The sequence below is a fragment of the Eubalaena glacialis genome, chromosome 15 (genome assembly GCF_028564815.1).
Source record: "Eubalaena glacialis isolate mEubGla1 chromosome 15, mEubGla1.1.hap2.+ XY, whole genome shotgun sequence".
NCBI classification, from domain to species: Eukaryota; Metazoa; Chordata; class Mammalia; order Artiodactyla; family Balaenidae; genus Eubalaena; species Eubalaena glacialis.
This window is the reverse complement of record NC_083730.1, coordinates 11,446,056-11,590,234: the sequence shown is the minus strand read 5'-3', so window position 1 is coordinate 11,590,234 and position 144,179 is coordinate 11,446,056. Positions and strand designations below refer to the sequence as shown.

Here is a 144,179-nt window from a genome sequence, read left to right as displayed (position 1 = left end):
TTGTTCTGTTCATCTGACTCCAATTACCTAACTTTGGGCTGCAGGAAGCATTAAATTTAGGTAATTTATATAGCAACAGTTACCTGATCTTTGTGCAAGATACTTTTCAGAGCAATGTTGTTCACTCTTTACCATGACATCCTTTCATACACATGAGATATGATGCAGCTGATAATGTGTGTGCCTCCTGCCGTCTTCTGTTTCTTAAAACAAACAAACAAGCTAACAGATGAAAATGAATTCCAATATCTAAACTTTTATTGACTTGATATATGTTTTTGGTATCCTTCACACAATTTTGAAAAAATATATAGAAAGAAATATCTAAAGATTTAGATCTGTGTCTATTAAGAGAATGATAGATTTGGGTAGATTTCAATGATTATGATCTATGTTCTCTTTATAAAAAAGAGATATAAATACTTCTGAAAATATCTGAATTTATACGTTTCTTTAAAAAACATAATGGGTCCTTTGATACTCAAATTCTTGTACCAACACAGTACATTCATGCACGATATATTTAATAATTGTTTAAAATGCTCTTTAAACGTATTAGTTTAAATGGGTATAATGTATTATATCCCCAAATTAAAAATTTTCTGCTTCAAAGCCTTTACAAATATTGCTTTTAGTTTAACTGCGTTATTATACTTCCGAATTTGCTCACATATGTGCAAGTAAAAATAAAATTACAGTATTGTATTCATGCCTCCTATGACTCTCATTAATGATTAGCAAGTTTTTCCATTTTTAAGCCAAAAGTAAAAATAACAAAACAAATTCAGTGTAAGAAGTAGAATTTAGGAATACTGTATAAAGATCATGTGTTATAAATATGGAAGCATACGCTGGGCATAATTGAAATAACTGTATTTTTCAAAGAAAGGAATCCTTACAAATTGGGTATTAATTAGCATCTAAACCGTCCTGTTAGGACAGGGGGAGCTAAAATTACTTGAGAGTGTTTCATAACTAGTCTTCATGAAATGGGATGATTCATATTTTGCTATTCTTGCTTCTAATAGATTGCTATTCTAATAGATTTATCTAAATGCTAAGATCCCATTTAAATCAATATGAGTGCCAAGCATGGAAAACCTTGATAGCATATGTAAAATGAAAAAAAAAAAAGATCAGAAGCCATTTGCCAACTCACATATAATAAAGTAGATGTGTTCCAGTGGGTGGTATTAAGGTTTCCCAGGTAATATAAGAATGCAGCTGTGCTCGTGCTGAGGTTTCCATTCACTTTGAATACACCGTATAGATAACATCCACGCACAAGAATAACAAGATCTAATTACGTCTAACGGTTAAATGGGAAAAAAAATCTTTAGACTTTGAAATCTGCCTGCTGAAATCTGCCTACTTGCATATCTTATGCTATGGACTGAATGCTGTGTTCCCCCCCAAATTCATATGTTAAGGCTCTAATCCCCTGTGTGATGATGTTTAGGGGCAGGGCCTTTGGGACATCATTGGATTTGGATGAGGTCTTGGGGTGAAGCCCTCATGATGGGATTGGTGTCCAAATAAGGGGATGAAGAGAATAGACCTCTCCCCCTTGGCCACGAGGCCACTGCAAGAAGGAGTGTGTCTACAGCCAGGAAGAGGGCTCTCACCACAACCATACCTGCTGGCACCCTGATTTCACACGTGGAGTCCCCAGACAACACGTGAGAAATAAGTGTTTGTTGTTTAAGCCACCAAGTCTAGGGTATTTTCTTACAGAAGTGCGAGGAGACTAAGATATCTTACCTTCCGTATTAGGGATTGTAAACTAACACACCGACAAAGGCTCAACAGTTACATTAAGGAGTAAGCTGACTGTGGCGAAATGGAGTGTATATGCCCATCTCAAGGGAACAGAGAGGCCTCACATTAGTCATACTTTATAATATGAAATTGTAAGTGCAGCAGATTTTCAGTGTGTAGAAGAGAAGTCAGAGGGAATTCCCAGGCGGTCCAGTGGTTAGGACTCCGTGCTTCCACTGCCGGAGGCCCGTGTTCAATCCCTGGTCGGGGAACTAGGATCCCGCAAGCCGTGCGGCACGGCCAAAAAAAAAAAAAAAAGAAAAAAGAAAAAAAAATATATATACATGTATATAGATGGAACACTTGTAAAATAAAGAAAAAACAGAAGAGAAGTCAGAAACAGACACGTATGTATAATCTTCCAATAACAAATACTGGGAGACATGAATAAAAATAACAAACAAACAAACAAAACCACTACATGGGCCCAACTTGTCTGCAGGTTGGATGTAATCAGAGGAGCACTGACTTGGCCCGTCTTGGTTAAACAAACTAAAACACCTAAAACTTTGTCTTGCTCTGTTATGTATTCACTCACACATGACACTCAAATTAGTCAAATTTGCAAGGTCGGTTAAGGAGCTGTCTTTCATAAATTTAGAAAGATATATTTTGTCTTAATCTGTAGGGGAATACTGAAATGTTTAAAGAATACCTAATAATTTTCTAACAAGTAATAGAGCTATTTTTATTCATTAACTATGGGTTAAATAAACTTATTTAGCTTTTTCACTTTTGGGTGGAACTACTTGATATTTCATACAATAAAGGAACTGAATTATCCATCAATATGGATTCTAACATCAAATTACTTTCTTGCCGTGAGCTATTCATTTGACTTTATAGTTCTCCAAAATATAGGGTTTTTTTCCCCTAAAGCAACAGACTCATTCAATTCTTATTCTTCTAAGAATGAGAATTATGATTTACATTAGTAGTTAAATAAAATTTTAAGGTGTGATGGAAAGCCACATCTACAGAATTATTTGTGAAAATATATTCAATTTTAATCATTATAAATCCACTACAGTCCAAGCTATAAAAAAAGTCAAATTAAAAATGAGAATGGCTACAACCAAATTCTTTTCTCATGCTTAGAAAAGCTATGAAATATAAACCAAAAAATCCTTCTTGATATTTGACATGCAAAATATCAAATAATTATGTCTACATGTCTAGGGGTTTTGGAATCCTGCATTGGATGTTGCCCTGCGGACCAGCCAGCATGCTTTCATTACTGGGTTTGGCGTCTTATTCCCCTACCTGGAGTTTGTCATGAGATGATGAACCAATCCCTTTAACCTTCCTGAATTTCAGTTTCATCATTGAGAAAATGAGGGAATATGCTTAAGTGTCATCAAAGGTGTCTTATGTAGGTCATTTCATGCATAAGGTATGGAGCCCAATTATCCTCCGTGACTGGCGGTAATTCAGTTGCTTACTGAGGCCCATTAACCCTTTCAGACCATGATTCGTAACAACAGATTTATTTGGAAGGAAATCTTTAAGTTCCTCACGATAAGTATAACGTTTTCCTGTCAGCATTAAATGTAAAAAGCCCTAACTAAATAAATGTGGCGTAATGAGGATTCATTTCCCGCACAATTTTCTCTCACACAAATACAAAAATGCATTAGAAAATATCGTGCCTTATTTTGTCCATAAGGTCTGTTTATGTTGGTCCTCATATATGACATCTGTCTCAATCAAGTTAGTTTTCTTATTTACTCTTTTGTAGTGAGAGGCCCCCGTTAATTTGGGGGTGTAGAGTGACCATTTTGCCAGATGGGAATGAAGTGAAGGAAAGATGCTGGTTGTATCCCTTTTTAATCATTCAGACCTAACAGTGAAAAGTGGAATCACTTGCAGTTCAAAAAGATAATGACTACTTGAGATATCACCCTTGGCATTGGAGTAGTTCAAGTTCATAAAAAGACTACTGCTCTTCTTAACCACAAGTATCATCTAGGGTGGTGGTTCTTCAATATTTTATTAAGCATGCTGACCTTCCTTTGTAGAAACTGGCTCATTTCATCTAATTTTTCTTCCTAAGGTATATAGTTTCCTCATATTTTCCCTTCCTGGATTTGCTTTCTGAATATGAGTTTAGCCTCAAAGTCACATACTCCAGAGAGCTGTACTCTTGGTTCCATGCAGCTGCTGGAAGTAGGGTCATTCCTACACGCACATTTTATGTGTGTTAGGAGAGCGCTAAATATAATTCAGTGGCACCAGCTTTAAACCTGGAAAACCCAGGGCAAGCCAGCTCTCTGAGTCTGCACGCAGGGAACAATCAGGTTAGTGCACAGGCAGGGAAACAGTGTCCCAGCACGAGCTGAACAAGTGAACGCATGCTTAGGGAGCCCTCTTTCTGTCTAGGTGAGCAGAGGATTCTGTATAAGAATCTCATTTTATGTAAACAACACAAAACATTCCCCTGTTAAATCCCTTTGCTTCTTGGAGACTGTTTGAGGTTCTCTGAATATTCTCCTGATATTCTGCCGTCTCCTACTGTCAATATCCTAGTCCTGTCCAAGACCCAAGCGAAAGGTCATATTGGCTTATGCTTTTAAGATTCTCCAGTAACAAGTGTCTTCCTTCTTCAAATCCCATACCTCACTGCTTATGGTTCTCTTACTGAGTTTAGCCTCATCTCTCCCCTTTTTATAGTTCTGTACGTGCCTGGAATATTCCGTGGGGCCTTGGCGTTACTTTCCTTTTTAGCTCCTGCAATTTGTGGCATCAAACCCAGCAGACAGCACACACTCAATAAATATTTCTGAAATGAGTTTATTGTGAAAATCCACTTCTTTTTCCAGAAGATTCTCTGGTTTATCACAGAGTGATAGAGCAATGTTTAGCAGGAATTTGCATTATCGCTTTTCTCTATGACGGTTTTAAAAGGCTTTTAGGGAACAGCTATAATTCAAGAGACAGCACAGGCCTAGCTATATTATTTCTGACAATTTTGATTTGAGCTGCTTTTTAAAAAGTAATTTGTGTTCCAACTATTGTAATTCCAGAGATACAATTGCACATCAGTGGTATCATACGCTATTTAAATAACTAAGTGTTCCCTTGCTTCGGCGTTTAATACCAAATCCAAGTCAGATGTTTATCTGTTTGAGTTTGTTCGTCAGAAAGAAAATGTTGAGAAATTTGACACGTAGCAACCGGAAGCTCTACTTCTTTAAAATGGTAACCAGTGGGGGCTTCCCTAGTGGCGCAGTGGTTGAGAAGCCGCCTGCCAATGCAGGGGACACGGGTTCGAGCCCTGGTCTGGGAAGATCCCACATGCCGCGGAGCAACTGGGCCCGTGAGCCACAACTACTGAGCCTGCGCGTCTGGAGCCTGTGCTCCGCAACAAGAGAGGCCGCGATAGTGAGAGGCCCGCGCACCGCGATGAAGAGTGGCCCCCGCTCGCCGCAACTAGAGAAAGCCCTCGCACAGAAATGAAGACCCAACACAGCCAAAATAAATAAATAAATTTATTTTTTAAAAAAAATGGTAACCAATGACCCACAATATCTCAGATATTCTGAAGCCCCATGAAGAAGCTTTGAATATCTGGAGGATTCTGGAAAGATAGTCTGGGCAACTTCCTTTGCTTAGAACAGGGGAAAAATGAATCCTTCACCCTTGCTTTCTGACCCCTCCATGGGTCATTTTGTTCCCATTTTCTTTCTGTGGGTGTTTTTCTCAATAGTTGGGGTAAGGAGTATGCTACCTATAATCTAAAGCATAAGATATACAGGTAGGCAGATTTAAAAAGTCTAAAGTTGTTTGTTTGTTTTTTTTTCTGTTTAACCAATAGATCTTATTCTTCGCTGTGGAAGTTCTCTGTACTGTGTATTTGAAGTGAATGGAAACCTCAGTACTGGTCCATGAGCATCATCGTATCACCTCAGAAATCTGAGTACCACCCAGTGGGACGCATCTACCTTATGATATGTGAGTTTGCAAAGGGCTTTTGATTTTTGTTTTTCTTTCTCATCTTACTTATGCTCTCAAGGTTTTCCGTGCTTGGCACTTTTATTGATTTAAATGAGATCTCAGTCCTGTGTTCTCACTGTGGCTCCTGAAAGGTCTGTTGCCCTCCTCCTCACCCTGAAGAACATTTAAGGAGAGAATTCCTTAGACCCCAATAGACAACCTTGCATTTGCTAACTTACTCCGTGCTGACCTTGCTCTGTGAATATATTCAGGGCCCTTTAACTAAGTAGTGTACTTTCCAAGGTAGTATTCATTTTTGGACAGACTGACTGCTTGGATGATGAACAAGGAGCCCTTGAGAGCACCTTAAGCAGCAAAATTGTATCATCTCAGACTTCGGATTTGTTCAGTCTAGTACCTGTGAGGGGCACAGTCACCAGTGAGATGCGGTCAAGGGGTGGGGGAGGGGTGATTTCATGATGCTAATCCTAGGCACACATCTTTCATCTCTCAGTGATCATTTATGCTCTGTTATTGATAACTGCATTCAAGAAATCTTCAAATCTATTTATATTTTCTGATTACATGCAAGGGATTTTCATACACTAGTGCCACAACTAGAGTCCAGGCCAATATTTTTCTCACCTGGATTTCTCCAGTAATTTCCTAAACATTTCGTCACCTTCAGTGCGCAAGGCTGCCAGGGTGTTGCCTTCTCATACAATTATCATCGTAATTTCCCTTCGTAAAACTCCTCACGCTCCCTCATTGCTCTCATGGTACAATCCAAACATTTTCTCTTCCCATTCGAGACTTTTTGTCATGCTATGTGCTTCTGCACTTGATGTTCTGTGTCTACCTGATCACAGCGCCCATCGCGGTGTATGGAGAGGTATGTACCTTCTTATTGTTGCAATAGGTTGGAAGGTTCCTGAAGGTAAGAACTACATCTTCATCTTTGTGTTCTCAAACCCTAGACTAAGGATCACACAGTAGGGGCTCGTATTTACCAAGTTAGTAAATGACTGTAGAGAGCTAGAAATCTCTCCTACGAAGTCCTTTCTTTTCTAGAAAATGGAAGTATACTTAATTAGATGAAATAGATTGAAGAATATAGACATACTCAGGAAAATTCTAAGCATTACATAATGAAAATACATTTTTATTATTATCCACACGTTTATATTGGGAGAGACTGTCACAGGAAACTGTAAATGATCCGACTTTTTGAGAGCTTGCCTTATGTAACTGCTTCTTACCTTCTGCCACATCTATGTTTTCCTACCCAGGGCTCCCCAGAATTGCTAGAAGTACTCAGATCTCAGTGACTAGCTTTTTTCTGCCCTCAGTTGCCAGATACTCAAGCCACATCTCTGGTTTTAGAGTAAGATCAGGATGGAATGAATATGAATATAATTGAATCAGCAATCTCATCAGAAACTTTGTACTTGCACCAAATCTGCTTTGGGAGATAAAACATGCAGAGAAATACGTTTCCACACCAACAGAAATCATGGCAAAGTTCTCTTACCTTTTTTGATTCCTCCTTCTCCAAAATTCAGGTCTGGTACAGGTAATTTTATTGATTTAATCAAGAATGAAAATAAATTGAGAGGATTTTTTTAAGTAGGAAAGAAAGGGGGACATTTACCAAATTTGTGTACAGCATTATGTGACAGTGAAGAAATGAAACCTTCAACTGAGAGGATTTGTAAAAGATTGTTATACATAAGAATAGAAATATTAAAACATAAATTTGAAAATTATATGGAAACATGAGATTTCACAAGTAAGCATATGCAGTTATGATTTACATTTTTTTTTAAAATTTATTTTATTAATTAATTAGTTAATTTATTTTTGGCTGCATTGGGTCTTCGTTGCTGCGCGTGGGCTTTCTCTAGTTGTGGTGAGCGGGGGCTACTCTTCGTTGAGGTGCGCGGGCTTCTCATTGCAGTGGCTTCTCTTGTTGTGGAGCACAGGCCCTAGATGCACGGGCTTCAGTAGTTGTGGCATGCGGGCTCAGTAGTTGTGGCTCGTGGGCTGTAGAGCACAGGTTCAGTAGTTGTGGCGCACGGGCTTAGTTGCTCCACTACATGTGAGATCTTCCTGGACCAGGGCCCGAACCCGTGTCCTCTGCGTCGGCAGGTAGATTCTTAACCACTGCGCCACCAGGGAAGTCCATGACTTACATTTGTATTTCATGGAATCTTAAACATTCAGTAGCATCTTGGGATTTATCTAGTACAGTGACTTTTTATTTGTGTTTCTAAGAAAACAAGGTTCTCTAATCAACCAAAAGTTGTAGGAAAAGGATGCCAGAGGAGAAAGGATTGAAAAAACATGTCTTGTCCTTGAACTTGACCACAGTGTAAACTTGTGGAGCAATTCCTTTATTTGTCATTCCTACTGTTGAGCTTCCTCCTAAAAATAAAATACAAACACCTTCCAGGGACCTAGAAGGCCCTACGAGACTTGTCCCTTGCCCACCACTCCAACATAACCCCTCTTGATTCTCCCCCTTGTGCTGTGTTCTCTGTTTCTCAAATATACCCAACTCTTTCCTTCTGCAAACATTTGTCCTTGTTTATTCTGTCCAGGCCATTTTCCTTCAGAGCTTCTCAAGTCCAACTCATTCTCATCAACATGTCTCAGCTTAAGTGCCATTTCCTCAGAGAGAGACCATCCCTGACCTCCCCAAACGAAACGGTGTCCCTCAGTTACTGTCTGAAGCATCCGCTGTTCTTACCCTTGCCTTCTACACTGTACTCTCTAGGTGGAGAAGAACCTCGATCTTCCCCTGTGATGAACAGACCAGAACTAGTATTCTGGTTAACTCACCCCTTCTAGAATCTGTGTCAAGGTTATAGTTTAAGGATATTTTTTAAAAAGGAAGGCAAGTAGCATGGAAACATCTGGTTCAGGATGGAAGCCCAAACTGGTGATCAATATTTATGCAGAGGCACAAGAAAATAAAAAATTGAGGACAATTTTAGGAACAGTATGACCAAAATATTGTTTTAAAAAAAGGTCTCCATTTTTTTCCCTTTCTTATGTGGTGGCCACTGATTAAAACAAGATAATAAATAAATATGGTACAGTACCTGATTCCTGATCACACACCGTCTCTTATAGATGAAAGATCCAGGCAGTCAACGAACTGGTTACAGACAGGTCGGTGGGCCCAGATTTGTGTTAATGCTGGATGGGATACAAACATTCACTTCTGTATTCAACAAATATTTGCTACGGGTTGAACACGTGCTGTGTGTTAATCATACTGAATGTCAATCTTTGCCTTCCTGAAGCGTTTGGTCCAGAAAAATTATAAGGATAGGTCCCATCCCAGAAGCAAATTCATTAGACGAAGGAAGACAAATGTATGTAAGGCCACCAGAAAAATGTAAAGTTCTAGATTGTGTAATATTAGCTGGAATAATTGAGGATTTTCACAGAGAAAATCCTGTCAAAGTCCTCAAAGATGAAGCCAAGGTTTAATGTCTGGCTACCTGGAGAATGATGATGGTGCTGAAAGAGAAATACATACTGGGAAATCCAAGGCGGTACCTATGCAGAGATAGAGGTCTGTTCTAAACGTACCGAGTTCGGGTGATGGCTGACAGTTGAATGGAAATGGACCGTGAAATGGCCATCCAAGCAGACCTGGAGCTGGAGAGGTTTGGGGTTGGAGATATAACTTTTAAAATGAAGCAACTGTAAGTAAATAGCATAGCATGCGTGGTATCTGGAAATGAATAGAAGCTTTAAAAAGGTTTGCTGTTAGAATTATTAGCATAGAATTCAATTTTAAATACTAACTAGATTTGAGGGAAAATGCAAGCTAAATGGACAGGAGGAGCTGAATTGGGGGGAGGGCAGGTGTGCCCGAGTGAGCAAGAAAGCAGAGGTGCTTACACGGACGAGCCTATGCCCACATGACCGGTATCTGGAGAATCGCTGTTAAGGATGGATGAGAGACGCAGGGCAAGTTCCACTGACAGAATGAGAAAAATGAAAACAAATGCGCTTGGAAATGATCTATTCAACCTTCCTAACCCCTACGACAGAACATCCATCTCGTCATCAGGCTGAATCAAGCATCAGAGCAAAGGAAAACGAAGCGTGCTCAACTCTACTGGCTGTGGCGCGTCCTAAAAAAAAAAGACTAGAGCCCCTTCCCCACCTCGCAACGGTCCTCTCTCCCACCCTGCGCGTAAATCACACGCTTCGGAAGTTTTGCATTAGAGAGCCCAGCAGGGGAGGAAATTGTCTGCAAGTAGAGAAAGTAGAACTAGGGCAGTCCGAGGAGATTGAAAGGGCAAAACTATCACGCAAGAAAACTGTAAGTTCTGATTAGTTTTATGACTTTGCCTTCATGCCTCAGGAGCTCAATTGATCACGGCTTCCGCGACAGGTTGGGGGGGGAGGGGAGGTCGCTGGAAAAAATTCCCAAAACTCTCCTCCAGCTCCGCGCTGCCGATGCAAATACCTCGCCGAGAGATGGATGGGCTGCTGCCCCTCCTACTTTCAGCGCTCCTCTGGATTTTGCTGCGAAGGACTCGGTCTGCACCGAGCTGTCAGGAGGGCGGCGGAGGAGTGGATCGCGGGGGTGCGCGCGCGAGAGTGCGCGCGCGGCGGCGGAGCGGCTTCCTTGCAGAGAGCCCTCGCTCGGGCTCCGGGAGGTGCCGGAGTCTCAGCAGCTCGCGGGTCCCGCCACGCACGGCGCTGTCTGCAGGCGCCCGCCGCCGACCAGCCGCTCCTCCTCCGCTCCCGCCCACCTGGCCCGGCCCCGGTGCGCCCTCTCCTCCTCTCCTGCGCCCGCCCACTCGCCCTCTCGCCCTCTCTCCGGACGCGCGCGCGCCCGCTCGCTCCGGACCTGGCGTCTGAGCCGCCCGGGGCCCGGACGGGGACCCCGCATCCCGCGCCCCGCGCGGAGGGCTGTGATTGGAACAGGCGCCCGCGCCGGGCCGGCCGCAGCGGGTGCCGAGCGGGCGCCGCGGGTCCGCCCCGTGCGCCCAGCTGCGCGCACTGGGTCCCGAGGCACCCGCGGGCGCCCGGCTGCTGAGCGCGCGCCCTTTCGGATGCCAACGCCCGGGTGGCTGGCGCCGGACGCCGCGGAGAGGGCAGCGAGCCCCCAGGTGAGTTGGGGGGCCGGGGAAGGCGCCGCCGCGCAGAAGCGCGCCCTCGCCGTGCGCCTGGGGAAGCGGGACTCCACGGCTGGCGGGAGGCGGGCGTGGGGATCCGTGTGGAGTTTCCCTGGCGTCCCCAAGTTACTGCTCGGTGGCCCTGAGCTGCGGTTCCGCCGGGCAGGGCGCGGGGCCCGGAAAGCCGGTGCTGACGGACACCAGGTGCAACGCGAGTTGGCGAGTTGAGGGAGAGAGCAGATCGCAGCGTTCTCCAGGTGAAGCGGTGCACGCAATCTGGTCCGCTCTCCTCAAAGAGGAGCACGAGGGACCCTCCTTTGACCTGGGATGGATAGGGGCAAAACTCCGCGCTGGCGGGGCGTCCAGCTTCTGCCGCGGTCTGAGACTGCAAGGGGGTGTGTGCCTGAGCGTGCGGGAGTCCAGCTGACCATCTGCGTAGACTCCGTGTACCTTTCGGAAAGGTGGAGCTCATCTAAGGGTGCTTTGCTTTTTCCTGTAATTAGTATTCTGCTGCTGCCGGGCATCCGCAGGGCTGGCCTCTACTAGGCATCCTGCCTCCCCTCCGCCCGGCTATACCCAAGGCGTGCGTCGTTCAAAGGGCGCCCTGCTTCTCTGAATGCTTGGTGGACTTCTTCGTGGGCACACCTGGTCCACGGCTGGTTGCGGGTATTCAGCCTCCCAGCGTGGATGCACGAGGAAGGACCTATTGTCTTTATTGGCTTCACGTTTTAGATCGTTAATCTTACGGATTTCTTAGATACAGTTCAGGTGAGTAGAGATTGGCACTGAATTCACCCAGCAGTGGGAAGATGGGAACCTGTGAAGAAACCATTAAGGATTGGGTGTCTCAAGGCTTTGGAGATCTGAAAATTGAACCACGAATATACTTAAAACGCCTTTTACCTTGCAAGAAATATCTTCTCTTTATTGGATCACTTTTTAAGTGAAACATCTTTAAGACTCGCCTTCATAATTCCTGTAACCAGGCAGGTATTCAGATTATTTTTCACACAAAAGTAGACAAAACTTTATGGGAAAAAATAGAAAAAAATGTAAGTAACATGTGAATATATGGCTTGAGCTATGTGACAAGTATGCATTTAAAAAAATCAGGTTAACAGCACAAAAATGTGTATTTAAGAGTTCAGGGGCAGTAGTAGCCTTTTTTTTTTTTAAAGGAAAGTTTGCATTGATACACTGCCAGTGACATCTAAATAGTTTTAAGTGTGTCTTTATAAAGACAAGTTGGTAGTGAAGAACTGAGGAAGAAAGTAATTGCTTTGGAAACCTTTCAGTAACTCACCAAATTTACTTCTTTCCGGAAGAACTGGTTAGATTTTGTTTATAGAAGCTGTTTTCTTGTTCCTATATGTAAAAGGCAATATATTAAGAATCGTTTTCTTCATTTTGGGGCTATTTGGGACAGTATGAATTAAAATGCAAAAGAATTGAGGCAGGTAGTCAAACTGGCAACTTTGTGGAAGTCTGGCTTATATGCTAGTGTTTAATGTGGAGTAGAGTGGCAGAAGCAATTAGGTAGCAACCAACCTTAATAGTCTTATCTGGTAAAGCTAGCTGTGAAAGCCTGTCTGTGGAAAGAAAAATAAAACAATCACCAGCACAGACCATCACCCTGCTAAAAGTCATTAAGGTTTGCAGCCTTAATAAAAGGGCATTTGTGCACTTACAGCGTGAAATATTGTGATTAAGGGCTGCAATAGGTCATTAGAATTGTGTTAACAATCAGCTGACAGGCTCACAACTCTTCTTAAGTCCACTTTTATTGATTTAATAGCACAGAGCTTTTCCCTTTCTTATAAAAGGGTAATTGTAAATCATCTATATTACTGCAGTTTACCCTTGAATTGACTCTAGTTTTCAGTATCCAGTGAAGGCGAGAGGATGGGGAGCATCCTGAGTCGGCCAGTGGTCAGCCTTCCTAGATCTAAAAATCCACCCACTGTGTCTCCTAAGGTGTGATTTCTTTATTGGTCTCCCTATCATTCAGCATTTTAGTTTTAGTTTTTTTTTTTTTTTTTTTTGAAGGGCAAAGCTGATAGAAACTTCTCAGAATGTATACTGATGTGAGGAAGTGAATACATCTTTGTGTCAAGCCCAATACTTTCTCTGTCAAATCTTTTAGAAGTCTTTTGTAAAGTACCATAAATTGTTCAGTGTGTGAATTTTTATGCCTCAGTGATTCCCTCCTCCTTCGATTTTATAAGGGTTTGCATTTATTGCCTTAGTAGTTCGTATCACATCATGGTTCTCTCTCACACGCAAAAAGGTTTGTTACTTGATTGGGAGGCTTCAAAGCTTTCTCTTAAATTGGGAGTATCAGAAACTTCTAAAATAACCAAGGCACCTTCGTTAATTGCAAAGGGATAGTGATGGGAGCGTCTCTCCTTAGCAGGAAGGACTCACTTGCTTCTAAATTGGGTGATAAAGGGGAGCTGAGGACAAGGAAGGCGTGTGATCAGCATCCTGTGTGTGACCATCTCCTCAGCCTCTGACAGGCAGAGCAGATCTAGCTGTAACCGGCAGCACTTGAGTGCCTCCTCTGGGAATTTGCTGGTTCTGCAGAAAGATACCCCTGCAAACATTTCCCCCTTGTTCTGCAAGACTCCTCATTGACAAAATTATCAGTGCAAACGAATATGCAGACATGCATGTCCTTACATTCATTTCAGATTATACTCTAGATTTTCATTCTGGTAGAATTTCTTTTTGGCTGTTTCGCTAGATGTTTACTGAAACGCGATGCCTTTTATTGAAGTCACATAAATCTTACCTGGCTCAGTGTAAATGCAAGGGTAAATTAAGAGTGAAAATTGATCCCGCTGAGATATGTTGTAGAAGTACAAAGAAACAAGCCCTTTAAATATAATTTTACCGTTTAGATATTCTAGAAATAGCTCAGAAGGACTGTGCTTTGTCACTTTCTTTTTAATTTACATAGGCTTCTTCTAGTTAATTGTAAACTATTGTTCCTCTTTCTTTTTCATGCATTTCACCCACGGCAGAGGTTATTTGTGCGTAGTTGAAATTGATTCTGTAATCCACTTAGAGAAGTTTTCATTCCCTGTCTGATAAGCAGATGCAAACTAAGGGGCTATGTGATTCATTTCCAGGACCCCTGCCTGAATATTCAGGCCAGTTAACCGCAGGAGGTTGTGGTCTGTGGTTGTAATGTTATCTGGCCCAGGGAGCTAATGGGTTTGATCACAGTTTCTTTACGTGAAAAGTGACATATCACAGAGGGTCCCCAGCCTCACTAATTAAAATGTAAAGAATTATACCTTTTAAGTGCAAAAGAAGAGGGCTGTTTCATCAGCATTAAAATTACTGAAGTTAATGCTAAACTTTAAATGGTATAGAGATGAAACAAATGATAGTATATTTCTATAGTAAAAGCTGGAGATGGCAATATTAAATCTAGAATGATTCTAATGGGTACATTAGGAACAGAGAAGCATCTCCAAATATAGGATTTATAGCAACAACTAAATAACAATTTAGTTAGTACCATATGCATTCTTATATCCTAAGATATTTTCCTGAGTTGGTACCCTGTTTCTAAAACAGTCAATGGACTATTATTCAAATTTCACTGGAGATACTTAACTCCCATAGTGTTACAGCGTAGTAGGAAGTTGTTATTATTATTATTGATCGCCAGAGTTGTTTAGAAGGGAAAAGTCACGTTTAAAGTTGGACACTGCTCACTCTCCATTTTTTGTAACATAGAAACATACAATCCTGAGCAAGAGATTCCTTTCCCCCTCTTATTCTTACTCTGTCCTGACCCTTTTGGATGGAACCTGATGGTCTCCTACTTTGAAAATTCAAACTCATGGTTATTTCAGAAATTTGAGTAAGATCAAATCTACCTTTCTTGGCTTTTGGAGACGATGATAAATTCTAAAGGTAATAAATTAGAAAGATCTGCATTATCAGAATGAGAAATATTTAACAAACACCTTAAATGATCTTTGCAATCCCAGTCATGCCCAGTCCTATCAGTAACTAGCTGTGTGACCTTGGGCATTTCACTAGGATTCTGTAGACTTTGGTTTTGTTAGTCAAGAAAGAAAAGCCTGCCTTAGGTTTTTCTAATGCCCATTCCAGTTTTGTGGTCTCACCACTTGAGGAATCTTCAAACATCAGGAGCAGTGGGTTTGGGGACTTCTTTCTTTCTTTCTTTCTTTCCCCCCCAACATGAACACTCAGAAGAACCAAGCGATTACTTTTCTTCAGCACTAAAGTGACGCGCTCTCTCTCCATCCCATAGACATCATCTCTAAAAGCTCTCTGTTTGTGTGTGACAGTTGCAACTAAAGTGTGGCGATAGCTCTTGAAATGCTCCTTGTCCTGGATTCCTTTCTCTCTGTTGTAACCTCATGGCATCTGCTCATTCGTGAATGGGAGATTAGAACAGATCATTTTCCCCCTTTGCATTCCCCAAAATGTGTTAAGTGGGTCTGCTTTAAAAATAAGTAAAAATAACAATGAACAAGTATTATCCTTTTTACAAAGCAGACTACTCTAACTTTGTGTATAGAGATAACTCACAGTGAGGACCTCGGTGGTGACAGGTGGCTGCTGTCCTGGGGACGGTAAGGGCAAATGAAGGTCTTTAATGAAGACATTAAATCAGGAGGCAGTCTCTCTGTTGAATTTAAATAATGCCATTAAATAGCCAAGGAGTATCCCCAAAAGAACAGGCTGCTTTTGCCAGACTATACAAAAGAACTAGTTTATAGAAGGTTGTTCTTAAAGCCGTGGTGATGTCGTCATAGTGCCCTCTGACCACTGCTGTGAAGTGGTATCATTTCCACTTTTAAACATGCATGTTGTTCACTCTTCATAAGGATTCATTAAAAATATGTTGCTTGTCAAAATGTAGTTCAACTTTGAAGCAGACTTGGAAATGACGGTTTCCTCCCAACAGGCCCACAGCAAGATTTTGTTTTCCATTTTGTTATCGTTAACCACTGTGATTTCTTGTACTACTATGTTTTATAGACCAGCGAGCAAAACGTCTAGGGGAATAACAGTTATGTTCTAGAGATGTTTGGCAGTTATCCATTGTGGATTTTTCTGATTCTCATGGATTGTTTCACTGGCAGTCCTCAAATGTCATTCTTACAATTGTTTTCATAGCAAGCGCAAATTACCGAATTTATTTTGAGACTGTCGTGTTCCACATAATTGTGAACTAGACCCGTTTTTAACCGAGAGGTAGGATGTCTTCCAATCGTCTTTAGATTACCAGTAGGTAATAAACTATGTGTTAGCATGGTATGCAGTTAAGTATATTTCAAAATGGTTTCAGAAGACTTGTGTCTGAGGCAACTCCAGACATGCAGAGCTTGAGCATCTGTTCCTTGCCTGTAATTTAGAGAAATTGATGGTATAAAGTCCTTAACTTAGGTAAGCCACTCTTTATTTATATTGGACTGCAAAGAACACTTCCAGTTTGACTAAGTGCTGCAAAACCTAAAGTAGTAATATGTTTCCTTTTAATATAATTAATAGTCATATTTTATAGCTCAAATTAATTCTAGAAGGCAGATAGCTCTGTGTGCCTTTTAAAAAAGCAGTTTAGCAAGTATAAATTAGTTGGTAATTAGGCATGTGCCTATGCTACTTTTATGGTTATGTATTAATGTGAGTGGCTGAACAGGATACCTTTTAGGCTACTTGTCATGTTTTTAGCATGTTGCCTTTGATTTAGATGGAACAGGCTCTGGAAGATTTGCCCTTTTGCTGATTAACAGTTGGTATGCTGATGCATAAAAACACATTTTTTTTGTTATTAAGGGATTTTTAGTCACTGTTTTTCACTCTGAACAAACATTTGATTAAGAGCATGATGGTCACTTGATCTGATTTTTGAAAGTAGTTTCACAGAGGTGTTAAGTGGAGCAGAAAATCCAAGAAAATTTTATAATAATGAATCCGTTTGGGTAAAATGGTATTAGCTATTAAGGTTAAATGAATAATAAACTATCTACTTGGAAATAATTCTTTGCCACTTAGTTGAACAAAAATAATTGGAACAAAAAGGTAGCATGATAAAGTGATTTCAGGTCGACAAATTATGTTGATTTAGTAAATACTGCTTGATTGATTCTCACCCCTCTTTTTTTTTTCCTTTTTGCTCCAATCTGTTGAAGATTTTCTTTGTGAGGTTTCCTTTTGCATTCTTCTGACTAAGGTGTTTTGTGCTGATCACAGTATTTTTTTTTAATGTATATTAACTCTGTCACAAACAATCCCATTACGTATCTGTAGTAGTATTATCGCCTGGGTTTTTTAACGTCTTTATTGGAGTATAATTGCTTTACAATGGTGTGTTAGTTTCTGCCGTATAACAAAGTGAATCAGCTACACATATACATATATCCCCATATCCCCTCCCTCTTGCGCCTTGATCACAGTATTTCAATTTTGTGATTTTCATGTATTTTTGGTTTGGCAAAAAAACAAAAAACAAAAACCTAACTAATGTTATACATTTTTAAAGTTATAAATTTTAGCTTTAAAATATCAGAGCAAAAAAAAAAAAATAGTTTTAAATCTAACCCAGAATTTTTTAGATTTTAGATTAATTACCAGTCCCGAAGCAGTCACGGGTGTTCTTTCAAACATCTGTGATTGGCCTCTGTTCAGTTCTTCTCTCCTCAGATATAACCTATTCCTGTTGTTTTTGTCCTCAAAGTTATAATGGTACCCACTTGTAACTGTCCAGAAGTTGACACAGATCTGTAGAAGTTACTTAACTGTATACCAACACATTATTTTTCTGCACCGTCTTTTTTTTTGTGAGCTGGTAATAGTGACCAGGTCAGCAATTGCGACCTCCAGAGGGCCACTCTCCTAAGCTTTCCCACAGGAGACATGACACATGACACAGCTTGGGCGCAGAGGTCTCTGCTGTCTTCTGATGTGACTTTCCCCTGGTTAACGCCTATATATGAAACTCAGGTAGGAGAGGAGGCGGAAGAAAGGGAGAAGATGAACAATGTGGAAGTCTGAGAAGGAAGGGTGCAGGTTTCTGCTTTGGGGCACAGATTCGTGAGGCCATGTTTAACCTGTTGCGAAAAAAGTCAACAGTTGTGATTGGTTGGGTGCTTTTTTCATTTATGTGGAAAAAATGTTATTGTGGTGCCTTTAGACATGTTGACATTTGTGTGAAGATGGGAAGCCTATTTGGTGAGGTTACGCGACAGGAAATCTCAAGTTCAAGTCTTGATTATTCCTGTTGATGACCACAGATAACTGAAGGTTTTTCATGATGCTTCAGGGCCCTTCATTTCTTTCATGATATCCTAACCTGGCCAGGATGAGCTGGGTTGAACTGGCCTTTACCTTGAAAACTAGATCTGACTGGAAAGCAAGGCAAGGATTTGGGGACACCTGACCCTTGACCACACAGCTTCCCCCTGCTGTTATCAGGTGTATGTTCCTGGCAGAGTTCGTAGCTACCAAAAATGTTGATGTGCATCTTATGAAACTCCCTACTCAGATCACACTCATTCACGCATGATTTTCTGATTTTACAAGCACACTGCACAAAAGGTATTCTAGAGGCATTTATCTGCCTCATGAAAGGGAATTTCATCCTCCAATGATGTACACAAAGCCAGTTAAAGTATCCTTGTATGCTCGTGTAGACCTTCGAGAAAGGTAAAGGAAATTTGCCTCAAGAGCCTGGCAAATACTTCAGATCCTGCAGAGAAATATAATGGAATTGTTCTCAAAGTGATTGTGACTTATAAACATGGTAGAGTAACCAAGGAGTTTATATATTGACTTATTATATGGTTACGTTTTCATATTAAAAAATGAGGGTGATTATAATGAGAAGAAACGTTCTGTAAATATTTTCTGAATGTCAATTACAATGCCGACTTCTGTTCGAGATACTAGGATCCAAAGATGGGGCAAACATCCCTGTTCATCAAGGTTTATATTAATTCTAACTGCTTTTAAAAGCCCTGATTTAAGTAAGAAGGTACAGAAGTCTCAGGCATCTTTCCTTTGCAGATATTATCATCTCAGTGACTCAAGTAACCCATGGCATTTTCTTTTTTAATTTATTTATTTTTATTTTTGGCTGTGTTGGCTCTTTGTTGCTGTGCGCGGGCTTTTCTCTAGTTAAGGTGAGCGGGGGCTACTCTTCGTTGCGGTGCGCAGGCTTCTCATTGGGTGGCTTCTCTTGTTGCGGAGCACGGGCTCTAGGCGCACGGGCTTCAGTAGTTGTGGCACGTGGGCTCAATAGTTGTGGCTCGTGGGCTCTAGAGCGCAGGCTCAGTAGCTGTGGCACACGGGCTTAGTTGCTCCGCGGCATGTGGGATCTTCCCCGACCAGGGCTTGAACCTGTGTCCCCTGCATTTTCTATCACTCCGTTCTTTTATATGTTCTAGCTAGTTCCATAACTCCACAATCTTGTATGGAAGAGAAATAATCAGGAGGCAAGAAGAGTAATTTAAAGCATCTCACATTAAAATTCATGCTAAGTTTCATAAATACACAAAATGCTTCTTTTACATTCCTCTGGCTTTCTTTAATCTCTCTACCCTTTAATTATTAACAATGTGTACTTTTTCACAACTGAAAAAGAAAAGGCAACAAAAACAATTCTGTATAATTAAGACCTGTAACAAACAGACTTTATAAGATAATATAGTTGAGCTCCCACATTTTGCAAATGTGGAACATGAAATCCCGGAGGGATCCAAGATCATTACAGCAAATGATGGAGGGTCTGGTGACCCTATTGCCAGTCCAGATTATATTTCTTATCAGTGAACATCCTGAGTGAACTCAGAGTTCTCCAATACTGATACCAATCTGATTTATAATAATAACAGAGGACATGGCTTCATGAAAGAAAATACTCCGTTCTTGTTTTAAAAAAGTTTTTTGTTGCCATTGTTTGTATCCATCTAGATGCTTTGTTTTACGATCTACCTAGTTCTCTGGCACTGACCAGAACTATCAAGAATGTTTTCATTCAGTGTTAAGAATTTTTTGAAACATTTTACTATAGATTACATTAAAATGAAAACTAACCACTTCACAGACTAACTTTAATTTTAACATAACTAGTTTCAAACTTAAAAAATCACAGACTTCCCTGGTGGTCCAGTGGTTAAGACTCTGCGCTTCCACGGAAGGTGGCACAGGTTTGATCCCTGGTCGGGGAACTAAGATCCTGCACGCTGTGCGGTGTGGCCCAAAAAATAAAATAAAATAAAATAAAATAAAATCACCATATATAACATATATATATATATAGTGCTTTTAGTTGTGCCAGGCGCCATCCTTAGCTTTTTATGATCTGCTTATTTAATCCTATGAATTAGATCAAATTATTAACATTTTCATTTTATAAGTGGGAGGCTTGAGGATTCATCTCTGGAACTTCTTAGAATTTAAAAATCTTGTCCAAGATCACATAGCTTGAATCTTCGTCTGAGGCATATGCCCACAGACTTTACCAGTGTTTAATTATAACAACTCCCCAAATCGAGAATTCCAAAAAGTTCATTTGCTATTCAGTTTTTTAGAGGTTGGGTACATTTTCCCACTGAAACAATGTTATCAAGTTCCCTTAATCCATAGAGTAGGCTAAATAACATCATTTGGCCATATCACATTTTAAAACGTTTTGTCTTAGGGACCAAAGCATTTATGCCCTTGTTTTTATGAGAAACTTCATGGTCTCTTGAGGAAGGAGAGTGGTGAAACTGGAAATGTTCTTTGGCTGAAGGGTTCTTGTGCTGGTCTCAGTCTGGTCACCACAACCCTAACCCACCTCTCCCCCATCCCCAGAAGCCTGATTTGCGAAGAGGGCCCCGTGCCCATCCCTGTGCTTCCTGCTAAAGGCCACTCACCACGAGTACCTTGGTCCTGATTCCCAGTCATCACAGACGAATCCCTACACCAGCGCACATTTCCTAGTTTAAGTATTTACTTGACTTCTTTAACTACAGGTAAACTGAGACAGGTAACTTGTCTCTTAGGTGGGTTAGCTCAGACCAACCTACAATGAACTTCCAACCTAACTGAGGGGCCTCCAATGGAATATCAGTCGATGACCCCAAGTTACATCTTGCTTACAATTCTAAGGGTAGAACAACTCGCCCTTCTAGAGTGATTTCTAAATGGACCAAATTCATTTTTGACCGTCAGAGGGGAGATCTGGATTCTGGGAGATGGTGTTCAGTGCACAGACTGCAGTTAATATGCTCCAATAATAGTTTATCCTTTCTGGGGGTTCTCAGAGCACATCAATTAGCTTTGCGTGGGTTATTCTGGAATGTCCTTTGGAATTTGACAGCTTTATAGAGGTATCTTTAACAGGAGTATGTTCATTTGAATAGAGATCAGTACACGCAACCTGTTTCTTCCAGTTGGGTGGACTATTTTAACATGTTTAGTACATTTCACCTTTCTGGTACTATATATGGCATTTTCCATAAGCAATTTGACTGTCAGAAATCATTTCACGAGTAGCAGACGTTGCTGTTACAGGAGAAGAATGGAAAGGTAGAAGAATGGAAAAGTTGGCATAAAGATAGTGTATTTTCTTCATGATCGGGAGCTATCGTGTGGCTTCATATTCTTAAAACTATTTTTCTCCTCTTCCTCAAAAAAAATAGTGTTAAACCTTCGCCTTAATTATCCCATTGTTGATTTATTTATAGGTTGTCAAATGAATTCATAAACCAACGTGCAGTGCAGTGATTTTTAAGTGAACACTGTCATACATTTTCATTCCTCTGTGTTTTGGGGTGTATTGGGAAGTTGGTTTTGTAAACTGATTGTATATCTCTTGCAGAATCAGAATTCTGTAACTGAAATAAATAGACTTTAGGGTAAAAGATTTTCTCTGTGCTGCTGCTAAGGCACCTTCTGGGTGCATAGAACTATGAATCAGGCTTACAAATAGAGTCTTCTCAGCCCTCTGATGGTGAATATAATTCAACCCCATCAGTGTTGATGGAGAAAGACCCTACTATGCACAAGCCATGCTGCAAGAGGTTCAATAAATATTTGTAAAGCAGCAAATAACTGCAGTGCAATAGAATAACCGAACATGCTACACAGCACACATGACAATAAGTTTGTAGGGTAGAAATTGGAAACCACTGCGCTTTTCAGCTGATCACAATCAAATCAGAACACGTCAGAACAGCTGGTGTTCTGTGACTCAGAATCAATCAACTGGTTTTGAAGCACCTCATACCTCTTTATTTCTCTTTACAGTTTCACAGAAGAGATTTAAGCCAGCATATGTCCTTTCCATTTGGTTAAATCCCTGCTTTGAGCTGCTTGGCTTTCATATTCTAATACCAACGAATGAAACTGACTATAATAGAAAAGAAAAATAACCGCCAGCATTAAAATGATTTTTTAACCGATGTGTTGCTCCATTTGTATTAAATCATATGCTCAAAATTAGGATGCACTAGAAGAGCCACGAAATTTTAAGGTTGTATTATGGAATCAGGATAATTCTGCATCAGCAGTATTTATGTCATTTATGAATATGGCAACAGTTTGTGCAATTTTCTATCTACGTTTAGGATTCATATTTTAATGATGATACAAATAATGATATATTGGGAAGATCAAGAGTAAGTTAGTAAATGAAAGGAAATTAAAAGTTACTGTGTGTTTCGGTTTCTGACACCAGCTCTTCTCTTTCTTCTGATAGGTACTTATTACACCATTCTTTGGCGAAGGTTATTCAGCAGTTGTGACCTCTCCCAACCAAACACTCTACAAATTATTATCTCTGGACTCCCAGCTGACACCCTGCCGGAGGCAAGAGCTACTAAGCCAACTGGAACTGTGCCTTTTCTCTTGTCAAGGTTTTTTTCTTACACAGGAAAAAGAAAGAAAAAAAAAGATGAAGTTGGGCAAAGTGGAGTTCTGCCATTTTCTGCAGCTAATAGCTCTTTTCCTGTGTTTTTCTGGGATGAGTCAAGCAGAACTCTCAAGGTCCAGATCAAAGCCCTATTTCCAATCAGGGAGGTCCCGGACCAAGCGCAGCTGGGTGTGGAATCAGTTCTTTGTGCTGGAGGAGTACATGGGTTCAGACCCCCTCTATGTAGGAAAGGTAGGGCGTTTGGCCTTTCGAAGTCACAAATGATTGTTGTGAATGTCTATGGTTGAATGGAGAACTGCTGATTTTTGCTTTGGGGATGGAAAACACGAACTATTGCGAGGTTTTTGGCATTTATTAGCCACACTGAAACTGTAATCCAGGTGTTATTCATCCCGTGTAGCCACAATTTAGGGAGTGATGCTTTATTCCTGGAAACAGGTGAGGATCCTACAGATGCCTAGTTTACCATGGTTGTGGCATGTTAGTAAAGCTGTCATTTCCAAAACTAGAGCAAGAATGTTCACTAATAAATGAAGAGTAGTGGGTTCTTACAGCCAGTTGCTTTTTGAGCTTCTTTCTGGGGGTTACTAGTTGAATAATGCTCATAATAACTTTATGCTTACATATCCTTTTCTGATACTTGCAGTTAAAAATTGCAAAGTGTAATTATTGTGCCTATTGTTTCTAAATCACGAGCAGTTCAAACCTACATTTCTTAGTGGTAATCTTGTTTTAATGGATTTTTAAAATTTGCTTTTTAAAATTACATTTTGGTTAAAAATGAACGTGAACAGAAGTCCATGAGAAGTGATATTAGACCGACAGTGGGCAGTTTGGGGTGTATTTATTTGGCGGCCAAGTGGTAGCCAGATGGAGATTTTGTTTTTCACAGCTTCTTGCTGGTTGTGTATCTGGGCAGGGGTTTCCTTTTGAACTGAAGGGTGCTTCAGGGGGCGTGGCCTTTCCCGACCATCCTGGTACTGTGTTCCCACTTTCTAGTCTGTTGCAGGTTTGATTATTTTCATGTCTGTGAAGATTTCCTGAGCTTTTTCAACTTGGTGCTGAGCACTGGTGGAGGGTTTCTAAGTGGAGTGTGTTTGTGAGACATCTATACATCTGCATTTATGCTTTTCACTGTCAGTTTTATGCATCTATTCCTGATAAAGTGAAGCACAGCAAACTGAGAAATTTATCCCTGAGTATATTTTCAACTGTGAATGATTGAGGAAGAATCTTTGCAGTTTATTCCATGGGTCATCATTTCATTTGAATAGACCTTAGGTAAGGGTGAAAAATCTATTTTTCTTGATAGGTTTCCACATAAGTCAAGGTAATCTTTATATATTCTTGTTTTCCTTTAAAAGCCTCTACACTGTACAAATACTGATACTATAGTGTAAACAAAAGGATTTGAATACATTAAAGTTTTCTGGGGATGTGGATTAGGAATTCTTTTAGCCTGGTCATAGCATTTTTCTGCCCTAAGAAAGGATGTACACAATTGTTTTTTAGGTGCATGTATATATTTCTTTTCATAGCTGTTCTACTGTTATCAATAGCACCATCATTTATACTTTACATGTATTAAATCTCTCCATCTCTTGTTTTCTTGTAAATCAAATGAAAGTAATAACCTTATGCAATGTTAGTGACAAAGAATCTAGCTCAGAATTTCATTCATTTTTAATGAAAATTTGAGAAATTCATCAAACTTTTTTCAGTGGACAGGTCTATAATAATTCAACTACTTCATAAAGGATCTGTAGTTATTAGGTGAAATCACGCTTTTGCACAAGTGTCAAATTTTCTAAACACGACTAAAGTATTTCCATTAATTTGGTTTTAAATGGAATTGCTTGGGTGAGGTTGACATTTTGAAATCAATGTAATTTAAAATGAAAAAAAAACACCTTATTTTAAATTTTGTACCCTTAACCATAACAATTTAAAATGCGTATATCGAAATAATCCCTGTAAGTCAGTTTAAAGTTATGAATGCATGTCTCTAGGTTACTTAAATTCCAAATGCATGTGAAGGTACTGGGCTATGTGCTGTTGTTATTTTTCTAAGAGAAGTTGTGTGGTTCCTGGATTAGGTAGCACATATTCTGTGCCTCCTTTTCAATTAATCAGAGACAATCGTTTAGCAGATTTTATGTGGCAGGAAACAAGTTTGTGCTTATCTCTTGAATGCTGTATATGAGGAGTTCAGTACTGCCCTTCACAGTAAAATGTTCAGGATGGAAATAGGTTTTAAAAAACTCTTAATTGATTAAAGTACAGAAAAGGGGCAATAAAATAATTTGAGATGGAAACAGAATTTGTAGAGAAGAGAGACAAATGAAAGGCTTTAAAAGGAGCAATTTACATTCGCTTGAGAAAAGGTGGCTGAGAACGTGAATACTTTAGGTTGTTTGAGATGATGAGTCTTTTTTAGGTTGGTGGTCTGAATAGGCAGAGTTATAGGAATAATTTTGACTTCAGTACAGTTTTGATCACTTGGGTATGTACAATAGATATATCTTCCTTTTTTTTTTTTACCTTGAGGGAGGTAATGGCTATGACCAGAAGTTTTTACAGGACTGAGAGAACAGAAAATTCTAGATGAAGAGTGGAAGAATGGATAAGCAGAGAAGCAAGGGAAGAAAAGAAGGAACCTAATCATTACTTTTCACAGGTGCATATTTAACCTATGCTGGTTAGATGGCTACACTCTGAGTCTTCCTGACAAAATATAGCTATTTGGGTAATTTGGAAAATATAAATGATGACCTTGGTAAACTTGATGGCTTTATTTAATCACATAATGGATACATACAGTGTGTGTCAAATTGACTTCAGTTTTATTGCTGACTCAGGCATTTCCTACTAGTTGTATGATTTTGGTTAAGTTGCCTGATATTACTAAACTGTAGCTTCCTCATCTTTAAAATGGGAATAATGATGTCCATAATTCGTTTTTTTACTGAGAAATAATGAGATAAAAATATTTGGAACATATGTTAATCTAGACATCATTATATTTATTTCACTACCTTTTAATTATAAATTAACTGGGTTGTGAATAATCTATTGTGTTGTGTCCAGTGTTATATTTGTGATCCTTCAGATGAAAGTAGACATTATTTTAAACTTAATGCAGTTTATTAGAGGAGTGGTCTGTGTTGGATGTGAATGGAAATACAGCTTGTCTTTACATTTGTATAGGATAAGACTGTGGCAAAAATATGGTGAGTGGGTAAATGGTTCAGTCCTTAAACACAAGGACTTCAAATGGCAGAGAAATCATGTCTAAACGTTTTTTTTTAGCCCTCAGATTTGGAGACCATATTAATGGCTGATGCCCAACAAGATCAGTTAAATTATTCTACACTTAAATAAAATTTGGTGTTTTAGACATTGAGGATAGAGAGGTCACAAGATGGCTTATGACCTTATTATTTTAGCCAATTTACTGAGTTTGTTTAACGTGATAACTCAAGACCAAAGTAGAACCGTCTGTTGGAAAGGGCCAGGAGTGCTTCTAGAACCCTCACCAGGAGACCTCCAGGGCACAGACTTCCGGTCTAGGTTAGGATCTGAGCTTTATCATTAGCATCCCATTGTTTTCTTGTGATACGAGTTGATAAACTGCTGAGTGTAAATGTGTTGACATAAGGAAGGTGTCATTAGTCATTACTCTGATGGAGCTCTTTTTTTTTTTATTGAGGCGTAATTGACATATTATATTATTTTCAGGTGTACAACATAATGATTTGATATTTGTATAAATTGAGAAATGATGACCACAATAAGTCTTAATTTACATCTGTCACTACATAGTTACAGATTTTTTTCTTGTGTTGAGAACTTTTAAGATCCACTCTCCTTGCAACTTTCTCAAATGTGCAGTATGATATATTTAACTAGAGTCACCATGCTGTATGGAGCTCTGTTTTAAAGAATAATAGTGCACCTTTCCTTAAAAGTATTTCTTAATTGCTGCCGTACCTGTTTTCTTGTCCCTTTACAGGGGCAATGAAGTGGAGAGGCCATCCTTTTCTCCCTGTGACTTTGTATCACCCTGACCTGGCTCTCGAAGTGCATAGGAAATAGCAGTTTCCAGCCATCTGATTGCATCACACTGTACTTTTGTAGTCCAGTCTTTTCCTCACCTTGACATTTCTCACTTAACATCCCCTAACCGTCTGACAAAAATTTTTGTCTACAAAACCACCCAGCCTCAGTTCCAGGTATTAAGTGTTTTTCATTTCCGCTCCCCGGAATGGGCTGCCAGCCATTTGCTGTGCTCTAGGCCATCACTTTCACTGAAATGTGTGTTTCGTTCCTCTTCCACAGTCTGCTTCTCTAGCTGTTAACATCACTCTTGCCTTTTCTGCTACTCCCCTTTCTTCCCTCCTCATTCAGGGAGAATTTATGCCTATTGCCCTAGTCGAAATCAAAGACAGAGGAATGCAGTGTAGGATTCACTCTGCTCTCAATTTCAGCTGGCTTGAAAGTGTTGGTGAGCATCTCTGATGCATTTAATTACACCTCAGCCATATCTCTCACCGAGAGATTCTCTGTCTCCTGATCACCAAAGCTCTGTTCAGTGTTCCAGAAAAGAAATTTTCATCTTGAAAAGAGGTTACATTAAAAGAATTGGGTTACAAATGAGATTCCTTAACGGGGCTAATTTATATTAGATACACAAAAAGAAAATAATCCCAAATATTAAGTACTTAGGGAAGAGCATTTATATCATGGTAAAATTTACATTTTATAGATTTCGGAGGGAAAAAAACCAGCAAAAGCATCTTAAATATGTAGATTATCTGAAATTGGTTCCAGTCTTAGAAGAAAGCAAATAGTTTGTTTTCCTTGTGTATGCATAGGAAACCCATTTTCATAACATTTTTATAACCAGAGTGAATTGTGAAGACCCTTGTTTTTATCTTCTTGTTACTTTGCTGGTAGAAATGTGGAACTCCTGGTGGCTTCAAAAGGAATTTGGACATGGATAAGCTCTGTGGGATGCAAATAAGTTCAGACTCTTAGAAATATTTTTTTTGGCAGCCGATTTTAGCTCTTATAAAACTCCGGTATTATAGTTAAAGTAGTAAATGCATTTTCTCCACATAAAATCAACAACCCCAAGTCTTTGTATGTTCTTTCAAAACCATAATGAAAATAAAATATATCAGATTTTGCCACTAAAATGCAGACACCTACCATTAATTCAGTTTAATATTGCTTATTTTCTCTTCAGAGTTATCTTAGGTTAGAAATGAAGGTTGTAGTTAGCTACCAAGTACTTTACACGTGCTACTACACAACTAAAAGTTGGAGGATAGGGACTTACGGTTATAAACGTAATTATAGCCAAACTAGATAGCCTAGATTGGCTCTATTTTCTGATTGTTTGTCTGTGTTGACCAAAATCATTTAAAAGTGCTGTCTTCTTTAATGTGTGTGTTTATACACACTTGTTACCCATTTGGTGATGGTAGAAGCAAAAATCATAAAAGAAAAATTAAATTCAGTCTATACCCGTTGTTTTTACATTGTATTTATGTTGAGTTTTTAAGTGCAAAGACAAGATACCAACTAAAAGGATGGTATGGGGCCTTTCTATAGTAAGTGCACTGTATTTGTTTGGCCAGCTTTCTATGCTGTGCTCATTGATACGGAGTCACAGAATCTGCAGCGGTCTCTGTAAGTCCCCAAGATAAATGACAGAATTAGATAAGGAACAGGACAGTCCCTGAGCCTTTGCTGGTTTAAGCGTACATGGTTGAGTACTGGAGTGGGAGAAATTTCATCCTAATCATTTTGTCTGATTTATATTGATTATCTGTCATAGTGATTGTGATCACTGGAGAGAAACAGTAGTTTGTATAAATATGCTTAAAATCTTTTGCATGCTGTGCAGCCTATCCTGTGTTTTCTTTCTTCCCCTTCCTTCTCTTCTTCTTCAAATCCGTATTAAATATCTACTCTGTGTTAGGGACTGTGCTAGATAAAAGAGTTTAAAAAAATAAACTCTCCTCTTTCATAACATTCAGTCTGGTTGATAAGCCAAGCAGGTAACCAGATGGCAATGTAGAACAGTCAGTCCTACAGCTGATCTACAGCTGTGGAGGTGGGTAAACAAGAGGCACTAATTCATGGATCTGTGAACAAACGCTTGCATGAGGATACCTGGAAAACCTCTGTGATTTCATGATCCTTTTATTCAGTCTCCATATCAGAGCCAAAAAAAAAAAAAAAAGAGGGGGGGATTATCTTCTTAGAAAGTAGGACAGGGGACTTCTCTGGCGGTCCAGTGTTTTAAAACTCCGCCCTTCCACTGCAGGGGGAACTGGGATCCCGCAAGCCTGGCAGCGTGGCTAAAAAAACAAAACAAAACAAAACAAACAAAGAAACCCAAGAAAACCCAGTAGGACAGAGTCTTCTAAAACTATATTGGGTGCTTTATATAATGGAAAGCTTTATATAGTGGAAAGATCAGTAAGCAGAAACCCTGGGTTATACTGGCAAGTTCCTCATTATTTTGAGCAATGCTCTAAAACGCAATAAATTACAATCTTCTCACCTGTAAAATAGAGATCACGTAGGTAAAATTTTAAAACTATTTTGAAATCATTTCAGACTTACATATAAGTTGCAATGTATCATGCCAGGACCCAGCTTCTCCGAATGCTAGTATCATACATGACTGTACCTATTGTTTAAACTAGGAAATTAACATTGGTATAGTACTCTACTCATCAACAGGTTGTATTCAGAATTTTCCAGTTGTTACAGTAAAGTGGCTTTTCTGGCAGAAGCCAATCCAGTATGACGTCTTGCATTTGTCTTGTCTCCTCAAGTCATCTCTTGTCCTTCTTGACTAGTAATTTGGTAGAGTCTCTCGCAGTCTGGGTTAATTTCATGCTGCTTTCTATTGTAGACGTGTCAGGTGATGTGTCAATAGTTTGGGCAAGAATTCCACAGAAGTGGTGGTGTACCTTCCTCACTGCATCTTGTCAGGAGGCACAGGATGTTGATAGGACTCATTCGTACTGATGTTGACTTTGATCACTTGGTCAAGGGGGTATCTGCCACCTTCTTCTGCTGAAAAAACATCTGAAAGTTTCGAAATCCTGAAGGAAGGTATAAAATTACCTAAGCTGTTGTTATAGATTTGAATAAATATTACCGCTGGTTTGAGGGATGTGTATTGAATGATTCATTAAGGTCCACTATCCATTTTTAGAATGAGGTTGTGGGTTTGTCTGAAACATGGATGGAATTTAAATCTAAAATGCTGTCAGGTAATATCCGTACTTGTATGTGGTAATCTTGTTTCTCAAAAGCACATCAATTTAGGATGTCTCAGAGAAATTGATTTTTTTTTTCTTCTGAACCATGCAAGACTCTGTAGTCTAGGATTCCAAGAAGATGTCTACTGATCTATACTTAAATAAGCGCTTTCTCCCCCATTGCTTACAAAATATAAAGAACTGTTTTATACTGTACAGTGTGCCACAAATATTTAACCCTCATGATTATAAATAAAACATTGCTTTGGAGAATTATAGGTACAGTCGGCTAAGGTGAAAGAAGTAGCTCAAGAGAATGCAATCGAGTGTCTTACATTTTAATATATTCATAAGAGAGTTGAAGTCTAAATAATGAATAGTATTCTATTTAATGTTTGAAAGATTTAGTAATGAGAATTTCTCCTAATGATTCTTGGTAGAGCCTATAACATTTCTGATTCACAGTCAGTACTGATTAATCTTCAGAAAAGCCTTGTGAGTTAGGAAGGAGGAGTTCTTATATTGGAGATGAGGTAAAAGATACATTTGGAAGTACAATAAGTAGAGTAAGGGGACAGTCATTAGAGATATAATTCAGAAGAGTTAGAAGGCAAATCTGGAAACTAAATTTCTGGAAAAATGTTAATAAGATGTTTTAAGTCTATAAAGATAATTTTTTCTTCAAAGTGTCAGATTTAGTTGCATTATTATCAAGGCCTCTTAACATATGTTTTTGAAACCTTTACCTTTAAAATGGCATATGTTCAAGAGAGGATAGATACATTTACAAGGGCTCTCAAATTATTACATACTACTTCCTAAAATTTAATAAATCTGGAAACTGAACATGGTTAGAATAATAGGGCATGATAATGGAGAGATTAAAATGGTATTTAAGCCAGGACACAGAAATATTCGAAATGAACCCTAGAAGAGAAATTTCCAGAATAGGGTATGGAAAAATAACAAACTGTTGAGAGTCTAGAAAGAAAATATTTAGGACTTCAATTAAAAATAATCTCATCTTTAAAAAATTCTAGTTTTTGGTACATGAAATATATAATACACTTAAGGAGTTTTCACTGATAAAAGTACACCTTCAAACAAGTGGGAAGACCATTAGCCCATCCCTGAAGGGGTTGTAAAGAGATTAGGAGCATTGGTAGCTGGTTGGCCCTACACTGCAGTGTAGTAGTACTCTAGTCAGCTGGTGTGGAAAGATGGAGCAAGATAGGCTCAAGCATCAGCTTAGCTTACTTTTGTACCTCATGGCTTAACATTTCAATATAAGAGAAGGTCTGAACACATTCCAGTAAATAATAGCTAGAGAAAAGGAAATGGTCAGGAAAATACTCATGTTGGCCTCAGCCAGCCTTAGGTCTTCTCAGACCAAAAGGCTGAGGCTTATTGTCTGTCCTGTCACGACACCAGCAAATAACAGCGTGCCCAAATGATCTGGGTGGAAAAAAACAAGACAGTATGGGGAAACCATCTACATTTCTAGTTAAGCTAGAATCCTTGTCTTCTGTAAGATAAATGCAGAAGAGTAATTTCTCAAGATGGGGCTATGTTACAGGAATGGTAATTACAAGAACCAAAATGATTAACATCATTCCAGCAAGTTTTGTGTGTAAACAGTGCACAATTATCTGATAAGAATGCTTCCCTTAGGGTATTTACGTGTCTTCTTAGTTAAAATGCTGACATGTTTTAAGGTATTTAACTGAAAACACACAATCAAGATTTGGACAACACATACATAATGTTCAACAGATGTGAGTTTGAAAGATTTGTGATGATCACTAGTGAAATTAGTCAAACCATACTTAAATTAGATTTTTCTGATTTGTGAGTCATTTAAGGGTCCACACTGGAGCAGAATCTGTGTGGAGAGTAAGAGATTACACATTCTGCACTTGGTTCTTTGAAATGAAGAAGTAAAAGTTGACATTTTCTTTTTCATAATGTATCTGAGAAGCTCAGTTCTGTATTTCATACACTCTCTCCTTAACACAGTTTGTATAATTTTCTCAGCTGAATCATAACAGCTGAATTTAGGTGGCTAACTCATTTTGCTTATTCAGGAGAAGCAGATACTGGTGAACTCTAGTCACTGGGATTCAACGTAATTCTATCTAAGAAAAGTGAAGCCATCAATAGTTAAAGATGATTACTGAAAAAACAGATGAGAAATAATCACATGACTATAGCACATGGAGAGAGCTTATTTGTCATGCTAAAATCATACATGGACTATATAAAGAAACACAGAGCCATGTCTGAAATAAAAGTAACTTGAATTGTCGAGTAGATACACAACCTTGGAAAAGTGCTTTTTACAAAGATTCGTGTGGAATGACGGGATAGTATTGCAAAGCTTGAAGTTGAAAGTAAAGATACAAGCCTTATTACAAAGGATAAGGTATCTTTTTGGTTAATCATTGTAACACCTGCAAATAGACTTCTGACTATGGCACAATGCTGTGTTCAGTGAATTTGGGAGAGCAGTTGTGGAGTGTAACGAACGATCTGAAACAAGACTGGTTTTCCCCATTGATTAGATCATTTGTTGGAAATGTGAGTACAATTGATGATGGAAAATATATACAAATGAGTGAGGAGTCAGGGTTAGGGTCAGAGGAAGAAGTGCATTCTGTTTCAGATCCAATTAAGATTTCACAATGGGATTTATGATTAGAAACAAAAGGGTACTAATATTCACATGATTAATATCATGCTTTATATATATATATATATATATATATATATATATATTTGTTTTTTTTCAGTGTTACTCTCTTCACACTGTCTATGGCTTCTGACTTATGTCTAAGTTTGATTTTTCTGTAAACTCTGGGCACACTGATCAAGTCTAGTTTTCCACAGCCCTCTAGTTTTAACTTTCTATCCAGAGCTAGAGAATGTGTAGGAGAAATGGAAGCTTTGTGGGGAGAGGAGTGTAAGCTACTTCAGAGGCTTCAACAGTCATGCAGTAGCTCTTTTGATTATTTTTTCAAGCAATGACCTCTCTTGGAATTTAGCAAAAAAAAAAGTATTTTGTGTAATTTTGGTCACGAGATACACAATATCACATATGATGCTGAAACTCAGCCTCTGTGTACCAGTGCCAGATGGAATCTTGGAGCCAGAGTTTTGGGTGATGTAGAAAAGAATAGCTTTATTGCTTTGCCAGGCAAAGGGGGACACAGTTGGCTAATGCCCTCAAAACTGTGTGTCCCAATCTGGGGGTGGATTTGGTGAGGAGTTTTATGGCGTTGGTTCAAGGGCAGGGTTGCTGATAAGGATCAGGGTGTGTGCAGGGCCTGCATTCCTTTAATCTGGCCTCAGGTGGTCTCCTGATGAGCTTCTGTGGTTCTCAAGGTTATCAAACTGTGACCTCTCTGGAATGAAGAATGCTTCATCAAGTAGTTAACATCTTGCATTTGTTGGGGGTTTTATTTCTACAGAAGAGCGCAAAGGTATTGTTATGTGTATCCCTTGAAGTGGAACCAGGACCCTGCCCCAAGGCTGCACTATTGTTTCTTGACTGCTCCTCCCTGGTTTCTACATCCCCTCCCTTCCCTGATTAGCAACAGTTTGAACCTGCCCTTTGGAACTCAGGGAACATCATGGAGGCTGAAGCCTATTCCCTACAGACAAGAAACGGGGGACACAGAAAGGCTTCTGTGCCCAGGAGCCCTACAGGGTCCTGCTCGGTTTCACATAGAATGATTATTTTTTTCAAATCACGTGTCCTTAATATTGAAATCGAAATGTTATAATATTGGGTTGGCCAAAAAGTTCGTTTAGGTTTTTCCCTAAGGTCGTAAGGGAAACCTGAACGAACTTTTTGGCCAACCCAAAATCAAATATTTTCATCGAAAAGAAAAATAATATATTCTTATTTTAATTTTAATTCTTTTTCAGAGTAGATCTGCTTGGAACTTTAAAGCTCATTTGGTCTAGTCTCTTTCTAAATTCAGGAATTCTTTGTACAGTACCCCGATGGTTGATCAGGCAGCCTCAGGTCTGTTTTTTAGTCGGGACAGGAAGTGTGGTGGAAACACACAATTCACAGTCACGTGAGTTGGGTTTGCGTACTGGCCGCCACTTAACAATGGTGTGACTTCAAGCAGATACCTTCTTTTCTCATGTCATTCACTTATAAAATAGGAGCAACAGTAACCTCACAAGGCTGTGGTGGGCATGAAGAGAAAGATAGGGTAAATATGAAAGCACAAAACAAAGTGTAAAAGGGAGGGAGTGTATTTCCAAAAGTGAGTCAGCTTGGTGAGCAACGGGGTCACGTCCACTCCAAGCATCGTGCCTGGACCAGGCGTCGTGCCTGGATGTTCAGGACGGATGGCTGTTGATTGCATGGGAAGCACGAAATCATGGGACGCCATGAGTGGTGGTGTGAGATGATATTAAGCTTTGGGACAACTCTTGCTTTTAGGAACTTGAAGAATTATATTTAGCTGTTAAAATATTTGAAGGCAGCTGCTTGGTAATCCCCTCTCCCCATTTAAACTGAGTGCTTGAAAAGACTAAAGAACTCCTTAACTCAGGTATTTCATTTATGACATGGTTTCCAGAACTCTCCTCAGACTCAGTGACGTTTCTCAACGTCCTGAAATATGACGATCAGGCGTAAACCTCGATCGTTTATAACCAATCCAATCAGTTCAAAAGAGAAAAACCATGACTTTTGTTTCCCTTAACGTGAACTGTGCCATTAACACAAGACATGATTGCATTACCTACTATTGTTGTTGTTAGCATTATTATTATTATCTCTTGAAGAAAACAATGTAGGAAAAAATTAGGGTTTGGACTAAATAGATATGATCATAAAATCACTAGTGAATACGCTAAGAGGAAAAGCTATAGTAAAATTGAATGTTAACTCGGAAAGCCAAAACCAATTTCTCCAAATATTGTTTTCCTCAGGAAAAAAAATGGTAGCCTCTCTTCCTCCTCAGCACATTCTGAAAGCTCCCTGCACGCCCTGCTGGTATTTGCTTTCTCTTACTCGTTCCTTCAGGTGTCTCAGCATTCTGCTTTGGTTTTAAAAGTTAAAGTAGCCTTTTCCATAGATTTTTTTGTTTGTTTTTTAGTAGATTGCTTTATTTATTAATATGTCCTTCTAAACACTGAATAAATACAGCCTATATAACTAGAGTATCAAACACTGTTCCAGTAAGAAGTTCGAGAGGCAATTTTAAGTTTAGGGCAATTTTAAGAACTCTGAATACTTTGGCATAGACAGGTCTCCAGGCCGAGAGACAGCCTGTTGCATCAGTAACACGTCGTACAGACCGTGGGCCCTGGACACGGCGTTTTCCACGTGTTTCTGACGCTGATGCGTGCAAGTGAGCGTGATTTCCTCAGGGCTGGATTGGGAGTGTCTGAAGCTACTGCTGTTTCTCAGCCTGTTTTGAGGCTACAGTCTAGTTCACTGGAGAGACATGGGGCCCAGGAGACAAGTTTGGATTTTGAATGATAGTTATCCCACCCTGATGACCTGGGATCACAGACTTTACCATTGCCAGAATTCCTGTGATGGCCCTGGCACTGTTTTAAAGCCCGCCGTAAACCCAACTGAAGGAAATAAATGAAGAGAAAAGGGATGGGGGGAAGGAGATTGGTTATTTTGCAGCTTTCTGGAATGTTCGGCACAAAAGATAGCAGCATGATTTCAGTTGGTTGTCTGATAAGAAACGTGTAGAGGATAAAAGAAAATGGGGATTAAACCCCACAAATAAGGGCTTTAGAAAAATAAGAGGGAAGATTTTTGTTTTGTTTTCTCATAGGGAATTGGAAATTATGTGACAGTTTGCATTTTACATGATCACCCTTGGATATATTAGCGAGTACAAATGGTAATGAATTGGTAGATTATGACAGTGCATTGAGAGGGAGTTTAACCTAGTTAGTTGTGAAATCCTAAATCAGATTCATAAAGCAAGGAGATCCAAATGTGAACCTCACCATCACCACTTACTTGGAAATAACATCCCTCAGTATCTGCAGGGGATTGGTTCCAAGACCCCCTCTCCCCCATCCCAAGGATACTCAAATCTGAGGATGCTCAAGTCCCTTATATAAAATGGCCTAGTACAGTTGGCCCTCCTTATCTGTGGGTTTCGAAGTTGGCTGAATCCCCAGGAATGCGTAATCTATGGATACGGAGGGTTAACTGTACTCAGCTTCTGTCAACTTAATCTCTGTAAAATGGGTTTAATAATAGGTCTTATGTAATACAGTTGTTAGAACTAAATAACATAATATGTAAAGTACTTCATCTCTGATACATAGGAAACATTCATGAAGGGTTAGCTGTTATTGTTAATAGTGATACATATTTTTACTTTGCTTTCCATCACTACTTTCTATAATTGACCTGAGCCAGGTGTTTTCTTTTTCAACCATAGTTTCCAAACAACCTATAGTCTAAGGAGAAAACAAGGAGAAACCCAAGCAGTGTCCTTCACATTGGCACATTTCATGACCACAGACAAGTCCTTTAAATTTCCTTTCCTTGTGTGCTCATCTATTATGAAGGGACGGTGGTGCCGAATCTCCCATCGCCACAGAGTTGGACTCAGAACCTCCAACAGACAGTATCTGTTAAAATACTTTGAAATGTATAAAATACTAAACCTTAAATAACAGTTACTTTTGATGGGAAAAGCAGTTACTAGTTATGTTTATACAATATTAGGTTAGGAACAGAACTTACAACACATATATTCTTTTTTGGTAATTACTGATGAAGTACACTTGGACAATCTCTTTCTCTTGGTCATTATTGATGAGTAATATTTGATACATACCCTAAAAACACTTTAAGGATTTGCTGCTGTTTTAAATTTTACATATTCAGAATCAAATCAGATTTAAAATTCCATAGGACAGCTTTTCAAACCACAGATTTGAAGAAAGGGCAGGACACACACACACACAGAGGATTGTTTTATTCTCAAATACTTTCCAAATCTAGAAAGCTAATGACATCTTTGAGAGTTTCCCAGGAGGCAAGAGATTCCAATGCCATTAGGATTCTGCTGAAGAAAAGTGATGCTTAATGGAGCTAGAGAAATGGGATTGCTTGTTAATCTCTCAGTTAATTTTCTTTCTTTCTTCCCCCTTTTTTTTTCTTTTTTAAAGATTATGCCTGAGGTCAGAACTTCCTTTAGTTTGAAGTTTGGCTCAAACCTCTTGCTAAGGTTTACCCATCCTATATGTCATAAAGTTCTGAATTCAGAAACTGAGTTTGATTAATTCAGTTTTGTTCCAAATATGGTAGCATTTAAACATCTGTTGAGAATTAATACTGTTTGCCTAACATTTTTGGAGTAGTGAAATTCTGACTTTCTGTGGGAAGAAAGGGGATTGAACATCTTGATATAATTTAATATTTGTAGAAACAGGTATTTTTGGTGTATGTGTGTCATTGGAAAGATAAATAAGGAGAAACCAAATATTTTGCAATTTTGATAGCCTTACTTACAGAAGGAGGGACACAGAAGGTACATATTGGGAAATATTGCTAGTCTTCTAGGAATTGTCATCGCAGAGGAATTCGTTCAGGTAGGCAGGTGTTCTACAGTGTAATTAAAGAAAAGCCAGAGGGAAAAAGAAGGCCGGAGATGATTTTCCCTTTTTTAAAAAATAAATAAAATGAAAGACAGGATGCTGAAATAAATCATCCAAAGGATGTGTGGTACAAAGGGAGAGGGGCTTCCTAAAATGCAGTTCTACAATATAAAGCTGAAGAAATGCTTCTGTAGCTAAGTATTTCTTCACGTATAAAAATAATCACGTCAGTTGACTATATCCAAATGAAAGCCGCATGAGTTTAAGGGCAAATTCTATACATTTGAACATGAAAATCCTCAAGGTTTCTAGATAAAATGAATGCTAAACCCACCCAAAAGCTCATAGGAGGCTTATTATATGATCTCTGCGGTAAGGCTTGCCTTTAGGTGAAAAGAAAAACTCTTCAGCTTGGAGCAAATCTATCCATCTAAATAGAAGTATCTAGTTGAGTGGAGAGAATACGTATTCTGGCTTCACAAACTCATCACTACAGTTTGATCCCATAACTTGGGGGTAATCTTTCTCCTTTATCCCCTACATTATGATGTGAGAATTCTAATAATTCATACCCTGCTCCCACAGACCACCAAAGTATAACTATTATTCAACTTAAAACACGTGTATAAAAATATGGTACATAAGTGTACCTAAGAATATTATGAGTGCCCCTTTTGTTGGTTTTGTAACAATGTCTGCATAGAGAAACTAAATTCACTCATATTTGTTTCTGCTTTGATCATCAGCCATTTAGTGATGTTCATCTGTATTTTTCAGGAAGTCAATGACTTTTCCTTTGTATTTACTTCATGCTGGCTGATCTACAACAAAATGCTAAGCTTACCTAAGTGTCTAGCATTATTATTTTTATCAGCTGGTTCCATGCTGATTCAAAAGCTCATTACCCTGAACTCATCCAGTATCACATGAACATGATGGGCTAAGTTACAAAACCCAAATGGGAAAAAACTGCATAGAGAAACTGGTGTATTCTTTCTCCCAGGGGTACATGCCATCCTTCATATTTCTCTACCGTCAGAATTTACACGGATGAGAATGAGCGCACCGCTTTAAGTTTTGTGCCCTATGCCCCTCACCCTTACGAAGGCTCTTGCTCTCAGGGAAACACAAGGTCAATATTAGCACTTGCCTAAAACTGAGAATGCATTCGTCTTTAGATTTTGCATCCTCAGTTGTCTTGCTTCTAGTCTTGGCCTTTTGGCAGAGAAGCCAATAAGAGGATTTTCCTCCCCAAATCTCTAACACTGATTCGGTTGTACTACTTGTGGTCTCCACTTGAGTCACATATGGTCCTCACCAATACTTTTTGGAAGTCCGTGGAGCTATAAAATATAGATAAGTAACTGCCCAAGATGGAGATAGAATGGGAGGAATTGAGAGTCTCTGTAGTGTTTTAGAGGAACATCTGCCAAACTCGAATTTAATTCTGTCTTATGGCTGTACCATTGCCATTTTATCAGAGAATTGACACTGAATACTCAGAAAGATTTGATGGTGGTGCTTAGTGCCCTTTACTTAGATTGGCCCTGTTCAACCTTTCATTTTATATACATGTACTAAGTTTTATGTCAACCACAGTTTAGTAGATGATAAAATGTAATTGAGAAGAGAAACATTGCTTTAAATAAGAAATCAGGTTAACAACATTTATATTTTTCTCTAAAATATCATGAATATAATCTGACCATGCATATAAATTTCATGCAAATATATGCAGATGTACATACAATAACTGTTTTTACCTTAAACATTTTATATACTTGAATGTGGTTTTTGGTACAAATTTAGAGCTATTTCACTTAAGAAAAAATAATTTTGTGTTTACAAGTCAACCTTTTAGGTATTTTAAAAGATGATGTTATCAGAAGGGAATACATAACAGCATATGTGCAATTCAAATCCTTTTCATTTTCACCTTTCCCTTTTCCTTTCCTCTCTTCCCTCTCTCCCTCTTTTCCTTACCATTCCTCTGCCACATTTTAATATCTGTCTGCCACTTAAGAGGGAGAGGTACTATCTTAAATAGGGCAAACGTCCTTGGTCTCTAAGTATCCTATTGGTTGATTTCTACTTGTAGGTAGAAATGAAATATAAGGATAACAAAAGTGTTAAAATGGAGCAAAATTTTCCTTTGGATGGGTGGTTATGTTTGTACAGTTGATTCTCACTATTTATGGTAATTATGTTCTATAAAGTTGCCATGAACACTGAATGAGCAAATACTGAGCCATTGATCCTGGGGGACATCAGAGGTTAGGTTCTTGTGAGCCTCTGGTCACAACATTTCCATCAACTGATTAACACATAACCTTGTTTTACGTGTGTTTCTGTTTAAAGACACCTTATTTTATATAACATATAACTTATATGTGATATATATATTGATATATATGTGGTTGAACATTAACATTGAACTTACAGCCAACAGCACTATAACTCATGTCCTAACAGAGCTTAGCTAACGCACATATTTTTCCCCCTAGGGCACATCACAGCCGCCTTGTGCCTACGAACACTTCAACACTACACTTGGGGACCACTTTAAATAGCAAAAGCACCAATAAAAAGCACACAAATACACAAAAAAGTGGCACTAAATAGACTGCAAAATAAGCACTTATTTACAATATGAGAGCTGAAACAGGAAAGCCAGAGTGTTTAACCTTGGTTAGGAATGGGCAAACCAGGAGACTCAAATTTTTTGCTGCTTTGCACGTGTCCACAAATGACTACAAACAAATAAATGACAACGAGTAGGTGAATTCATGAATACAGAATCTAGGAAAAGCAAAGTTAAGCTGTATCTGCTTTAGCAAAGAGGATATGTATGAGTCATATTTTGGACCATAATGCATGGACACTCTAACATCCAATTATTGGGTAACTAATCCCCCGAAATAAATAAACCAGAGGAAAAGTAAATTGATGTCGATGAAGATAAATTAACGGTAAGATAATGACAAAGCAAGAACATCAATAGTTGAAAATTCTGAAAAGCTCAAAATGTAGGAGATAATAGAGCATCCTTTCTGAAAACAGAATTTTCAATTCATTGCATGTGCGTATATGATATAGGAGGTTGGCAAAAACACTGCACTGTATCATGGCAACCAGATTTCTTGTAGAATGTTGAGTTAGACTCTATAAATGATAATTGCATCCTAGCTTTAGCTTATGAATACCAAATTTAGTCAGGTACTAGCACTAACTCTAGCACTAACTAAGCCCTTTGTGGTGCAAAGGGTTTCTATGGAAAATGTAGTGGTACAGATGGAAATTCTAACCCATCTCTTCATGGCCCCTCAAGAGGACCTTGGTGGGTTGAAGCAAACATCTTGAGGATTGCTGACTTAGACTTTGCAAAGTGTTCACAATTGTGCAGCACCACATTTTATCAGGCTTTCTTGGTGGAAATTCTGAGCAGAGACAATTAGGGCGTAGTGATAACGGCTGAAACTGAAGATGGAGTAAGGCACCATGAGTAGAGTGGAGCTTATATCCTAGCGGGGAACCCTGGCAAGATCAAATAAATAAAAATAGAGCGTGACAGATGCTGACAGATCATCTAGAGAAAAATGCATAAGGGAATGGATATAAAGAGTGTCCATAGCGAGGTTGTAATTTGTTTAAAGAGTGGTCAGCTTCACTGAACATGGTATTTTTACAGAGCCCAAAGGGAGGTGCAGGATGAACCAAGTGGACACCTGGGGAAAGTAAATCCAAGCAGTGGAGGGTGGCTTGATCTGTCTGAGGAAATAGAAAGGGCTGCTGTGGCTGGTTTGGAGTGAGTAGCATATGAGCGCAGGGAGGAAGGGGCGGGGGGGGGGGGGGTCAGCTTACCTGGCCCCTGTGTAATTGCTTTTAGTAAAGTGTTCTTTGATATAATGAAAATGCAGTTGAAATATATTAAAAGAGAAAAAGTCCTCAGAAACACGTCCTCACGACTGTTGGAGAGATACTGCCCATGACCTCTCCGGATGCTTAGAGTTTAATTGATCGTCCAAAAAGAACAACATGACAAGAAGTTCTGGTAGCATCTTTTGACTCCCTCTTATTACTGAACCTTTTTTGTATTGCCACATTTATTATTCTAGTGTTGCCTTGCTTCATTTATTTAGTATCTTGTTGTACTTAGCATCCTTATAAGCCATCATAAGTCCCTTCTGGAGCAACCTATTCACTAGACAGACAGGCGGAGAAACAGATAATTAGGAAATTGAACTTGTGTTCTTTTATGATGTTTGCAGTAACTACAGTTCAATGAATGGCTTTTGGATTGATCCTCAGTTAACTAGAAGTTGGTTAATTTATTGCAATGATCCACTTACAAAGCAATGCATTTAAACTATGATTTGACCAAATCCAATATGTTGCGTCTAACATAATTTTTATGATACTATTTATTAGAGAACCGTGACGTACACAAAACAAGCATATGTGCCATATTAATATGTCATGTAAAAATATACATATTTGTATTGGATAATTCTCAGACAAAAGGGACAAATATAACATATAGTTATCTATAGAGACAGCATGAAAACTGGATCATTTCCTTAAAATATGCTGGCAATCTGGTAGAGATTATATACTGTGTTCAGTGTAATTTAGTAAAAATATGTCTGGCTAAAGTGATAGCATGGAATTCATTGTGTCTTTGTTGAGGCAAATTCTGGTCATTTAAGAACTTCATTCTTAAACTCAATGCTTGTAGAAAATACATTAACAATATATTCTTAGCCATTGTTCCAAGACAGCTCTTCCCAATGTAGTAGATGTTATATAATATGTAGGAGAACATCTAAAATCCTTGGAAAGAAACTCAAGTAACAAGACTTAATGGAAAAATGTCTAATAGTGTTTAGGGAACCAAATATATATCATTTTCCCAGGGTCATTGGTTTTAGAGTTCATTGTATATATTATGGAGTATTTTACTCTGATTTTGATAGTCTAAGAAAAAGCATGAACATTGTGACTGTAAAGTACTTTGATTTAGAAGGAGAGTTATTTTCCACGCAATGAAATAAAACAAAGATAACAAAAAAATTAAACTTTTAAATAGAAGAAATAAAATCATAAAGAGCAAAAGAATTTTTTAAAGTAACATATTATAATAAGATACTGAACATTCACTTTAAAATGTGTTATAAATAACTGTAGTGTTCATTGCAGCTACATGATTCTCGTGTATTGGCATGTAGAGTCTGGTTCCCTAGGCCCAGAGATATTACCTGACATGAAGTAAATGGCGGTAGTAAATCGGAGTTAATGCTTCCCATTAACATGGTTATAACGTGAATTGGTAATGATGAAATTTTGACCGTGGCATTTAACACAGATTCAGGCTTGTGTTTCTACAGTGAATGTACCTGACTATATAATAGGGAGGGATGAGGAAGTATTTTTCCAGCTCAACATTTTGATATGATATATGAGGTTTCAGGAGCATACCTAACATTGAAAAAGGTGATAACCAGAAAAAGGTACACGTTTTGTGGGTCCTAAAGCTTCACAAGAGAAAAATGTAACAATTGCTTCTGGATGTTTTACAAAATTGTAATTACATTGCTAAACCAACCATTTCCCCCCAGTCCCTTGGGTCTTAGAAATGGCCTATGCAATTGTGAAGCCTAAAATCTTAAGGTGTATTAGCTTCAGAGTAAACCCACCTCTGCATAGCAAACCAGAAATCTTTACTGAAAAATGTTTAATTGAATATATTAACATAACGTCTCCGAAGGGATTGGGTTCTTGTTCAAAATCATGTTGTACAAGGATAGCTTTAAGCGTTGATAACTCTCTGGGTCAAATAATTTCCTTGGTTTCATGCCCATCGATGAAAACTCATTATTTCTGACAAAAGACTCTTACATTTTAAGTGTTTTTATCAAAACAAATTAAGGATCATTATCATTAGCAACATTTATTGACATATGCAGGTTGAAAGTCATGCATGAAACACTTAGGAAATTTTTACTGAAAAGTATGTATTTTTAATTTTAGTAGAAATTTGATATGTATGTGTGTGTATGCATGTTTATATGAATAGAAAGGGCTTTTCTTGCAAAACATTTCATTAATGTTTTAAATTCATTGAATTATGCAACATATATTTAGGTGCTCAGTGGTCTAAGGAAGATTACTGAAACTTTGATTTGGGGGAGGTGGTTATTAACTTCTGCATTGTTTCTGTTGCTGCTGGTGTTATCAAAAGTGGGGTCAGGCTGCTCACTGCTCAAAAGCCAATACTCGAGAGGCAAGGTTGGTGGAAAGGCAAGGTTGCTTTATTCTGGAGGCCAGCAACCGGAGGGGAGAGGGTGGACTCGTGTCCAAAGGCTGACTCTCCTCTGACAGTCAGTAGGCAAGAGCTTTTAAAGGGGAGTTTCAGGGGTGTATAGGCGGAGGGAGGGAGCTACGTGCAGAAACGACACAGTCAGCTCTGACGGTCATCTGGAAATTGGTCATGCAGTGGTCTGATCAGAGTCATCTTGATTGTTTTGAGTATAGTTAATCTTTAGTTCCAGAGTGGATTTGTTTCCATTTCTTTGAGGCCAGTTCTTGAAATTGTGGCTTATGTCATGGCTGCACTCTGGTCATCATGTAGTTAACGTCTTCCACCTGGTGGGAGTTTCAGTATGTACAAAATGACTCAAAGGATATGGCCTATGTATAGCCCTTGAGGAGGAAATAAGGTCCTTGACTTTACTTAATGACTAACCAATTATTATTTTGTCCTGTTTGACTGCTCTGCTTTGCTTCTGCATTTTTCTCACTTTTCTGATTAAATTTATTCTTTGGCTAAAGTTTTTCTACAGACAAAAGGCAGGTGGCAGGGGTAAGACCATAGGGTCCTGCTCTGTTTCACTGGTAGAGGTCGTTTTGGTATAAGTTCAATGTAATTTAACAAAAATTTACTTAGTATTTGCCATTCATTCCACAAGATATGACAGAAACTTTCTTACAAGCATGAGGGTGTAGAGTGGTTATCAAATACAAGTCACACATCTTCAAGAACTTTTAGTCTAAATTTCAGATTGGGACTAAGTGATAAGGGTATAGATAGAAGAAAAACAAAAGTAGAGCTGCTTTAATTTTGATTTCTACACTATAGAAGAGTGGATGGGCTGTCCAGATACATAAAGGCAAGGACAGTAGTATAAAAAGGCAGAGCTATAATTCCCTGCTTGCGGGATTGGCTCTTCTCTTGGGTGAACTCTTTAAGGGAGGATCTTTGTCTCATTTTTGCATTCTCAGCACTAAGCAGATGGTCTGATATAAGTATTTTTAAAATATATTCCACAGATGAATATAGCTAAGAAACTACAGTTTCTGAGTAGACTGAGACTAATAGGACTCTTGCACTCAGTAGATGTATGGGTGATGTATTTCCTGAATAAGTTGGTGAAACTCAAGGCAAAGGAAGTAACCAGTTAGTGTGAAGAATGGAGAAGCGTAAATCACCTTTACTCTTTAGTGGGATAGATCTTAGTGAAATGAAAGCACTGAAATCTTGCCTTAGAATCTTAAGCAAGAAGAAAGGTAGATATTAGCTGTAAAGATTTTTGTTTTTTCCGTATTTTTCCTTACTCTGTCCTTCGTTTGAACACACACAAAACAAGTTTGTATAAATCAGGAATCGATCCAGATTCATCAAGTGAACAACGTATTAAAGTTAAACTGTCCGGACTGTGGCTGGTTTCGTGCAGAGTTGGGTATAAAATGGGCACCTGAAATAATAGTTGGTTATTTCAATGAACATTTATTAAGTACCACTAATGCACATGACTCTCACTCCTCAAAAACCTTCAAGCGCAGTGGAATTTTCATTACTTAGAGCTCTTTCTGCTGGACTGTATACCAACTTCTACATTATTGGCTCAAATCATCAAAGAGTTTTAAATATCAAACAGGTTTTTTTAAAAAAATTTATTTATTTTATTTATTTTTGGCTGTGTTGGGTCTTTGTTGCTGCGCGTGGGCTTTCTCTAGTTGCGGCGAGCAGGGGCTATTCTTCGTTGCAGTGTGCAGGCTTCTCATTGCGGTGGCTTCTCTTGTTGCGGAGCACGGGCTCTAGGCGCACGGGCTTCAGTAGTTGTGGCTCGTGGGCTCAGTAGTTGTGGCGTACGGGCTTAGTTGCTCCACGGCATGTGGGATTTTCCCGGACCAGGGCTCGAACCCGTGTCCCCTGTATTGGCAGGCGGATTCTTTTTTTTTTTTTTTTTTATTTATTTATGTATGTATGTATGTATGTATGGCTGTGTTGGGTCTTCGATTCTGTGCGAGGGCTTTCTCTAGTTGCGGCAAGTGGGGGCCACTCTTCATCGCGATGCGCGGGCCTCTCACTATCGCGGCCTCTCTTGTTGCGGAGCACGGGCTCCAGATGCGCAGGCTCAGTAATTGTGGCTCACGGGCCCAGCTGCTCCGCGGCATGTGGGATCTTCCCAGACCAGGGCTCGAACCCGTGTCCCCTGCATTGGCAGGCAGATTCTCAACCACTGCGCCACCAGGGAAGCCCTACCAAACAGTTTTAAAACAGGAAAGCACTTGGGGTCATCATCACTAAATTTAAGCTGGCTTTATCAAGCTGTTCATCCTGAATAACGCACACACAAAATCTGGAATTAAAAAAAGAGAAAGTGGTGGTGGGGTGGGGGAGAGGAGAGGGAAGGAAAGAGAGGGAGGGAGGGAAGGAAGAAGGGAAGCAAGAAGGAAGGAAGAAACCCTATTTGCCACGTTATGTGTAGTGTTCACTTTGGCAGCTGTAAGCCATGCTGAGCGGTACGAGCAGGTATATTTAGAGATAATCCGGTTCAGAACTCATCGGGGCCGTCTGCTGCTCTGCTCAACTAGTACAAAGGCTTGAGTTTCTAGTGGTTCACAGCTTCCTGGAAGTCACCACTTCACTGACCAGACAGACCTTTCTCACGCTGCCATTTGCTAGACATCTGTGTAATCTAGAGAATAACGTAGTGCTATTTCTGTGTGTCCTTAGGGAAGAAGGAGAAGCAGAGTTATACCGGCTTTTCTTAAGATGGAAACCATCCCCGGATGGTTAGTCAGCTCATGAGCGGCAAAGTTTTTAATAAGACTCTAGACAGATCCAGCCTATCCAAGTTCAGATTTTCCATGTAGCTAAGAAAATGGGCCTGGTTGAAAACCAAATTTGGGGGTTAAGGAGCTATAAAAAAGGAGAAATTCGTGGTTCTGTAATGGTCCTATAAGAAGTCATGTCATCATGAATATTTTTCAGGACATGCATTCATTTACTCTTTGATTAAGTATTTATGAAGTACATGGGCTGTACACCCATGGGGCTATGTACTGAGGATATAAATGCAAAAAACGATTCTTGTCCTTTCTGTAGGTCACAACACAGTGAGGAAACTTAAAGATAATCTAAGTGTTGTCTGATAGTGGGTTTTATAAATGTGCAGTAGACAAATAAGTGCACTAAAAGAAGCCTGGGGAGATCAGACAAGTCTTTAAAGAGGAGGTAATATTTCAGCTGAGCCTTGAAGGATGAAAAAGCCGTCCCTAAATAAATGGGACAAGAGAAAAAGATTTCTTGTCCCAAAGGAGTAGCCAATACAAAGGCATGGAGATGTGAGAAAATACAGTTTGTTAAGGGGTCTGTAAGTGATTCAGATGGCCAAAGAATAGGGCAGAAAGGAGAAGAGAGGCAGCCATGAATCAAGAGCCATATCATGAAATTTTAATATACTTGCTAAGGAAGTTTTTGTTTGTTTTTGTTTGTCTGTCTTTTGGTACTTTGGGGGATGGTTTCGAGCCTATTTGAGCTTCAGAAAGGCTAACTCTGCTTGTGTCACAGGGTTTTAAATTGAAGGAGTCAAGACTCGTGGCAGAAGGTCAGTTCAGTGATGGTTAAGTATTTCAGGTAAGAGGTGGTGGGGACTGAAATAAGGTCGTGGGAAGGAGGATATGAAAGATAAAATGAATAACATTTATTTGGAAGGTGAAGTCATTATAAGACGTTTCCAATCAAATGTGGGGTTGAGAAGGTTGGGAGGGATGCAGAAAAGGGAAGAGAGGTTTCCTTTTTCACTGCTGTCTCCACAGCATCAGCAAAGGTGCCTTCCACATAGTAAGTGCTGTACCCTGGATGAGAAATCCAGCGTTTCTGGCTGAGGATGGGAAATATCAGATTAAGATGCAATTTGGCAGTGTTGAATTTGAAGTTGCCTGAGGGATATACACCTGGAGATGTTCGTTAATGAATCATTCAAATCCCTAAACATGGAAGGTGGGTGAGAAAAACAACTTATTGAACCTGGTTGATGGTGAAGCACGTAGGATTGATGACTCAATGGAGAAGCAGCTGACTTTTAAGCTTAGTCATTAACAGGGCCCTTTGGGAGTGAAGGGCAAAAAAAACGTACAATACACTCATTTTTAGCTTCTCTCCCACTTCTAACTGCTTTTTTCCTCTTCACCCAGGTAGTCAGAAATAGTTTTTAAAATATTGCACTAAATGATCTTAGTGCTTTTGTAGAAAAGCCGTTGTTGTGGGCTATGTATGAAAGGTAATTAGCTCAAAATGCACCCACTAAATTACAAAGCATCATATACTTCAATGAGTCACTGTAGGTATATGTAATAGTACATTATTTAGAGACATGGAACAGAAAAAAAAACTCTTTACAAAAGAGCTTTCAGAAATATGAAAAAATGTTTGAAGATTTCATTAATTTCTTGCTTTTGAAGCAACAATCCTCATAAATTTGTACAGTGCTTTAAGGAGGATCTAATCTGTAGACTAGAAAGGACACTTCTGTCTTTTGGTACCTATGCTTATCTTCTCCATTTGAAACATAAAACAGGTATGAGTGTATGTATTTGTATGTATGTGTATGTGTGTATATATACACACATCTGTGTATACATGCTTATGTGTATGTTTCAGTGTTACACATCTAATCGGTTTGCTCTTGGCATACATATATACATACAAATAAGTAAAATAGTTTCATCTGAGACTCTGTATGTGGTGTCCTTAATCAGATAGCACTAACATAATAAACACTGCTCTTTATTTAGTGTTTTGTAGTTTGTAAGCCACTTTTTTTTTTTTTTTTAATACATTATCTCACTTGAGTCTCACAGAACCTCTTTGAGGTTGGGGGAAACATTATCATTAGTTAACGTCTATATATGAAGAAATTAAAGCTGAAAGAAAGTTATATACATAGCTAATAAGCAGAGGGACCAAACCTTGGCCCCAAACGTTCTGGTCACAAACACTGTCTATTTAGACAGATGCCAGACATTCCACTGGAATTCTTAGGGGCCATGTTAAGTGATCAAATATATAGTAATAATAATTGAATGCTTACTCTAGGATTCTGTCCCAAAACTCTTGTCACTAGTTTTATAATTTGTTTAGAATATGACAGAACTATTGGGAAAACAGATACAACTTGACGAGTTTGGATTCTTTCTGCCCTCATAGCTGTATATATTCTCCAGTTCTCCGAATCCTTGTCTGTTTCTCTTTGGCCTTTATTTAAATTGATATCTCTGGCTTTTAATTAAATGGCATTTGACTAAATAACCTTTTTCTGTTTAGTATGCTAATTTGTTTATATGGTACTTGGATACTGAGTTTTGAAAACTACATTAACTGTTTGTTTTGCAGTCGTGTATTAGCTATATTTCTTAAGTGCTCCTGAGGCTGACATCCTGTGTGTTAAAAAATGGCTCTTAGAAGTTCTAGCTGCATTCCACAGAGTACCAGAATGTCTGCTGCAGCCAGTCTTTTCTCAAGAGTGGTGGCAAAACATATGGAAGACATCTTAGAGAACTGGAAAAAAAGAAGCAGAAAAGGAAAAGGCAGGGTGTTCTGGTTTCTGTACCCTGGAGGACTGAACTGATGTGCCCTCTGGGGCTCAAGAGGAAGTCAATGTCTGTAGAGTTCAAGTGTAAGGAATCAGATACCTCAACCTGGAAAAAACTCTGGTGTTATCCCCTCAGAGAAGGTCATAGGTAAAAACAGTAGGCGGTATTTCACCCTAGGGCTGTGTGTCATTTATGTTTTAGTTTTCTGGCCTTATATTAAAAAGCAAACAAACAAACAAATACAATGCAGATGGGAGAATACGTGTTTCTTCTTCCTAAGGTGCTAAGTATAGGAATAATACTGTATTCTAGAATAATACATTTTTCAGCTTTTTATCCCCTTACATGGCAGCAGAGTTGCATTGTAATCTTGTAGCTATGAGCCCTCTAGAGCTGCAGATAAGAGCATTTTTCACTATTTTCATTGTTAACCAGTTTCCAGAGGCCCTCTCATCCATGCAGGCTGATTCTGTTTGGCCTGTACCAAAACTCAGCTCTTTACTGATTTCCATTAAAAAATTACACCTAGCATTTTGCAACATTAAAAAAAAAAGTCGTTATTACATTTATGTGAAGCCATGGGGAGTGCCATTCAGCACTGCACTTAACCAGTCCTCCTCTGAAGCTCTGTCCTTGGCTATCCCACCTCTGAGACCCTGCTTGAAGGGTTTAATAGTCTTTCCTTTCCCCTTCTTCCGTGAATCATCCAGCTCCTGATTTCTCTTTCTCTTTTATTTGTGCTGAGGGATTTAACAATTATCCTTCATAACTTGAGTGTTCGTAAGGAAGGGGTGGGGGTCTCATTTTCCATCCCACAAAGTTTGAGACTTTTTTTTCCTTTATCAATATGCATACGTAGGAGAAATTACAGCGAATACACTTATTTCCATTTCATTCCAAAACAGAAACAGTTTTCACTGCATTAAAAACTTGTATAACAGTCTTGGTACAGTCCAGTCTCTAGATTGGCGCCCCAAGAATTAGATGAGGTTTTTCGTTAGTGGTGGTAACAGTAAACTGCTCACATCTCATCACACTGTACTTGTCACCAGAGGAAACTGTCACTCAGTGTGATTGCAATGCAGACTTGATTTTGAAAAAAAAAAAAAAAAAACTAAGATCATCTTAAAAGATGTTCTGGAGAAAACGCATGCTGTGGCACTACTAAACAAAATCCTGTCATTTATTGAAGCTGGTGTCATCATGTTTTCTTGAGTAACATATGATGTTCAGTGCTTCATGTGCTCTTTTCACTTTTACTTGACTTTCCTTGATTTTCATGTTAGATAAATGCAAAATGGGAATAATTTTGGTATGAAATCTGATGGATTTGATGTAGAAAGCCTTAGGCAATGTGTCTCGCTTTGCAAAGCCTGTCGCATTCCAGGGCAGAAGGGGGTGTGTAGGAAGACTATGGGAGAATGACAAGTAGGAAATAGGAGATAAGAACCAAAGAACAGCACATTCTAGCAATTATAAGATGCACTCCCTCCCCCCGCCACATTTTACCGTCATAAATTGGGATGCCTCGTACAAATAATGACATCTTAAAAATGATAACATCCAGGTTTCTTTTTCTTTTGTGGTAGAATATATGATTATGGTGCACTTCACAGTCATTGAGCTCATGCCATTGAAGACCTTGAATGCTAAGCTGATCTTTCCTGTGGAAAGTTGTAGGGAGCCATCCGTGATCTTGAGCTGGAGAGTGATGCAACTGTTGTGCTTCAGTGAGATGCTTGTGACAGTCACCTAACACTCTGTGTTAGAGGAGGGGAGACCAGTCAAGAGTCTGTGAGTGTTTTTGGACAGTATGATTTGTTTTGCTGTTAAATCATGTGAGAAATAATGAAATCCTGATTCAGGGCAGAGATGGGTGGAGGTGGAGACAAAATGACAGGTGGTGGGCTATTGAGGCGGAACATTGGGAATTGACAGCTGTGTAGGGGCGAGGCTCAAAGGACCAGGAGGCATGGCGGGGGAGGGACTCAACAGTTCAGTAGCTGTAAGCTGACATTTTGCCTTACTAATGGTTGGGTCCTTCATATCGGGGAATGCAAGAATCTAAGACCTTTCAGGTCATTCATCTGTTATGGTGGGAGACCGGCTGGGGGCAGCATGGTACAGATGAGATTGGGTAGCATACACTCTGTTGTTGGCAAGATGTAGATTCAAGTCTGCCCTTTTTATGTAAGTTTAGACAGAGCACTTAATCCTGTTAAATAACACTTTCCTCGGGTATAAAATTAGGCCAATAATGCCCGCTACAGAAGTTTGTTAGGAGAGTTAAAGGCCCTTTTACCACAGCGTCTGGCACCTAATCACACTCAATAAATATTAGCTCTCACTATTAGCTATTTGAATAAGAGAGCTATAAAACAATGTGTGAAGCGGGGTGGATAAAAGTCAGGATTGCAAATATAAAGCGAAGAAGCGCAAGGGTACAGAAAGGAATAGAGGAGCTACATTCTTTAACAAGAGTGATAGGATTTTGAGTTAGACTGGATCTGATCGCCAGCAGGAAAATTTTCTGTCATCACTTCATCATGGTTAAAGTGGTCCCCTTTCACATAGTACTGCAATCCAGAATCGGCTAGTGGCAGTGATTACTAATTGTTTTATATTTGACACGTAACCATACATGTTTATTCCGGTATGGACTTTTTGTTTGTTTGTTTGTTTTTTTAAACCACAGATAATGTAAAAGAAGGGAGATTCAGCTGGCACTTTTCAATTTATTTTTATTTTTTGTGGGGTCTGCAGCAAAGGAAGTTTTAGTTAATAGAAGCAACATAGAAAATACCCACCCAAAATCATGCCCTCCAGGAATGTTTCCTTGTATTAATATCCCTCAGTAGCAGGCTTCTACCAGGAAATCGTTATCATCTCAGCACTGCTGCAAGGAGTTTTGGGTGGTTTAGATTGAAATAGAATAGTACATCTAAACCATGTATCTGTAATGTGATGGGATGAAGAGCAGAGAAAATGTATAACGTCGTAAATCTCAAAGAGAGAGCAATGGGCTTTCTTAGTGTGTATATTTGTAAGTGACGCTAATTGAATTTGTGCCTAAGATATCAGAGGTTATAAGTATCATTAATAACATTTTCTTTAAAATAAGTACCCTTGTCCTGCCAGATGTGTTGAGGTAGCAGACTATTTTGCGGTACCCTTTAAAGTTACTTTATGTATGCTCTTGACATAGATTTTTAAATCAAAAACTAATTACTTCTGTTGAATTATTTTAACCAAATTGTGAGCTGGTGTCAGGAGGAAGAAATTTTCCTCTACCCTTCTAGGTTCTTCTGGCTGGTCTAAGAATTAAATTGATATGAGACAGATTAACAGGAGAAAATCAAACAAAAGTTTAATAACATATATACATGGGAGAGACCCAGGAGGACTGAGACACTTGCCAAAATGGCTGAAACCCTCACCTTAACTACCATCTTCAGTTAAAGACAACAGAGTATGTTGGGGGTAGTGGTTTGGGACCTCAAAGGGGGAGGAAGGCTTTTCCATAAAAGCACACGTTTGGTAAACAAGTGTTTGCTGGGTCAGGCAGAGACCATGGGGCGCAGAGTGGCCTCTGGTCTCCAGGCCCTGCCTAGTTTCACCACCCCACACCCAGCTCATATCCTTTGCTGATGTCTTTGGTTATAGCCCTATTCGGGGAACAGGCCCTCCATCGAAATTCTTTTAGGCAGTCAGGGAGCAGGTCAAAGTTTCTTCCTGAAATGTTTGGGTCTTGTTTTCAGCTCAAAATAATCCACATGCCAAAGAGACATTTTGGGGGGGGGCAAGTTTTACTCCCCTACGTTCCTATAGCTTTACTAACTTTATTACATTTCTTTATAGAAACTTTTATCTTTAGGGCTTTAAACACTGAAATCCAGACTGTCAGCAGCGGGAAGGCAGGGTGTTGACACCTCTGTGGTTGCCTTGGGTGCTGAGAAGGCTCAGCAGGGACTTGGCTTTTCTGATTTATTTTTAAATGATACTGTTCTTTAGAGAAGAGAAAACGTGTCTTAGTTCTTCTTAGGTCACCTGAGCCAAAATATAGCCTTCTTATTTCTTATACCTGCTATATGTTAGATGAGACAATTACATATCCCATGGAAGGTCCTGACATGGAAAACAGGTTTATTTTTCATTTAGGAAGCTTTCGTGTTTATTGCAGTTATGCCAGAGATTTTTTTAAGGCAAATTACTGCCTAAGCTCTGCAGACATGCTTATTTTCACTTCTTTTTCTAGTTAATAAACCTATTTTCCTCTGCTTTTCAAAATATTATCATCAGTAAAATGGAAGACTATTTCCCTCAGCTCCTTCTGTATTCCTTTCTTCCTTTAGGTCTGTAGTTCTTACATTGGGTAAGCGTGGCCTGGAGAGCTTTTAAAAATAATAATAATAATAAAAAAAGCCTGTGCCCATATTCTAACTGAACTCTTCTGTAGTAGGTCTGGGCATCACCCCACTTGGGTAAACAGAAGACACTTGCGTGGAGAACTTGAGGGGGTTGTATAAGGAGAAATGCGTTGAGATTTGGCTCCTGGGCTCAGTGAGTTAAGGCCATTTTGCTTCGTCCTCTTTCCAAATGGAAAACCCCACAGAGAACCCTCCCTACCCCTGTGACTGGTTCATTCACAGTGTGACGTTTGTAAAAATCAAAGCATTTGGGAGCATGGGAAAAATAAGAGTGTATCAGGTGTGGACTGAAAGAAACAAGCAGCATTCTGCCTGGGGTGATGTCTTTTATGAATTTTGCTGCCCTGAAGCTTCTTCCTCAGTGGCTTCTGCTTCTGGTCTGTACATATGCATCTCTCACCAAATTGTGCAAATGTGCCTCTCACCCTCCTATGCCCCTGCAGGAGGAGGCGTGGTGTGCATGAGGACAGATGTCTTCGGAGAGCCAAGCTCCGCCACTCTTTAGTCCTTGAGTTAGTTACCTGCATCCAGCGAACAGACTCTGAGACAGGGATTTGCCTGTAGGGGATTTATTAGCGTGGTTCTCAGAATCAAGACTTGTGAGGGAGGGAGGGAAGTAGGGCTGGGCAGAGGGAGGAGTTGAACTGCAGTGCGGTTGCAACCTAGAAGGGGGCTCACCTTTGAAGATCTGTGGAGCTGGGAAGGCTCTTCCAAGTTGTCCTGGATCAGGGGAGCAGGAGAAGTTTTAAATCAGCCGGTCATTGACTGTGGGATGCCCCCCGAGAAAGAAATATTACCTTGGGCAAAGTGGCTCTCTTTGTTGTTTTTGCAATTTGCCAACTTTGTAAATATCCCCAAAGTGAGTGGCAGTTTTTAGGAAGAACTTAGCTGAGAAGCATCAGCACCTAGCACTCACGGTGTTTCGTGGGGTCAGGTAGGAAGTTGACCCGGGTGGCTGCCATGACTTCCCCTAGAGGCCCCCCCTTGCCCCACTCACATCCATTTGCTTCAGGTAATCAGTTCAGGGGGCAGCTCCAACAGAACATGTTTGACCTCTTTTCTTGGTGGGATTTACAAGAAGGTCAGTAGGATGAACTCCAGCCCCTGGTGTTGTAGCCCGTCTCCAGGTTACAGCCAGCACTCATCATCTTCCTCTCATCACACAGCCTGCCTCGGGCTGAGGTTCTTTTGCACTTGTCCTTTTAACATCAGAATGGGGCAAGAGAGTATGAGGAGACACCCAAGTGCCCAGATGCTAAGCCTGTTCTTCCTGCCTCCATGGTGTAATGGAAGCCCGCCCGCTCCTGGTGATCAAGGTCAATTACACCTACCAGGATGGCAATGCTTCTCCTCGTGCATTGGTCCCTTGGTGCGGGGAGTCCAGAGACAAGGCAGAGGATACCATGAACTTGGAGGAATCACCTCGCTCTTGGAATGGAAGCACATGTCTCCAGGCAGGTCAGTAGGAGTGAAGATAACGTGGACATTCCCACTGTAACCCTAGTCCCTGGTCCTGTGCATTCTACCTGCCCCAGGAAGCTGTATGATATCAGAGGAGGCATCTCTCTCCAAATAGTGGGTGTTTTCCTACAGCAAGTGGTAAAGGGCTGAGAGCAGACCGACTCTAGCACTTCCAGCAGTTGAAGTGAGTGTTGCAGCCCTTGGGGTGAAGTGGGGTGGGTTGGGTGACCCACTGTGGATCCCCTAGAGGGGAGTCTCCGGTGTGAGAATAACCTCTGAGGTTTGAGATCATAAATATTTTCTTTCCACTCCCGCTTTCTTTGTTTGCTTTATATTTCCAATCTTTTTATCGTAAGCATGTGATAGATGAAAATGTTAATTTTTTGAGCAGACATGCGTCGTTTCTGTGGGAAAAATATAGTAAACCAACACAGTGTCACGGATTCCGTTACTTATAGTTCTTGCATCACCTTAATGTCCTCTCTGCCTCTGACCAGTACTAACTTCATGTAACATATAAGCAGAGCATTTTGTTTTTCTTCGTTTATCTTTCTGGTCCCAGAGGGATGCCGAGAACCTAAAAGCATCCCTGCATCTTGATAATATGAACTGGTTATGTACAGAAAATGCAGTTTTCATAATACCTTGTAATTTTGCATCATCAAAACAAACTCTCACCTAATAGTCCATAAATTCTCACTCTTCTTAGGTTTCCTGAAACATGAATTTTGTGAAAAATAAAATTGCTTGCCCCCCCCCATGGAAAATCAATATAATTTTAAAATGGTTTAAAATTTAAATATAGCTGTTGTGTAAAGTACCACATCCTATTTGGTGGATACGTAAATTATACACTGTGTACTTTTCTCCCTGTATCATTGGTAGTTAGAGGAGGGACAGTTCCCTTTTAAGTAAAATATATAAATAAGTCAAAACACAGAGAAAATGTTATTCAATAATCTTATGTAGAAGAAGTTATAAATACAAATGAATTAAAAGTGATTAACTATTATATTTTCAACCGTGACGTTATTGACATAAGCAGGTTTGTGTGTGAGGGGTATTATCTGTTTGACCAAAAATTTTCGATCTGGGATGCTGGTTGAAAATTTTGATTCCTGTTTCCAACTCAAAGAGATTCTGATTCAGTAGACTTAAGATAGAGCCCCTAAATTGGCATTTTTAACCAACGTCCCAGGTAATTCTGATGCAAGAGACCTACATACTACAAAAAATAATAAGTACATTAGCCAAACAACAGGTTAAGATCAGTGAACTATTCTTCAGTCTTTTAAAATTTTTTAATTAAGCAGATTACAGAATTTAGATTGTAAAATATATTTATACTATGATGCCTCTTTTAATATATCACATGCAAAAATTATTCTGTATTATAAACTAGTGGATCCTGTGTGTCACTCACTCTGACTATCCATAGAAAGGAATGTATTCCATCATTCAGTAAAGTTTCTTCCTGGACATCAAGTTCTGCCCTTCATTACTAGACTGATCCTACTAATTACTAGCCTTCTTGTCTCAACTTAAATATCTTTTATTTAAAAAGCACTTTTCTGAACCCCTGAAGTTGGTGTGGTTTCCCTGTTATATGATTTCTTAGCCTTCTGTGGGTGCTTTTTTGTGGTCATCAGAATTGCAGTTGTTTGTTCAACCTGGTGCTCTGACAGTTTGCGCCTCCGTAGATGGTCTCATGAACATGGGGACTATTTAGTTCAATGCCTTAGGCTTGCCTCTGCCACCGTGTCCTTTTCTGTCTTCATCCATACACACCCGTACACCTGACCTGTAGGATATACTCCGTACTTATTTTGAATAGATGGTTAACAGATGTTGATTGTCTAGATGAAGACAGACACAGGCCTGATTCAAACTTTATTTTACCAGGACAATCTAGTTTGGGCACCAAGAGTAATGTCAGTTGTATCCCTGTAGTCCAGGTCATAGCTGAAGTGGTACTTTCAACCTGGTACTTGTAATACCTGCCAAAGGGATACTTTTAACTTGTAACTTTAAAAAAGATGTCAGAAGGGATTAACTAGACAAACACTAAGTACCCAGTGAAGAATATTTGAAACCAAGTTTACCAAATAGATATCACAATTTACAAATACCTGTACATGGTTACTGTGGATTTAGAGTTAACTGTCAGCCTTCAAGATCTGACCTGTAAGTGTAAGTGTTGAATGGCCTCGGCACTGCCTGTTCTCCTGTTGGATGAGCTGCTGTTCTCTGTTCCCCTCCTCGTCTGTGTTATCTGTGACGTTCTGTGTTTCTCCATATCTTTGTCCACACTGGTCCATCAGGCCACATTGGATGTATATTATCCTTGTATCAGAATTGATAAGGTAGAATATTCTCTTCTTTTTTTATTATTAATTTTTATTGGAGTATAGTTGCTTTGCAGTGTTGTGTTAGTTTCTGCTGTACAGCACAGTGAATCAGTTATACATATATATAGATATATGTATCTCCAGTCTTTTTTAGATTCCCATCCCATTTAGATCACCACGGAGTACTGAATAGAGTTCCCTGTGCTATACAGTAGGTTCTCATTATTTATCCATTCAATATATAGTAGTGTATATATGTCAATCCCAATCTCCCAATTCATCCCACCCTCCCTTCCCCCCTTGGTAACCATAAGTTTGTTTTCTACATCTGTGACTCTATTTCTGCTTTGCAAATAAGTTCATCTGTACCATTTTTATAGATTCCACATATAAGTGATATTATACGATATTTGTCTTTCTGACTTACTTCACTCTGTATGACGATCTCTAAGTCCATCCATGTCACTGCAGATGGCATTATTTTGTTCCTTTTTATGGCTGAGTAATATTCCATTGTATATAGGTACCACATCTTCTTTATCCATTCCTCTGTCTATGGACATTTAGGTTGCATCCATGTCCCGGATATTGTAAATAATGCTGCAGTGATCATCAGGGTTCATGCAACCTCTCAAATTTTGGTTTTCTCCAGATACAGTATATGCCCAGGAGTGGGATTGCTGGATCATATGGTAGTTCTATTTTTAGTTTTTTAAGGAACCTCCATACTGTTCTCCTTAGTGGCTGTACCAATTTACATTCCCACCAACAGTGCAAGAGCGTTCCCTTTTCTCCACACCCTCTCCAGCATTTATTGTTTGTAGATTTTTTGATGATGGCCATTCTGACTGGTGTGAGGTGATACCTCATTGTAGTTTTGATTTGCATTTCTCTAATGATTAGTGGTGTTGAGCATCCTTTCATGTGTTTATTGGCCATCTGTATGTCATCTTTGGAGAAATGTCTATTTAGATCTTCCACACATTTTTTGATTGGGTTGTTTGTGTTTTTTTTGATATTGAGCTGTGTGAGCTGTTTGCATGTTTTGGAGATTAATCCGTTGTCAGTTGCTTTGTTTGCAAATAGAATATTCTCTTCTTAAATCAGATGAGTATTGAAGTTTTCTCCCCCAAAAGTAGACTTCAAAATTATATTTCCATTGTTTTAACTGTTACTGTTTCTATTTTTGAACGCACAAGGCCATGCAGTGCAGAAGACGTCAGGAAATACTTTGCAACTACATGATGCTGTTATCCTCTGTGACATATATGTGAATGCCTTCTCCAGAATGCCATGTGCAAAACATCTGTGCCCATCTTAACGATGGCCTCTTCAGAATGCCCTGTGCCTCCATGGAGGCCAATGTCTTCTATTCTTCCCTGATATTAGGACAGGGAAAGAGTTTTAGACTGGTGACTGCCTACAGGCATTCAAAAGAGCTTTCACGTAGGGTTTTCTCCACTGACCCAGTTCTTCTCAACTGATCTGTGGTGAAGGACCAAGTTTTATATTGTTGCTGTTTGTGTGCAAGCTTCGTGGTTTTTAAGAACTCAGGACATACTTCGTTTTGACCTCCTAATAATTTTGCTGCTACATTAAAAATGAATTACTTAGATTAAAAAATTAAATCCCCCTTTTTTCATTATTATTATTGGGCTCAAGAGACATTAAATTACTCTGTAAAATGACTATGCAAGTTGCTAAGCCCTTCTTCTCAGTTTCCATACTCACCTTGACTTGGACTGATTGCACCCAGTCCTGGGACTGCTCTTTCCATAGCACCGCTCTGGCCTCCTGTGACATATATTTGCAGAAAAAGCAAAATTTTCTTCCTCCTGCGAAGAAAGCTGAAGCTTTCCAGGGGTTTGCTTTCTAACTGCTTCTGGTTTATGACTTGGCGTTTGGAAGGAAGTGAGCGAGGCAGTAGATGGGAGCTGTGAATCGGAGACACGATGTTCTCACGATTAAATTAGCCCACGAGGAGTTTTGATCAGTAAGAATTTGACTCCACGCAGATTTTTTAAGCTGGTTGAAAATTTTGGGTGTGGCCTGGAGGCAGCAACCCGAGAGAGGACGAGATGAGTGCTGTGGAGCCTTCTTTAGGGAGTTGCATGTAGCTGTGTGGAATGGAAAATGCTTCTCTGAGCTCTTATCAGTCAGTCCCTGGTGAAAAAGACATGGCTCTTCACGTGAAGCTCCGAGTAACTATGCCTTAGACAGAAATGTAGAACGTTTTCAAACAAAAGCAAGATTTCCCCCACTAAGGAAGGGCAGGTACTTCCATTGTACAACTCTATGTGGACTTACATATGGATAGAAAGTGACATTTTACAAAATACTTCCAAATGCATTACTTCATTTTATCCTCACTTCAAGGTTCAAGGCTAGGTGGACATTTAGGATGCTGATCTATAACCAGGGATAAACTGGGATTTAAGTGCGATCAAGGCAGCAGGATAGGAACAGAGTGTAGATTCAGTAGCCATACTTCTGGTTCCTTTGCATGGACCTAGCATCTGTACCACTGCTACTCAGTATGTACTGAGACCCCAAAATGAATGTTTATTGCCATTGAGTTAGTGTGAACTTTTCCTGAGGATAAAAATAATCATAATAGTCCCTCCTTTTTAAATTTACTATTGGTTATAAAAAAAGGAAAGAAGTGAGATTTTCTTGGCAGTTTTAACCTTACCTAAGTACTTCCTGAATTGTATCCCTTTCCTTTATTATTCTATGTGTAATAATTAATACCTATACTTCTTAAACCACGCATCTTCCTCAAAGATGCTTCACAAGTAAATTGTGTTCCATTACCCTGGACCACAATGATAATTATAAATTAGGAATACTTCAACCAGAAAAAAAACATTACTCATACACTTGTTTTCATCTGTAATATTTCTTCAGCAGCTTGATAATTACATGGTATCCAGTGGCATGTGGAAAATATCTATTAAAAAGCATAATGAGAAAAGAAAACTTGCATGTAATGTGTATATTCAAGCAGCTTTATTTCTGCTAATTATTGTTTAAATCTGCCCTCTATACTTATAATTTTAACCTTGTACAAGTTTAGCAAAAGTAAAATGCATGAGTTCTAACAATCTGTAATATATTTTTAAACTTAAAAAAATCAAGAATCTATAATAAGTAAATCAGTGGTAGAAAATTTACCTTAGAAATCTTTTGCCTAATATTCAGTATAAATCATTCTCAGATGGATTAACTTGGTGTTCAAAGGAACATATGCGTATTTTTTGTTCAGCCCTCATTACTCCATTTCTGTACACAAATGTAGTAGCAGTGTAAATCTTTATTTATATAATAATGCATTTTGCATTTTTCTTATTCAAATGTTCGTTTTAGAAAAATTGAATATAACACTAATTATTTCCATCGTATATATTCAGTGAGGATCACAGAGGCTTTTGTTTAGTTTTATATTTTTAGTGTCAAGACTTTCATGATAAACGTTATCTCTGTCCCAATAGTTTCATCTTATGTCTGTATTTGTTCTTTTTTTTATGAATAACTATTTAAAAAAAATTTTTTAACATCTTTATTGGAGTATAATTGCTTTACAAAGTACAATCCTGACATTATAGTAATTTATCTTTACGAATCACATCCTACTGCAATATCTCAAGTAGTTGTCACAATTGTTCAGTGAAGTCCAAGTACAGGCATTTCTATCTCCATTTTATAGAGGAGGGAGACTAGGAGAGTAAAGACAGGATCAGCAGTAAGATCTGATAACAAGCAGAGTTGAAGACATTCATAGAGGGAGGAAAAGTTGGTCAATATATTGAATTGATTTTTTTTTTTTTACCTCAGTCTTTGCTAAATTGAGGAATATTCTCCATTTTCAGACTTTTTAAGCAGATAGATCGCAAATGCTAGATCAGGTAGTTCATATCAGGCCCTAGTTGATTAAATAAATGTAAGAAAATTGTCGGAACTGCAGTGCATTGATCTGTTTTTAGTTTTGCTCTTTACAATCTTACATTTAAAAAATAAATGGTGGATAAAAAAATTAATCAAGGACATGAGATTCTGCCATCTGAGGACATCCAAGGGTCTATCAGACCCTCCTTAATCACCTGTGTGTGTGTGTGTGTGTGTGTGTGTGTGTGAAGTACTGTATAAGACCTAGGAAAACAGGAATAAGAAAGCATGTCTGTCTCTCCAGGGCTCTGTCTCTTGGGGAACACAAAGGTACCGACGCGCAAGTTAGCCTGGGCATAGAAAACGAGGTATCTGAACTCCATCTCGGCGGTTCAGAGGATTGGGGAGGACAAACCAGAGGTACAGGATGTTTTTTTGTTTAGTTTGTTTTCTTTTGACTTAATGCTATTAAAACTTAAAAGGATAGAAATTGAAATAAAACAAGCACTCCAGTTTTACAATGTGGATTAAAAATTTACTAAATTTACTGCAACAAATTTTTTATTAAGAATGTGGAATAGGGTGATAAAAAGAACCCAGCTCGTAAGGAGTTTATACATTAAAGACGGGATTGGGATTGGGTAGGAAAACAACTAAACCAGATTTTCATTATAAAGGAGAATTAAAAGCATTTTGTCATAGAAATTCAAACAACATGCCATGTGGGAAAAATAGGATTGTTAAGGCTTCAGTAAGAGGGAACTTGGATTAAGTAGAGTTGGTTGTCAGTTGGTGGGTAAGGTGATGGAGGACGTGTCTGGAAAAGATGGAGATGCTTGCTCTGCTCAGGCAGTGGTAACTAGACCCACGTGCCTGGGACATAGAGGGCCCTCTGGGATGTGGTAGGAAAGAGAGACTGGGGAGATGGCACATGGCCACATGGAGCCGAGTGCTTAGGATTTGGAGTTAAACCCAGAGACCATGGGGAGCAATTATTTGATGAAGGGTGTGACACAATTCAGCGCATGTTTTAGGGAGATCATTTCTGACGTGCACTATAACAGCCTCGATGATGTGAGTTATTAAAAGTGGAAAATAACTGGGGAGTTTTGTGATAGCCCACGTGAAAGATTTGAAGATTCCAGGTTAGGATTATTGTTCAGAGAGACTGGAGAATGGGTTGATATGTTAGAGGTAATGAGTGCGTATTCCTTCGAGCGGGAGATGATGGAGCCATAACAGATTACTAAACAGAATATATTTTAGGTGTATGTGAAGTATGCTTTGCATCCTGGCCTGTGTAGGTTATAACTCAGTCCAACAGTTTCATGTTTCTTACATTGTTACCGTACACAGTGCTGGCATAGTGACATTGGATTCGCATAATACTTGGATCTCCTCCCTGCTTATTCTTTTGCCTTATCATGAGCTGGACTCAGCTAAGAGGGCTGTGCTCCTCACTGTTTGTGCTCATTTGCCAAAAAAAAAAAAAAATTATATATTTAATGTAAATATTTACTTTGGAGTCACAACAAATATTTCGAAAAGGATTTAGGGACACAGTACAAGTGAGTTTTGTCTGGTGATTAATCAAGATTTTGTTGTTATTGTTCAGATGAATTACAAGATCATGTTTACAAGGATATTGGCAAGTGAAATAGACATAACAACATGAACTACTCTTCCCCAAATAGAGTGCAAATCTTTATTTTTTATTGTGTTTTTCATTTATTGCTTATTTGCTCACTTACCATAATGTGGGACCGCAGAATTCTTTTTTCCTGGCCAGAGGTTTTCACTGTGGAGAGTCCTACTCTATTCCATAATCATCATTGACAAAGACTGTGCATGAGTGTATGTGTGCTTGTGTGTGTGCGTTTGGCGGGGGTAGGGGTGGGGCTGCATAGACACGTGTCTTAACTTAAGAATGCCATTCAGTCCTTCTACACTTGTAGCGTTTTTCTTTTCTGAGCATGCTTTTTCAGCACAGAAGGATAATAGTTTTTCCTAACAGCATGGGTTTCACCCCACGTATTAAGGTTAGTATCGTGGGCGTAGCCTCACAGATTCAGTGTCTGCATCATCTGATAATTATGTATCCATCTTAACATTCCAGAGTTGGTCCTCCACTTTCAACTGCAGATGCTTCCACTAACCTTGCAAGGACACCAAGTCGAGACTCACAGCAGTTTTACGCTCGTGAATTTTGGCAGTGGTTACAAGCCTAGTGATGGTCCCAGCTGGGAGAAAAGTGTCAGTGATGGGGAGGGTGGTAGATTTCAGGGCTCCTGCAATAGATGTGTGGGTGTGTCTGTGTAGGTGGGGGGCGGGCAGTGATGGTGGTGGCAGTTAGAGGTACACGAGAAGAATTCTGCTCCTTGAAGGAGTGGAAAAACAAGCAGTATGAACCTTTTTTACCTTTAAGTTCTTAACGCTGTCAGTAATGGAGAAAAACTAGCAATGCCGCATAACGTCAGATACGGCATCAGAGCTCAGGCTGGAGATCAGTCAGGATTTCATGTGTATTCTGTATTGAAAGGAATGCCTCCTCTCTCCCTTACCTGAATACCCCAGGAACACATGGTATCCCCACGCTGTGAAGACAGCAGTCAGTTGATAGGAATTAGTTAAATGAATCATAAGGGCTGGTCCTATAAATGGGAGCCCCTAGTGATATTTAGAGAGATAGCAAACCTTTGATTTAAGACGCAGCCTGTGTATAACTTCTGTATGTCTGTGGTCATCAAGGGCGAGGAGGGGCTGGGAGAATGCTGTGAGAAGTGTGTGTAGGGGGGACTACTTGAGGTATTAGCCGCTTAAAAGCAACTTATTTTCACCTATCATCTGCATTTGTCTCTGGACTCAAGTGTTTGCTCTGTGTTGTTGAGTGTGGTTTCTTGCTGTTCCGTGACGTCAAGAAAGGTCCCTTCAGGTACATCATAAAACGTGTTGATGGAAACCCCTGGAAACACTGAGCGTCTTTGAGATTTGGGGAGTGATCAGGTGGGAGTGGTTGTCTGTACCCTTCTGCCCTGAGTTCTCCTTTGTGGCAACTTTAATGTCTTCACCTCACAGGACACAGCTTCTCCCCCAGAGGCAGGATCCCCATTGTAGGGAGTGGAGGACGGGCTTTCCACCAGCCTAATGGTTTTCATACTCCTAGCTCTGCCATGGAGAGCTGGCAGCATGACCAGCAAAGTACTTTCTCTGCCTCAGTTTCCTCATCTGTTAAAGGAATAATAAAGTCAGTCAGTGTGAGCGTGGAATGAGTTACCTTGTAGAGAACATTAGCAGTAGTTTGTGGCACATAGGGAGTGCTCAGTAATTCAAACTATAGACATTCTTAGCTTGCTTCATCTTAAATTAGAGGGAGGTATGTATGTAATAGTCACCCTGAGAATGACTTAAGAAAATTAAATAATTCATTACATTTCAAGAATACAACTTCTCCGTATGCTGGATAATCATGCTGCAGAGTGATTCACTAGTTAATTCCACACTGAACAAAGCTAAATTAAAACTTGTGCCAGAAATTAACTTTTTTGTATCATTTCGTCCTAACTGAAAACTACAGAAACTAAAGGATAAATCAGGTATTTAAGTGTTCTGAAGCCGAGTATAAACATAGCTGTTACAGTGCGATGGAAGAATCACTTAGAGAAATTCATGGTACAAAAGCAGTATCATCAACAGCTGAGGATGGAAATGGGCTGGGCATCCACTTGCCTAAGTTTCCCATATCTTATATTTTTTGAACCTTGTCTTTCAAAGAACGCAAACGTAGTTCTGCAGGGCAGTGAACAGCCTTGTTATTTGGTAAATTGGGTTTTTGCGTTTGTATTAATTGCAGTCCAGAATCACGGCGGTTACAGAGGATGAAAGATTGTTGAAATTACAGATTGAGCGCTGTATTTCTCAGGTTATGAAGTTCAGGGAAATATGTAATTATTTCTGAGTTTCCTCAGGTTCCTCTGTTCAACATAATGTTCTGACATACAGAAGGGACAGTTCCAGATATGAAATGCAAATCAGTACGGGCTGCCCCTGAGCCATAGCCGGGGTTAATCATGCAAATCTAATGCAGTTCTTGGTATTTCAAGAAAGGTTTTAGTTGAAGTCTCAGGCACATATTGATTTAAAATTCCTACTTCAGAGAGCAGTGTAATTTTTCTTTTACAGCTTCAAATTTTAAAATATAGAACAGGATTTGGAGACCAATTTAGTGACTGGACATCCACCCATCCTTAATAATCCTGAAAAGTTGTGGGAGTTGGGAGGGAAGGGTACCCTTAAAGGATGTGGCGATTTCTAAGCATATTAAAAAATATATTAGATCTAAAGTTACAAATGTTCTATAGCAAGTCCCTTTGCTTGGAATACGATCAAATCAACCAATTATGCATGGTTACTGAATGTCTGCTCTGGTCAAAGAAGATGGCTAAAACTGGCAAGGACAGACCAAATCAAAAATAACACTACAACGAGTTCCTAACTTTGGGAATGATATAAAATTCCTTTGGAAATGAGACTGTTTACAGGAAGAAATGAAATTGTCTCGTTCACAAGTGCAAGCTGACACATTCTAATAGCCGTTTCCGCTGTGCACAAAACGCGTCAGCTTATCTTTCCAAGAACAATAAAATTTCATATGCTGCTGCCTGACATAAGAATTATTTTTACGTATCTCCATATCGCTGACTCTCTTGTAAGTTAATCTCATCTCACATGAATTTTTCACCAGCTTCACTCTGATGTTGATAAAGGAGATGGTTCCATCAAATACATCTTGTCAGGCGAAGGGGCAAGTTCCATTTTCATTATTGATGAGAACACTGGGGATATTCATGCTACCAAGAGGCTGGATCGCGAGGAGCAGGCCTACTACACCCTTCGAGCCCAAGCGCTGGACCGGCTCACCAACAAGCCCGTGGAACCCGAGTCGGAGTTCGTCATCAAGATTCAGGACATCAATGACAACGAACCTAAATTCCTGGACGGCCCGTACACTGCAGGAGTTCCCGAAATGTCTCCTGTGGGTAAGTAAAGAGCAAGCTGGTCTTGTGCCATCTGATTTTAGGAGGTTTGTATTTAAAATTAAATCACCATAAATACTGGGGAAGAAATCACATTAGCATTCGTATAGAAATTGCCATTTAGTGTGAGGGGAATGTTTGAGATGTGTTAGTAGCCAGTATCCAAATTCTATTTTTTGACACATTATTTTATTTATACGGAAAATTAGGAAATTCTTCCTTTTACACAGCTGTCTCAGTGTCTTCAAGAAATTACATAGGTCTTACAACCCCTTTTCAATTTAATATTTAAAATTAAAAAATGATTCAAATTATGCCTAAGAAGTTAAAAAAAAAAACAATAAAATTACTATCAAACCAAAAAAAAAAAAAATCATTCTAGACACAGCCCTGTGATGATCTATTACTTTTCTTTTTCTTTCTCCCCATGTTAAAATAATAATTCACTATTCTAAGCATCTCTCTGGGGCCAGGGTATCAGGCAGGCCAGCAGTGTAGCCAGGCTAATATTAGGATCAGCTGATCTACTTGCTTATAGAGTGTGCTTGAACCTGTAAACGTCCATCCACCGGCCACCACTAATCTTTTTGTGATTTCTCCAGAAATTTAAATGCATGAAAATTTATACTGAATTTATAATAATGGTAAAGTGATACTCAGTGTGAGATATATAAAAGAATAATGAAGGCTGTTTTACTCAAAGGCCTTTTGACGTTGCCCCATTACTGGAAAAATAGTAAGTAAATTACCTTTAGCATATACTGTATTTCAAATACTATTAAACTGTCTTTTAAATTCCACTTATTTAGGTACCTTTGGAATAGTTTTCAGCCAGTATGTAATTTAGGTATGGATGATCTTACAAAATAAAAAAAAAAAAAAAAAAAAAAAATTATGGGGCTGGAATAGAGACCAGTTGATTTATATCTTTTATTTCCTGTTGTTTATAGTATTGAAGGGGGAAGTTTATTTAAAATAATAATCGAACTTGTATTTTAACACATATTTCAACTCAAGTCTTTTACTTGAAAATTTTACCCAGTTTGATTTGTTTTACTTGATTGATTGATTGTGATTTGTTTTACTTTAAATAAAAGTCATTGCGTTCATTCCAGCTTTCGATCCACACATCTGCTATGCAGGGGAGTGGAATTGCAAAGATGTGTATTACATGTGCCCAATTTAGTGACCCTAAATTTTTGTTCCAGTCAGATTGGAGAGGGAACATTATTTTGGGACCGTGGCTCAAGCTGCTAAAGAAATACGAACTGAAAATAAGCCAGAGGAATCGATGCTTGTGGACAGGAAAAGTTCTGAACTGCAGTGGCAGCATCTCACTATAATTATCTTCTGTGTAAATATTTCTTTGACCAAACAGGCTTATTCACACTTTCTCAATACCGTCCACTCCTTCAGAGTGCTTCCTGCTGCTCTTGTTTAATGACAAAAACAACAACGATGATGACAGCAGCATCAACAAGATTTGGGAGGTTTTAGAAAAAAGAGAAGGCACGTTGTCCTCCCCAAAGTAGTAATGTTTAGAAAAACAGGAGGTTTTGAGGTGTGTGGAAGCAATTCAGTTCAATGCCATCATTCTCCTGGGCATTTTGGGCATTCTTCATGGGCTTGCTAAGGTTTTCCTTTCCTGTGTAGAACCCAGCAGTGCAAATTGGATTACTGTGAGCTTTTTGTTCTAGAGGCTGAATAATGCACTGTAGTTTTGGTTCCAGTGGTGCCACTCTGATATCAAACAGCATGATTATTCTGGGCATGTGTAAGTTATTTTAGTTATTTGATTCCAACAGGTTCAGAACTTTTTAGAAAATGATTTCTCAATGTCTTCAGGATTTACTTGACACTAATGGAGGTCACTTGGTTAATATCAAAATTTGAGCTAAGAACAATAAATGTCTACATAAAATGTATCCTATGGATTTATAGTGACAGCTTATCAAAGTGTTTAATTCTAACTAAATAGTTATAATAGCCACTGAATAGTATGGTATATACAACATAAGTTTTCAGTATTTATTATTCAGGCCTATTTTTTTTTTTTTTTCATTGAGAACTAACTAAGATTTGAAACACACTCATAAGTCCCTGGGATCTCTTATTTGTTGCCAGAAGAGCATAGATAAGCATGAGGATACAAGTGTGTGTGTGTGCGTGTGTATGTATAGTAAATTATTTAACGAACACTTCAGAAAAAAATTATACACAACAAAATTCACTGAAGTTTAGTTTTCATTATTTTGTTTGTTTCAAGGTGTTTTCTTTTCCAGTGAAGTAGGAAATCAGTACTTACCCATATCACGAGAATAAATATTGCTGTAACGATGGTGCTGTAAAGATGTTCTCTATTTCCTTATAGAGGAAATAGAGAACATCAAAGTCATTGATTCTAACATTTTAAAATAGCCAAAATCTAATTGTTAAAAAGATTTTTAAATATACATCATTGACTGTTTGGTCCTACCAAGCATCCATAGAGCACAGTCTCCTAAGTCTATCAAATAAAAAAAATAAAACTTCAGAATTTACAAAATGGTCGTGTGTGTGTGTGTGTGTATGCACAACACACACATACATATTCAAATTTTCCACCCAATCTGAAAGAAAATAGAATTGGTAAGGGAAATCATAATCTGGAAAAGAGAATAGACTTATAATAAGATGGGCATTGGTGACTTATTTAAGGCATTTAGAAAGGGAGATCTACATAGGAATATATCTAAAAGAGATGTTAGACTAAAAATGCCATATTTTCAAGAATTTATTAGAAACCAACTTGAACCTGAAAAGAATACAGAAAGGGATTTGTCCCATCCCCATCAGCTAGGACATAAATGATAAAATAGCATGTGCTTAAATATTTAAGGAAATGTGTGTAGCTAATATTTTTAAGATGATATTCCAAATGGAATTAAAAAAACAGATCACACTAAATGCTTTCCATATGGAATAAGTGAATGCATAGTAAAAGGAAGAAGCAATATGACAGTCTATCATATGAAATGTAGAAAAACAACCAATGTTGTGATTTTTCAAGTTGCCATGCTTTTTCTCCTTTGGGAGGGTTTGGTTTAAACGTTCATTTCATGCTTTTGTTTTTAAATCAATTAGTGAAAACAAATGAAACATAAAACTACTGCAGGAAGAGACAGAGTAGCCACTTAATATCCAGTTAAATGTATCAACTGAATATTCTTTATTCAGTTAATGAAGTTTCAGTTTCTGTCTGGCTTTACTTTGCTACAGCAGTGAGGTTGCCTCAGTGATTTGAGTGTCAGGATGTTAGTATTTGTCATGCTGCCTTCTAGACAGTGATTGAGACTTATAGAGATTGCTCTTGATAAAAATTTATTACCCAACCCTGATGGATGAGATACCTAAAATTTGAGTCCCATCCACTTCTGAATATATATCCCTGCCTAACTTGCATCATCAGTCTTATTTTTTGCCAACATATTTTCATGTCCCTTAAATATTTCTGAAGGATGAATTATCATTTATCATCTTTTGGGGTTTGTCTTAGGCAAAAAAAAAAAATATATCAATTTTTAATGTACCTTAGAATAAGAAAAATGAAAAATGAAAAACAAATCTAGTGTAGAATCTTTAGCGTTTTGTGAGTTCTTACGTTTTGTGGCATTTGGGAGTTTTTAATTCATTGGTTTTGGGATTGGCACGTAGGGACCTCAGTGGTACAAGTGACAGCAACGGATGCTGATGATCCTACGTATGGCAACAGCGCCCGAGTGGTCTACAGTATCCTGCAAGGACAGCCATACTTCTCAGTGGAGCCAAAGACAGGTAAAAATTGACATGCAACTCTCTTTGTAAAGTCATCATTTATATCTTGGCATAGAATTAATAATAGTTATTTTTATTCAGTATAGTTGGAATTGATAACAGACACTATTTTTACTGTGGTTCTCTCAATATGTGTACCATGGTAATAAACAGCATATTATTTATAGAGACATTAGCACATTTTAAGAATATTTTATTACATTTATCAGTATTCCTACCAAAATTAAACAAAATATTAGATATTGAAAAGTATTTCCGCTGTTATCTCTTGACTATATAAGAAGATGTTGATTATTCATCTCTAAATTTTTTTTGCTTTGTTTTCTTTAATTAATTCACATAGGAATTACACACAGTAAAATTTAAATCTTAAGCAAGATCTCCTTGCCATGCAGTAGAATATGTGCTAGGTTCAGGTTGTCCTTCCTGGGGCTGGTTTTTCTCAGGGAAATTAGTTGAAACATAACAATTAGGATGATGATCTGCTAAATCAAAAACTAAATTAAATGACTTTTAATTTCAGAAGAAAAAAAATTATGAATTGCAAAGCTGCCTGGATAGAATATGTGGTTGTTTGGCTAGATATTCTGTTTTGCTTTGAAGATGAAATAGTTTATATACCGTAAGACTATAATTTGGAGCACTGTTTTCTTGGTTATAAAATAATATTCTATCTGTTCTGCTCCTCTGGCTCTGGGTATAGGAAAGTGTGGGCGGGTGCGAAGATGGGTGGGTGTGAGCCATTGATTTTCTTCATCACTGTGAAAACGCAAAATTTCTCTATATTTTAATAATTTTGCCTTTATCATGGAGAATAATTCTTCCTCAAATAGCAAGTTTGTGATTTTGAAAATTTGATAGTACTTATGATCCTAAATGAATATTTTAATGCCACTTACCCTGTCTTCCATATTATAAAAAATGGTAATATCAAATCATTCTCAAATCACCGTGGGGGGGATAAACATTTTAAGTGTCTTTTGAGAATGACAGTTGTGCAAAAACAGACCAGTAAATTCGCTGTGAGCTCATCATTCATTAGAATTTTCATAGAGGCCGTGACATATTTTTTACCAGTGTTGTGATAAAGTCTGGAAGCTGCCTAGAAAGTCTGATAGAGGAGAAATAGTTCTGTTTCAGCAAGTATTGAAGGAGAAGTAAATGAAAGTATCTGGTTTATGATCTGAATCCTGGGAACGTAGAAGTTGTGCTCGTGGTTGATTTAATGATGGATCTGAGAACCTAAATTCAGACACCCACCCATTCCCTTCTATATCTACTCTTTGCAGCCTAGAAAGACATTGACAAGTTTCTGACAATTTGCTCACAAATTATACACCTCCTGCATTATATAACCTGTTCAAAAATAGCATGTACTAATCCCAAGGGTTAAATATTTTGCTGCTACTAATGATTGGCTTGTGATTTTAGCTTTGCTGTAAGATAATAGGTGTTTCATAGGCCCTGTGTAGGTAAGACCTCACCTATTGAGCTACTGGACAATAGTCTGTGTCATGGCATCACATGATTAGTACTTCAAACTTAATTTTAATTTTCAATCTCAAGGACCATGAATTACAGGAGGTAAAGTTTCATTTAATTTTGTTTTGGTTAAGAGTTTTTAATGCTGTAATCATGGTAATCATTGGGACTTCTCTTTCTTATAGTCATTCGTGCAGAGGTATTCTAGGAATTGTTGTGTCCTCTCTGCTATCATAATATAGAGAATGCATCCCCCCCCCAAAAAAAAAAAATGGAAATCTATTTTTCTGACAAAAATGGATGGAGAATTTTCAGGCCTTATAAGCATGAAAAGCTGTGTAGACAGTTTGAGGTAGTCTTCCTTAGTTGGTGTATGATTCTTATCTATGTAAGAAATAACATTATTTCCCACATCTCCAAATCTAAGGCCTTTTGAGAAGAATGTAAAACTTTTGACAGGAAAAATGCTGAAAATATGTTAAATCAAGATTATGTAAAATAGGCCTAGGAAATCACTGTTAAATACATCTCTGAAAGTTTAACTTCTAATTTCTTTTTTCAAAAGGAGTAATATTAGTAATATTAATAATAACCATTACTATTTGTTAATCACATATCATTAACTAAGCCTGGCTAAAATCTCTGAGCATGTATTCCATCTGTAGCACACTTACAGGTCACATGACCAGAGGGTAAGTGTATTTTCTACGTTAATTTCTCAGTCCACAAAGCGAGGATGTGAGTAGCTGCAAAAAACAATGTTGACAATTCAGCAAGCAAAGAGAATGGCACTAGATTTTTTTAGATTTTTTTTTTTTTTTTTTTAGATTTTTTAGATTTTTTTAGATTTGCCAACATGTCAAAAAGAACCTTTATTCTGTTTATAACAGCCTCTTATGCTCTCATGCTTTCTTGCCAGATGCCTTTGGAGCAGGGGCTTTCTGGGCTGGAGCTTTCTGACCCTTCTGAGCTTTTGGAGGAGGTGCTGCCTTCTGGCCTGCAGCTTTCTGGGCAGGAACCTTCTGGGCTGGAGCCTTCTTACCCGTAGCAGTCATCTTTTTTGCTGGAACCTTTGCAGCAGCTGCCGTAGCTGCCCCCTTAGCAGCGAGTGCTTTCTTGGGAGAAGCCTTCAGGAGAGCTGCCTTTTGAAGTTTCTTAACTTCAAGCTTGATTAGTCTGTTCCTCATTTTCCTTGCCTTCATGACTTTATAACGATCAAAATCTGTCATCTTGGCTTTCTTTTCTCTGGCTTCAATCTTCCATCTTCTTGGCCCACCTTGTGGCTGCCCACTTTGCATTGATATCTGCCTTCTCCCAAGATAATGTAGCATTAAAAGGACTGCAAAGATTCTCATCACCTATCTTCATAATGTCCCCAAATTCACAGGGAGATTGAGAATTATTCTAATGTGTTTATCTAGTCCGTAACCTGCAAGCAAATAGATCCAGTTTTTCAATCTATTTCATATATGGCAGGACTGGCTACATAATTTGCTATTTGAAATGAAAATGCAGGCTTCTTGTTCTAAAATTAGTAGGATTTCAGACGTCATCAGCAGAGCAGAAACCAAACATGGGGACAGTGTGTGACTGCACAGACCACACGGCCATGAAGTTGGCCTTGAAAAATGGTTGGCGTGTCAAATATCACTTGTCATTTAGGAGTTCTTTCTTAAACATGGAGGTGTGACTATATGGTGCCTGCGTTAGAGATTACATGCATACTTGTTACATCCTAGCTTTAAGTAAGTAATACAGTTGTAACAAAGCCCTCCTCCCTAATACACCCTTCATGCATGTTCCATCCTGTGGCATGGCTCATGGTGTAGAGGACCCTTACTCCTGTCGTAGAGGACCCTCACTCCTGTCGTAGAGGACCCTCACTCCTGTGAGGGCTTCCCCAGGACATCCTCTCACAAGAGTGAGGGGATGTAACGACAGTCCCTTCCTCAGCGACTCTTTACTTGATGCCAGCTCTGTAATCCTTTGATGTTCCAGAAGCTTCCATCTCTACTATTGTTGGCTCTTCTCCATGTTTTTATGGTTCTATTATATGCTTCACTTAGAGGTAGAGAAACCAAATAATACAAGTCTTAGACAGAAAATTTAGAAAAGAAAACAAACTTATTGGAAGAGATTCACCTGTACATCTGATGTATCTTGAACCCGACAGCATGAATAGCCCAACCCTGTGTTACCTGACTGGTGTGGTTGCCTAGACTCCTGGGACTAATCCAGAGCTTCAGACTGGACTTCAGAAATGTACCCATCCGAATTCTTAAGGAGATTCTATGATAACAGAATATGCTTTAAAAAAACACACAAAACATTGATGGCGGGTAGGAGATTAGAAAATCATCTGAAAATTTATTCCCAGACCAAAAACTAGACAGTTTTTGCATAATACTATTGATAAATTTATGTTTCATACACAATACTTTTTTGTGGACATGGATTATAAATAAATAAAAAGTTCTGGGTTACTGGTCAGATGTACATCTATAGAAAAATGATTATTCAGAAAGCCTAAAATCTGAGCCAGTCTCTTTTCTAAAGAGCTACAGGATATATTCTTCTCATCATAAGTGGCTTAAAATTATTGACTATTAAAATTAAATATTATCATCTCCCATGAAAACCTCACAGAACTGTAAGGTTATGATTAGGCAAGACTGGCCTTTACCACTTCAGAGACATAGTAAAAACAGTTTGCTGTGTGTGTGTGTGTCTATATAATATACAGCAAAATGCAGATCAAATCCAACGTATGAGAATTCTTTTCCAAATGTAGACAGTTCATACTCAAAAGTAAAAAGCTAGCAAAAGCCATAGAACTAGAAATCTATTATGTTTGAATGTTCTTATTTAAATTCACTTCTCTCCCAGTTATTTCATTCTTGTAAAAAATATGTTTAATAATTGAGGTATTTGGAAATTACCTTTGCCCCCTGCATTTCTTTGCAAACTTTGTGATGATTTTTGCTTTGGAAGAGTGTTGTATATAGGATCACTTGTAAAGAGACAATTAGACGTGTGAAAAATAAGTGAGTAACTTTGACTACCACACTTCTCCCCTGATAATTCTGTGTTTTCTTTCAAATAACGCTGCTGAACAAAACCATGAGAAGTTGAGGCGGCTGTGTTTTCTTTGCTGATTAGTTGAGATGTTATGGACCTCTCTCCATCATAATACATGCGCAAGGGTCCAAACTCACTTACACATATTGATTTTGGAAGGAAAATGAGAGATAAATAGAAATTAAAAATTAAAACTGAATGAGTAAGACATTTTGCTAGACCTTCACTAATATTTGATCTATATGAAATGCACCATTAGTCAAATATTCAAGATTGTCAATGCTCAATGTATAAAAAAGTATTACAAGTAAAGATGATTAACATCAAAGAAAAAAAGGAAGGTGGGGGGGTGGAGGGGGAGGGAGGGGGAGAGAGAGAAAGAGAGAGAAAGAGAGAGAGATGTAAGTCCCAGAACTCTTAGACAAAGATCGTTATGCTAGGTAACAGCGTGTCTTACTGAGGTCAGTACTCAATGTCTTATATATTAGAGTTAAGGGAGGTATTGAAGAACAGACATGAAATGTTCATAGAATCATTATGGCTCTAAGAAGAATATTTATGTCTCAGACAATTATCAATGAACCAAATGGGTATATGACTATGTTTCTTTTGATTGTCATTGTGATGTTTCAGAGATTAACTATAAGCAGTGTGTAGATAACCGAAAGAGTTCAGTGAAGGGGTTACTTAGAGAGACCTTGTATTGCTGTGCTTGTAGCAACAGTGTCCAGTATAGTGTATTAGAATAAGTGAATGTTAAAACAACAACAATAACAACAAATGGCCTACTCAAAGAAGTATAATTTAAATGCTTAAAATACTGATATATTGTTGGGGTGTGTGTGTGTGTATATATGTGTATGTATTTGATAACTACTGCTTAGAACTAAATAACAATAAGGTTGCTTAAGATGGTGTGAGGGTTACTCAGCTTGGAATCTTGAGAACCAGTAACATATTGTTTAAGTTATTCTTAAACTATTGAAAGATTTTCTCATCTCTTCCCCACTCCTAGAATATTTACGGAACTGTAGAATATTGTGAAGAATAGGGCAGGCCTGATATAGTATAATGTAGGCTTGTAACTTATACTTAGGGCTGAAATATAACACACACAGACCATTTTTACATGTGTCCATTGAAGAATCAGCATTTAAACAACTTAAATTGGCAGCTTTTAAAAAACATTTTATAAATTTGGAGGATATAAAAACATTTTTATGCTGAACATGAGGGGAAAAAAAATCCCAACTTGTTTACAATTATGTTCTCCCAAAGAATCACCCTTTATCAAACAGCCCAGTTTTGCCCCTGAGAAGTCCATGATACCAGAGTTCCTGTTCCTCACATCTGAGTCATTGGGGATTTAAATTCCGACTTAAACTCTAAAAGTTAGAATCTGTTTAATAAAATGATTAGACATTTTTCAAACGAAGTCGATAAAAGGGTTCCAGGTAGGTAGGTAAGACGTCTTCATTGGAAATGATGGAAGTACAAGAAATGATTAAGTAAGATTCTAGACTTCTTCTGGTATCTAATTAGCAAGGATGGCCTCATATTGCTAGTTTCGAGATCTGTATAGGGCAATATTGCATACATAGGTTTTCATTTGACATAATCTCTATGTGCATATACTAAGTATATTATTATTAAGTATATAATGTCATTTTATATATTTACATATAGCATAAACTAAATTCTATCCCATAAAGATACTTACTATTGCCTAATCGATTTATGTAATAATTAAATAGTTATTAATATAAAACCACTAGTTTAGTGCAACAGTGATTATTGAGTCAAGCTTTCCTACCAAGCAACATGAAGTTCTGAAATCAATTTTTCATACCTCTGAAGTCTTAGAGGCTATCCATGTTAAATGCAATTGGTTTGAAAGAAACAATACAACACATCAATATTTTTAGTGTCTTGACTTCCATTAACACAATCATTCTCATCTATAGTACTTTTTCTCAGACCTTTAGATACAGCATAAAGTCATCCAGCAGCATAGTTTGGAATGGTGTTTTGTTTATTAAACGTAAATAACTCATTTTTTTTAATTTATGGAATAGTTATTTTGCTGGAAAAGAGGTAGTATCTGGAAGAGAGTTAGGGACCATAGCTGAAAGGTTTGTGGTGATTTCACATCACTGGGAATTAAGTTGTTGGAGAGGGTGAAAGAGAAAAAGAGAGGTTCATTGTCATATACTTGTACAGGCCACTGCCCATTCTTCTAGAGGAGTGTATTTTATTTATTCTAAGTTGGTATTTCCTGAACCATACATTTCCGTAAAATCTAAAGATAATCCTCTCTCTCTGCTCTTCCGCATTACAGCATTTTCTGTGTTTGTGATATTGTATATAATTATTATATCCCTTTGGCCTTTAATATGCATTGGAATTATTAAAAGGAAAAAAACCAAACAAAAGGCAACAACTCAAGAGCTATTTTCTACCTATATCAGTGTTCTTCGCTAGTATAAATGCAGTGATTCATGACGCATTTTACTGGGATTTGAAATTTTACAGGAGTCATCAAGACCGCCCTTCCAAACATGGATAGAGAGGCTAAAGACCAGTATTTGCTTGTTATTCAGGCAAAGGATATGGTTGGTCAAAACGGAGGACTCTCTGGAACCACGTCGGTCACCGTGACCCTAACTGATGTCAACGACAACCCGCCTCGCTTTCCTCGAAGTAAGCTGTTCTGTTGCACGTTGCAAGCACCTTAGTTTTCCTTTTGCCGGATTATAAAAATGTCTTTAAAAAGCAGTTTTTCCAAATACTTCTCAAACAAATAATTATCTTAACTACATTCTCCCCCAGTTTTATCAGAGGCATGATTTTTAATTCGGTAATATGGAATAATAAGGGTATTGAAAATAAATAGAAGTAATTATATCTTTGTATTACTTCTATCTTAAATATAATATGCTTTTTCTTTTTTTTTTTTTTTTAAAACATCTTTATTGAAGTATAATTGCTTTACAATGGTGTGCTAGCTTCTGCTTTACAACAAAGTGAATCAGTTACACATATACATATGTTGCCATATCTCTTCCCTCTTGCATCTCCCTCCCTCCCACCCTCCCTATCCCACCCCTCTAGGTGGTCACAAAGCACCGAGCTGATCTCCCTGTGCTATGCGGCTGCTTCCCACTAGTTATCTATTTTACATTTGGTAGTGTATATATGTCCATGACACTCTCTCACCCTGTCACATCTCACCCCTCCCCCTCCCCATATCCTCAAGTCCATTCTCTAGTAGGTCTGTGTCTTTATTCCCATCTTGCCACTAGGTTCTTCATGACCTCTTTTTTTTTTTTTCCCTTAGATTCCATATATATGTGTTAGCATACTGTATTTGTTTTTCTCTTTCTGACTTACTTCACTCTGTATGACAGACTCTAACTCCATCCACCTCATTACAAACACCTCCATTTCATTTCTTTTTATGGCTGAGTAATATTCCATTGTATATATGTGCCACATCTTCTTTATCCATTCATCCGATGATGGACACCTAGGTTGCTTCCATGTCCTGGCTATTGTAAACAGAGCTGCAATGAATATTTTGGTACATGACTCTTTCTGAATTATGGTTTTCTCAGGGTATATGCCCAGTAGTGGGATTGCTGGGTCATATGGTAGTTCTATTTTTAGTTTTTTAAGGAACCTCCATACTGTTCTCCATAGTGGCTGTATCAATTTACATTCCCACCAACAGTGCAAGAGTGTTCCCTTTTCTCCACACCCTCTCCAGCATTTATTGTTTCTAGATTTTTTGATGATGGCCATTCTGACCGGTGTGAGATGATACCTCATTGTAGTTTTGATTTGCATTTCTCTAATGATTAATGATGTTGAGCATTCTTTCATGTGTCTGTTGGCAATCTGTATCTCTTCTTTGGAGAAATGTCTATTTAGGTCTTCTGCCCATTTTTGGATTGGGTGGTTTGTTTTTTTGTTATTGAGCTGCATGAGCTGCTTGTAAATCTTGGAGATTAATCCTTTGTCCGTTGCTTCATTTGCAAATATTTTCTCCCATTCTGAGGGTTGTCTTTTGGTCTTGTTTATGGTTTCCTTTGCTGTGCAAAAGCTTTTAAGTTTCATTAGGTCCCATTTGTTTATTTGTGTTTTTATTTCCATTTCTCTAGGACCTGGGTCAAAAAGGATCTTGCTGTGACTTATGTCATACAGTGTTCTGCCTATGTTTTCCTCTAAGAGTTTGATAGTGTCTGGCCTTACACTTAGGTCTTTAATCCATTTTGAGTTTATTTTTGTGTATGGTGTTAGGGAGTGTTCTAATTTCATACTTTTACATGTACCTGTCCAATTTTCCCAGCACCACTTATTGAAGAGGCTGTCTTTTCTCCACTGTATATGCTTGCCTCCTTTATCAAAGATAAGGTGACCATATGTGCGTGGGCTTATCTCTGGGCTTTCTATCCTGTTCCATTGATCTATATTTCTGTTTTTGTGCCAGTACCAAACTGTCTTGATTACTGTAGCTTTGTAATAGAGTCTGAAGTCAGGGAGCCTGATTCCTCCAGCTCCATTTTTCGTTCTCAAGATTGCTTTGGCTATTCGGGGTCTTTTGTGTTTCCATACAAATTGTGAAATTTTTTGTTCTAGTTCTGTGAAAAATGCCAGTGGTAGTTTGATAGGGATTGCATTGAATCTGTAGATTGCTTTGGGTAGCAGAGTCATTTTCACAATGTTGATTCTTCCAATCCAAGAACATGGTATATCTCTCCATCTATTTGTATCATCTTTAATTTCTTTCATCAGTGTCCTATAATTTTCTGCATACAGGTCTTTTGTCTCCTTAGGTAGGTTTATTCCTAGGTATTTTATTCTTTTTGTTGCAATGGTAAACGGGAGTGTTTTCTTAATTTCACTTTCAGATTTTTCATCATTAGTATACAGGAATGCAAGAGATTTCTGTGCATTAATTTTGTATCCTGCTACTTTACCAAATTCATTGATTAGCTCTAGTAGTTTTCTGGTAGCATCTTTTGGATTCTCTATGTATAGTATCATGTCATCTGCAAACAGTGACAGCTTTACTTCTTCTTTTCCGATTTGGATTCCTTTTATTTCTTTTTCGTCTCTGATTGCTGTGGCTAACACTTCCAAAACTATGTTGAATAATAGTGGTGAGAGTGGGCAACCTTGTCTTGTTCCTGATCTTAGTGGAAATGGTTTCAGTTTTTCACCATTGAGGACAATGTTGGCTGTGGGTTTGTCATATACGGCCTTTATTATGTTGAGGAAAGTTCCCTCTATGCCTACTTTCTGCAGGACTTTTATCATAAATGGGTGTTGAATTTTGTCGAAAGCTTTCTCTGCATCTATTGAGATGATCATATGGTTTTTCTCCTTCAATTTGTTAATATGGTGTATCACGTTGATTGATTTGCGTATATTGAAGAATCCTTGCATTCCTGGAATAAACCCCACTTGATCATGGTGTATGATCCTTTTAATGTGCTGTTGGATTCTGTTTGCTAGTATTTTGTTGAGGATTTTTGCATCTATGTTCATCAGTGATATTGGCCTGTAGTTTTCTTTCTTTGTGACATCTTTGCCTGGTTTTGGTATCAGGGTGATGGTGGCCTCGTAGAATGAGTTGGGGAGTGTTCCTCCCTCTGCAATATTTTGGAAGAGTTTGAGAAGGATAGGTGTTAGCTCTTCTCTAAATGTTTGATAGAATTCGCCTGTGAAGCCATCTGGTCCTGGGCTTTTGTGTGTTGGAAGATTTTTAATCACAGTTTCAATTTCAGTGCTTGTGATTGGTCTGTTCATATTTTCTATTTCTTCCTGGTTCAGTCTCGGCAGGTTGTGCATTTCTAAGAATCTGTCCATTTCTTCCAGGTTGTCCATTTTATTAGCATAGAGTTGCTTGTAGTAATCTCTTATGATCGTTTGTATTTCTGCAGTGTCAGTGGTTACTTCTCCTTTTTCATTTCTAATTCTATTAATTTGAGTCTTCTCCTTTTTTCTCTTGATGAGTCTGGCTAATGGTTTATCAATTTTGTTTATCTTCTCAAAGAACCAGCTTTTAGTTTCATTGATTTTTGCTATTGTTTCCTTCATTTCTTTTTCATTTATTTCTGATCTGATCTTTATGATTTCTTTCCTTCTGCTAGCTTTGGGGTTTTTTTGTTCTTCTTTCTCTAATTGCTTTAGGTGCAAGGTTAGGTTGTTTATTCGAGATGTTTCCTGTTTCTTGATGTAGGCTTGTATTGCTATAAACTTCCCTCTTAGAACTGCTTTTGCTGCATCCCATAGGTTTTGGATCGTCGTGTCTCCATTGTCATTTGTTTCTAGGTATTTTTTGATTTCCCCTTTGATTTCTTCAGTGATCACTTCGTTATTAAGTAGTGTATTGTGTAGCCTCCATGTGTTTGTATTTTTTACAGATCTTTTCCTGTAATTGATATCTAGTCTCATAGCATTGTGGTCGGAAAAGATACTTGATACGATTTCAATTTTTTTAAATTTACCAAGGCTTGATTTGTGACCCAAGATATGATCTATCCTGGAGAATGTTCCATGAGCACTTGAGAAAAATGTGTATTCTGTTGTTTTTGGGTGGAATGTCCTATAAATATCAATTAAGTCCATCTTGTTTAATGTATCATTTAAAGCTTGTGTTTCCTTATTTATTTTCATTTTGGATGATCTGTCCATTGGTGAAAGTGGGGTGTTAAAGTCCCCTACTATGATTGTGTTACTGTCGATTTCCCCTTTTATGGCTGTTAGTATTTGCCTTATGTATTGAGGTGCTCCTATGTTGGGTGCATAAATATTTACAATTGTTATACCTTCCTCTTGGATCGATCCCTTGATCATTATATAGTGTCCGTCTTTGTCTCTTGTAATTGTCTTTATTTTAAAGTCTATTTTGTCTGATATGAGAATTGCTACTCCAGCTTTCTTTTGATTTCCATTTGCATGGAATATCTTTTTCCATCCCCTCACTTTCAGTCTGTATGTGTCTCTAGGTCTGAAGTGGGTCTCTTGTAGACAGCATATATATGGGTCTTGTTTTTGTATCCATTCAGCCAGTCTGTGTCTTTTGGTGGGAGCATTTAATCCATTTACATTTAAGGTAATTATCGATATGTATGTTCCTATTCCCATTTTCTTAAATGTTTTGGGTTTGTTATTGTAGGTGTTTTCCTTCTCTTGTGTTTCTTGCCTAGAGAAGTTCCTTTAGCATTTGTTGTAAAGCTGGTTTGGTAGTGCTGAACTCTCTCAGCTTTTGCTTGTCTGTAAAGGTTTTAATTTCTCCATCAAATCTGAATGAGATCCTTGCTGGGTAGAGTAATCTTGGTTGTAGGTTTTTCTCCTTCATCACTTTAAGTATATCCTGCCACTCCCTTCTGGCTTGCAGCGTTTCTGCTGAAAGATCAGCTGTTAACCTTATGGGGATGCCCTTGTGTGTTATCTGTTGTTTTTCCCTTGCTGCTTGTAATATGTTTTCTTTATATTTAATTTTTGATAGTTTGATTAATATGTGTCTTGGTGTGTTTCTCCTTGGATTTATCCTGTATGGGACTCTCTGTGCTTCCAGGACTTGATTAACTATTTCCTTTCCCATATTAGGGAAGTTTTCAACTATAATCTCTTCAAATATTTTCTCAGTCCCTTTCTTTTTCTCTTCTTCTTCTGGGACCCCTATAATTCGAATGTTGGTGCGTTTAATGTTGTCCCAGAGGTCTCTGAGACTGTCCTCAGTTCTTTTCATTCTTTTTTCTTTATTCTGGTCTGCAGTAGTTATTTCCACCATTTTATCTTCCAGGTCACTTATCCGTTCTTCTGCCTCAGTTATTCTGCTATTGATCCCATCTAGAGTATTTTTAATTTCATTTATTGTGCTTGTCATCGTTTCTTGGTTCCTCTTTAGTTCTTCTACGTCCTTGTTAAATGTTTCTTGCATTTTGTCTATTCTATTTCCAAGACTTTGGATCATCCTTACTATCATTATTCTGAATTCTTTTTCAGGTAGATTACCTATTTCCTCTTCATTTGTTAGGTCTGGTGTGTTTTGACCCTGCTCCTTCATCTGCTGTGTGTTTTTCTGTCTTCTCATTTTGCTTATCTTACTGTGTTTGGGGTCTCCTTTTCACAGGCTGCAGGTTCGTAGTTCCCATTGTTTTTGGTATCTGTCCCCAGTGGCTAAGGTTGGTTCAGTGGGTTGTGTAGGTTTCCTGGTGGAGGGAACTAGTGCCTGTGTTCTGGTGGATGAGGCTGGATGTTGTCTTTCTGGTGGGTTCGTCCACGTCTGGTGGTGTGTTTTGGGGTGTCTGTGGCCTTATTATGATTTTAGGCAGCCTCTCTGTTAATGGATGGGGCTGTGTTCCTCTCTTGCTAGTTGTTTGGCATAGGGTGTCCAGCACTGTAGCTTGCTGGTCGTTGAGTGAAGCTGGGTCTTGATGTTGAGATGGAGATCTGTGAGAGATTTTCGCCGTTTGGTATTACGTGGAGCTGGGAGGTCTCTTGTGGACCAGTGTCCTGAAGTTGGCTCTCCCACCTCAGAGGCACAGCCCTGATGCCTGGCTGGAGCACCAAGAGCCTTTCATCCACACGGCTCAGAATAAAAGGGAGAAAAAATGGAAGGAAAGAAAAAAAGAGGATAAAATAAAATAAAATAAAGCAATTATAATAAAAAATAAGAAAAAAAATTATTAAGAGTAAATTTATTAAGAAAAAAATTTTTTTTTAATTTTTAAAAATAGATTTATTAATTTTTTATACTAAAAATAAGAAAAAAATTATTTAGAAAAATTTATTAAGAAAAAAAATTTTTTAATTTTTTAAAATAAAAAATATGAAAAAACTTATTAAAAATTGTTTTAAAAATAGAAAATAAGGAAAAAATTATTAAGAAAACATTTATTAGGGAAAAAAAAATTTTTTTAAGCCAAAAAAAAAAAAAAAAAAAAAAAAAACGGACGGACCTAACCCTAGGACTAACGGTGAGAGCAAAGCTATACAGACAAAATCTCACCCAGAAGCATACACATCTACACTCACAAAAAAAAGGGAAAGGGGAAAAGTTAATATATCCTGCTCCCAAAGTCCATCTCCTAAATTTGGGATGATTCGTTGTCTATTCAGGTATTCAACAGATGCAGGCACATCAAGTTGTTTGTGGAGCTTTAATCCGCTGCTTCTGAGGCTGCTGGGAGAGATTTCCCTTTCTCTTCTTTGTTCGTACAGCTCCCGGGGTTCAGCTTTGGATTTGGACCCGCCTCTGCATGTAGGTCCCCTGAGGGCGTCTGTTCCCCGCCCAGACAGAACGGGGTTAAAGGAGCAGCTGATTCGGGGGCTCTGGCTCAGTCAGGCCGGGGGGAGGGAGCGGCACGGAGGAGGCGGGGCGAGCCTGCGGCGGCAGAAGCCGGCGTGACGTTGCAGCAGCCTGAGGCGCGCCGTGCGCTCTCCCGGGGAAGTTGTCCCCGGATTACGGGAGCCTGGCCGTGGCGGGCTGCACAGGCTCCCGGGAGAGGCGGTGTGGAGAATGACCTGTGCTCGCCCACAGGCTGTTTGGTGGCGACAGCAGCAGCCTTAGCGTCTCATGCCCGTCTCTGGGGTCCGCGCTGATAGCCGCGGCTCGCGCCCGTCTCTGGAGTTCATTTAAGTGGCGCTCTGAATCCCCTCTCCTTGCACGCCGCGAAACAAAGAGGCAAGAAAAAGTCTCCTGCCTCTTCGGCAGCTGCAGACTTTTTCTCGTGCACCCTCCCAGCTAGTTGTGGTGCGCTAGCCCCTTCAGGCTGTGTTCATGCAGCCAACCCCAGTCCTCTCCCTGAGATCCGACCGAAGCCCGCGCCTCAGCTCCCAGCCCCCGCCCGCCCCGGCGGGTGAGCAGACAAGCCTCTCGGGCTGGTGAGTGCTGCTCGGCGCCGAGCCTCTGTGCGGGAATCTCTCCGTTTTTCCCTCTGCGTCCCTGTTGCTGTGGGATCCGCGCTGATAGCCGCGGCTCGCGCCCGTCTCTGGAGCTCGTTTAGGCGGCGCTCTGAATCCCCTCTCCTTGCGCGCCGCGAAACAAAGAGGCAAGAAAAATTCTCTTGCCTCTTTGGCAGCTGCAGTCTTTTTCCCGGACTCCCTCCCGGCTAGCACCGAAGCCCGAGCCCCAGCTCCCAGGCCCCGCCCGCCCCGGCGGCTGAGCAGACAAGCCTCTCGGGCTGGTGAGTGCTGGTCGGCACCGCTCCTCTGTGCGGGAATCTCCGCTTTTCCCTCAGCACCACTGTGGCTGCGCTCTCCTCCGTGGCTCCGAAGCTTCCCCCCTCTGCTACCCGCAGTCTCTGCCCACGAAGGGGCTTCCTAGTGTGTGGAAACCTTTCCTCCTTCACAGCTCCCTCCCACTGGTGCAGGTCCCGTCCCTATTCTTTTGTCTCTGTTATTTCTTTTTTCTTTTGCCCTACCCAAGTACGTGGGGATTTTCTTGCCTTTTGGGAGGTCTGACGTCTTCTGCCAGCGTTCAGTGGGTGTTCTGTAGGAGCAGTTCCACGTGTAGATGTATTTCTCATGTATCTGTGGGGAGGAAGGTGATCTCCGCGTCTTACTCTTCCGCCATCTTGCCCCTCCCTCTATGCTTTTTCTTTTGTTCACACTTTGAATACTAGACAGCTATGAAGTTTGTTTACGCATTAATCTTTTTATTCAAAGACATGCTACTCTTTACATTCTGTAAGTTACGAGGTTGTTGCCAGTTAGTAACATTCAAATACGCTTCGTGAATTCTCTACGCTAAAAATATTGCTTTATTTTTAAAGATAAAAATAAAGAGTCCTGAACTTCACTTTTCATTCCACACTTTTTTTTAACCAGTTCATGTACCTTGAACATTCCTTCTGCTACCTACCACATCTTTTTTATGCAAACGCTCAGCGTTTCAAAAGAAATCAATCCAAAGAACCAGAAAACCGCATGCCCTCAATTTAGTTTCTTTGACCAAAGTGGCTTTTGTTTTAAACAAGTAAGAGGAAAAAAATAATTTCCTTAGGTAGAGCTGTCCTGATTGTAAAAAAGCATTTCATCTCACTCTCTTTTAGTTGCCTTTTTTCTGCTTTTTTGTAAATGTGTGTGGTATTTCTTTAGAATACTCAAGAAAATAAGGAAATCATACAAACTACAATGTTTTTAAATGCTTGTCTGATAGAAATAGGGAACTGAGCTCCCTTATGAACAGATCTTAAAGCTAATAATGTTAAACAAGGACACTTTCTCTGCAAATATGAGTGCCACCATGTTTTCCTTCAAATACTGCTTCTTTAGATGTTTTATTTTTATTTTACATATTTTTAATATTCATATTGTTGTACAACAGACATTTCGATACCTCCTGGCAAAATAAATTACACTAACTTCAGCATTAAAAAAAAAAAAAGATATGGGGAGGGGGAGGGTTGAGATGTGACAGGGTGAGAGAGTGTCATGGACATATATACACTACCAAATGTAAAATAGATAGCTAGTGGGAAGCAGCCGCATAGCCCAGGGAGATCAGCTTGGTGCTTTGTGACCACCTAGAGGGGTGGGATAGGGAGGGTGGGAGGGAGGGAGATGCAAGAGGGAAGAGATATGGGAACATATGTGTATGTATAACTCATTCACTTTGTTATAAAGCAGAAGCTAACACACCATTGTAAAGCAATTATACTTCAATAAAGATGTTTAAAAAAAAAAAAAAAAAAGAACCTATCCTTAATTGTGTCCTTGATGGCTTACAATGGGGAGGAGAGGAGGATTGAAGAATAAACAGAACAAAACAATTAATGCTATTATATTTGGCTGATAATAGAATTAGCTGTTTCTCTTTAACGACAGTGATAAGAATTGACACTTAGAATTTTTGTGGTTTCAGTTGTCATGATTTGATAAGATAGAGCACGGATTTTCTAGCTTACTAGATACTCCCCTACTTATTAAAGTGAAGGAAGCCAAAAATATGTCATTAGGTTTTTCATTTTGGCTGGGATTTTTCTCTACCGTTTAGTTACTATTCTAACCTTGAAATTTTTGGATTTTCCTAAGGACACTTGTAGATATGTGAAAGGGTCACTCAGAAATAGTAAGTATGTGTTGTAATCATTTTTTAAAATCAGTAACAATTTATAAAATGTAGAAAATTGCAAAAGCAATCATTCTTAGCCTAGAATGTGGTCCCTTCATATGGATACATTTTCCTTTCTCTGTTCCAAAGAGAATCCTTTCTTTTCTCTTCGTAAGAAAGTGCAAATGCACCACTGTTAGAAGCCAAAAGGAAATGGAAAAAGGTGGAGGAAGCAGGAAAAAGTAGATGATTAGAGGAAAACGGTGAAGGGGTGTTTCCTAGTTTCAAAGGGATGGTTGATGTACTTCATCTGCCTCCCAAACTGGCTTTTTAAATTTTTTATTTATTTATTTATTTTTTGGGGCGGGGGTGTAGGGGGAAGTTGAGGGATGGTGAAGAGTTTTTACAAAAGAAAGTTTAAAAAAGTTACTATTCCTTTTTTGCTTCTCTTTCCTCCTGTTCAAATAACCTTGCCTCTGCTCTTGTACCATTGTGCCGCAAATCAGTTCTACATCCAACTCACACAAATAATTCTTATCCTCAGTAAATTTATGAGCTAAAAGAAGACTAATATTGACTTTCATCAGCTTCCTTGTCCAGTGTTCTGAAACTTTTGCAACAAAAGATACTATTATGGAAATTCCAACATTGAGTAATCAGAACTATTTAGGCTTGGTTTTTGCCCATTTGAGGCCTAAGCTATACTATTTTAATTTTTTAATATTCAATATTTATATTAATTGCATTTTAATTCTTTATAGTCAATACTCAATGTTGAGTCTATTTATAATTATTTGTAAATTTATCTTTACCATTAAAAGTAGCATATTTCTCAGCAGTAGAAAATACCGGAATGGAGGAGCTCCTCATGCCTTTCCCCAGGCCATCTATTCCTGCTCTTACTTATTGATTATTATCTAATTATTTCCATGAAATTTCTTGAGGCTGCATGAAATTTGTCATTTGCCTCTTATTGCTTTGTTATCTTCTTTATCAAAACATAAAAACAAATTAAGCAAAGATGGTGCAAAATAGCCAAATAATTAAATTTTTATTGGTTAGTTTGGTGTAAGGTTTTGTTCATTTATTGTTTTTAATTTCACAGGGTCGTACCAGTATAACGTCCCAGAATCATTGCCAGTGGCTTCCGTTGTGGCCAGAATTAAAGCTGCCGATGCAGATATAGGAGCTAATGCTGAAATGGAATACAAAATTGTGGATGGTGATGGATTTGGGATTTTCAAGATTTCTGTTGACAAAGATACACAGGAAGGAATCATTACTATACAGAAGGTAATATTTATTTTTGTTTCCTGGGAAGGTAATATCATAGAGATTATTGAGAAACCTTGTCTGCTCTGATGGAAGAATGTGTTAGACACATTGAATGGCTTTATGGGACCATTGTTATTTTAATTTTAGGAAAAAATGCTGTGCATTTATTTTTACGTGTCGGGATTGTAGAGAAAATTGAGTAACGTGTAACTGATACACTCTATCAGTTCTATTCTCTGAGCAAACCCACAGCTCTTATCTATAGCTCTGTAACAGAAAAGCATACTGGCAAATGTGCTGTTTTAAATGACCTGCTTGGCAAGATGAATATTCTTTTTTTTTTAATTAATTTTTATTGGAGTATAGTTGCTTTACAATGTTGTGTTAGTTTCTGCTGTACAGCGAAGTGAGTCAGCTATATGTATACATATATCCCCTCTTTTTTGGGTTTCCTTCCCATTTAGGTCACCACAGAGCAGAGTTGAGTTCCCTGTGCTATACAATAGGTTCTCATTAGTTATCTATTTTATACATAGTAGTGTATATATGTCAATCCCAATCTCCCAATTCATCCCCCCCGAATATTCTTCTTTGTTGACTATTTTAGTAATGAAACCCTAAAATCATCCAAAAGCCTTTGTAAGCAACTAGACGAGCACTCCACATACATGAAAATAATATACATCAACTTGGAAATAGAAACTGAAATGTTGTAGACTAGCTACATTATCAGCCATTCCTTTTTAATATTTATATTAACTGAAGTATTTGAAAAATTTATACAGAGCATGGAAAGTAGTGAAGCCTATCATAATCCCTTAAAAAATAAGTGCAAAAGAGATTTTAAAGAATCTTTCTAATCCAAAATAGACTATTTGCCAAATTAGCTCCCAACACTGATTAGATATGGGGGAAAATGAGCTGTTAACTCCCTTTGATCTGTATAGATGTGACCCTTGACAAATGTTAAATTAAAAAAAAAAAAAAAAAGGTCAAAAGGAATTGTTCCAGAATATAGTCTTATTTTCTCAAATGTTTGAAATACTAAAAATTAAAACATATATGAAAATGCCCACACTCAAGATACTGGGATTTTATGCCAGTGTGACAATCCAGGTGTATAACTCTGTAATTAACACTCCTCAATAATTAACACACACCAATAAAGAAAGTTATATTTTAGTTGTTATAGGAAAACATATGTTCGATTTCAGGCCAATGGGCAAAACATTTCTGCAATTATTTCCAGTGGACAGCTGCTGTTTTAGCTCAGCTGGTGACAATCTGTCTAAAAAAGTTTTAATAAGTAGGCTAGGCCAACTCTTGGTAAAATGTTTTGTTTTGTTGTCTAAAATAAAAGGAATGCACTAAGGTGCAATGCTGCTCAAAGATTTCAAAGATTCATCTGAAATCAATCTGCTCATATTCCAGAAGTTTTAAATATATATTGAAATTATTTTATTGAACACATACGTATATTTCATATATTATAATGAGACAGCATAAATCATTGAAGAAATATATAAATACAAATATATATGTATTTGATATGAGATCTTTGATTCAGTAATAGAAAAAATTTTATACTCAATTCCTTGATATTATTTCTAGAAGTTTTAGAGAATTGTTTAAAAAAAAAAGCTATAAGAAAACTGGATAAAATGCATTTAATCTCACAGCATAAAACTCATTAGAAAAACTACAAGGTAAAAATTAATGATAACTTACAATGATATAAAAGTCACATAAATAATTATTACTACTGTTCTGGGTAGTGGTTAATATCTGCTAGGATTTATCTTGAGTAATTTAAAGGCTTCTTACTTAATTCTCAAATCTCATGAAGGTATTATTAAGTACAGTGAACATATGGAATCATTATAGAATGTCCAACAAAAGAAAAAATGGTTAAATAATTTTTGATATTTCCAAATTGTAGAATCTTGTACATCATCAAAATGATGTGGTGACATTGTCTTAGCATATTAACTAATATGGGAAATGATTATATAAAATATTACATAAAAAAAGCAGTATCCAAAGTTTTACAGACCCTTTGTTTCAAATTTTCATTTATATAGAATAAAGATTGCAGGAAAATGTGAAAATGATAACAGTAATTGTTTCTGGATCTTCACTGTTTTTCAATATATAATATGCATTCGTTATTATAATTACAGTGTTACTAGATTCATAAGAATATTATTCAATGACCAAACCAAAATATATTTCATCAACAGCACTGTATGATCTACTTTTAGTATTGATGAAAACTCTTGTCCAAATGCAGAAATGTGTCACAGAGATGTCAGTCACTAGACTGAAATTTAGTGTGTTGTTGAAGCTTTCTCAGGTATTGAAAAAGACATTGTCGTCCTCTGTCTAATGAATTAAGATTCAAAAACATTCCAAATCCTATAAGCATTTAGATTAATGGATTTTTTAAATTTTTGATGCTAGAGATTTCTACCCATGCACAGCCAAGTGAGTGATGTTTTGTACCTAATAAATGCCCAATAATTAGTAATTAAAAATTTATCAATCTGTCATTATATGGGAAGTTAGATAAATGTTTCAGTAATTTTTTATGCTAAATATGAGATCAAAACTGTGTTATTTTCTGTTTAAATTATTGACAACGAAAAATAAGTTTTATTTTCTCCAGTGGCTTCTAATAGATGAATACTGTCTAATTTTTATTGTTTCTCCTCCTCTGTTTTCTTATATAATGTCAGTGATTGCCTTTGGATAATTAAGCACACTCAGTGTACAGGAAAATCTTGAGAGACAATGACGGTGGAAAATTTTACAATTTTACTGTTGTGGTGTAAATAGCCAGTAAAATATTTAATATTTAATGAAGAGAATCTTGTTCACTTTGAACTCTATAAAGCATGAACCAAGTCGGATAATATCTATGTAGAAATAAGTGGAAATAACACCTCAGCGTTTTCTTCACGCTGAAAATCTTTAGTGTTAGCAAATGTTGCTTCACACTTTCCTCCTACCCTCTCTCTCCACACAGTTCTGCATAAATAATAGATATCGAGGTAATTACGTGGTATACATCAGCCTAAGTTTTATTTCCAAAGCTCCCTCCACCCACAAACTCCTTTTTAAAAATTACAGTTTTGCATTTTCTGCTCATATATTCCAATGCCTAACCAACCCAACACAGAGTTCTTACCGATATTGAAATAAACAAACATAAAAAGTGGCTTCTCTAAGAGTTAATTAAAAATAGTGGAAATGATATATTGGGTTGGCCAAAAAGTTTGTTTGGGTTTTTCTGTAACATCTCACGGAAAAACCCAAGTGAACTTTTTGGCCAACCCAATATTTACTTTGCAGTTCAAGCTTTAGTGATCAGTGAATTTTTTTCACTTGAAAAACTTGCTTATGGTATTAGAGGTTAATCTAGTTTTTAGATGAAAAAGTTCTGTTACTTTGTAATTTTTTGATTTTTGAGCAGTTTTTTATTAATTTATTCAAAAATGCAATTCACATTTTATGTGCAGTGACTACACCTAGCACTGTACCTTAGTATTAGTTTTGCATTAATCCAGGGCTTCTCCTGTTTAAATAAATACCTCAAATAAGGCTCATATTCCAACTCCTTACATGGACATCTAAGAGCTAGTTTTGGACCCCTAGAATTATTTAGACTTAAATTTACCAGATACATATCCCACTATTCCTAGTTTTATTCAAAGATCTAGAGTAGACACTAAGCCACTTTTAATTCCTAGAAGCAACATAAATTTTCTTCTCTGTCTTCAGACGTTCCCTCCTGCAGGACTCACTTATGCTCCGCTCCTGTGCCCACTTACTGTTGCTCATCTTTTCAGACTGGAATATTGCTCCCATTCTTCCTTCTTTAAACCAAATAATTAAACAGGGGAAGTAAAATTGTCTGTACCACAATTTGTTTTTCTTGATCACGGAAGGGTGTGTGTGCATGCATGCGTTTCCCTTCAATGTTGGGAGCTGGTCTAGTAAACATGTAATACCAAGGTTTTTTCATAAATTTAGCTGTGGTCCCAAAGATTTGGGCAAATATCTAAGTCTCTGTAGAAGTGTCCGAGAGAGCCCAGGCCCCATTTGCCAGCCAACTGGTCGGTCCCACCTAGCCTCTCAAAGATTTGAACATGACCTGAGAAAGGAGTTGCGTAGTGGATGGATAACGCTCTTCCCCAGGTAGGCAGGGGAAGGGAGACTTTCTTATGGAGGTAACCACCTGTGCAGAGCTTTGTCATATGAGATAGCACGTTAAGCTCAGAGAACTAGAAGTAGGGCCATTTTACTGGAGCACAGTGTGGGAGGGGATGCCGGCACGAGATGAGGCAGTGTAAGTGAATGGGCTCTTTATGCCTCCTTTGCAAGGCCACTGTTACATCCATGTACAGTGCTTTGCAAATGAGAGTGGATTACAAATAATAAATATTAAAAGGTATTTTACTTTCAGCTACAATAAAATATGCTATGGAATAGAAAATTATATTTGCTAATTTCTCTTGAACCCTTATTGTTGGGACTGTGATAATTCTAATTCAAAGCATTTCTTTTCAAAGCACTGAATTTTAATGATATTTATTTAAACATTTATTTAAAATATTATCACTTTCCTGGCCACAGTCAAGTAGCACACCTTTTTTACTGTTAAGTTTAAAGCCTTAAAGTCTTTTCTGGTTTCTTTTCTTGTCCCTTCTTGATCCATAATAGATCTTGTCTCTTTGTTTTTTTGTTTCGTTTTTTCCTACTCTCTTTGGCATTACCCTAAGATTGGTTATCATTGCTTCACTCCAAAACGATTTTCATTGTTCCTGAGCTTTTTAATTTTTAAATCTATCCTTTTTTTAAAAATATTGCTGTTCAAAACTCAACACTGTTTTATTTTTATTATTCCAACTAGTTTGAAAAGAAGCTACTTTATACTAAGAGATTAAGACAGAGTGATACAACAAATTGAAAGGAAGTGGTAAAATAATCATCAATGAGGTTATAGATTTAGAAAATTCTAAAAATTTATTGAAAAATTATTAGAATTAAGGAGGGCTTTCAGTAATGCGAACTACAAAAGTAAGTTACAAATCAGTAGCTTCATTATAGCTCATGAGAACGTGTGTATGAGCTCTGGTCTTCAATCCAACCCTACGGCTTCAGCCCACTAGAAGTTGTGTGTGGAATAGCCATCCCTTTTGTCCGTATCCCTAAACCTTCCATCTTAAAGCAGTGTGATCTCACAAAGGCAATCTTTATTCCCAAATCCAAGCGCTTTTCCATCATGAAGCCAACAGTATCTTGATTCTCAATTTCAGAGGAGTGTCTTTGTTTACATTTTTTTTTAACTAAACTCTCTTTGGAGTGTTTTTCTCAGAATGAAGGAAGTCCTTTCTGAATATTTGCTGATTCTCTCTGTTAAGAACTAACAACTACTTACGACACTCAAGGACAGGATTTTGATTTTCAGTTCTACTTATCAAGATTTCAGTAAATGGGGGTCTGTATTCCATTCTAGCTAAAACATTTCCAGAGACCCCTCTGAGTGAGCAGAGTCTGAGAAAATATATATGAGTCCCATAAATTCAGTATTCTTTTCATGACCAGATAATAGTAGAATCATTTGTGAAATCTAGAATGGATTTCTGAATCTGAGTCACAAGAGCATTCTGACTAAAACCAAGAAATTCTGAAAGAAGACAAATGAAGCCTTCTTCCATTGTTCTCAGAATATTTTAAAATTTTCACTGAGATAAACTAGAGAGTGCTATGGACAGTCCATAAATATGAACCATTTGTTCACAGGTTTTCCAGGCTCTCCTGACTATAGGAAAACCTTTACAACCAGGCACTGCTAAGATGTTGATGAACTTTTTGTTAAAGACATAAGTATATTTGTTCTGATGATGTGTGTCTCAGAGTATTACTTCACATTTGGTTAATAGAGTTCCTATGTCCATTTAGATAGTCATTTCTATTGGAATTAAGTTATTTTGTACCTGTGAACCATGCTTGATAATCATCTGAACTTATTTTCTCTCTACTCTATAGTATAATAAAACTTTAGTCCATTGCTTTTTCATAAACAATGCACTGTCATGGTTATAATGAGATTTATTCCAGTTTGAGCAAATTATTATCATATTTTGAAACATCTACATATGCTGTACTTGCATAGGGTGAACTTAGGAGCGGGGAGAGAAGAACAGAAAAACAATCTTTTTCTAAAACATATGCTAGAAAAAAAAGTACAGAATTATAAAAAGTTATCTTCAGGTATGCTATTATTGCTCCAATGTCTTATATAGAAATATAAATTCTGCATATGACCAAATATGCAGAATCCACAAGGCTAAAGATTTGTATAGATGTTACCATAGAATTATTTTTTCAGAATTCAATTATCCTTTCTATACATTAAGAATAGACATGCTTATATATTTTAGGTATTTTTTAAAATGATAACCACAGTGTTAAACCATTAAAGCAAAGTACAATCTATTTCTGTGGCCATTTCTGAATGATTTGATGATAAACTTTATAACCAGTTTTACATAGGGCCTCAAAATTCACCAAGCATAAACATAAGTATTATCCCACGTGAGTGAAAACTGTGTCTTTCTTTCTACCTAGAGTTCTTTCTGTTTACATTTCCCCATCATAATTTACAATGTAGGAAATTTAGTCTTTTATTTTTCCTTTGAGGTATGGCAATCTTACCTTTAATGTACTTCAGTTTTCAATGTAAGACCTCAGTTGGGATTACCTGTGGAATTTTGCTTCTATAAAATACATTACTACGTAGAGTTACAGTACAGTAAAAAATGAGCATTTTTCAAAATGCATTTCCTATGAAGGATAAGTACACATCCAGTTTCTGGCACGGGGATGGCTTGTACGGTGGCTGATATCATCCTGTCAAATAACATATTTAAGCTTCTTCAGGCCCATTCTGCTGTGCTATCTTCATAATCTCCTCATATTTCATACCCTAAAATAAGGTTGAATGAAGTCAAAACCATCAAATAATAGAGCATTGCTGGGGAGGTGTTGATAACATGGCCTCCATTCCCTGTGGGAGAGGAAGGGTTAGAATATGCCGCGTCCTGTCAAACTTCCACTCAGCTCCACAGATTTCTGAGTTCTGGGTTTGCTGTCTTGTTATTGAGACATGTCCTTTGTCTGCTGCTTGTGGTAATTCCCAGAGTCAAGTATGTATTTCAGTATTTCATAAATGCTGTTGACGCGTGGTAGAGGAAAATGAAACCAACAACATTTCCAATTTATTTTTCTTCTTTTCATTACATTTTTTTCTTTCAAAGATGTTATTTAAGTAATCCTGCCGCTGTGGATGCACATTTCTCAAAATGGAGCAAAGATATGTGTCTCCTTTGACTGTGAAAAAGCATACATTTTGGATTTTAGTTTTAGATTAATACAATAACTCTAATTTAGTGAACGTCTGAATTTCAGATTATATTTTCCAATTTGTTCAACCCATTGTTACTGTGTATATATAAGTGGATCCTAACATCGTTTTAATCATCATGCACATGGGTGCATGTGTATAGACTGTTCTCTACATATTTTGAGTATAATAAACGAGTATAAATTTACTCATTTTTGAATAGTCAAGATTAGAGATGAATTTAGGGTCTTAAAAAAATAAGATAACAACACTCTTTGAAGAAAGTTGATAGTAATGTGAATGTCAGCACATGATAGACTTGATCAAAGAGACTAAGACCCTGTTCCTTAGGAGCATTTTCCATTTTCTTTGATTTTGGCAGTTATCAGAGCAATCTTCTCAGAATATGTGTATGTCAAAGACATATTCCAGTGAGCCCTTCATGGTTTTTTGTTTTATTTTGTTTTGTTTTGCTTAGTACAAGTCACAGATAATGCAGTTTTCCTTATTTCTGTCTTTTTCCACGGTGTGTTGTTTCTTAGATTAGTTTCAATGGGTAGGATTCCAAGAAAGAGATATTTAAGAAGTAGATAAGAGGGGATTTAGTGATTACCTAAGGAAAGTTGGAGAGAGAATTTAAGGATAAAACTAATGATTCTAGTATGAGTAGCTAGATGAAAAATGTGCTGCTCCTTTAGAATGGGAGTGTGGAGGTGATTAAAATGGTTTGGAATATATTTGTTTTACCTGTGATATCTAGAAGGTCATGAATGAGGGTTTGTAGCTTAGAGGAGAGGTCTAGAGTACAGACTTAGGTTTGGGAGTCACAGAGTATGCATGGCAATTAAAATGAAAGGGACGACTGAGAACATCATGGAGCATGCATATAAAACGAGGGAAAGAACGCTTTAGACATTACTTGGTGAAACTGACAAATTTAAGTTAGGGCAGAGAAAGATTCAGAAAAGGCAATTTATTGTATTCTTCCAGGATTAAGGTATTTTAAGAGAATTTAAAAATAACTGATCAACAAAGCAAATAAAAATTCATAATTTAGATCAATAAAAAGAATTGCATATATTGTCAGTAGAGGGAGGGGATTGATGGATCCTGGAATCTATGTTATATAGTAAAGACAGGACATAACCAATAAGGGAATGATAAGAGTCAAAGGCCTGGAGTTCAAGGAAATTTCCACATCTAGATCTGATCTCTCTGCCACTAGTTCATTTGGTCATTTCAAGTCTGTTTTGGTTCATTTTCCCTGGATATGCAGCCATCACATGTCAAAAAGTGAAGTCACCCACTTTTATTCTCTTCCTCTTTGTGATGGTATCAGCTGCTACCTAACAAGTCATCCCAAAGCTGGTGCTTTAAAACATTATTTCTTTAGGTCATGATTTCATGGGTCAGCAGTTTGGTGGGGCCTCAGCAGGGTGGTCTTACAAGGGTTCATACATGGGTCAGAGGTCAGCTACTCATGAGCTTGGTGGATCTGCCTCTGTAGAGGTGGTTGTCTGTCTGCTGGAATGACAAGAGGGGCTGGAAGTGTGCCTTCCAGCAGCCAGCAGCTAACCTGGCTTTGTTCCATGAATGGCAAGAACAAAAGCTCCATGGTCTCCTGAAGCTGATTTCCAGAACCGACACAACATCACTTCCACCACATATTGATCGAAGCAAGACCAGGTGACCCAGATTCAAGGAGTGATGGGGTGGGGGTGGGGGGGTGGAAATACATGAAAAGAGAGGAGCTATAAAATATTGTGGATACTGTGAAAGAAGAAAAAAGATTTTGGGTCCCAGCTCTGCTCCAGAGAAACTAAAAAACCTTCAGGTTACATTTACATGAAGTGGCAAAACTAAGGGTGAATCTCAGATCCGCTGACTTCCACTGTAGTCTCCTCTCCACTGTCAGCATTACTCACAAAGTAATTGTGTGGATCAAGATTAATTAATAGTTGCCACTATTTGATAAAGGTCCCCAGGAAAACATAAACTAAACTGTCTTTGGGTCATAATCTGGATTCAGCTTCCCTGAAAATGATCGAGACCCTTTCATGGAAGTTCTTGGTCCAGTCAGTAGTGCATGCTGGGAAATATGGACCTCAGCACAGTAAGGGAATCGATCTGAGCTATACTGTGAACCAGGTTTTTGATGCTAGGCAGGAATATAGTCATTTGCAAGGCTTGTTTTCTATCTTCTGCTTATAGAATCCAAACAGCTTACCTAAATTCACTCTTAGAACTCTAACCTGCACAGGGTAAGGACTATATAAACGTGCATTGTTCATGGGAAATACGTTTAGCCGTTTATGGTACTGCCTCTTTGTAGACAAGTGCGATTAGCAATTGGAAATGTGTGTGCATTTAGTTGGTGGTCATAGAATTTTTTAAAAAAATTGTTACAAAATGGAGATGTGTTAGGATACCTGCTTGAATTGCTTTTTAAAAAATATTCAGTGATCTTTATATCTAGGTTAAAATGTTAACGTAAGTACTCTTGGAGGTCAGAGGGCACTCGTGGAGCTAGATAATGGAAATAATAATTCCTGATATTTGTATCCTTATTTTATTCCTAATAGCTTGACATAATTTAATGTCTTAGGCTTAAACATTTCTGCAGTTACTCATAAACTGGACCCTTTCTCAGGGTCCCAGTTTACCTGTAGAGCACCAGATACTTTCTATGTAGTGGAAGTGATCTTTGCAAAATGTGACTGTTTGTATCAAGCACCTGAGAAGCAGCTGTGTTAAAGTATGGTTTTTTTTGAAAGTTAAAATAATGACTCTCATAAAAATGTAAAATGGACATGGAGACACCCAGTAATTTTTTACCGCTTATTCTAAATTTGCTTTTACTCATTTTGCTATTTTTCAAATAATTTATTCTTAGGTTTTTTTTTTTTCTTTTTTCTTCATTCAGCAGTCAGTGAATCTCTGTCCTATCTAAGACAGTTGTTACCTACTTGTAACAACTGGTAACCTACCTACCTACCTGTGTAAGATTATACATTTGGCTTTTATCATAGATCTCAAAGCCTAGCACAGTGAGACAGACATGAAAGGGTCAGTCCCTTGTAGAGGACACCCACAGAGCTGGCAAAACTTCCAGAGGTCTTCTCCCCCTTAACACCTGAGTCTCTCTGAGGGCATCAATGTGGACCATTATATACATAATTATTACATATATATATAACAATTATGTGTGTGTGTGTCTATATATATATATAAAACAATTTAGAATACATCTTTCTCTTCCCTTCTTCCCTATAAAAAAATAACTTATTGCCCAAATCTGGATATAGGTTTTGTGATTCGCAAAAATTTCAAGACAGGTGAAAGCTGCATGCTGCTGATAAAATCACTTGTAGCTGTGAAAGCAAAAATGTCACTGGACAGAGTTAAACAAGTAAGACAGACCTCAAGGATATTGCAGTTAGGAGAGAGAGATGAGAATTCAGTCTAAACTCAACTCAGGTGAAACAAAGGCCTGGAGAATTTTTTAAGAGCTGGAGTGTGTGTGTGTGTTGGGTGGGTAATGGGGGCAGAGGTGTAGGTGACACTGTGTTTGCTTTACCCAAAGGAAAAGTAAATTTTCTTGTATTTTCATGATAGCAGGTAGTTTTGAAACTTGGAGCAAGACTCTTGCTGAAGATTGGTTCTAAGAAAAGATAGGTCAGGGGCCTAGAGTCAGGAAGAAGCCTGTCTACATTTAGTCAAACTGACAGAGATATTAAGGCCTTCTTGGGCATAACCCAGGGACGGAGGGGAAATAAAGGCAGTAGTGCAGTTGTGCATAATAATGGCGTTTTTTGCTTCTGGAAATTACTTAGGGAAAAACTTTAGAATTCTTATTGTATTTAAATGTACAAAATTGTTCTTTGCTGAGATAGCTTGTCCAAGGTTATAGATTACTTCTAAGGTTCTGGGTAGTAGCTTTATTTAGAATAAATTAATCATAAAGGGAAAGTTATGATTGTGGGTTCTTTTCCATTGGTACAGTTTCATTTAAGCCCATTTACATAGGAAAAATGATTTATATTGATTTGATCAAGTAGGGAGGATATTGAAAGCAACAGAGTATATGCTTTGATCCAAAAGACAGCTGGAAGCTCCAGAGAAGGAAATGCTTTTAAAGATGATAAATGGTCTCAGTGCTTTTGTACAAAATCAGTATTAAACATAAGACACTATATACACAGACAGTCTCATGTGTGCGCGCGCGCACACACACACACACACACACACACACACACACACACACACACCCCGCCCCCCCGATGGTACCATGCCGTGGTTACAGGAACAGAAGGAAGAATTTCCTGAACGATGTAACTTGGATCAGTCCCTGAAACATCAACAACAGCATTGGCCCAAAGTACAAGATCTAAAGGAGGTCATTGCGCTTAACGAGAGCGTGTTTGGCTATAGACCAGAAGGTGAGCTATATGGAGAAAGAAAAATGCAGTGTAATGATTTTATTAAATGTATTCAAGACGATATTTTAACTTAGGTTTTTACTATTGAGGAAGCTAAAAATGGCAGGGGTAACTGATGAGTCTCCACTGTTTATGATAGTTAATTGTTTTGAATGTAACAGATGAATATTATAAACTGACTTTGCCAAAGATATAGGCCGAGGTGTCATGGGGGAAACAGAAGAGAAAGACATAATCTTTACTTTCCATTTGATTTGCTCATAATCTAGCCGGAAATCATGGCACTAATAATAGTATAGTAGTAACAGCAAATGCTTATACAGTAATTACTCTGTGTCCATGACTGTTCCAGATGCTTTAAATTTATAAGTAATTTACAGCAACCCTACTTACTTAGTGAGGTAGGCAGATACCTAGATGTGATAATGCCATACACCATGAGGCCCTAATTGCTCTTAGAGTTTGAACAATGCCTGCTTGTTCTAGCAGAAACGGCATGGGTGGTGGACAGATGTGGCTTGGAATTCACGTAGTGTGTCTGCCCCTAAGTACACATAAAATTTTGGGCTTTCACTGCAGCTCTTTGCTATTTAGTTTCAATAATACCAACCTTCTTCTGTCTTTTTTTTTTTTTTTTTAACTTATTTATTTTATTTATTTATTTATGGCTGTGTTGGGTCTTCGTTTCTGTGCGAGGGCTTTCTCTAGTTGCGGCGAGCGGGGGCTGCTCTTCATCGCAGTGCGCGGGCCTCTCACTATCGCGGCCTCTCTTGTTGCGGAGCACAGGCTCCAGACGCGCAGGCTCAGTAGTTGTGGCTCACGGGCCCAGTTGCTCCACGACATGTGGGATCTTCCCAGACCAGGGCTCGAACCCGTGTCCCCTGCATTGGCAGGCAGATTCTCAACCACTGTGCCACCAGGGGAGCCCCCTTCTGTCTTTTAAAATGCACATTAAAGATGTGTTTAAAACTTTTTTTTGGAGTTAGCTCTCTATAAATATAAAGTTTTATTTTTAGGTGAGGGGATTATGAGATCACTCATAAAGAAGAAGATAGCTGGTCTCCAAAAGATTTCAGTAAGAAAAATGGCAGACAAAATTACATGAGAAGGAGGGAGCAGCAGGTGATACAAACTGGAAGGGACAAAGTGTGCTGTTTATAGTGAATAGTTCATTTTAATTGTAGTAAAAAAAAGGTGGGAGGAAGAGGGGTGAACCTCTGATCTGGAAAGAGAAGCTTATTATTTGGGGCTCCTTAGACCACGGATTGGCAAACAACTGCCTGCCTGTCTCTGGACAGCTAAAGAGCTAAGGATGGTTTTACATTTTTAAGTGACTGAAAAAAAAAAAAAAAAAAAAAAAGGATACGTGAAAGTTAAATAGAATTCAAACTTCCGTGTCTGTAAATGAAGTGTTACTGGCACACAGCCAAGCTAGTCCATTTACCTGTGGCCGAGGACATGGTGCCTGCAAAACCTAAGTATTTACTATCTGGTCTTTACAGGAAAAGGTTGCTGACCACTGTCTTAGTTATAAATGCTTACTGTTTTAATCCTAAAGTTCATCATCCTTTGATGGCAATAAATTTCAACAACCCTATTTGATAGTTTAGGAAAGAATATGTCCAACAAGCTGCTTTCTCTTTCAGCATCTCTGACATAGATGTCACTTGACAGATGAAAAAGCAACTTCTCTGTGGCATCACTAGTTTGGGTCAAAGTGACTATAATTGGTTTCAGGTTCTTAATAATCCTACTTATTTACTGTCTTGTGAGCTGCAGCTTGAACTGTGTTTTGGTCAAATTTCCAAATATATCTAGTCTCCAATGCTATGTAGTTTCAAGTATTGAATAGAATCTGTTTAGACATTACCTTTATCTCCTTCCCTTTCCTTCTTCTTTGTCTTTCCCCAGTTATTATTTTAACTTTCTTTCCCCGAGTATAACCTTGCTCATTAAATCTAATAGTTATGGAATGTATTGCTTTTGTAGAAATCAATAAGAAAGAGAAACAGGAATTAACATTTTATTGCAAAAGCCTTTTCTTCAATTTGCTTAACAATCCTATCCATCACACCACACCCCTCTTTGAAAACTAGTCTGGCTTATTCTGGTTTGCTCTGAAAATCATTTTGGGTGGCACTTCCTTCTGTCTGGAATCTTGATTCATAGGCTTTCATATGAATTCTTTTATTGCTCAATTTTCAGAATAGCTTTTAGGCAACCAATCATCACGCATGATCCTGTGTTTCTTTATGACTTGGCAGCATCCAGATGTCTTTACTGCATGCTGTTGCCTTTTAGACACATTTAAAAAAAACAAGTTGCCATAAAATAATTGCATTCATTTGTGCAGTAAATGTAAATTATTCTTTCATAAGTCAGTCAGACTTTTACTTGAATACAGAAAGACTTGCTGTCCCTTTGGTAACCCTGAATGAATACCTTAAAAGTTGTGGTTTTGGACTTCCCTGGCAGCACAGTGGTTGAGAATCAGCCTGCCAATGCAGGGGACAGGGGTTTGATCCCTGGTCTGGGAAGATCCCACATGCCGCGGAGCAACTAAGCCCGTGCGCCACAACTACTGAGCCTGTGCTCCAGAGCCCGTGCGCCACAACTACCAAAGCCCACGCGCCTAGAGCCCATGCTCTGCAACAAGAGAAGCCACCGCGATGATAAGCCCGCGCACTGCACCAAAGAGTAGCCCCCGCTCACTGCAACTAGAGAAAGCCCACGCGCAGCAACGAAGACCTAACACAGCCAAAAATAAATAAATTAAATTTTAAAAAAAAGTTGCGGTTTTGAGTCAATTGAAAAGGAGATGGTAAACAGGGTTTTTTGTTTTTTGTTTTTTACATAGTCTATCTTACATAGACACATAATATATAAAAGTAATATTTCTCTCCTAATTTATCCGTTTTATAAATATTATAAGAAAAAACTGAGGGGATTCCCTGGAGGTCCAGTGGTTAGGACTCCACACTTCCACTGCCGAGGGCGCGGGTTCAATCCCTGGTCGGGGAACTAAGATCCTGCAAGGTGCATGGCGTGGCCAAAAAATAAAAATAAAAAAGACTACAGACTGAATATGTTCATATTCACGCTATGTGTGAGTATGTTTAGAGTGTCTTAAGTAAATGCATTTAGGTAAACCAGAATGCTTTGTTTTATTTTTAGCAGAACCCAAATTAAATATCGGATTACATGTATAGGCCCCAGAAAATTATAATGAAGAGGTCAAGTTTCTTAGAAGAGGATTTGCAGCACTATTACTTGAAGAGCCTTTTCAAAATACATAGGCTTGTGACTCATCCTGGGTCTGCTGAATCAGAATCTTCTCGGAAGGAGCCAGGAATGTGTTAGAAAGTTCCCCTGAGTGGTTCTGATTCTTACCTTTGGTTGAAGACCGTTGGGGTAGAAATATTTTTAGATAATAGAAAAAAAAGGTAGCCTCATAAAAATATCACTGAATTTATTAATAAGGTGCTGTTTATGGCTCTGTGTACCACGTGCCCCAGAATTTTCATGTGAGACCTCAGATAAGAATTAAAACTTGGTTTTCCCACAGTAATTACATGAAGTTTTTTATAGTCAAGAAAAACAATATACCTGGTTCTTTCTTCCTCTACCTCCCACTTCAGTCATCTGGATTCTCTGGGGCAAAGGTGTAGTTCCGTTTTGAGGCTCTTGAGGCCTGGATAGCTACATTCTAGCTTTTCCTAATTCATTAAGAATTTATTGAGTTCTTTCAATATACCAAATTCAGAACAGGCAATTCTGGGAATGCTAGTACTGAACAAAACAGTTTGGAGCTTACAATCTACTAGATGAGACAGCTGTTAAGCAGATAAACATTTGAGTAAAGCGCTCTCTGGCCTAGATATTGTGAACCTGTTTTGAGTATTGGTTTATATATTTTTCATATTAAAAAAAAGAGATGAGCCATGGAATCTCTTCATGTCCTATTTATGTGGAAACACATACAACACACATATAGTATATATTTTTATTTTTATATATATGTGTTGTTATATTTTATATAAGTGGTATGTACATTTTGTCATATATATTGCATATATAGCATACATATGCCCATACACACGATGGATGAATTTAGATTACAGTTCTCAGCAGTACATTTTAGCCCATTTTTCTTAATGCTTTTTTATTAAATAACACTTAAAAATGACAAGTAAATTATGCTTTATATGTGCTAGTATTTCTATTGGTTTCTTTCTAAAGTTTTTGTTCTTGTATCATTAAATGTAACAAATATTTTGGGACAGTTTTTTAGTGGTGAGATTGACATTAAAAGTCACAACAAGCTGGGACTCTCTGTACCCCTTGAAGAAAGAGAAGCATGTGATTGTCACAGACAAGTTCTACCTGTTGGGCATAGAATTCTTTTTTTCATAGATGGTGCTTCATTAGTACAACATTTAATTGCCCTTACAATTTTTTAAGCTACCATATGGTTTGACTTGGGTCACTGTTTTTGAGAAGAGTGTTAGCATGTTAATCCTGTTGAAAAGTTGCAGAATGGTGATTCTAGAATATAACTGTCAACCCTCTAATACAAATAGAGACAGAGAGAGAGACAGTGTATACTGATGGTGGAATACTGAAGAGAGAAACAGTGGGTGCTTCATCAAGAAGAATCAGCTATGTGTTCAGGCTGTATAACCTCGATATGCCACCTCTTCTGCTACAGCTGCATTTGGAACACTTGAAAGTTAAGGATTGTAAAGGAGTCCCCCAAATCAATGAAAATGACCTTGTAGATGAGAAATTCAATGGAAAGTTATATTTTTCTTCCTTTTTAATGTGCACCCCTGGATACTGCAGTTAAATTACATGCTTGAAGAATACTACCTTGAGGTCCTCTTGGAAAAGATTTTAAAATCATATCAGTTGTCATTCAAATAATGTTCTGAAGACCTGCATTTGCCCATGCAGCGTACGGCGGCAGAGTGGATTAAGTTAGCTCAAATGTACTTACATTGTCTATGAGCCAGAAAGCAGCAAGGATTCTGACTGGCATTATTATTTATTACTTTTGAATGCTGATGGTGCATTTTCCTGGCTGAGTACATACTATGCTTATTGACGTGCATGAATGAAAGGCTCTGCTTTGCCTTAATTTAATTTTCCTAACAACTTTCTTTATAGGACCTGGATTTTGAAGCCAAAACAAGTTACACGCTACGGATAGAAGCTGCAAACAGAGATGCCGACCCTCGCTTTCTAAGCTTGGGACCGTTCAGCGACACGACAACCGTGAAGATAATTGTGGAAGACGTGGACGAGCCCCCTGTATTTTCCTCACCCCTGTACCCCATGGAGGTGTCGGAAGCTACCCAAGTTGGGAATATCATTGGGACCGTAGCAGCTCACGACCCAGATTCTTCCAACAGCCCTGTGAGGTAAGAGCTCATTGCTCTCCTTTTCTGTAATTTTGCAACAATGTGCCTTTATTCACAACTCATGTCTCTACGTTATGATGCTTTGGGGTCATAGCTAACAAAAACCAGTTTTGTATATGTATTGAGCCATAGCTGCAGAAGTGAAACAACATCAGAACAATGCAACATTTTAGTAATTCGAAAATGTGTCACCTGATTATCCAAAGCCATTATTGTGTGGCAGTATCTTTAGGCACCATTGTCATCCAGAAGCAGAGCTGATGTGCCTATTCAGCCAGTTATCCTGAGCTCTATCAACACAAACTGTGTTCAGAGAGAAAGTGATGCCATGTCCTTGTTGTAGGATAAATGCAGATGTTAGATAACTAATTTTATAAACAATTTAAATTAGGGGTTAATTTTTCAACAAATCCTTTTTTATATTGGTCTATATGGATAGTATATGTTTGTTAGTTTATTGATTCCACTTATGAAAAATAAAATAATATTGTATCTATATATAAGGACTATTTAAAAATGTCCTTTCAATAGTCCTGTAGAGAGAGTAGACGCATTGTTATAACCAACTCGGTAGGACTAACAGAATGATGACATGTAAGCATTTCAAAATATCACAACATTACAGTTCACACTTTTTACTGTAGTTTTACAGTCTGAGAGCTACATGCATGTATTTGTGTGTGTGCATATGATGAAGCACGTCTTTTTAAGTAAATATGTAATAATATTTAAATAAGTATATAGAACATACCAGAAATTACATTGTATTTCATGTCTTGATTTGGGTTCGTAAGTAATATTCTTCAATGTCATGGTTTGGATTTTGATTACAAAAGCTAACAACAGATTTAACTTTTAGATTTAACTGATATTTACTGATGCTAATTGCTTTTGAGCTAACTTCTGAACTAAGTGCGGACATTGCTTACAGAGTATCAAGAAAAATATCTATACATTAGACAATGACTTTTAGTTAAGAAGAGCTCATAATCTTTTTTCCTCCTAAAATAATAAGCTGATTTAGGCTTATTACTTATATAAATAAATTGTTACACACATTTAATAATATTAAATATCATTTTATTATTTATACGTAAATAATAATCATATATATGTGTGTGTATATGTAGTTAGTACTCTCCTTTCCTTCTCTTTTGTTTGACAGTAATATCATAGTCTAGTAAAGAATTGGTATAAACCAATTTTTATTCCAAAAATGAAGTCATACTCATTGCTTCTCTGTCTCTACAACAAATGCAGGCTATATGGAGGCTATCTTACTCTTAATGCAGTGGTCATAAACCTTTTCTAAGAATGTAGCCTTCTGTGCGCTAGAATATCTGAGAGTCACAGATGTACTCAGATGGAATAAGCCTTCGCGTCCTCCCTGCAATAGCCCAGGCTTCATTGTCAAGCAGCTCCCTGACTTACGCTCAGCCCCATCCACCGAGTCCTATTGATGTGCACAAATCTGAATTTGGGTTTTGTTATAGCATTGCAACTCTAGTGACATACTTGTCTCCTCCCCCCCATGAACAACCAACCACAGTACAATCGTAGTCATAGATCAGCTACCCAGGGTAGTCTGACTTCTGCTTAAATCACTTAATTTACTGGGGAGAAAGAGAGACTGCTCTCATGAAATTGAAGATCTGGAAAAATAAAGAGACACACTAATATGTAATCATAATTCAGTACGTCAGTGAATGAGAGGATTTAAGAAAATTTTGATTTATTGTATTGATATTTTAATCTTATTTTTAAATTTTTTTCTTGACCCGTTTCCTTGTGTATTATCCTGTTAAAAGCCTTTCAAGTGTAAATATCTCACTTTTAATAATATTTTACTTGGAAAAAATGCAATGTTATATAATAACTTGGGGAAGGAGAAAGGAGAGTAGGACCAAGTGGGTAGTGACTTGAGCTAGAGGTGAAGTGAGTTCTGTGTCTGCTCCCTGAAGCACAGAGATAGAAAGGGCCAAAGGCTGCATTCTGCTGATCTTGGAGGTGAAGATCTCTGTGACTTCCATCGATGAAAGAGCAGCTGGCCAGCGCTGTATTTTTACCTCATTTTTATTTTCTTAAAACTAATCAAGGTGACCTTGAAAGTTCAGGTTAGTACCTCTTACATCCTTTTCTAATCTCTAAGTTGCACAAATAGGGAGAGATTTTGTTCAGAGTGAACTGAAATGTTATGTTGTGTGTGTGTGAATATTTCTTTTGCTTTTGTAAAATGAATTTCTTGACTTAGGCTTAATGCTTGTATTCTTGCAACATTTCTTTGCCTTGCACTATTTTTCATAAGGTCAGAACAATCACTCATAGAGTATTTGTTTCTGAATTTGTCTCTCACATATTTCTCTTTTCCTATCCATTTATGATCTCTATAAGAGGCCAGTGTCCTCGTTTTGTAGTTTGGTAAGTTGATGGGTACTCCTAGCAGTAACATTCTCTAGAAGACTGGTTCTCTTCCCAGCACTGCTGTTTTCTGAGTATCCTAGGGGATGTCACTTAGCCTCCTAAGTTTCCATATAACCCAGTAAAAAGGAAAACCAACACTTAATCCCTGCTTTGTCCCAAGGTTTTTGAAGATTAAGTGAGAAAGGGAAAATAACTGATGCTTTTAAACTGTCAATCATGACTAAACTATTAGGATGTACTATTATTGTACATCGCTATTATTATAGTTTATTGTTTTCGTGGCATTTTTATTTCAAGGTCAATAAAGTCAATGAAGAGAGACATATTTTACAAGCAACTGTATTGGCAATCTGTATTGAACGTTGGTTTGTATTCACATATTTTCCAGTATGTAGAAAATATTACATAGTCGTTTAATGGACATAAACATGTATTTTCATTGGGCACTCAAGTAACTATCAAAATGTAAGCCCTCTTCAACAGAGGCCAGTGGAGGAGTAGATCACACAGTCTACCGAGGTCCTAGGAAAAGTGAATCTCCAGGCTGAGATGGAAGCGACTCTTACAGTTGTGAGCTTTTGTGCTTCTGCACCTTTAGGAATATCGTAGTTCTTAGAGGAATGGAAAAGCAGTATTTGTTTCATCGTAATTGTTTAAAATTAGGCCAATAGTATTTGAATTGTAAAAGAGTACGGGAGGGTGGATAATTAGTGTTTCAATTCATTGACATTCTTTGTAGTGTAATACTGAAATCTAGCATATGCCATTTACATTTGGAATATTTTCTGATATATGGGGCAAGAGATTAGAATTCTAGAAAGAAATACATGTACTTGCCTCCAGCAAGGTAAATTGAGATCTTCTTCCCATATGACCCATGCCTTGCCTAGTTTTTTTTTTTTTTTACGTATTCCATTAATGTACCAACCGAAAGCTCTTTGCATCTGCCCGTTCCTTAAAAGAAGATGAGGGCATCTACATTACTGTTGGAACCTTACCATTTGGTTCCATTTGACTGTTCGGAAGTATAGTAAAAGTAGATTGAAAGATTAAATGAACCCGGAGCCCAGTGGCTAGCCAGAATATAACACCTTTGTGAATTGGTATGTCTTGTTACAGCTTGCCCACTATCCAGAGGGCTTACCTGGCCCACCATTTCATGTACACTTTGCCTTGCTCTTTCCTGATAGGAAAACTAGAAGCCAAAGCTGGAAATTAGGTAATCCTTGAGATTACGTAGAAAAAAAAGAGATTTTTTTGAAAGCAAAAGTGGGTAATTGAGGGCCAGCATGTTTCTGGCTTTTTATTTTTTATGTAGTTGCCTACCATTTCATGTAAATTTTGGCCCCAACTACCAAACATCAGGCTCTATCTATTGAACTTGGAAGGACAGATTGTGTTCTGCTGATTCTGATCATTTTTCTGAATAGTAAAAGCTTTGCTTCTGTGTTTCTCATCAGTAAGATGGTAAAAGCTATAAGAACAGCCTAGTGTTCAGAGGACTATTATTTCTTCATGTCAGCATCCATAAGACTGATCAGTGAATCCACAGACATTGATTAAGAACCTGCTTTGTGCACGACACTGGGAAAATACAAGAAAAACAAAGATGAATACAACATTTCCCCTCACCTCAAGGAACTGACAATCTGGCTGAAGAAATAAGATTCCATAATAGTTAAACAATACTAGGGGAAAAAGTGCCCAGCTCTGTCAAAGGGCAAATTGTGAGATGAATACTCATCACTCCAAGGTCATTGGACATGAGGCTTCATCTGAAGAAGTGTAAGTGTAAGCTGGACCCTGAGGGACGGCAGGATTTGGACAAGCCAAAAAAATGACATAAGCTCTGTTTATGTTTTATGTAGTTACATCCTAAGAGTCTCGTGCTGTATGATGCAATCAGCACATTTATTTCTGTAGGCAGCACAGAAAGCCCAAAGTCCCGATGCTTAAAACAGCCAATGAATTGAAGCATATTATTACAAATAAGATCAGATTTGAAGAAGGGTGATTAAGAAGTAATGGAGATCATTTTCAGCATTTCTAACAATCCAAATACAGAGCTAGAGTTGTGTTTATGTTCAAGGATACAAGGATGATAATAATATTTACCTGCAGGCTCTTCTGGCATTCCTGGCATGGTATGTCCTCAGAAAAAAGGTGATAAAATAGTATCGGATGTTACATTATGTAGTGTGACTAGTCTCAGCACATGTGGGGTGTTTGAATAATTCAGTGTGTGCTTTAAGTGGCTTGTATACATGCATGTATTTGTACATATTATTTTAATCTAAATTATGTGAATATCTCACAGAATTAAAGGGAAGGTTGAACAGCCAGTCTTCAGAAAAGAGAGGAGGAAGGTTCCTCTATAAATACGAGTAGCAAGAGTGAGCTGACAGTCTCTTCTGAACGTGGCAGTGGATGCACCACTGGCAACTTTTTTTTCCTCATGGCTCTGTTTAAGGTTCACATTTCTTGGAAAGTTTTTTTTGTCCAGTCTTAGGACACGTGTCCATCTCTTACCCAGGAAGTTCTGGGCATTTTCATGGTGAGTCCCATCAAGATTGCATGAGATTGGGAAGGTTGAAATCCACAAGGGAAAGTTGAGTTGCCATTATCAGAAGAAGGGGGTGAGGCTGCAAACAGTGGCACCACTAAGTACTGAACTCAATAGCTTATTTTGAAGTAATTTATTTCTCATTAAAGCCCTATAAGGCAAGCGTTAACATTCCACTGTTATAAATAAACATGACTCTAGTTAGAAAATGTGGTTCTAGGATTTTAGCAAGTTCGGTATCAAAACCTGTACACTGCTTGTAGCAACACACACACACACACACACACACACACACACACACACACGCACACACACGTGCGTAAATTTCTTAAGCGATTAAGGTTTCAACTCAAATGATTCAGTTATTTCTATTGATCAGATTTGTCGGTGTCTATTACGTCATCTTTTCCATATAGGGAGTAGCATTTGTGTTCATGTAGCCCACTCACCTTCATACTCTATTTGTGAATATCAACATGCACATCCATAGCTGGGTGATACGAATACTACTTGTGAATACGGAGAGGGCCATTTTAGTCGATCTTCACAGCTTATTGAACAGCAGTGCTGGTAACTACAGGCATTTATTAGGGGATTGATTTTGTTTCAGATGCACAGAACACTGAGGATATTCAGATGTGTTAGATGCGGTCCCAACCCACTTGTTATCTAGCTGGAGGAGAGATCTTAGGCGAAAACTTATAAAGAATCCAATGTTAAATCTGGAAATGAGAAATCATCTTGTAAAATTTTCTCATTTTGCAGATAAAGAAACAGAAGGGTACAAATGGCGAATGAAAAGCCCAGATTAGTACGGTAGGTTTGCTGCAGGATTGTGGCTGTAAATATTGCCCAGTCTGTGGTTCGTGGTGGTGCGGCGCAGGGAGCTTGTAGTGAAGTCCATGGGCCCTGTATACTGCAGGCTTTCTTAAAAAGGCTCGATTTCTGAAGTAACTGGGAAGGCTTGGTGCCTTACCAAGGCAGAGGATTGTCTTTAAGGAGTAGTAGGGCTACAGTGATTGGAAGGAGGGAAAATAGGAGTAAAGAAGGGCCAACGTGAGGAAAGGCACCTCAGGGGAGATACACACCATATTGTCATTTAGTCAATTAATACATCAGTGTAACTGTCTTAGAGTTTTAGATAGAGCAGTGGAAAAAAAAAATGAAAAGAGGCTGAATTCTAGAGTGGTAGGTAGTAGAGACTAAAAGCTCATCTATGTGCGATGTGATATATACTGGAAAGATGGTTCAGACAGACACGGTTCTGAATCCTGGTTCCATCAACAACCAGCTGTGAGACTTTAAAGTCCGATACTGAAATACAGCAATAATGGTACCTGCTTGCCTTAGTTAGAAATTGTGCTTGGCTGGTTGAAACAAAGCTTAACGCTAATGACTTACCGATGAGAAGTCTGGAGCCAGGCAGTCAAAGACTGACAATTTGGCAGGATAATGTCACCAAGGGCTTGGCCTCTTATGTCAGGCAGTCATCACCTCATATTTACAAGGTGACTTTTGGGTTGCTCTCCATTGTGTTCGTGTCCCACATGAGATAGAGGGGAAGGGGCAAAAATCAAATGCCAGCTAATTAGCAACTCTCTCCTATCCTTGAGGGAGTTTTTCAATGACGCTCAACACAACTTTCTTTTGCATCTCATTTGTTAAACCTTAGCTATAAGGACACTGCGTCTACAGGGAGGCTAGCAAGTGTAGTTTTGCAGCTGGACACATGGTTGCCTCTGACAAAAGCAGGGATCTATTAATAAGAACTAAGGGCAAGTGGATATTAGGCGCACAAGTAAAAGTCTCTGTCACACATGACCTTACATAGCTGTTTGAGGATTAGGAAAAAAATGTATATGTTTTACATTCTCAGTGTATTTAGAGGGAGGGACAGGTTGATGAATCTGCTTTCGGATATTCTGAGCTTTAGTTGAAGATGTTGCCGGTATCTGGAGTAGTTTAGGAAATCTCAGAAAAAGGATTGAGGCTGGTTATTGAGACTTGGAGGTGCCTGCATTATACATGGAGAGGGCAGAAGCTTTAACTGCTAGTGCTGCAAAAAATATGGAAGCGATCTCTTTCATTGGTCACTCCAACATACAGTGAAAGAGGTCAAGTATTTTAGGTTGTAATTTATAGAAACTAGAGGGATCGTTGTGAGTGTGCACACCACTAACTGCAGCACAAGTTGCTTTAAAGATAACTTTGGGTCATGATTAGAGAAACACCAGTCCTTTTCTTTCCTGTTCAGCCTCTAATTGATTCAGGCAACTGTATTTCTCTGTCCTTAAGCCAGTAGATCCGGAGCTGCAGAGAGTGTGCTTCTCCCAACTTCTTCAGAACACTTTCTCTCTTTTGGCTCACTCAGCCCTCCCAGATTCTAATTCAGACAATTTCCCCCGCTCACTCTAAAAAGTGCCCGTATTTTCTTTATTTCTCTTGGTTAAGGATTTTTTTTTTTTCCCCCTTCAGGTAACTTTATCATTAGCTAATGTCTCACACATAAATTTTCGCTTTTTGCATGTCCAGAGGGGCTGGTAGAAAATAGGGAACCCCTTTAATACTGAGGGTATCTCAAGTCCTTGTGATTAAGAAATATAATAACCACTGTGACTATTTTCCATGGTTTGTCTACTCCTGGTCCTTGCCCAGGTTTCCACCTCTTCTCAAGATAATTCCTCATTCTCTTCCCACACCTGTCCCAGTTTCCTTCATTGAGAATAGCAATTTGTTGGTTTTCTCCTAAATACTTATTATAGATTGCTACCTTTCAAAATATTTTGTTTATATACTGTATTTCCTGAGATAGAGCGTCACATGCAGGTCCTCCAGATTAATTGCTGAATGTATGAATGAGTGAAAGGGAGACATAAGAATATCAGAATAATTCACGAAATACCAAATACATATATATGAGGCTATTTAGTGAAAGCTAAGTAAGAGTTATAACTATTTAAAAATATACTGAATTGTGGTAAGCAGTTCATGTTGTATGTAAGTCAAATCATCATGCTGTAACCTTAAACTTATATAGTGCTGTATGTCGATTATATCCCAATAAAACTGGAAGAAAAAAATTTAAAAGAAATAAAAAATAAAGATATATTTCAAGTTATAAGTGGAAGCTACAGAGTTTATGATTTAGAAATAATTAATATTTGGATGATAGAAACTTTGGTGTCCATTCTTCTCAAAATTTATGGAAGCATAGGTGATAACTACATCCCCAAAAGATATAGGGGTTTTTCTATGAGGTGAACAGAAGTTGGAGATATTTAACATATTAAATGAATTCTCAAGTTTAATATCCTTTATTCGAATGCTGGGAGTTTTGAGACTATTGATAATAGAGGCAAATGTTTTAGTTATTGACTTTAGCTCAGTGGGGGATTACATGAACTCATTAAGACAGATATATGCCAAGTTCAAGGCCTTTTTGCTTTGTAAGAATCTAAAAGGCTTTTAGTATTGGCTCGATTGATGCATGAGTGCATGGGTATTGAGTTACAATCTTCATGTCAAACATTAATATTAATTATTCTATTACCATTGGATTATATATATATAATATATATTTATACATATAATTAAATAATTATATATGTATAATCGTTGCATACATAGAGAATACATTAATACTATGAAATATTGGCATATAATGTTTTGACTAAAGCAACATTTTAGAGGAGAAAATCTAGGTCTTCTATGTAATTGAAAATTAAAGTCTATTTTTAACATTAAATAAACTCATTTCTTGTTTGCATGGCTGTTGTGTGGGAAGTAGATTGTCGACAATAAGAATTGAAGTATGTTGATAAGGAGTAAAATGATGCAAAGTCTAGGCTAAAGTAGGTGGTAGCTTGGAATGATATCTACCGCCAAGTACTATTGACAACTTGGATGCAGAGACAAGAAAGAAAAACAAATCTAGGTTTTTAGTTTGAGTAACCAAGTGACTGGTAGTGTCATTTGCTCAGGTGGAAAGGCGTGAGGGAGGAGGAGGTTTGGGGGTTGGTAGGAGACAACATCAGTCTGGGCGTGTTACATTTCAGGGCACATTGTGTATTTATGTGGTTCTACTAAGTAAGTAATTCAATATGTAAGTTTGGTTGGTCAAGGAGATTTTATATAAATGTAGGTGTCATCAAAAATATAGAAGTGAGTTAACCTATAGGACTCTGTAAGTTGCAAGGAAAAGTGTTTTTACAAAGAAGAGAAGGGAATCGTGGGAAAGGTTTTGGGGGAGTGCGAGTAGTTAAAGATCACAAAGGGGAGGGTAAACCAGCCGAGGTGACTGAAAGGGGCAGAGAGTGAGGTAGGAGAACAACAGGGAATATGTGGTTTTAATAAAAGCAGAAGGAGAATGTGTTTTGAGGAGTTGTCAGTGGTCAATTGTGGTAAATTTAAATGAGATAGAAAGTAAGAAAAGAACAGAAAAGTGAACAATGGATTTGACAATATGGAGGCCAACGATGAACTTGACACAAATGGAAGAAATTTGTTTTTTAAAATAGAAAACACACATGTTTTTGATTCAAATAAAGCTATATAGATGGAAAAGGATCCAAATCCCAGGAAAAACATTCTTGAGGTCAGCAGATAGGATGGAGAGCTCAAGTAGAACGGTTTGATTTTGATTTGAATAAAGACACTTAGCTACAATAAAAAGATGGTAAGTAGAGGGTATGGGGAAACTCAAGATTTATTTTTCCTCTCATATCTCATGTAGCACAGATCCTGGAGGTGAGGGTGAGTACATTTTGTACTGCCTTTGCCATTTTCAAACAATTTAATTTTCTTTTCCCTTTCAAACTCTCAACTCTTTTGTAGAATGCATCACCATGCTTTACTCAAAATCTTTCATGTTGCTATCAACCATCAAATATATAGTAATCACACTGATTTGTTGAGGATTTTAGTACGCAGATTATTTTATTTCTCCCCACCGTCACTTTTGGCTTCTCACTTTCTTGATCGTCTTGACTTTAGTGATCTGTTTCTCTGCCTCAGTTTTGTCATAGATTCTTATGAACATACCCTTGGCTTGCTAACTCTCATAGATACACTGCTGTTGAAAATCGACTTCAGGCGTCTCATTCTCTGTCTGCTACTTCCCACTCCAGCAATTCTGCATCCTGGTAAAGTCCTACCACCAATTGGTGCTACCAGAATCTTCTCGATGTCAATCTGCCTTCCCTTATTTCCTCAGTTCTCTCTTACAAACTTAGAGACCGTGGACCTTCATTATCATCACTCACATGTTGGTACCCTTATCCTCCTAACCCTCCTCTCCTCTCATTGTCCATGACTGGTTAAACCCAACCCTCTCCTTTTTATGCATCTTCAAATACATAGATGAGAACAAAGCAAGACAGACAAACGGGATGACTGGTTTTACATTAAGTCAATGGACATAAATCTCAAAGGGGCAATCCACGATGCTCAGCTATTCCATTATATTCTCCCTAGTATATGCATTTTTGTCTCTTCTAAAAAAAGGAATTCTCTCTCCTCCTCAAACCACCTTCTCCTCTCTGTCTTAGCTGACAACCTTGTCTCCTGTGCCATCAAGAAAACAGAAGCCATCAAAAATAACTTTGTAATATTCTCAAATACCTGTTGCTGCACAAAGACAATAATATTTGTTGATCTGTGGTCAGTTTTTTGGTAACATTTTCCTATGCCTTCTCTTTCCTTTTTAAGTTTCTTGCATCTTGTTATATAGCAGACTAGTAGTAGATGATTCTATTTAATAATAGTAGTTGAATTACTACGGAAACAGAGAATACTTTCTGAAATTGGGTGTGTGTTTATCTGTTTGTTCATTTGTTCATTTGTGTAATTATTTGTTTTTAAATGAGAGTCCTTATTTCACCCACCTAGAAAGACAAGGACATTTGAAGATAGTCATTAATGAGGGAAGGGTGAATTTTGTATATGAATCAAAAAATAGCATAATTGAACAAGAATACAAGTAGAGTGGTAGTTATTTACTAATATTTAGATAGAGATATTTTGAGAAAAGCCTTTACATGCCAAAATATTTATGTAATTTGAGGCATTCTACTTTTTAAAAAAATTTTATTTTATATTGGATTATAGTTGATTTACAATGTTGTGTTAGTTTCAGGTGTACAGCAAAGTGATTCAGTTATACATATATCCATTCTTTTTCAGATTCTTTTCCTATATAGGTTATTACAGAATATTGAGTAGAGTTCCCTGTGCTATACAGTAGGTCCTTGTTGATTATATCGTATATGTTAATCCCAAACTACTAATTTATCTCTCCCCCCACCTTTCCTCTTTGGTAACCGTAAGTTTGTTTTCAAAGTCTGTGAGTCTGCTTCTGTTTTGTAAACAAGTTCATTCGTATCACTTTCTTAGATTCCACATATAAGTGATATCATATGATATGTCTTTTTCTGTCTGACTTACTTCACTTAGTATGATAAGCTCTAGGTCCATCCATGTTGCTACAAATAGCATTATTTCATTCTTTTTAATGGCTGAGTAATATTTCATTGTATATATGTACCACATCTTCTTTATCCATTCCTGTGTTGATGGACATTTAGGCTACTTCCATGTCTTGGCTATTGTAAATAGTGCTGCTATGCACATTGGGGTGCATGTATCTTTTCGAATTATGGTTTTCTCTGGATATATGCCCAGGAGTGGAATTGTTGGACCATACGATGGTTCTATATTTAGTTTTTTAAGGAGCCTTAATACTGTTCTCCATAGTGGTTGTACCAATTTACATTCCCACCAACAGTGTAGGAGGGTTCCCTTTTCTCCACACTGAGGGGTTCTGCTTTGAAACATGTCTGTGGAACCCTGGTCAAGGCCCCCGAGTGAGCAATATAAAAACAGAAAGGTTAAGACCAACCTGGTGTCAGATGTCTACATATGTTTCATTTTAGAGGGACCTCTAATCGTGACCAGGGCTACTAAATCTGATGTGAATGTTTTTTAGGAGCCACAGTTTGGAGTTTATAACGGCATATTCAAATCCACTGTGAAGATAATTATACTATTGTCTTTATTTTGTACTGTTGGACGGAAAAGTAGAGATTATTGACAAGCAGGTTATGAATCAACTGGAACATTGGTGAAGTTTTAAACTAAACATATTTTATGTTAGTATGACAGATCATGGAGTCAGCAGAATTTCGTGATTGGCTGTGCAATTAATGAAATAAATTCAGCAAATTATAATCAAACAAATATTGAAGTGTTTGTTTTTTTAAATATTCAATTAGGTATTCAATTGACAGAAACACAGACTTGGAGAGATACTTCAATATTGATGCCAACAGTGGAGTTATTACAACCGCCAAATCTCTGGATCGAGAGACAAATGCTGTTCATAATATCACAGTCCTTGCAATGGAGAGCCGTAAGTTGTAAGGTTTAACATTAAATTAGGATGGAGGACATTGAGAGTGGAGAATGGGTTGACATGAGTTTACAGTTTTGACTTGAATTTTACTAGGTGTTTGTTTGAATTCAGCAAAATTTTGAAATTTTCTAATTTCAAGCTGCGAAATATTTATATTCTCTAACTTTATTCGCTAATACTTACAAAGTTAGTGAAAAGAGGTTACCGTAAAATAATGGGCCCGAGTTACCCTCAGAGGGCTTCTGCTTGTTTTGTGGTCATACTTTATGTGCTGCATTTATGCTGACATGGGGTTGGTCCAGTAGTTTACAAAAAAATAGTAAATTGATCTCTAACCAGGACACCCAGATTTCTACATTCTCATATTGAACTAATTTTGGTCCTTGATAAGAAAAACATTGAGAGAACAATGCATAATTATAGTGTGTGCATGTTATATACATATGTAATAGGTACATAATATATACACATATTCATACAAAAATCGGCTCTAGCATCAAAGAATATTGAAATTCCTGGCTTATTTGTCACTGTGTGTGTGTGTGTATGACATTTGGATCAGAGTTTCCGTTGCTCCCTTTAAAGTCTACATTGTTGTGGTTCTAGATTTTATTCAACTCTTAGTCATTTCCTTATTAGATTGTGCTTTAGAGAGGCAAACATTTTTGGTTGATTCTAATCGTTTTAAATATGAGTTTCCTAAGTAAGATGGGGTTGGACTAATAGCTTTACTCTGAGAACAAGCAGACCAGCAGACCATGGAGATATTGTGGGTTCAGTTCCAGGCATCACAGTAAAGTGAATATCACAATGAAGGAGTCACACAGATGTTTTGGTTTCTCAGTGCATGTGAAAGTTGTGTTTATACTATACTGTAATCGTTTAAGTATATAATAAATAGCATTATGTCTAAAAAAACAATGTTTACACTTTATTTAAAAAATACTTTATTGCCAAAAAATGCTAACTGTCATGTGATCCTTCAGCAAGTTACAGTAGGAACATTAGGAACATCAAAGATCACTGATCACAGATCACCATAACACATAAAATAATAATAATAAAGTTTGAAATCTTATGAGAATTACCAAAATGTGACAGAGACACAAGGTGAGCAAGTGTTATTGGAGAAATGGGACCCATTGACTTGCTTGATGAGGGGTTGCCACAAACCTTCAATTTGTAAAACACACAATATCTGCAAAGCGCATTCAGGTGAAGTGCAATAGAACGAGGTGTGCCTGTAAATGAAAAAAAACGTTTTCCCATTTATTAGAGAATCCATCTCAAATAGGAAGAGGCTACGTGGCCATCACTATACTTGACATCAATGACAACGCCCCTGAATTTGCCATGGACTATGAGACCACCGTTTGTGAAAACGCCCAGCCAGGCCAGGTGAGAGTCTCCAGAATACCAGGCTCCTCGTTCGTGATTTCTTTAAAGATGCCCGGCAGCAGTTGCCTTTGAAATCCTGCCAGCTTTAAGATAAAATATAATCAGCGTGTTTCAGCAAAACTAACGCTTTGATGTGTAGCATCAACTAATATTAAAGGAACTTTCAAATTCTGTTTAAGTGGGATGATGAAAATTCCTCTGGAAGAAAAGGTAAACGTTGTAAAAGCCGTGCTAAACGGTTAAGGGCTTAGGCTTTTTTAAGGAGAAATATAGCATGTTAAGCTCGATTGGGCCGCTTCCCACATTACACAGCGGGGCTGAAGTACCTTGAAGTTGTACGAATTAAGTGGAGTGTAATCTCCTTGTGGTTTGGTCTACTCATCCATATTGTCAGTGTCCTGTGATGTTTACTGACCATGGTATAATCAGTTGGTACAGCTTATTTCTGAGGTTCACAAAAGTAAATTCAAATATGAATTTTGAAAAGGACATGATTTGATTTTCAGAGCCCTTTTTAGATTGGGTTCATATTAGTACACCTGACACTGCCGCCTCCCCCCTCTCCTCACACAGCTCATTCAGGAAGATGGTATTTATCGTCCATGTAAAGTTGCTCTGTCCTGCCTCACAAAACAGCTGAGCACACCAACATGCTTTCAAGTTTCACATTCCCTATTCCTAGGTTATCCAGAAAATCAGTGCTGTCGATAAAGATGAGCCATCCAATGGACACCAGTTTTATTTCAGCTTAACAACGGATGCAACGAATAACCACAACTTCTCATTGAAAGATAACAAAGGTAAGGTATAATTTTTTTCGTCAGAGGAGGCAACAGGTAGATGCTTTCTAAGCAAGTACTTTTTCTCACTCAGGAATGCTGATTATGTAATTTTTTTTTCTTCATACCAGCGAGGACATTAATTAAAGGGCTGTGAGCCCCTTAAGTAATTTTTATCTGTGGATTTGCTGTCATGAAGAAGAAACTGCTACTTAAATCATTTGAGGCCTAAATCCAAAGAAGGGGGGAAGCCATATCCATCTCTCTCTGTCTTTTCTTCTAGACATTTGCTTCCTTACCTGTATACCAAGCTCTTAATCCAGAGTATCTAATCAGTTGAGGACCAGCTAAATGCCTTAACAAGGATTATACTACCTAGGCATAACCTGAGAGGTTAGGAAAATAATTGGACTTAACACATTTCAACCTAAATCAACTTTGACTTAATATTTCAATGCCAACATCAGTTATTGTTTTATTTTTAACATAAAAATAAAAGTAATCCATGCAAATAACAAATATACTCTTTATGCAAAGAAATATAAAATTAAAAAAGAACAAAAGAATTCCCTATCATCCCAAGTCCCGTTTCTCTGCTTCAAAGATAAACACTCTTAATCAGTTTTATAAATGTCATTATAGAAACATTTTTACAAATACCTATAGGTAGATTCTGGTTTTGCTCAATTATATAAACATATATATATACTTCTAGACATAGAGACAGTATATAGACAATTGTAAAAACTTTCAAAGGAAGCATGAGAACTTGCTATCTATTGTCTAATTTTGAATACTCTTCTTTCTCTCTCTCTCTCTGTATAAACAGAGAAAGGAGTATACTCCAACAATATAGGAAATGTAATTCTTCCAGTTTGTGTTACTCAGCTTTCAGAAAAACAAAATGTAGAAATAAATTTGTTAGTTAAGTCTGACTTATCTAAAAATACTTGCTTTCAGAAGATGGACATTATAAGTGCTTTTGCCTGAAGCCACCACTTATTTTACTGCAGGAAATTCAACTTTGGCCTCAGAAATTCAATGTGAAAATAATACATGTTTCTGATCCCACTCCCTGCTAAATGAGGATACTGTCTTTTCCCCGTAGTAACATAAAAGGAAGCACATTCTCTATGTGGGTAATCCCGAACTCTCCGACTTAATCATAGTTGGAAAGGACAATTCTCAGCATTTGCATTCATCCAGCACAAATGCAGAGAGGGGAGTTTATGATTTTCCCAAGAAGGGTCTGAACGTTTCCCCCATTTGTTATCATCCAGCACCACCATGACTGTAGGACAGCACAGGCACTAAAAATGGCTGGATTTCCAGGACGTTGACACAGCCACACAATTGAAAGATTTCCCCAAGGGCAAGCCTAGAGCTCCCTCGTCTGTGGGAATCTTGGAGGAAAACATACGGAATAGGAAGAAAGAACGTCAGTGCATCCGTTGACTTCCATTTTAGGAAGCACATACAGAACGTGATGAATTTTATGATCTCTTTTGTGAACATTATGTTCCTCAACATAGGAACATTGCTGTAAATTTAAAAATCACATACGTCAGATATTGGGGATTTTAGCACGTGCTCAACGTGTCGTGTGTGTGTGTGTGTGTGTGTGTGTGTGTGTGTGATTTGATGTCAGGCATGTTAGGATACAAATCAACAACTCTGAAAAAACTTTGTGTATCAAATCATAAATATGTATAACATCTGAATGGTTGGAAGGCAAAGACTAGGGGTGTGTGTGTCAAGGGTACAGAAACATACTCAAGACAATATGCTTCAACAACTCCATGAGTAGTGTTTTAATGAACACTCTTGAATTCATACATTTTAAAATAAAAGATTTGTTTACATAAAAACCTACCAGCTGGAAGCTGAAAACCAAACACTTTTCTTCCTACTACATTTATAATTCCAGTCTCGTGTGCTTGCTGTTCTGTGCTGTTTGAGACAGAACAGATTTCAGCTTGCTCTTTCATTAGAGTATTGTTCATTCTTTCATGTCATTGGATAAAGCACACTGGGTAAAACTATGGTCCTGGTGTTCCTTCTTTTCCATTATATTTTCATTAATTGCTCTAAATTTTAAAATCGCATAAATTCCATTATTAATTAATTAAGAAGTTAACTGAACAAATTGTTAGCAGATTCAAAAATCTATTTCTGGTATAGAAATCACAGTTGTGTCATACAGACTTACTGATCACCGTTAAAAGTTTCATAATTACTATAATAGGTTAGATGAAACAGAAGAATATATTATAAATTAAACACAAATGACCTATTTTATCACTGACAAAATGTTTATATACATGGTGTTTTGGTAACCCTATGTACCAGTACGGATTTTTAAAAATTACACAATAATTCCTCTTTTGAATATGTATGCATACTCATTTTAATTAAAACTAGAGTGGCTTATTTTACTTCTTTCTATTTTGGGCTTGGAACTTGTCCAAGAAAAGATGGATTGGAAATTTCAAGTATGGTATCTGATGATGATGCAAAAATACTTAACCTGTTAATTTTTATCTTCTCTATAAGCATATGGTTTAAAATGTTAAGATTAGTAAAAAGGTATATGTAATTTTTACAAAGTTGAAGGTAATATAATAAATGATGTATAAACATTTTCCCGTTCAGTTTTACTTTATAACTGTTTCTTTGGATATAACCATATAGCATGACCTAAATGTATTAAAATGTATTCACATGAACCAATATTTGGAAATACGGCTCTCTGTCAAAAGAAGCTGAGGAGAGTGACTTAAGTCAGATAAAGTTTTTTTTTTTTAATTTATTTAGTTATTTTTTTTTAACATCTTCATTGGAGTATAATTGCTTTACAATGGTGTGTTAGTTTCTGCTGTATAACAAAGTGAATCAGCTATACATATACATATATCTCCATATCCCCTCCCTCTTGCGTCTCCTTCCCACCCTCCCTATCCCACCCCTCTAGGTGGTCACAAAGCACCGAGCTGATCTCCCCGTGCTATGCAGCTGCTTCCCACTAGCTATCTATTTTACGTTTGGTAGTGTATATATGTCCATGCCACTCTCACTTCGTCCCAGCTTACCCTTCCCCCTCCCTGTGTCCTCAAGTCCATCTCTACGTCTGTGTCTTTATTCCTGTCCTGGCCCTAGGTTCTTCAGAGCCATTTTTTTTTTTTAGATTCCATATATACGTGTTAGCATATGGTATTTGTTTTTCTCTTTCTGACTTACTTCACTCTGTATGACAGTCTCTAGGTCCATCCACCTCACTACAAATAACTCAATTTCGTTTCTTTATATGGCCGAGTAATATTCCATTGTATATATATGCCACATCTTCTTTATCCATTCATCTGTCGATGGACACTTAGGTTGCTTCTATGTCCTGGCTACTGTAAATAGTGCTGCAATGAACATTGTCCTACATGACTGTTTTTGAATTCTGGTTTTCTCAGGGTATATGCCCAGTAGTGGGATTGCTGGGTCATATGGTAGTTCTGTTTTTATTTTTTAAGGAAACTCTATACTGTTCTCCATAGTGGCTGTAACAATTTACATTCCCACCAACAGTGCAAGAGGGTTCCCTTTTCTCCACACCCTCTCCAGCATTTATTGTTTGTAGACTTTTTGATGATGGCCATTCTGACTGGTGTGAGGTGATACCTCATTGTAGTTTTGATTTGCATTTCTCTAATGATTAGTGATGTTGAGCATCCTTTCATGTGTTTGTTGGCAATCTGTATATCTTCTTTGGAGAAATGTCTGTTTAGGTCTCCTGCCCATTTTTGGTTTGGGTTGTTTGTTTTTTTGCTATTGAGCTGCATGAGCTGCTGGTATATTTTGGAGATTAATCCTTTGTCAGTTGCTTTGTTTGCAAATATTTTCTCCCATTCTGAGGGATGTCTTTTCGTCTTGTTTATGGTTTCCTTTGCTGTGCAAAAGATTTTAAGTTTCATTAGGTTCCATTAGTTTATTTTTATCTTCATTTCCATTTCTCTAGGAGGTGGGTCAAAAAAGATCTTGCTGTGATTTATGTCATAGAGTGTTCTGCTTTCCTCTAACAAAAAAACCGTTTTCCTCTAAGAGTTTGATAGTGTCTGGCCTTACATTTAGGTCCTTAAAGTTTGGTGGGACAGAGTCCATCAGAAATCTTGTGTTCCATGCATTTTCTTTCTTTACTCTAGACAACACAGCCTCAATTCTCACCAGGAGAAATGGCTTCCGGAGACAGGAGCAATCTGTTTATTATCTGCCAGTCTTCATCGTGGACAGTGGATCACCATCACTTAGCAGCACCAACACCCTCACCATCCGTGTCTGTGACTGTGATGCAGATGGGGTAGCCCAGACCTGCAACGCCGAGGCCTACATCCTCCCTGCTGGCCTCAGCACGGGAGCCCTGATCGCAATACTGGCCTGTGTCCTGACGTTACTGGGTAGGTACTGTTTGCAGTGCTTGCTCTGTTAAGAGCAGTCACAACACCATAGGTCAGAACTTCTTTCTTTTCCTCTTCATACCTTTTGAGAACATATGCAGATATTCTAATCCATGGTATTTGGGTCACAGAGCAATCCATGATCATTGGCCACACTTTCCAGTGATAACTCAGAAAAATTATCAATTTCATTTTTTAAAAAACAGTGAAGATAAATGGCTTATGTTTAAAATTGAATCTTTTCAAGATTTTAAAAACATTTACTATATCTCCCAGCTGTTTGCTTTAGAATTCCGGGAACTGTATTAGAGTAAAGAGAATTTTTTCTGTGTTGCTTTGATAATATGCTTGTTTTAGAAATAATGGCCTTGGGTGGAATCTATGATATTTAATTCCTTAAGACATGAACATTCTTTATATTAGTCTCTATTCTTGCCTGTGTGTTTGAAATACATAATGAAAAAAGACCAATGAATATGGGGGCTTAAAAAAAAAGAAATGATGGCTTTATATCCTACCTCTCTTAAGAAGAGATTTAAGGTGGGTTTTATAATTATTTGCGAATCTTAAAAGGTTTGAAATTTCAGCAGTGCAAAATTTCCCAAGAAGAATTTACATTTATTTGTACTTTTCCATGATTACTTTATTATGTGGTTAAGTTGGATTTATAACTCATATTAGAATTGCAGTTTTATAAGAGATTATGCAGCATCCTTTTAAAAATTGGGAGGTATCCAACATGGGCATTGGGTAATGCGTTTATTCCTTTACATTCTGTGAGGACAAAGTGTACCTTCCTACAGCAAGGACAATAAGCATTTAATTTTGCATCTGAGCCTGTACTCTGTGTTTTCTTGGGGTTTAATATAATTTGTAAATTCATTTATATTTTTGTAAATGCAGAATTTAGCAATGGGAGTCATAATTGTATAATGTTTAAAAACAAGATTTATGGAGTTCGATAAAACCTAGCTTTTATGACTGCCTCCAATATGTACTAGCTCTTCACCAGGGGAACATTACTTCTTCTAAGGCTAGCTTCTTAATCTCAAAGGGGAAAAGAATAGAACTAGACTCATAAGGTTGTTGTGAAAATTAAAGGAGATAATTCATGTGCCAACCATCTAGTTGAACATTCAGTAAATTTTAAGTGTTATCAATGAAACAAGTTCTCAACCTATTAACCAAGCTAAGACATACTCACTAATACACTGTGTAAATGATCTCATAAAAATGGAAGTTATTATCTTCTATAACTTCAGCTAACCAAATAAATCTAGAAGGGAATAAACTTTTTTTTTTCATATAGCTTCACATAGATCGCCAAAACTTTTAGAAATTCATTAGAAATGGCAAATAATTCCCAGTTAAAGTCTAAGTAGAGTATAAGGGACTAAGTAAGTTTTGAAAAATATGGAACCATTGCAAAGTGCTTATTATTTCTCTATCAGGTTTCAAAACATATTAATAAGAGGTAAGCTGTGTATTTATTTTATAGTAGCTGTATAACCTAGATGAGAAGATAAAGATTTTCCTTTGTGGTGTTTTTCTGTTTGTTTTTTAATTTTATTGGCATATAGTTCATTTACAATGTTGTGTTAGTTTCAGGTGTACAGCAAAGTGAATCTGTTTTATATATATATAAAAGAATGGAGATATATATTTTTTCATTTTTTGATTCTTTTCCCATAAAGGTTATTACAGAATATTGAGTTCCCTGTGCTGCTCTGATCTTTATGATTTGTTTCCTTCTACTAACTTTAGATTTTTTGTTCTCTAGTTGCTTTAGGTGTAAGGTTAGGTTTGAGATTTTTCTTGTTTCCTGAGGTAAGATTTTATTGCTATAAACTTCCCTCTTAGTACTGCTTTTGCTGTGTCCCATAAGTTTTAGATCGTCATGTTTCGTTGTCATTTCTCTCTAGGTATTTTTTTTTATTTCCTGATTTCTTCAGTGATCCATTGGTTGTTTAGGAACATATTGTTTAGCCTCCACATGTTTGTGTTTTTTAGGGTTTTTTTCCTGTAAATTTATAATCTCATAGCATTGTTGTTTGAAAAGATGCTTGATATGATTTCAGTTTTCTTAAATTTACTGAGGCTTGATTTGTGGCCCAAGATGTGGTCCATCTTGAGAAGAAAGTGTATTCTGCTGCTTTTCGATGGAATGTCCTATAAATATCAGTTAGGTCCATCTGGTCTAATGTGTCATTTAAGGCCTGTGTTTCCTTACTGATTTTCTGTCTGAACGATCTGTCCATTGGTGTAAGTGGGGTATTAAAGTCCCCCACCATTATTGTGTTACTGTCCGTTTCCCCTTTTATGGCTGTCAGAATTTGCCTTGTATATTGAGGTGCTCCTATGTTGGGTGCATATGTATTTACAATTGTTATATCTTCATCTAGGATTGATCCCTTGATCGTTATGTAGTGTCCTTCCTTGTCTCTTGTAACAGTCTTTAAAGTCTATTTTGTCTGAGTATTGCTACACCAGCTTTCTTTTGATTTCCATTTGCGTGAAATGCCTTTTTCCATACCCTCATTTTCAGTATGTATGTGTTCCTAGATGTGAAGTGGGTCTCTTGTAGACAGCATATATACAGATCTTATTTTTCTATCCATTCAACCAGTCTGTCTTTTGGTTGGAATATTTAATCCATTTACATTTAAGGTAATTATTGATATGTATGTTCTTATTGCCATGTGTTAATTGTTTTGGAATTGTTTTTTTAGGTCTTTTTTTCTTTCATTCTTTTGTTTTGTGATTTGATGACTACCTTTAGTGTTGTGTTTGGATTCCTTTTTTGTGTGTGTGTGTATCGTTTTTTGGTTTGCAGTTCTTATGAGGTTTTGATATAGCTATATATATATATATGTATGTGTGTTTGTGTGTATATATATAGAGAGAGAGAGAGAGAGAGAGGAGGTTTCAAGTTTCTGGTCTCTTAATTTCAAATGCATTTCCCATTTCCTGTATTTGTACTCCCCTCTTCTCATGGTTGCTGGTTTCATATTTGTGTGTAGATGATTTCCTACTTTTACTGTATGTTTGCCTTTAGTGGTGAGCTTTCCCATTTGTGATTTTCTTGTTTCTAGTTGTGGCCACATTTTTTTTTTCTTTCCTGCCTAGAGAAGTTCCTTTAGTGTTTGTTTGTTGTAAAGCTGGTTTGGTGGTGCTGAATTCTCTTAGCTTTTGCTTGTCTGTAAAAATTTTGATTTCTCTGTTGCATCTGAATGAGAGCCTTGCTGGGTATAGTATTCTTCGTTGTAGGTTTTTCCCTTTCATCACTTTAAATATATCATGCCACCCCCTTCTGGCCTGCAGAGTTTCTGCTGAGAAATCAGCTGATAACCTTATAGGGATTCCTTTGTATGTTGCTTTTCCCTTGCTGCTTTTAATATTTTTTCTTTGTATTTAATTTTTGTCAATTTGATTAATGTGTGTCTTGGCATGTTACTCCTTGGGTTTATCCCATATGGGACTCTCTGTGCTTCCTGAACTTGAGTGTTTCCTTTCTCATATTAGGGAAGTTTTCAGCTATAATCTCTTCAAATATTTTCTCAGGCCCTTTCTCTTCTACTTCTGGGACCTCTATAATGTGAATGTTGGTATGTTTAATGTTGTTTTAATGTTTTATGTGTTTGTGGTCTCCTTTTTGCAGGCTGCAGGTTTGTATTAATAGTTCCTTTTACTTCTGGTGTCTGCCCCCTGGTCGGTGAGGATGGTCCAGGGACTTGTGCAGACTTCCTGTGGGGAGGGACTGGTACCTGCCCTGTGTCCAAAAAGGACAGAGGTAGATGATGTGTGGATGACTCCTTTTGAACTTAACTAGCTTATCACAGACAGTTTAGAGATTATACCTTACTTCAAAGGAGTAAGATAAAATTGTATTACCTAGAATTTAATCATACACGGCAGTTAACTTCTTTGATTTTTTTAAAGGGTGTCTCTCTAATGAAGGCTACTTCATTTTAGAAAATACTTCCATCTGTGACTTAGGCATTCCTTGCAATTTATATTTCTTGGTGATTCTAATTCATTTAAAATAATTACATAGCTGTTACTGAAAGTAAGTGAAATAGTTGTATTAGACTTCATTCTTGCATATGATATATATGAGTGTGTGTGTACAGACATATATTTCAGGGTAAAGTCATAGGTTTGGGGGATTTTAAGTATGACTACTCTTTGTTAAATTTGAACATTTTCCTTATAGAGACGCTAGTTGAGGAATGCCTCTTGCACTTCTAAAAATCAAATGTTTATGTTCCATAGTTTATTTGTTTTTTTAAAGTTTCTGCCAAGTCTACAAGAACAAGTCAAAACAGAGCCTATTGTACGGAAATACAGTTTGGAACCAGGTGCTTCTGTCTAGTTTCCTTTTCCCAGTAAGGATTCTGCCTAGTAATCTGTATGTTCAAATGTTAGCATTTCAGTTCAGAAAGAGTCTCTTTGCACCTGATTTCTTAACTTTTTAGAGCAGATAACTAGGACCTTTTACTCTTTTGGTTCTGTCTCTTCTGTTATAGGCTCTGAGTTTTTATGACAGGTGCCAGAGCCAGTACTCAGGGGTGCAGATGGGATGCACAGCCTGGCATGAACCTGACTTCTGATACACAAATGACTCATTTTTTATACCACCTCATTTCTAGACACTAGGTATCAGTGTTTGTAATTCATTCCTTTTCAGGGTTCCGAACAAATGTTAGAAAAAAGCAAGGTGAAGAGGGGAGAAGAATTTGAGGATCAAGTTCAATTGAAGAGTGAAACTGGGGACACATCTGCACTTTAGACACCTAAAAAAAGCATGCTTCACTACATGCCAAGTTTGTGTTCCACTGATGTGACAAATTAAAGCTACTTGTAACATAGAAGGGGGTGTACTGAAGGTTTCAGAATATTACTGGGAGGCATCACAGAAATAATTTCCAGCCCTTTTCAGAGGAGGAAAAGGAGGTACAATTTAGTGGCCGTTAAGTCATCAGATTCTAGGTCTCCTTTTCTCAATCATCACTGCTTTTGGATTAAACTAAAAGAAATACACCTTGAAAGTATTTTTTTAAAAGCTGTTCACCTGTAGTTCTTTTTTTCCTCAAGATTTGAAATGAAATTGGATTTGTCACCTGTATTTGTATTCTTCTAACTTTCACCTGTATTTGTATTCTTCTAACTTTATGGGTGAATTCTTTTCTGATTTCTCTCTTCTTCTCACTCTTGCTGTCATCCTCTCTAATTTATTTGCACCTGAATTCTCTCAGAGATGATCCAAAAATCAGAACATGAGGTTTCCTTTATTTACACTGAGTACACTTGAACGGGAGATGTTATTTTCATATTCAAAGTTCATGATAAAATTATCAAGCAGATGCCTCAATTATTTTTCATGTAGAAAAATGTCATCAATATATGTCAAGATAGTTTAGTATTCTAAGGCTTGAATAACTATTTTACTCCAACACAAATTTCATTATGCATTTTTATCATAATTAATTTTTTTTTTAATTTTTTAAATTTATTTTTTTAGCCACGCCTCACACCATATGGGATCTTAGTTCCCTGACCAGGGATCGAACCCATGTCTCCTGCATTGGAAGCATCAAGTCATAACCACTGGACCACCAGGGAAGTCCTGTCATAGTAAAATTTGTAATTGTTGATATACCCAGTTTTTTTCCTACGAGGCTGAAAGCACTTAAAAAATAAAACCCAAAATCTATGAATGACTGACCTTAAATAATTACTTCAGTGGTTTTTCCAGAAATAACTGGAAAGTATTTCAGTTGTTTTGTTTTAATGTATGGTGTCAATATTAAATATTGCACATCTATTCAGAGAATATTACAGCTAGTTTCTTTCTGTTAGTCTGTACAGAGGAGCTTTTTCCTGTTCACTAAAATTGTCACTGAATTGACTATCTATTAAGTTTTGTTCTTTCCCTATTTCAACCTTTAGGTCCAAGTAATTGAAGTCCTATAACATCCCCTCTAGCTCTTCAGACACAGTGGGGATTAATTAGACTGGCCCACCTCCAGGTTTGAGAAGGCATTTGTGGAAACCACTGTCTACTACATGGAATTCAAGCTTTTCCAGTTCCAGTGTGTCCAGGGTAGCCAGCTGGATGTTTAGCTGTCATGCATCTTTTCGCTTTTCTTCCCTGATCTACCAAGACCTAAACGGTATTTGCTCTGCTCTTAACTGTGGAGACCATTCATGATTTGGTTCAACAGGAAACTATTTTCCTGGTTTTGTAAGTGATAGTGTTACTTAAGCAAAAAATATTAAATTGCAGAGAAAATAATGAGGGTAATATGTAAAAGATAAATCCCCCTCGTAATCTGTAATGAAAGAACATATTTGACATAGCAGTCGTAGTGGTAATAGCAGATGTGTTTCTTTTCAAACAAGTGCAAGCATACTAAACAGTGAATTACACTGAACAAGTTCATACTAAGTGCTTTACAAGTGTTGTCTAATTTAATTCTCATGTCATATTTCCTAAGCAGGTATTATTAAGTATTGTTATTGCTATTCCTACTTTTTGTATGAGAGAACTGTATATTAGCGGAGACATGTACAGTGTTATAAGGTGTCAGACCCAGGACCCAAACACAGCCCAGACTGCCTTCTGGATGTCCTCTATAAGGTATTTTTCCCGATGTATTTTCTAATCTGAAAGACCTGTGTGTCTCTGGCAGCACCTGTAGATCTGTGGATATGGCAACTCCATCTTTGTTTCACATAGTGGCTTTAGGACGTCTTTGGTGAACTCTGAGTGTCTAATTTAAAATGCCCTCCACTTACACAATTCTAGACATGTCCTCTCAAGGTTGGGAGTATGTTAAATATGAGATTATGCTTCATTACAACCAAAATATACCAATTGCCTTTGGGCATAAAATATTCATTGTACTTAGGTCAGTTTTTCTGTCTCACATGAGCCTTAAATGAAATCATTCTAACTCACATATTTAATGGAGAGGAATTTTGTGATACTTGTTCTGGGAAAAGGAAGGATCAATTTCAATTGTGATTAAACTTCTTCCTGTCTTGAGACACGAAAAACAGTATCTCATATATGCAGATGTTTTGCAAATCTCTGGTTTGGATCTTAAACAGCAGATCTAGATAGGTACAGTCATTGTTCTGGTGGACTGCTGACATGAGAAATCTGAAATTATCATACACTGAACAGTCGTCCTACATTCCTATCTCTTATCTTGATTTAGTGCCTACTTAAGTGTTTTTTGAGTGTAATCAGTCAGCCTTCACTCTTCTGTGTGTTCCATCCTCCATAGCCAATCAATCAGTCCCTAAGTGCTGTTAATTTTACTTTGGTTCTTGAATCTGTGTCTTTCTCTCCCTTGATGTTGCACCTGATTTTGTCCGTGGTCCATCTTTCCGCTCCTGAATTATGGTAATTTCCCCAGTCTCTGTCAGCTCCAATCCAGGACCACAGAGAGAGTAAGCGTTTTAAAAGCAAATGTGATTGCGACGTGCCCAGCCTAAAATAAGATTTCTGTGTCTTGCCCATTGTCTACAGACTAGAATCACCTTCTGTCTATGACCTAACTGCTCCCTCCCAGTTCAGCCTTTTCTCTCTCCACTCACAGTGTACTTTAGTCAAATTGCAGAGCTGCACTTTCTCAGACTCATCCTGCTTTGTTTTGCCTCTTCTTATATGCCTTGCTCCTTCTTCCTGGAATACCTCTCCCCAGAATCCACAAATAGTAACTCCTTTTTTGTAGTCAAGACTTACTTCCTTTGCTTCTGAGTCCAAGTTGGGTACTGTTCCTATGGGCTGCATAACACCTTGTATAAAACAGTCTTAGAGCATCCTTCATGGCTGATTGGTTTGTCTCTTTGTCTATATCCTCTGGTGGACTCCTGCTTTTGGAGGCAGTGACCAAGCATTATTTCATCATTGTATACATAGCATCTCATAAAATGCTGATGTGAAATAGAGAAGGCATATGATACATGCATACTGAATGAATCCATGAATGTTTAGATGTACTCAGTAGTAGAAAAGAACATTAGATTTTGTCATTTATCCATAAGTAGTATTTCCATTGGACCTGAATTTTCCCATTTCGTAACATTTTACAGTTTTAGGCCTTTTGAGATCCAGCCTATTTCTCTAATTCTTCTGGAAAATTGATATGGCACAGGTTAAAAGCATTTAGATTGTATTTTCAGATTAATAGCCCTGGAGTTATACATGGGCTCAAGAAAAAAAATAAGAATATATGATTTTTAGAGTCTAAAGAGAGAAAAATTATTGCAGTCGAGACTAAGGATACTTTAACATTCAGTTTAAATTTCAGTTAAAAATGCTATATTTGATATCTAATTTATCTCAATCATACACTTGAATTTTGTTAATTACAAATCTTTATTCTTTGTGACTACAAAGAATAGAGTGGGTTCATAAGTGCACATTCAAAGTTTGGCCCTCTGTTACTGGGGATCTGACATATCTGATTACACAGCACATAAATCCAGACAAAATGATAAGTTGACTTCTCTCATCCTTTAAATCTTTTGCTTAGATGTCATTTCCAGCGACATCCATCTGTGATCACAGCGCGAATGCACTAGTACCCCTGTATTTTTCCTGTCATATCTTTTGAAAACATAATTTCTTTGAAACATTTCAGAAGCGTCACGTGTACTTACCTGAAATGCAAATGTTCCTCAGAGTCCACAAAGCAAGGCACATTCTGACACCTACTCACCTCTTGGTGGCCTCAGGCTATCTGATCCTTCACTCCCCCAGTAGGAAGCACCACATGGCCTGTTTTTCCATGAGATTCAGACATGCCACCATGTTCCTGAAACCTTCTTTCTGCTTCCCTTCAACCCTGTTGGTCTCATACTATTCTTTATGCCCCAGCTCAGTATTACCTTCAAAGACAGAATGTCCTCACCCACTGATTAAATTAGGTGCTCCTCATGCCCATGAATCTTTATCACAAAAACCTGTGTGTTTCCTTTGTAGCACATATCACAATTAGTAAATGTTCATTTACCTTGCTCAAATATAAAAGCACCTTGAGAGTAATGACCTTAATATCTTTTTAAAACCATTATATTTTCAAGGCCTAGCATAGGGCACCCAGGAGGAAAAATATTTTTGGGAATCAGTGAATAGTACTTATCACACTCTACTGCTTATTTTACTACCTTTGTTATATATTTTAAGCCCCTCATGAATAGGCCTGGTATCTCTATTATTCATTATTATACCACCCAATAAATGGAAGAGAGTAGATACCAAACACATTAAATTAACTGAGGGTTATCAAAATCACGTGTGTGAATGGTAAAATGTATGTTTCTTTCTGTGCACCACTTATATGACTCAAATTTTAGCAAGACCACAAAGATAGGAACTGAACTGTGTAAGAATTTATTATAGAAATTTAGAAAAACATTTTTAACAAAATCACATAGTGCTTACTATGTGTAGCACTACTTAAGTACTATACAAATATAAACTCACTTAATCTTTGTAAAGTTACTATGAGACATTTTCTTTGAAGTAAGTACTATTATTTCCATTTTGGAGAGGAGGAAACAGGCAGGGGGAAGTAGAAGTTATTTAAAAACTAAGTTTACTTGCCCATTGATGTGGATAATTATAAAAAATTACTGAATTGTATTCTGATTGTGCTAGCAATTTTTCATTTAGGTCATTTTTCAGTTACACCTAATAAATACATAATAATTGTAGTATAATAACTTTCACCATTCAATATGTCATTTGGTAATAAAATCTCCTACTATAAGAGTAGTATACCTTAAGACCATATGCAGTTAAGATTTTTCTAGTATTTCCAAATCTTTTGTTTAGATCAACTGTCCAAAAGAAATACATCCTGATTCACAAGTGTGAAACACATATGTAATTAAAAATTTTCAAGAAACCTCATTAGCAAAAACTTCTTAAAAAGTGAAATAAATGCTAATATATTTAATTTAATGCAGTATAAACTATCATAATTTTAACATGTATCAATAAAATTATTAATATATTTTACTTAACAAATTAAGTCTTCAACATCACATGGACATTGTACACTTAGAGCACATCTCAATTCACATTTTAAATAGCAATAGCCACATTTCAAATGCTTGTTCACCGCTTGTGGCTCATGGCTACCATGTTGAACAGTGAAGATTTAGACAAGTCTTTTATGACTAATAAGAAATTCTGAATGTTTATAAAGACCACAGAGCAAATAGTGTTTCTTGGTGAAGGCTTGCTCATCCTTCAAGTCTTACCTTAGTGTCGTCTTGTCTGCGTTCTCTGAGCATCCTGGCTGTACTTTCCTATACATATTTTCTTAGCGTATATTATAATGCTATATAATTGCATTATATAATAATTGATTTTTTTCTTATATAAAATATTGAACTTAATGGCAAGAGCTATCTGCATATCTCCATAGTAGCTTGCCCGTACTTCGTCAATTTAACAAATATTTATTGAAATCTTAGTATCAGGTACTGTTTTTTTGTGCTCTAGATATATCTGTGCAGAATAAGATCACTGCCCTTATGAGGCTTACAGTTTTTGAAAGTCTGTGCTCAGTAAAAATATTGTTGAATTAAATGAAATTCAGGCACTAACCTTTTGAAAAAAGTCTATAAACAATGGGTTAATCTTAAGAAACTGATATTTAACAGGTTTACATATAGTCTTGCAAATTAAAACAAAAACCTTTTACAGATTTTTAAGGATGGGGAAAACTGGCCTGATGGTAGTATACATGACTGAGTGGTTTAAAATGAACCCCAGACTCAATATTTGAAATATGTCAATACATGAATGGAAGAAGTTGTTCTTTAATGTAAGTAGCCTCATTTAGAAGTTGGTATCATTTTGTGGTGATCAGATTACATCTGCAGAATTCTATTAAGTTCTGGGTAAATAATTCTACTGTTAGCCGCTGGGAAGTGGGTTAGGAAAATACGACTAAAATATTGCCAAGGTGATTCAGTAAAAAGCATGTTCCAGGTTAACTGTCTGGATATGTATCTGACACACACCACAGTGAAGGTTAGAATAAAGGAGTTCACTAACTTATAGTATCAACTTCTAAATTTTTCTCCATCTTCTGTTCTGTTTCTCTCGGGTTTGGGAGACTGGTGCTCTCCTGGTCTGCGTGCTTCTTTGCACCCATGCGTGTCTGTACCTTCATACAGCGAATTTCATGACGACTTGCACTCTATTTATCTGTGTATATATAGCCTACACAGTGAGCTACTTGGATGCAGGGAACCTCTCTTGTTATATTTTGTCAGCGCCCAGCACTATTTCCTACATACTGGAATGCTTGGAGAATGTTGCATCGAATGTTAGGAAACTGAATTCTAAAATCAGAAATTAGGTCAACATTATGCATTCTAACTTCTTTTTTTCACATCTACTCTTCCCTACTTCCTTAGTCCAATCAGAATGATTTTTTTTTCGAAAAATACACCTGATCATATTGTGCCCTCCTTAACGCTAGTTGGCTCGTGGGCTGGCAGGGCCTGGCTGGTGCCTGTGTCTCCTGGCTTCCCTCCCTTTTCTTTCTTTGCTCTCCACCCACACGTTGGCCTCACACCTTTGCTCACTGGTTGACTGTGCTGAGAATATTCTTCCATATCACATCTCCACCCTCAGCCTTCGGTTACTCTGCCTTAAGGCCTCCTCTAACCTGTTTCCCCTAATACATAGCCTTAGAAGATCATACTTCCCTCTTTAGGAATAATTATCACTGTTCTACTTTTACATACAGTTGTCTTGTGTGATAAATATTTGTCCACCCCATTTAATTGTGAGTTCCATGAGGAAATGTGTCATGTCTACTGCTATGTGCACCATCGTATCACTATACCAAATGCATAAAATGGTTAGCACATCATTGTGAAACAGATATATAAATTCACAAACCAGCACAATTCAAGTACATGTCTAGACTTCAACTAGACCTAAACCTTTCCTTCTGTCTCCACTCAGAAGTATAGTCCATATGATAGAAAAGACGTATGATAAAACCTCTTAAAATGTATAATCTTGTGCTTACTTAGGCAGAAAATATTCCTTTTAATACAGCGATTATCTCCATAACCTCTGAAGAACAGTTAATACTTGTTCTACGTAAAGGTCAAAATTTATTTTTTATAGCGTGCTCAAGCAGTTAGAAATTAATATTCTCCCAAGTCATTGAAATGTTAAATTGTCTAACCTTCTAAAACACTTCATATTTTTTCTCAGCTTCAGGCAAGATTGGGAAATAACACAAACTCCATAAGATATTAATATCCTTAATGGGCATTGGACCCATGGGCTGACGCACCCCTGGGTTCTCACATTTCACTTTTACTAAACACTATAATTGAGGGTCAAAAGGCAAGTGTATTGTTGGTGGCATGAAAATACACTTACAATAGAATGTAATAATTGTGAGATATAGATATCTATGACAAGATCCATTGTAATTATAGGAAGGAAGGAAAATTGAGAATTTGGAAATGTTTTGCATTCTTAGACACTGACTTAAATGAAAAGGGCATCTAATTCTTACATAATTCTTCTCTTCTTCATACCCTCATTACTCTTGTGCCCATTCACTTCTTCCATCCGTTTTTTGTACTCAATTGGACATTTGCTCCCCCTCAGTTTTGCTCTCCAATATGTGTAACAGATTTCTCATCTTCACCTACCTCCACCTGCCCACCCATCACGATTCTCCCTGATACGTCTCCATTCCATGTCTTACTCGGTTTGATTTCTTAACGAGAAGTCTTTCTTGGTCCACCTTTCTGTTGCAATCACTTATTTCTGGGAGACTATGTAAAAAGTTTCAGAAACTAAAGTATATAAATCTAAAATTCTTTTATTCAGATTCCCTGATGTGTCTTTCTCCAAGCTAACAATTGTCACCTGAGTTCTCAGCTTGTAGCTCAGTTACCTTCTATGGAAGGTCTAAGCTCACAGTGTGATAGAAAGTGCAAAGGCTTTGAAGACAGACAGGAGTACACCTCACCCCGAGTTACTATCAATACACTGACCACAGACAGATTGTTTCACATGTCTGAGACAACCATCGAATGGGAAATTACCTACCCCAGAGAACGGCCGTGAGGGTCACATGATACGTCCTGTGTACAGACCATCATTTTTCACCTTACTGCCTTCTCTCTCTCTCCAGTTTAATCTTTAGTGCACAAGCCCTGGATGCATACTTCATACACCTTCTACTTTGCTTGTTACCTAACTTCGTTCATTGTTTTTCCTTGGTCAGAGGAGAAACACAGTGTCTTCACTTGCTGTATTCACAGAATTTTGAGTTAACATTCTTGGTAGGTCAGAGGATAACAATGAAAACATCTCTGTTGCATACTGGCAAGTGCCTGGCATTCTGTTTACTTCTACCGACATTACTCCCCAATCTCTTTTCTCTCTTTAATCCACCCTGTGAGCCCTGAACTTGGCTATAATTGTCACATATGGCTACGTTCAGTTCAAGTTACTTGCCCAAGATCACACAGCTAATATTTGGAAAGACTGGACTTTTATCCAAGGCCTTCTTGACAGCAAAGCTAAATATTAGTTTTCAAGCTTCATACCAGAATGTTACAACAGAAACATATTAATCTTTTGTAAACATGTCTTTGTTGTAACATTCTAGCATGGAGCTTGAAAACTAAAAGGCTTTAGGGGTGGTAGAAATGCTAATTTTCAGAAGACCAAAAGGGACAGGGTTGGGAATCCACTTCGCAGGGAGGGCAGACGCATGGCAGAATATTTATGGGAACAGACAGGAAATGAAGGGTATTTCATTCATTTCAAAAGCATTGGCTTTTGAACTACATGTTTCCTACTCTGATGAAGCCAGTTGATAACATTTAAATGTAGTAAATAATATCAAGAAAGAAGAGAATGAAGCACTTATGTGCCATAGCAACATGAGAAGGTGGCCAGAAAGTTCAGAAATGTATCTCAGTTTCTAAATTGTAGGCTGTGGATAAAGCTTATGGGGGAGCAATAGGCCAGGGTTAAATAGGAAAGGAAATAAAAAAGTGCCCCAGTAAACAATTGATTTCCCACTATTTCCAAAGATCTCCAATAAAAATATCTTTGTCATATTCCTGTTGATAATAGAGAACAAATGGACACATACTTAAGAAAGCATATACTTTTCATTGACAATAAAATCATTTTGTTTAAAATTAAATAAATCCTTAGAGTTTTGGTTTTTTAAAGCAGATTGAGTTGAAGGCTGAAATATGCTTCACCCCTAGTCATTGCATTTAATTACTCTGAATTACCTTGATGTCTTTCTTAGTTTTATATTTTTATTCTCAAATGATTCTTAATGCCAAAGAAATACCTTAAAAGGTATTTTAAATATAAATATTTCAAAGTCCTTTTTAAAACTATGCTGAGAGTAATGTACCCCAAACAATAATCTACTTAGTGTATATTTTGGGCCTCCTAGACCTTGCAGGAAAAAAATATTGTGATTAAAAATTATTAAAAAGATAACTTACTTGTAGACAGATCATTAAAGATAATTCACTAATTTATATATTTTTGAATTCCAAAATTCAAGAATACTTTCTACTTCATTTTAACTTGATTCAACAGGCCATGAAATCTAATGTGTTCCCAATTCGGCAAGCATTCAGTCACTCATAGTCAGAGCAGAATAGTCACCTTCTTATTAGTGTATAGTCATCCAGCTCTATCTGTAGGGAATTGGTTCCAGGACCTCCGATATACCAAACTCCAAGGATGCTCAAGTCCTTTATATAAAGTGGCATAGTATTTTTGCATATAACCTATGCACATCCTCCCCTATGCTTTAAATCATCTCTAGGTTACTTATAATACCCAGTACAATGTAAATGCTATATAAATAGTTGTAAATTCAATGTAAATGTTACATAAAATAGTAGCCTATGTGAAGCAAATCCAAGTTTTGCTTTTTGAAACTTCGTGGAATTAAAAAAAAAAAATAGTTTCAGCCCGGGGTTGCTTGCATCTTTGGATGTGGAACCTGCAGATACAGAGTGACAACTGTACTTATTAAAAGGCACAAAAGTATATTCAGTTTGTTTAAGGAGTAGCCAGTGTAGTTGTTCTCCTCTGCTTTCCAGTGCAAACGTGCTTTATCATTTATTAATTTTGATAAAGGAAGAAAAATTCCTAATGTTAAAGGGATGATTGATTTCTTCAATCAAACTTTGGCTACTGCTAAAATCTCACAACCTGTACTCTCTCTCTAGGTATAATACATAAAAACCAAGTTCAGTGTTTCATACTGAAAGCGGGACTCTATTATAAAGAAGCTTTTAATGTTTGTATATGGTCTGACATGCTGGATTTTATTTAACAGCTGAGTTTCATAGACAAGTACTAGGCATTTCTTCAAAGAACCCAGCCAAATGCTATAATCCATTTCCTTCTGAAATTGCAGTTGTTAAATTAGACCCCAAACATTTATGAATGTCACTTTGCCTTTCCAGCAATTAAGGAGTTCAAAAAAACAAATCCCTTGGTGTTTCATGGCTTTGAAATTATTTATCCTCCCCTGGCCCTTCCTTTTGCTCTATCAAATGCTTTGGGGGTTACGTTCAAGAGGGAGACATCAATTCTGAACAGGTGTGGAAAAGGGTTTCTTGAGGTATAAAAAGTGTTCTATTGTAAAGGCGTTTTAGCAGTTTTAGCACATTTACTGCTGTGAATTCCCATGGAAGTAGGCGGCCCATTCATTTCCCTTTAAAGGGCAGAAAACTCTGAAATCAGCATCAGAGGCCTCATTTCACCAGGGTGAGGGAGCGGCTGTGAGTTTACTGAAACTTTCCCTTTGCTGTCTCCTTGTTGCAGTGTTGATTCTCCTGATCGTCACTATGAGAAGAAGGAAAAAAGAGCCCCTTATTTTCGACGAAGAGAGAGATATCAGAGAAAACATCGTTAGATATGATGACGAGGGTGGGGGGGAGGAAGACACAGAAGCCTTTGACATGGCCGCGCTCAGAAACCTCAACGTCCTCAGAGACACCAAGACCCGGAGAGATGTGACTCCAGAAATTCAGTTCTTGAGTCGACCGACTTTTAAAAGCATCCCAGATAATGTCATTTTCCGGGAATTTATTTGGGAAAGACTGAAGGAAGCCGACATTGACCCCTGCGCCCCGCCTTACGATTCCTTGCAGACATACGCCTTCGAAGGAAATGGCTCGGTGGCTGAGTCGCTCAGCTCGCTGGATTCCATCAGCTCAAACTCTGATCAGAATTACGACTACCTTAGTGACTGGGGACCGCGTTTTAAACGACTCGCAGACATGTACGGAGCCGGCCCGGAGAGTCTGTACTCATAGCCCTGGAACGTTAGTTTGAAATGTACTGAAGAAAAAGTAAAAGCAAAAAACAAAACACCACTACATACGGAAAACAACTCCACTTGCTAGAGGAAATGGTTGTAAATCTCTCTCCATTTTTAACTGTTTAGGTTTCCGCCTTGGTGAAGCATATCCTCATTAGACTTATCCAAGGGACTGCACTGACCACAGACTCTGAGCATTTGAAGGCTTTTTGATAAAAAAAAATGCTCAGTGGTTTGTGAATAGATAGCAACTCTCAGATACCTGCAAAGGCACCTAACCTCTGTGAGTAAGTAGTGGCCTGTGTTGTCAGTGTGCCCAGGGTGTCCTGTACATACCTTCACGGTAGTGGCAGGGAGGGGAATAAAACATGATATGCCAGGATTGAAGAGTCCTGGAACTTCTTGCATATCAAAACTTGGGACAAATTTAATTTACAGTGATGCTTTCAGCTTGCTAGATTAGAGCATCCAGCAGAATTTTATTGCTGTCAGTGAGCAAATACATTTTATTTAGCACTATAAATATTCTTAGAAAATCCTCCCCAATCCTCCAATACAAGCCAATAAAATTTGGTTTAAGGCAACATAAACCATTGTTTAGCAAATAAATTCTGAAATGTTCCAAATAAGCAAAAGGTAAACCATTCTTAAAGTTGGCAGTCGTTTTGAGATGCTTGTGTAGGTATGAAAAAAAGTTGCTGTCTATTCGTTGTTTTTATTATCTCTTCTGATTTGTACAGGAGACTATCTTTTCTTTTTTATTTGACACATGGTGTTATATTTATTTTGGACCTCCAGTCTCCACTCAGTTCAGGTCCATCTTCCTGCCTCAGAATATTAAGCTCATCAGAACATGCTGATTTTTCTCCAGTCTGAGCTACATGGAGGAAATGAAGCATGGAAATGGGAAAAAAAAAAAAAAAAAAAAATAGTACAGCAATTGAGGCCTGTTGCTGTTCACGTCTCCGAGAGGAACCCAGCTACAAGGACATACAAGTTGTTTGTCTGAGCCATTAAAATTTACAAAACATTGAAAGAAAGTATTTGTACTATAGAAGGAAGATTTCAGAGAGAACTGAGATTTTCTTTGATGCAAGATTGATTTTTCAAGGTCACAAATTCTATATGCTCCAAAGACTTTGAAGAATTTGTTTTCCCCCCACCCTATTTTGCTGTAAAAATATTGAGTAAAGGACAGATTTTTTGAATATATCTTAAACAATGTAATGTTATAAATTTCAAAACCCACCATTAAATTCTGATGCAAATATGTTCAAGAATTAACCAAGCAATGTATACTTTCTATACCTGTTTAGATGTGCCAAAGTGAGGAGAGAAATTAAGTGATCACGTGTTTGAGAAAGAAGAATTTTATGACTAACATAATATTTCTACCTAACATTATTTTCTAGATTAATACTAGTTTAATGTGAATATATTCACATAAGAATGAATTTTTTTCTTTCTTTTCTCCTTTTAAAAAAGGGTTTATTGTTGGGTTCCTAATAAATCTACAGATAGTGGACACTGTATAGGAAACTGTGTTTCTAAAAGTGCTTCTTTCTGAAAGACGAACACTGGAACAAGAATATCAATCTTTTGATTACATGAGGAGAAACTCCGTAGGATTCTGTAAAATTGCAGCCCATCTTTAGAAATGAAGTATGTGAAAGTGGCCTTCAGCTCCATCAAAATAAATAATTCAATCAATATGATTATCTGCAAACAGTCCTTTCATTTGAATAAAGTTTTATAGACATTGTTTCATGACTAGATATGCTTCTTGCTGTATTAATATACATATGAAAAATCAATTTTATAATGGTAAATGATACTGTTCATGACTTTTAGTCACATGTGTAAGTTTTTCAAATTAAAAAAGTAAAGCATAGTACACTTACCCAATTTCATAAAATCAGAGTGTGGTGCAGTAATTATATAGGTGTTACATCAGCAAGCTGATGAGAATACAGTTTTTTAATAATCCCCATGTTGTCTGCAAGAAGATAAAATAGTACTTTTAGATTATGATATCAAAACTGCTGATTGTTGCATAAATGTAAGTTTGAATGTATGTTAGAAAAGGAACATCACATCATTCACCTTGCTTTCTCTCCTTTTAAATATATATTATATATATATATATTTTTTTTTTTTTTTAATTTTGCTTTTGCCAGTAATAGATTAGGGAAAAAAGGTTCAGATTTAAATAAAGATTTGAAATTCTTGCATATATTCAATTGCTCTTTTATGTGTGGAAGATGATAACAATACAATATTGAACTTGATTCAATGGTATTTAAAAGAAATCTTGAGATAGCTGGAAGAATGTCCCTAATAGAGATGGAATTTATATGAAGTACTCTAGCTAGGCTTATTTGTAATGGTGGTGAATTTGTTATTTTAGTTTTCTTTTTCCTTTTGAAATCTAAGGCTGTATTATGTTTATCTGACATGATACTTGAGAGATAGGCTCTGCTGTAAACCCGGAGACTAGAACAGTTGATCAACAGAAATCAATGTTAAAGCTTGTTACAAGATTCTCCAAAAGCATTTAAATAAATACCTATTATCCAGTCACTAAAATTCAGTGGCGGACTGGAGCCAGCTCAGACCAACTCCTAAGTACCAATTACGCATATGTCTTTCCAACTCTGCTTCTAGTGATACCATTTCAGTAGGTCAGCCTTGGTGGTGATATTTAGACCACCATGGAAATCACCAAACACTATGTTTTTTGTGGGTTTTTTTCCCCTGTAGAACTAGTTGTGAAATGTTTACCAACACTTTGCTGCTTACTTATAAACGGAAACCTCATGGTTGTAAATATGAGTGAATAGAATATCAAATAATGGTGACATGAAAGGAATTTATGTCCTATCCTACTACTAAATGTAGACTCATGTGGTAGTGATTTCCTGGTATCAGATCCTTGGAGCTACAGGGAGAAAGGGAGGGGACCCACTTCGTTATGGAAAGCAATGGCTTAATAATTCCAAGTGCAGACAACAGTTTGGGAAGTCAGTAAATTTACATATTTTCCATTTGTCCCTATGGGAGCACCATTGGAAACTCAAGGTATACGTTAAGTAAT

At 37.7% G+C, this 144,179-nt stretch overlaps 1 protein-coding gene and 1 pseudogene across 1 annotated transcript; one reads left to right on the top strand and one right to left on the bottom strand.

Annotated features, from left to right (window-relative positions):
* Nucleotides 1–22,806: 22,806 nt before the first annotated feature.
* Nucleotides 22,807–141,168, top strand: CDH7 (cadherin 7). Its single transcript, XM_061170268.1, has 11 exons — nt 22,807–23,031; nt 66,422–66,716; nt 70,407–70,526; nt 77,619–77,786; nt 88,259–88,446; nt 105,442–105,695; nt 117,948–118,084; nt 119,364–119,485; nt 120,168–120,285; nt 124,455–124,706; nt 140,587–141,168. The coding sequence occupies exons 1-11, from the start codon at nt 22,822–22,824 to the stop codon at nt 141,078–141,080; spliced, it is 2,358 nt and encodes a 785-aa protein (XP_061026251.1). The 5' UTR covers nt 22,807–22,821; the 3' UTR covers nt 141,081–141,168.
* Nucleotides 72,845–73,376, bottom strand: LOC133075856 (large ribosomal subunit protein eL14-like; annotated as a pseudogene).
* Nucleotides 141,169–144,179: the final 3,011 nt, after the last annotated feature.

Coding starts and splice junctions, on each gene's coding strand:
- CDH7 (XM_061170268.1), top strand. CDS start 22,822: ATGAAGTTGGGCAAAGTGGAGTTCTGCCATTTTCTGCAGCTAATAGCT. Junction 118,085..119,363: donor AGTCCTTGCAATGGAGAGCC/GTAAGTTGTAAG, acceptor CCCATTTATTAG/AGAATCCATCTCAAATAGGA. Junction 119,486..120,167: donor AAAACGCCCAGCCAGGCCAG/GTGAGAGTCTCC, acceptor CCCTATTCCTAG/GTTATCCAGAAAATCAGTGC.